At 44.0% G+C, this 122056-nt stretch overlaps 1 protein-coding gene across 8 annotated transcripts; it reads right to left on the bottom strand.

Moving 5' to 3' along the window:
* Positions 1 to 3058: 3058 nt before the first annotated feature.
* On the bottom strand, positions 3059 to 60690 carry KCNJ15 (potassium voltage-gated channel subfamily J member 15). 8 transcript variants are annotated; one of them, XM_027548907.1, is made up of 4 exons: positions 58218 to 58425; positions 8989 to 9093; positions 7499 to 7632; positions 3059 to 6530 (listed from the first exon to the last, which is right to left on the bottom strand). In XM_027548907.1, the coding sequence occupies exon 4, from the start codon at positions 6508 to 6510 to the stop codon at positions 5383 to 5385; it is 1128 nt and encodes a 375-aa protein (XP_027404708.1). In that variant the 5' UTR covers positions 6511 to 6530; positions 7499 to 7632; positions 8989 to 9093; positions 58218 to 58425; the 3' UTR covers positions 3059 to 5382. The 8 variants fall into 8 exon arrangements, with proteins under 8 accessions (XP_027404708.1, XP_027404706.1, XP_027404705.1 ...); XM_027548905.1 differs by lacking the exon at positions 58218 to 58425 and adding an exon at positions 11801 to 13030; XM_027548904.1 differs by lacking the exons at positions 7499 to 7632; positions 58218 to 58425 and adding exons at positions 9962 to 10107; positions 11801 to 12838.
* Between the last annotated feature and the right edge of the window lie 61366 nt (positions 60691 to 122056).

Here is a 122056-nt window from a genome sequence, read left to right as displayed (position 1 = left end):
TTTTCTCTGTCTTCTATTTTAACATACTAGCAACGTACTCATTGAAAGATAAGAGTTCCTATCCCCAGTTTTTAGGCATCTAAATAGATGCCTAGTACAAATTATTACTACTAATTTGGATTGTTTATTTTTAACCCACGGGTTTATTTGGCTTGCTAGAATGGTTGGCAAGGATGAGGTATAGACAACCAAGCACATGGGCAGTTGAGAGGAAACTGACTCAGGAGAGCTGACAGAGGATGAAGATGAAGTGAAATGCCTGGAGCTTTATTTTTGCCTCGTGTTTCTCTCTCATTATGTATCTAGTGGAAAAATTTTGGAAAAAAATGTTGGACTTAATTCATCAATGTTTCTTAAGAGTTAGGAAAATTGCTACCCCTGGGAAGCCAAAGGATATGATGATGGTTTGTTGTAATGTGAGACTGAATGAGCAATATTTTCTCTGAAGTTCTTTTTCACTGGCAGAAGTCTGTTTACATGGAAGCCTAGCTAAGTCAACTATTAGCTTTTTTTTTTTTACACCTTTCTCACTGCCTTCCTTACTCTGAAGACAAAGACTTTGTTTCAGATTTCTTTTAAAAAATCAAAACAACAGAACAGCAATTACGAAAAAGTCTACCAAAGAATATACAAATGCCTCAAGAAGTTAAGTAACTGCTTTATTTTTTTAATCTAATTATAAAATTAAACTCTAATTATACTTTTTCATTGCAAATTCTTACTCTGGAGACTCAAAGTCTTCTTACAAGGTACCTTACTCTGAGAGAATAAGCCACTCTTTGCTGCCCAGAAACCCAAGGACGGGTTGGCAGGACATTCTGATTAAAGATAAACTGAAATTCACAAAAGGCAAAGTGTATGTATTAATAGTTAATCAATTAGAAGTGAAATGTTAAGCTTTAGACCTTCAGGGCTAAGTCTTTCTAAGGGAAGAAAATTAAGTGCACCTTGGACTTACACAGAGTCAATTGCTGACACACACATGCAAAGTGCAGAACTTGGAAATTAAGACTTGAAATGCTGCCACCTTTCACTTGAGAAAAAAATCCCTTCCAGAAGGCTATGATAAAATAGCCTGCATTCAAAACTAGCTATTTCAAATATTTAACAGATGCATGAAAGCCAAGAGCGAGAGGCTGGACGGTTTGCTATTGTCACATCATTGGATGTCTAACTCTTTGACCAGAGACCAGGTACAGAACCATGCCTGAAGATGAGGCTGCTCCTTTACTGAGGTACCAGGGCAAAGGCTTCAGGTCTTCCTGACTTTGCTTTTTTCTTTTCTTCTTTCTCCAGATGGAGTCCTGAGGATTCAAGAAGGAAGAAAGAGTCATCCTGCAGAAGTGTCCCTTTTTAAAAAAGTCTGACTCATTTAATCAACCCTGAATATTCATTGGAAGGATTGATGCTGAAGCTCCAATACTTTGACCACCTGATATGAAAAGCTGACTCTTCAGAAAAGACCCTGATGCTGGGAAAGACTGAGGTCAAGAGGAGAAGGGGGTGACAGAGGATGAGATGGTTGGATGGCATCACTGATTTGATGGACATGAGTTTGAGCAAACTCCAGGAGATAGCAAAGGATAAGGGAAGCCTGGCATGCTGCAGTCCTTGGGGTCACAAAGAGTCAAACATGATTGAGAGACTGAATACAACAAAATTTACATTTTTATGGGATTGAAATCAGTCAATTCAGAGAAAAATCAGACGAAATAATTGTCTAAATATCTAGTCCACTCATTCATGGCACTTTTTACTTTTCAGTTCAGTTCAGTTCAGTTCAGTCGCTCAGTCGTGTCCAACTCTTTGCGACCCCATGCATCGCAGCACACCACGCCTCCCTGTCCATCACCAACTCCCGGAGTTCACTCAGACTCACGTTCATCAAGTCAGTGATGCCATCCAGCCATCTCATCCTCTGTTGTCCCCTTCTCCTCCTGCCCCCAATCCCTCCCAGCATCAGACTCTTTTCCAATGAGTCAACTCTTCACGTGAGGTGGCCAAACTACTGGAGTTTCAGCTTTAGCATCATTCCTTCCAAAGAAATCCCAGGGCTGATCTCCTTCAGAATGGACTGGTTGGACCTCCTTGCAGTCCAAGGGACTCTCAAGTGTCTTCTCCAACACCACAGTTCAAAAGCATCAATTCTTTGGCACTCAGCCTTCTTCACAGTCCAACTCTCACATCCATACATGACCACAGGAAAAACCATAGCCTTGACTAGCCGGACCTTTGTTGGCAAAGTAATGTCTCTGCTTTTGAATATGCTATCCAGGTTGGACATAACTTTCCTTCCAAGGAGTAAGCGTCTTTTAATTTCATGGCTGCAGTCACCATGTGCAGTGATTTTGGAGCCCAGAAAAATAAAGTCTGACACTGTTTCCACTGTTTCCCCATCTATTTCCCATGAAGTGATGGGACCGGATGCCATGATCTTCGTTTTACTTTTAACCAGTTCTTTTAGGTTTCTGGAGTCATTTCTGGGCTGTAATTTCCTGATAAGTAAGAAAGAAAACCAAAGATGGTTTGTCTTGGTCACTGAGTGAATCTTTACTGGACTGTTTGGTGCCATTGCCTACTGGATGCCACGTCAGCACAATGCTGTTGTCGTTGTTTAGTTGCAAAGTTGTGTCTGACTCTTTGGCTACCCCATGGACTTAGCCTGCCAGGTTCCTCTATCCACAGCAAGAATACTGGAGTGGGTTACCATTACAATGCATTTTATTACATAAGACACGGCTTGCAGATTACACTGACTTGCTGCTGTTTACATTGTGATTTCTCAAATGGAACAGGATAGTTCTGAACAATTGCACTAAGAAGGCTTGATGCCCTGGAAATGTTTCAAAATGCAAAAACCCTTTTTATGGGTCAAAACACTCTATTAGTTTGACTGTCCTTAGTTGGATGTTGAGTATGAGTCTGTTTCAGTCAGATTCATGTCCAGATATAATCAAATAATTTTGCCACCTGAATCCTTTTGTGAGCATGTTAATACGAAAGGATTTTGTACAAAGTAATAATAAGTAAGTGTGCTTGGAAAATACTAAGCTTCAAATCAGACACAACTTTAGTGCTATTTATTGAATAGTTTCTTATAACATGATTTATTGACTGGTACAAGTATTGGGTTTTGAGAAACTACATATTTATTTTGTATGTATTGCAGATCAGATGATCAAGTCTTCCATATTTGGCCAAAACAGATATGCAAAGTGAACATAAAGAAAGACTTTTCAATCTTATGCCATATCATTGTACCATATACAATATAAGTATGTAAGATTCCCCATCTTCATCACACTTAAATTAGCACTGATGTAAATCTGTGAAAAAACTTTATGGTACAAGCAAAAAATTGTAAACATGCCGAGGCATTATTTTCCTGTGATTTCACTACATTATACAATTAAAAAGTTTAATAATTGAAAGGGCTAATATCTAACTACACTAACGTGATTTTTTAAGAAGAATGAAGATCTAAAACAAACTGCCATAAAGTGATCAACAGAAACAAACAAAAAAAAAACTTCCTGAATAACTGAAGACAATAACTTCTTGTGCACTAGGATTGTTTTTTAAACTTTTACAGCTTCAACTCCATTGTTTTCATACCTAAATGTTCACTTCTGGGTCAGAGGTTTCAGGCACATTTTCTGTTTAATGGAGGGAGACTTGAGATTATGGTAACATATGATATGACACCGTTTCACAGAAAACCTGAATCCAGATTACAGGCCCTGTTTGCTCCGAGTCCCAGCGCTCCCATTCTTAAAGAACCAAATAAACATGAGCACATTTGTCGAAGACTTGCTGTCTTAATCACAAATGTCTTTGTGGATGGTTTCCACAACCATGACAGAAGAGCCAGGAGGAGCATGCCTGTGTATGCGTGTGTGTGTGTGTTTAGGTCTATGTGTGTGCAGGTCAGTGTATGCATACACATGGGGTCACGCACACATCCATTCTTCTTGAATGAATGTTCAAATCTGTCCTTGTCTGAATGAAATGAGAGTTCACCTTTCGCAGATTTAGCTAATCCTAGCGCATTGATTCTCCGCCCCCAAAGAAATGCTCTAAATCTTGCCAAAATCCAAACGTTACTCTGTAACACTGAGTTGTATGAGACTTATTTCAATACTGAGAGCACCCTTTACATGCTATCAGGTATCAAGCTTTGTTCATGCTTTAAGGAGTCATCTGCATTTGAACCCCTTAGCCTTGGCTCCTCCTGTTCTTCATGGCCCCAGCCAAACTCCTGGATTTCAAAGTAGGAGCAAATTTTCGATTGTTATGAAGCTGAAATTTTCTTTTGTGCTGATTGTAATCAACAAGCATGTACTTGACTTGAGAGAGACAACCATTACTATCAAGAGTGTTATTTTGTTCTTGAAATGTCCATGCCAGTTCCTCTGTGGATAAGGTATTTTAACAGAAAGGAAGGAAACCCCTGAAAGGAATATTGGGCCATAATAAAGAACGGGATAAGGGATGAGCAGAGTCCCCTGGCTTCAGAAAGTTACTTCAGAAACTCTGTTGGGAGTGAAGCTTTTCAAAATTTCATTTTTGCATGAATCACTTGGCAATTCTGTTAAGATACAGACTATGACTCTCTAAGCCCATGTGGGGCTAATGTACTAATAAGGCTCCTGGATGATGCTGATGGGTGCTGCTTGTGAACTTCATTTTAAATAAAAAGGGGCTAGTACATTTCAACAAAAAATTTAATGTGAACAATCACATCAGCTCCATTTGCATATTTTTACAACAGTTCATTTCTAATTTGATCAATTTCACTCTATACAACAACATTCACTGAAAAAGGTAAAAACGGAATTATACTTTGTGAATACAGAGTCCCTTTGCCCCAGTTTATGTTTGACCAGATAGCCTCCATTATAAATACTGTTTTCTCTGCTTGAAAAAAACGAGTGTGTTTTAAAGCAACAATGTAAGTGGATACCGAACCACATTTCAGCTCTTGGTTGTGATGTCTTTCATACTTGGACTGAATAAATACCTCATATTATAGCTGACGTCCTTGTATAAGAAGTACATTTCCTTTCAGTATCAGCATCCTGAAATGTCTGTCCACTCAGCAGGACATTGTTCCCATAGCCCTCCACCAGCTTTTTTGAAATGCAGCCCCCTTTTGGAAAATTTGAATTTAGGGAGTTCGCTTCAGACAGAGCATTGAAGAAAGGAACCCTTTCAGATGTGGCAAAGGTTGTTTAAAGCCATCAGATCAGAGGAACAGGTCTGTAACACGCGCAGTGTTTCAGGGTGTGTCCACACATTTTCAGTTCCCTGGTGATCTCTGTGTTGGAAGGGATCTCAGATGCGAAAGCCGCTCGGAGATAAGCCGAGGCGACACCACTGCCGTCAGACATTGCTCTGCTGCAGCAAAAGCGTTCTCAGCTCTCTTTCCCTCTGATCCTCCTGCCTGTATTTCTCTTCGAGTTTCTGCTTCTCAGAATCCGCGCAGTAAAAGGTACAATCCGGGCTCTTCCGGATCTGTTCAAACTGACTGAAGTCAGCCACGTACTTGCCGGTTTTCGAGAGAGAGACGACAGGCACAAACTCAAAGCCCCAGTAGATCTCCTCCGGGATGTAAGATGTGCGGCTCTGGCACACGGCGCTGGTGGACTCCACGGTGGCATTGAGGAGGACCACCAGCTCAAACTCCTTCTCCTTCAGGTTTTGGGGGGTGAGATCCCGCAGGGGGCTTGTCTCATCCAGCACATGGTAGAACGTCATGGGCAGGATGAGGAAGGGGCTCTCAGAAGAGGAGTCCACGTGGAACTTGACGGTGGCCTGGTTCAGGAGGATCTGCTCGCCCTCCTTGGTGACGTGGGTCTGGAGGAGCTTCCCCGAGAGCTGGCACTGGATCAGGAGACTCTTCCTCATGTTGGCCACCTGGATCACCAAGCACAGCTTCCCGTTCTGCTTGGTGATAACGGCGCAGTGGCTGAACTTGATGGTCTCCGCCCGCTTTTTGGGTCTGGCGATTTTGGCCAGGAAGGTGCCCGTGATGAAGATCTCAATCAAGGTGGTGATGACCAGCTGGGCCACCAAGAGGAAGATGGCATGAGGACATTCCTCGGTGATAGAACGGACTCCGTAGCCGATGGTCGTCTGGGATTCCAGGGAAAACAGAAACGCCCCAGTGAGGGAGTCCACTCTCATGATGCATGGGGTGTGATTGGAAGGAGGCTCACTGGGCTCCAGGTCCCCATGGATAAAGGCGATGGCATAGTAGATCACCCCGAACAGGAACCAGGTCATCACGAACGTGGCAGCAAACAGGGTGAGCTTATATCTCCACTTCATGTCGATGACGGTAGTCCACAAGTCTTGGAGGTAGAGCAAATATATGCCATCCACTTTGTCAATTCTCACGTTGCTGTGCCCGCTCTTGGACATGACTCGGGGTCTGCTGGCCTTGAGGCCAGCACCAGCAGTGTGCTTCACCAGGGGCGCGCTGGCCATGCTGATGTGAATCGGGTCCATAGACCAGCTCACAGGGCCACCTAAGGAAAGGACAAAGGAAGATGTCCCCTTACTGTCACGTGTCCAGAAAGTAGAAACAGGATACTCCTATGAGATAAAAGTGAATGTACACGGAAGTTCACAAGAAAGGTGAAGACTGAAGGCCAGATTCATGGATGTGTACCTGGGGATGGTGGTAGGAGAGAGTGTGGAGCAGAGACTGGAGACAAAGAGACTGGGGTTAAATTCTTTCTTTCCAACTTACTGTGTGACTGGGGCATGCTATTTAACCTCTCTGGACCCCAGCTACCTAATCTGTGAACTAGGAATACAGTCTACTTCTCAGAGTTTTTGTGATGGTTGAATGAGATAATGGCTGTAAAGTGTCAAAACAGAACTTCACACTCAAATGCAAATCTTCTCTTTCTGATATCATACTCACAAGCATCCACCCCACAGAGTATTATGAATATTTATGTATATTCTGCTTTCAAGGATTTTCAAGTATAGAAAATTAAAAAATAAGTTGACTTAGCATAGGGCCAGTACTGATATAAATAAAATGCACCATCCACAAGATACTTTTTGATATAGTGATGGAAAATGTTAGCACAAACTTTAAAACCTTGGGTACTATTCATAAAAAATTTTTAAAGCTGTTCTTTTGCATGATATAGCAATAGCCATTAATAGCCATTGATTTCCCCCCATAGTCTGATGAATTATTTGGAATCCTTGATCTGTCCCAGTTTTTGATTACAATGGGAAAGATCAAGTTATCCAACAGCCAAAAACAAACTTAGAACAAATAATCAAACTTTATTAATAGCTGGTTATGCTGAGATAAAAGTTATCAATATAGAATATTAGGCGTGGCATTTAGGTAAGGCACAAAAATCCTGCCTTACTTCTTTCGAGCTAAGTAGAACCAGCCTAAGTATCTATTTTAAAGAGCTAGTGAACAAATACATGAGTACAGGCATCTGACAATGTAGCAGAACAGACTTACCTGCAAGAGGTACTAGGCTGCCATGCTGAGCCCCAGAGAACGCTCCGCATTTACAGACAGGGAAAAGCTGGGGTGAGGCCACACAGCATCTTATAATGCCTGCCTTGTGACTGAGATAAGTTACCCCTACATTCCTTGGAAAAGATAATGTGAATGATTACAGGGTAACCACCTGGTTGGCATGATTTTCCACCTCAGTGGCATTTTAATAATAATAAAAAATTTCTCCCTTTAAAATGACACTGGTATACAGTGGTCTATGATTCATGCAGTAATCTTTGCTGTTGGAATAATGTTTTCTCAGCAGAGTTTCTAAAATAATCCTCTGGGCAAATCCCTTCAAGGAATCTGAAACTGTATCCATTAAAGGCTAACACCTGTTGAGGATACGGCTAATCTGTTGGGCTTTTTAGTTTTCCTCTTGCACTGTTAAAGTGTGCCATTTACTGCCTGCCCCTTGAAATGATCTTTTTTTTTTTTTCTCAGAAAAGGGGAGTCTCTTTTTCATTTTCCTTGCAAAGAATGGCCCTATGTTATCCAGAATTTATTTTTCTTGTTGAAGCCTATCCCACTAATTTGGGGACCAGTCTAGATGAAAAGTAGGCTTCCCTGGTGATTTAGACAGGAAAGAATCTGCCTGCAATACAGGAGACCCGGGTTCAATCCCTGGATCAGGAAGCTCCCCTGGAGAAGGGAATGGCAACCCACTCCAGTGTTCTTGCCTGGAGAACCCCATGGACAGAAGAACCTAAAGGGCCACAGTCCATGGGGTTGTAAAGAGTTAGACACGACTGAGTGGCTAACACTTAGATGAAAAGTACAGGATATAATTTAGTGTGGGCTTTATCAGACCCTCAGCAGCCCCTCTCAGGAATCAAGAGGAAAGCGACCACAGTGGAAGTTTGGAAACATAATGCCAGGCTGGCATGCCCAAGTGCCTAGTCAAGCTCAGAACATGGGCGCTGGCAAAGACAAACGTAGCTTACGGACAAGTAACTGCACGAGCTTAAAATAAAACAAAGCTCTTAGGGGCAAGTGCATGCCATTCAACCCACCGAAGTGAAAACAGAAGCTTAAGTTTTCTTGTGCGCATGGTACACAACTGTCCTGCGGCACAAACGAAGCTCCCAGCTCAGCCTTCTGCCAGAGGCTGGGAGACTTGGCCCTGTTGTTACAAAGGCAGGGCCACGACGCTTCTGTTTTAACCTCTCCTTCAAAGGGGCAGAGGCTAGGGATGAGCTGACTCTGTCTCCTCTCTCTCCCCAAAGCTCCTGTGCTACAGTTTTACACAACTGTTGTTGGAATCAATGACCCCAACGGCCATCTGAGGATGGGGGTCATATACGGGGGAAGAAAACCTAGATGGATGGGGATAAGGGCCTTGGGATCAGCCTCTCACTGTGGAAAAGAGTGGCTGGTGGACAGCACCCCAAGGCTAAACACCCACTCCCTCCCTCCCAACACCCCGTGCCCCCAGAACCGCATGCTACCTGGGGGCTCACTTGGCAGGCGGGTCAGATGGTGTCTTCTCCAAGGCAGGTGGATGGTCCTCACTCCCCTTCGCCCACCTGGCTACCATGGGACTCTGCTACTTCCTGAAAGAAAGAGGGCCACGTGGAGCTCACAGGTGTTTACTAAGAAACTGACCCAGTGAAACTGACCCTCAGCGTTCACCTTCCACCCCCGCACCCCCTGGCGATCTGGCAGGGTGCCCAGAATAGATCAAAGCTCAAGGAGTGTTTCAGGAATGAAACTGAAGCCCCAGCCACAATCCTCACTGTAGAATTCCCACCCTCTGGAGGGAGCTCAGTAGTAAAACACCCTGGAAAGAGTGGGTTAACTCACCCCCACAGAAGCCCACTATCAACTGGCCGGCAAACAGGGAGGCAGGAAGGGGAAGTGCAGAGGAAGTAAACAGTGAGAATTGGAAGGGAAGAGTCTAGAATATTTTTACCGCCTGTGGAAATGCATTATTACTGTTGAGTCATAGAACATTAGAGTTTAAAAGAATGTCAGAACCAAGGCATCTGACACACGGTTTTCAAATGAGGAGACCTGGGAGGTTGCAGTGACTTGTCTTGCCCATGGCAGAACGAACAAGCTCCAAAGTCTTTGGGAGCTAGACCAGCGTTCTTGTCAGCACACAAATCCCTCTTAAACCTCCGAAGTTTAATGCAATCTGTTCTGATGTCACTAGGCTCTTTGGCATTTTGGCATGCTCCTTTTCTGAAATAGTTTTTACTAAACTCTACTTATATATATATGGTAAGAATGGAAGATCAAAGAAATGAACTACTGTGAGCTGGAACACACCATCCCATCAAAGAGAAACCTACCTGTAAATGGACAGAGAGACCCTGACCAATTAGGAGAAATACATATGCAAACACTAAGCAAGAACAGAGTAAGGACGGAGCCAGAAATGGTCCAAATTGGGAAGTGTTAGTCACAGTCATATCTTACTGTGTGACTCCACGGACTGTAGACTCTGTCCATGGAATTCTCCTGGCAAGAATACTGGAGTGGATTGCCATTCTCTTCTCCAGCGGCTCTTCCTGACCCAGGGATCGAATTCAGGTCTCCCGCATTATGGGCAGATTCTTTACCATCTAAGCCATCAGGGAAGCCCAAAGTGGGAAGGATACAGAAAATAAAACGACAGTAATGAAGATTCAGGTGAGTGGCAACAACACTAAAGCTTCAGATCACCAATTACAGTACTCATCATCATAAACAGATAACACTAGAGCCAGGGACCAGCCTCTCTCCTAGGTGCTTTTCATGTGTGGCCATAATTAGCCCTCACAGCATCCCCATAAGGAGGAAACAGGGCCACAGAAAATCCAAGCTCTCAACAGCTGGCACTGGGCAGAAGGGTCCCTGTGAAGCCCCTGTGCCCACATTCTTGACCAGCCTGACGAAGACGCTCAGACCCTAAGTGCCTGAGAACTTCCTGGCAGGCTTGGCATTTTTGATTTGGTAGGTTTGGTGTGGAACCCCCAAAAACTGCAGGTCTGAAGAGTTCCCAGATGATGCTGCTGCTCCAGGAACACACTTTGAGAACCAACACACTGGATACAGAAATTGAATCATTATCAACATCTTAACAGCTCTCCCCTCTTGGTGAATATCCTATCCCCAACTCGCCCTTAGAGTCCTGAAGTAACACTATTGCATATAGACGTGGAGAACATCTGTTTATTACTTTCCAGAAATTCCCAGTCTCCACCATCCTTATAAATAAAGGAAAGCCAGTGACCCAGTGGCCCACGGCTAAGTATTAATTCTTTAAAGGAGCAGTAGGGCTTCCCTGGTGGTTCAGTGTCAAAGAATCTGCTTGCCAATGCAGGAGACACGGATTCAATCCCTGATTAGGGAAGATTCTGAATGTCAGAGAGCAACTGAACCCAGCCACCACAAATAGACTGTGCCCTAGAGCCCAGGACCTGCAGCCACTGAAGGCCACGCACCGAGGGCCTGTTTCCACAGCAAGAGAAGCCGCCACAGTGAGGGGCCTGCATACCGCAACTCGAGAGTCACCTCCACTCTTCACAACTAGAGAAAAGCTTGCTCAGTAACAAAGACCCCGCACAGCCAAAAGGAAGACAGATAAATAAATAAAATTATTTTTTTAAAGTAGCAATATATGGAGAATCTGATCAAAACTATAATACATTATCTATATTCATCATATAAATGTCATATACATATTGTGTTACAGAATATGTAAGCATTATATGCAATAAAATTTATGTTATATAACATTTACAGTAAACATGTTTATGTTTACTATACAATTTATGCTTATAATAAAATTTGTTATATAATATTTACAGTAAACATACAGTAAACATTTATATTACATTAAATATTTAATGGAATATAAATAATGCTAGTAGACAAATTAGCCAACATTAAGCATAGGCAAGTCTTTCATTTCCACAATAGACTTTCACCCACAACTTTTACTAACTAAACTGTGTTTACAGAGTATTTGACTCTCAAAAATGGGATAATCGTGCTAACTATCATGTAACACTTGGTTAGGAAAAGAAAATATGGTTTAAGAAGGGTTTTTTTTTTCTCTTAGTACAACACTGAGAACTTCTAAGAATTTAGAACTCTGCTGAGTCAAATTTTGGAAGTTTTCAGTTTGTCCATCCTGGGAAAAAGTTCTGTGTTCCATGGTGGGCTAACAGAATGCATGCAGTTGCAGAAAACAATAATTTAAAAATGAGGAGACAGTCGCTCCCTAAACCTGGAGCTTCTCAATCACGCCTCCAGTGATATCATTCTACATACCTTCAAACGGGGTGGCGAGGCTTAAAGTAAAATTCAAATCCAACTACAACTTCCTGATTTCCAGACTAGAATTGGAATTTGAGGGACTCTGACTTGAGAACGCTGGCAAAACAGCTGTCTGTTTGTAAGAAAAGTTGCTTTAAAAGCTTTCTCAGGTGTCAAATATTTCTGACGAAGCAAACTTTTGATGATCTCTCTCTTTGCTACGAATCCGAAACACCTGGCTGATATTTTACTTGAAGGGTACATGGGTTTAAATATTAAGTGCTGAAATATGTTTTTTAAAAAGTGCTTGACAAGAATGTAGTTGGGGTTCACTGCACTCCAAAGGTTTAAACGTAATGGAAAATAAACTCAGCGAGGCTTAGCTATCCTGTCTTTGGGTCCTGTGACTGTGGTCACATAAACACGCGGGGGGGCCTTTGGCGCTGGCCTCCCGCCATCTTCCCCCCGCTCTTCCGAGCAGCCTCGGCCTCGCTCCAGCGGCTGCGCCTCCTTCTCTGAATCCGCTTCTTGGCTTCCTCCGCGTCAGCTGAGGGCACGGATGGCTTTGCCCAGGTGGCCTCAGAACTGGGCGTGCTCATTAACGACAACAAGGTGCCCCGAGTGGCCCCTCAACAGGTTCCCAAGGGTGCCCCTTTGGTTGTTATCTGCCGGGGAAATGACGCTTTCCTCCTGCAAACCCTTCTGAGGACTAAGGGTGGCTGGGAGGACTGGCAAGTTTGAGAGGCTGTGCCGTTGGACATTCTCCTCCATGAGGAATATGAGGATCTGGTTAAGGTTACGGCAAATTCACCACCCGGTGTCCTGTATCTTAATGAGCTGTCTTTGAAGAGAGGAACTTGGAGCCTCATTGGGGGAGCCACGGTCGCTTTTCCTTGTGGTGGTTGTGGCTTCCAGTCTCTGGGGGGCCCATCGTCAGTCTATGAGCCTCCTTACCCGAGGCGGTTCTGCTGGGGGATGTGTGTTCATCCTCTGGGTCAGATGTGGTCACGTGACTGCTTCGGCCAATGGCGTGTCCGCTGCGGGGACCCAAGTCTCACCTGAACGGAGTGAGGGTGGCTCAGTTCTGGTTCTGCCCCTGCTCTCAGGGGAGGCTCGGAGTGGACCGTTTCTTCCTCTTGACAGCGATGGGGACTGGGGTGGGGAGAAGTGAGCTGCAGCTGAACTCAGGCTGACTCGTAACACGGGAAAGAAAAGAGTCCCGTGACCTTGTTGAGTTCTTGGACTTGTCTGATACTGTAAGTGTTAGTCGCTCAGTAGTGCCCGACTCTTTGCGAACCCATGGACTGCAGCCCACCAGGCTCCTCTGTCCATGAGATTTTTCCAGGCAAGGATACTGGAATGGGTCGCCATTTCCTTCTCCAGGGGATCTTCCCAACCCGGGGATCAAACCCAGGTCTCCTGCAGTGCAGGCAGAATCTTTACAGACTGGGCTACAAGGGAAGCCCCTTGTCTGATACTGAGACACAACCTGGTGAAAGTCTGACTGCAGCGATACTCTTAGTACATATTTTTGTATTTCAGGACTAAGTGTCTGATCTAAAAGGTACTGTATTTAAAGAAAACAGGTTAAGTCTTGAAACAGCCCTCAGTGTGAACTTCAAATGTTGGTCTATGGCTAAACACCGAATAGGAAAAGAATATTTATACTACCATGTGTAAAATAGATAGCTGGTGAGAAGTTGCTATATAACACAGGGAGCCCAGCCTGGCACTCTGCGATGACCTAGATGGGTGATGCAGGGTGGGAGGGATGCTCAAGAGGGAGGGGACACGTGTACTTATGGCTGATTTTCATTGTAGTAATGCAGAGACCAGCACAGCATGGTGATTTTCCTCCAATTAAAAAATAAAGAAAAGAAATATAAACCTCTTAAGATTTCAACAAGAAGAAAGATTTGCCTGATCCTGAAGGACAGCATAGAAAAAGTGAATAATTTTTCTCTTTCCAATAGTTTGACATTGTGACTTAAATTTCTCAGGATAAGGCGATTTTTCAGGGTAAGATGTAAGAGCCTCAGATCCTGTTGTTCTTATTTCTGTGGCGCAAGAAGCCAGTGTTTAAGGATCATGTAGCACCATGATCTGTGATGCCCAGCATACCAGACCTTATGTCATTAGTAGCCTTCATGTGGGCTGGGCGCTGCTTAAAAAGGGACTGGGCCCTTTTCAAACCCTGGTGGCTCCGATGGTAAAGAATGTGCCCGCAATATGGGAGACCCAGGTTCGATCCCTGGGTTGGGAAGATCCCCTGGAGAAGGAAATGACAACCCACTTCACTATTCTTGCCTGGAGAATTCCATGGACAGAGGAGCCTGGCAGGGTATAGTCCATGGGGTCGCAAGAGTCAGACATGACTGAATAACTAACATACACACACACAGTATTTTATTTAATCCTTCTCTTTACCTTGTGAAGAAAGTGTTTTCTCGATTTTCTAAATGAGGAAACTAAACTGAGAGATTCAATCATTTATACGCGTTCATAAAAGTTAAAGGACCCTGTTGGCAAGCCAGACCTGTCTTCACACCTGTGCTCCTGTCTAACCAAAACTAACTGTCCTCAAAACTAACTCATAGTAGACATCTCTCACTGTTGAGCAATTCTGTGCAGCACATTGTAAAATGAGTTCTGGCTCATTACATGTTAGTAGTCCTTAGAGAACAACAGCTATAATTGATTTATTGCTTATCCTGTGCACACCTTATCTAAGGGGCCGTGTATTAACTCTCACTTAGATTCAGAAAGGATTAATGCCATTATTCCAGGCGTCCAGGTAAAGAACAGATCCAGCACAAGGTCTGTTTGAGTCTGTAATCCTCATTTCTCACCTCTGTAACATGAGTTCTAGAACTTCAGCGAGCATCAGAATCACCCGGAGGCCTTAAAATACACATGGCTCTGCCCAGGAGGTTTAGAGTGCTCAGTCACTCAGTCGTGTCTGACTTTGTGACTCTATGGACTGCAGCCCTCCAAGCTTGTCTGCCCATGGAATTTCCCAGGCAAAAATACTGGAGTGGATTGCCATTTCCTCCTCCATGGGATCTTTCTGACCCAGGGATAAAACCCGTGTCTCTTGCATCTCCTGCCTTGGCAGGCAGACTCTTTACCATTGAGCCATCTGGGAAGCCCCTCGGATTAGAGGAGAGCCTAGAAATCTGCATTTCTAATGAGCTCCCAGGTGATGCTGAGGCTGCTCATCTAGAGACGATACTTTGAGATTAGAGTTATATAGAATCTGTGGGAAATTCACAAGCACATAAACTAGGTTACCTAAAAGTTCAGTCCTGTTGCTTTCAAGCAAAGGAGTGGGCCCTTGGGTGTGCGAAGGAATAGCAAGTTAAAGGGGCCAAGAATACAAATATATGATAGCTGTTGGGTGGCATTTTCAGTTAGCCAGAAAAGGGCCTCCTAGGGTTTAGAAGTTCAGATGAATTGTCTTGAGGGGGACAATGAGAATTTGGGGGGAAATGCAAGTAACTGTTTTAAAATTTCTCCAAGTTTTCTTTCTAGGATGATGGATACCATCTTACAGTAGACTTGAGGATTCACAAGCTAAGAACACCAGAGGCTGGAGGAAAGATCCTGGAGCTTAGGACTGAGAGCTGAAGCTAGAAGGGCCTTAGCAGTCCTCTTGCTCAGGCTTCCCCTAAGTGTGTGGCTCAGATGGTAAAGAATCCACCTTCAACGCAGGAGACATAGGTTCGATCCCTGGGAAGATCCCCTGGAGAAGGGAATAGCTACCCACTCCAGTATTCTTGCCTAGAGAATCCCATGGACAGAGGAACCTGGCGGGCTACTGTCCATGGGGTCAAAAAAATCAGACAGGACTAAGCGACTAACATAGATAACTGGTAGAGGTGCTCCACAAATAAAGTGACTTGCCTTGCATCCCGAACCCTCAAGTACCCCACTGTCTCTACCTACTGTAGACTCACACTGCACATCTGTTTAGTACAGGGTCTGAGAATTCTATAGCAAAGAAACACGCTTAACCCTCTAAATCCTCCACTTGGCCAACATTTGAGAGCACCCTAAGGAGGGCTGATCTGGTTTAAACTTTGCACTTTGTATCCAGGGAAAAAGAGGATCACAAAGGTTGAGTGATTTATTCAAGGTCATTGAGTCAGTGGCAGAAGTAGGGCTGGAAACAAGGCTTTGTGAGTCTTAGTCCATTTGATGGGGGGATGTCTAGCTCTCATTGTGGACATGAAATATCCTGAGATGAGCTATCCATCACCCTGGACCCTGAAGACAGGGCAGCATATAAAAGAAGGCCAGAAGCACCAGCATCACTTAGAAATGTTCATCAGAAGTGCCAGCTAAAGTGGTCCTCTGCTTGGGCCACTGAATCAGAACCAGTGTCTTAAAAACACCCGACTTCCGAAAGGATTATGTGGCTGGAGGTTCTCGCTTGGAGAACTGGCAAAGTCTTTTGTGCCTTATTGTATGTTGGAAAAGCATCAAGTACTGCTTTAAAGACAAATCCCACATTTGACATTGCATGTGGGTCTCTAATGATCCAATTTGCCTCTGTGGTCAAATATTTAGCCTTTTTCCTATGTTTCCATTCCATTATTATTGTTTCAAATTCCATAAGTAACTAAAAAATCCTTTTCCATCTCTCCATGCGGTTTGCATAGTTATGCTCTTTGCCCCTCAATGTAGGCTCTTCTAAATTTTTTTTTTTTAATTCTGTAGAATATCAAGCTTTCTCTGGATAAAGACAGGTTTAAACAGATACTGAGTTCACTAGCAGACTCATTTTCCATTTTCCATGGCAAAGAATCCGAGCCCTGGAATAAGGTATCATTTGCTGAATATTTTTCTAAAGACAGTTTAATTTCAGGCCCTTTATTTTGGGAGAGAGCTGGCTAACCCAAATAAAACATTATACATCTGTCTGTTGTTACGAGTGACCAACTTCAGCTGAACATCATTACTTACTAACAGTTAACTTTCCTATAGAGTAAAAATGTGCAGCAGCTAAAAAGCAAATGGAAATTTCCTTTGGTTTACCACCCTTGATCTCTCCATGCTCCGACATGTGAAGAACTTGGGTAATAAGCATATACTCCCCTCTAATCACAGCATGGTTTGGACATGCATTGTTGTAAGATGACTGGCAAAACAGGAAAATTTATGTCTGAGGGGAAAAAAAAACAAGGCCAACTGGATTGCACTAGACGCCCTAATGCACTGCTTCCAACTTTGTCTTTAGGGAAGAGATTTAAGTAGCCCGCGGAATCTTACTTTCTATTCTTGTCTGGATTCATTCAAATGTGCCACAGGGGAGATGGCTCCAAACTTGAGATAAAGAGGTGAAAATATAGAGTGTTCGGGTGTGTCTGATCATAACTGGTAACCTGGAAATAATTCAGGACAGCAGGTACTGGTTTTTTTTCAGATGATACTTGTAGAGAAACAAATATTGTATTTAGTGTATTCTATTCAATGAAACTTCAAACTGGGTATCGTCATAGCTCTAAAAGAGGACGAAAAAAATGGAAAGCAAGAAAGCAAGTTTGTTTTCTCAAGCCCCCATCTCTGGCCTTCAAAAGTTGCTTGAGGCTAGATCACTGCACTTATACATTGCATCAGTATATAATTTGAAATATTCAGACTGACTTTTCCCTAAAATGTCTCACTCACTAAGACGTCGAACCCACCGCCTTTAACAATAACAATTTTTCTTTGTCTCACATTTATAATATATTTTTTACTATGACGAAGGCACAGATTTACAGAAAGAGTGTGTGTGCGTGTGTGTGTGTGTGTGTGTGTGTGTGTGTGTGTGTGTGTGTGTATTCTCAGCCACTCAGTCATGTCCAATTCTTTGCAACCTGTGAACTGTAGCCCACTAGGCTCCTCTGTCAAGTAGATTCTCCAGGCAAGAATACTGGAGTGGGTTGCCATTTCCTACTTCAGGGGATCTTCCTGACCCAGGGATCAAACCCATGTCTCCTGCATCTCCTATGTTGCAAGTGGATTCTTTGACCAATGAGTCACTGCTGATAAAAAGAGTGTCGTATTATAAATATATGTACTGAATTTCAGCTGGCTTGTTTTTCTGGCTTCATGTTGACTAGTTTCTTCTGTTCAAAATAAATTTGGACTTCTTGGCCTTGAACAATTAATGATTAATGGGTTTTGGTGTGATTCCCCTGGACGCAAGAGTGAAATTCTCCTCGGTCATTTCTATGCTCTTCATTGTCATGATTGAAATCTCATCCCAGACAAAGGAAATTATGACTATTCCTTGATTTAGAACCAAGGAGTTATTTAACAATAGAATGAGTGTCAAAGGTTTTGAAATTCAGTTTCACTGTCAGTCTAAACTTTGACCACATTTCTCTGATATAGAAAATGAATTATCATGAGATCTCAAGGAGACACAGTCAAAACTAAAATTCTTGGATGGTGGTCAAGGTACTTTAAGGTCTGGCAATATTTCTGAGTTGTCCACTTTTCCCAAAGTTGAAAATATAGGTGTTTGTGATCACTGAGTAATAATAAGAAAATTTCAGACTTCAAAATATTAATAGCATCACATTTAGTCTGAGATCTTTGGCAGTTAACTAACCTCCATCAGTCAACAGAGTAAGAAAACACATTCTAATCATCTGTTGGGGAATATTGGCCCAATTTTAGTGTTTTTAGGGTTGCCAGATAGGATATGAGATGGTGAGTTAAAACTGAATTTCAAATGGACAACAAATGATTTTTAGTTTAAGTATGTCATTCAGTACTTGATCAATATTTATTCTCAAAATTAGGCATTGTTTATTTGAAATCCACATATATGTACCATATAGATAGAGTCAAAAGGAGTCCTATATTTTTATTTGCTAAACCTGGGAACCCTAGGTTAGAGCAGACCAATGTTCTAGAGAAGCTCAGAAAGTAAAAAAAAAAAAAAAAAAAAAAACAAAACTCAGACAAGGTTCAAAGCACAGACAACTTTCTTAGAAGAAGAGCAACCCATACTTTCCCAGTACTAGGAGTCCTGGAAACAACTCAGACGTTAATGGGAGGAAAGCTTTATCATGTGTGATGCACCAGAAGGTGTCAGGAAGTCCAGTCAATCTAGTAAGCTGGCCTCATTTTTAATATTTCAGCTCGGGGATTCTTTTAAAAATGCCTTTTATTGAAGTATAGTTGATTTGCAATGTTGTGTTAATTCCTGCTGTGTAGCAAAGTGACTCAGTTATACAGATGCTTATATTCTTTTTCATATACTTTTCTACTATGGTTTATCACTACGGTTCCCTGTGCTATACAGTCGGATCTTATAGATATGTTGTTAATCCATTCTGTGTATAATAGTTTGCATCTGGTAACCCCAAACTCCCACTTCATTCCTCCCCCTCCCTCATGGCAACCACGAGTCTGTTTTCTACATGGCTCAGGGATTTCTGGGATAAGGCAGTGGCACCCCACTCCAGTACTCTTGCCTGGAAAATCCCATGGACAGAGGAGCCTGGTAGGTTGCAGTCCATGGGGTCGAGAAGAGTCGGACACGGCTGAGCGACTTCACTTTCACTTTTCACTTTCATGCACTGGAGAAGGAAATGGCAACCCACTCCAGTGTTCTTGCCTGGAGAATCCCAGAGACGGGGGATCCTGGTGGGCTGCCGTCTACGGGGTCACACAGAGTTGGACACGACTGACGTGACTTAGCAGCAGCAGCAGCAGGGATTTTTTAACCATTTTTGCATTATAGTCCTTTTTGGCAGACAGGTAAGACCTAAGACTGCCATCTCAGAATGTGTTTAAATACATAAAAATAAAACAAGTATGACTACAAAAGACATCAATTATTTTAAAAACAAAGTTGCGCTTCTTTTGCAAGTATTAATTAGGAAGAGCTCACCATATTGAAGGGCTTCCCTGGTAGTTCAGCTGGTAAAGAATCTGCCTGCAAATCAGGGGACCCAGGTTGGATTCCTGGGTCCGGAAAATCTACTGGAGAAGGGAATAGGCTACCCACTCCGGTATTCTTGGGCTTCCCTGGTGGCTCAACTGGTAAAGAATCTATCTGCAATGTGGGAGACCTGGGTTCGATCCCTGGGTTAGGAAAATGCCCTGGAGAAGAGAAAGGCTACCCACTCCAGAATTCTCGCCTGGAGAATTCCATAGAAAGGGTGGTGAGCTGAAATGTTATTTCAAGATCTCTGAAGCAACTGTGTGTTGAAATACCGTGACTTCCACTATAATGAAATCACACTTGGGACTAAAATGATGGTGGTGTGTTACACATTCATAGTAAAAAAAAAAAAATAAAAGTCTAGATTTTAGCTACAGGTGATATTCCCCTGCCCTACCTCATCTGTCCCCACCATCCCAGGTCACAGACATGCTTGATTCTACCCCTCATTTCTCCAGGTTTCATGGACCTGGGTGTAAACCTTGCTGTGGGTGAGACAGTAATTCTGATAATGTCAATAATGTCACATCTGATAATGTTAACATCTGATCATGTCAGTTGGGCCAACCTATTGAATCCTTCTTGATTAATTTCCTGTAAACACTCTCTTGCCATTGATAATGACTAGCCTTTCAGATGGAGAAGGCAATGGCACCCCACTCCAGTACTCTTGCCTGGAAAATCCCATGGATGGAGGAGCCTGGAAGGCTGCAGTCCATGGGGTAGCTAAGAGTCAGACACGACTGAGTGACTTCACTTTCCCTTTTTACTTTCTTGCATCCGAGAAGGAAATGGCAACTCACTCCAGTGTTCTTGCCTGGAGAATCCCAGGGACGGGGGAGCCTGGTGGGCTGCCGTCTATGGGATCGCACAGAGTCGGACACGACTGAAGTGAGTTAGCAGTAGCGGTAGCAGCAGCCTTTCAGATAGATAACTTCCCTGGTAGCTCAGGCAGTAAAGAATCTGCCTGCAATGCAGAAGACCCAGGTTTGATCCTGAGTCAAGAAGATCCCTTGGAAGAGGGAATGGCAACCCACTCCCGTAGTCTCGTCAGGAGAATCCCATGGACAGAGGAGCCTGGCAGGACACAGTCCATGGGGTTGCAAAAGAGTCAGACACAACTGAGTGACTAACACTTTTTTTCACTTTCTTCTTTTTTCAGATAGATTCTATTTCTTTTGGAAGAAGAATTGGGATATTTCACAGCTGAAATCACCGTGGACTCCTTTTCTGGTAAGACATCTCTGTGGGCGCTAGCATTGGCAGTGACCATTCCTTTGGTGCTCACATCATTGGAGCAAGCATACCCCCCACAGAGACAGTCCAACATCCCCTCCTCTGGAACTCACGGCTGATTTCTCAGGACTGGAAAGGTGAATTTTTGCTAACCAAACACTATTTGGTTGCATGCAACTATATGCTAGCATGATTTCATCATAACTCTTACCAGGAAAAAAGAAAGCTTACTTATCTGGAGAGTATTGTAGACAATAGACACCTTCATAAATCCTCCAGCAGCCTCTACTGCTAACAGGATAGATCTTGATCACCTTCACAAAGCAGAAAGCTCTTCTAAGCCCTGGCTGTCTATCCTCTTCAGCTTTGTTGCCTCCAGAATGTAGCCTGAGTGTGTACTTGCCTTTTCCTGACCGCTCAGTGCATTCGTGGCTCCATGACCAGCAGCTGCCCCTTCCTAAGGGCACTTGTCCTGCTCTCTCCTTCTCTGTCAAATTCTACCTGTTCTTCAAATGGCAGGTTGATTATTACCTCCTCTGTACTTAAAATAAATAAATAAACCCTTCTTCAGAGGCAGCGTCGTGTAAAGGTTAAGAGGACAGGGTCCTACGTCCACCCTGCTCTATTTTAAAATGCCCAACCAACAAAGACCCACCATACAGCTCAGGGAACTCTCCTCAGTGGTGTGTGGCAGGCTGGATGGGAGGGGAGTTTGGAGGAGAATGGGCACATGTGCAGGTATGACTGAGTCCCTTTGCTGTTTACCTGAAACTATAACAATAATGTTAACCGACTGCATCCCAATACAAAACAAAAAGCTTTAAAGAGGAGAAAAAAAATCATATAAAAGAGGATAGGGTCCTGTTTCTGCTAAAAGTTGCTGTGTGACTTCCAACAACTTAATTAAACCCTCTGAAATTCAGTTTCCTCCTCTGCACAGCAGTGCTAATAATCATGCTGATTTATGCTAGGGTGGTGTGAGGTTAAACATAAAAAGCACCTTAAAGCTCCACCTGTTCACACTCGTGATGATATGAGTTAGCTGTTACTGTCATATGCTTGCAATGAACAAAACACACAAAATGTGACTTACCCAGAGACAATTTACCACCGAGGACAGAGTTCTTGTAAGTCAATAGAAATCCTTTTCCCCCAAATAGTAACATTTACAAATAAACAATTTCAAATAAACGCACTGGAAGCTATTTCAACAGTTATTCATTCATTCGGTCACCAAGAGTGTATGAAGCACCTCCTACGTGCAGCACTGTGGAGGGGCCTGGAGATCCAGCAGGCAAAAAGACTGACTCGCTGCTTGCTTTCATGGAGTGTCCAACAGAGCAGGGAAGAAAGTACTAAATAAGTCATTAGAATAGAACATGGGGTGTACAACATGTCCTAGCACGGGGTTCCAGGAAGACTTCTTTGGGGGAGGTGGCATTAAGGTGGAGACATCAAGAAGGATGAGCACTTGGCAGGTTAGCAGGCAGGCTGGGAGAAGGATGAGTGTTCGGGCAGAGGGCCACTTGGCATTTGCCAAGGCTTGGAGTTTTCACCTTCCAGGAAGTGAGTTGGGGAGAGTGGAGGGGGTGTGGGAAGGAGCTTAGGGCTGAACCACTCCATGCAGGGCTTGGTGGGCCCCACTGAGGACCATCAGCATCTTCCTAGGTGAACGAGAAACATCTCCGGGTTTCCTTCGAGGAAGAGAAAGGATTGGACTTGCTTTCCAAAATCATCAAGAGGCAAGCATAGATGCTGGAAGTCTGGTTATCAGGCGCTTTCTATAAACCAAGCTAAAATCACTGATGTGTGTGTGGACAAGCATGGTGTCAGTGGACCAAGAGGAGCCAGGAGCTCAGAGTCACACACTCCAGGTAGAAGCAATATGCATCTCTGACAGCTGGGTGCTGGGGGGTGAGCGGAGAGGTGGATGAGGTCTCAGAGATGACTCCTGACATGAGAAAGAGATGGATTGGGTGTGGGCGAGCTGCGGATGCAGAGGACACAGGATCTTCACCTGTAGCTAAAAACCACTCCTGCATTATCAGATACCCACATTGTTAGAAGGTTTTGATATTGATCAATGTGGAGCTCACTCTGGTACAAAATCTCAGTACAGAAACAGGATCCTGATCTGGAGGTGAGGTTCGAGGGGGTGCACTAGGGTAGGCTCCGATGAGAACTGGGGTCTGAGCTGATGGACCTGATGATGCCCAACAGAGAGGGCTGGGCAGGATGGATGCCTCTATTGTTTAAGTCTACAAATAGAGTGAGACATGGAAATGGATGAGCTTCTCCTAGACCTAGGGTGTGAAAGAAGCAGCCCCAGACTGAGGCGTGAGCAGCCCAGGGGCCAGGCAGAGTGGAAGGCCTTGGCAAACCAGACCAAGAAGGACTCAGGGATCCAAGAAACACAGCTTACTGATCAAATAATCAGAGATTTTAAAAGATGTGTCAACATACTATATCCACAAGTGTGCAGAGATAAATGGCTTTGTACACAGCCTCAGATTGAGTCATTTGGCATAGCTTTTTTCTGGCAACAACTTGACCGTGCATAACCAAAGTTTAAAATTACTTATTTTTAATCTTTGACCCAGTCAATTTACTTCTAAGAATTAATAAAGTATGCATCAGGATTATGTACAAGCGTGCTCTCTACATTAGTTATAATACTGAAACCTCCAAGCCAACCTGGATTATCAGTAACATGGACCCGATTTTAAATTTATAAAATATTTATAAGCTGAAATACTATGTAGTCTTTAAAAGTCATGACAAAATGCTAACCACGTTAAATTTTAGAAAAGCATTTAGCTGAAAGGACAGGATAAGTGCTCTACTTTTCTCTTTCTTTAGATAAGATTAAAATGTTAACAAACAGCAGTTAATCTCTTCAAAGGAAAACAAAATTAGGAAGGTCTTTTTTAAACCAGACTTTCCATTTTTATGCAGCTAATCTGAAAATTCAATTTTCCTAACCCAGACCATTCCCAAACATTCCAGATTTTACTGTAAATGAGAAGTACTCACCGTGCTGTGCTGAGAAACTTTCCACACGCTGTCGTGGCCAAACCATACGAAATCATTTACTCTCAGAGTTGTTTCGAATGTGCAAACCCAAGAGCCTACTGTTCAGTAAGTGCACTGGGTTATTATTACACATCAATTTAAATCACTTCATTTAAATGACTGAGTTAGAAGACTTTGTCCTTCACCCAAGAGGAATGCTGATGAAGCAGGTTTCCTGCCTGATGCTTTTGCTCAGGAAGGTCCCTTTACCTCAGACTCCTTCTCTGTGCCCTGTGTCTGGCAAACTCCTATGCATTCCTTGAAGCCCAGCTCAAATGTCACCTCCTCCAGCTTTCGGAGGGAGTTCCTCTTACTCCCCTCTTCTGCCTTTTGCAAGTTGTCCACACCTGATGGCAATACTTATGTGTTGCCATAATGATCTGTTTTAAAGCTTCTTTTTCTCCTTAAACCAGGTTCTGTGGCATGGGTGGGCAATTTGTCTTTTAATCCCAATGTCAACACGAGACTTGCCACATGGGAAGGACTCACTGTGTGAGGAAGGAAGAGGATGGGCAGAGACGATGTTCAAGTGACCTCAGAACCATCCAGATTTAATAACTGATGTAATTCATCAGTTATGTTCTAGGTCACAGGGAACCTCACCAAAGCAAGGTACGTTGGAGAACAGGGGAGACCAAATATATTATTGACTTGAATGACTGAACTAGAAGTAAAGATTTAGACTTCCTATTTTGACTCATAGTGCAAAGAATATCCTACAACATCTTACCTTGAAGAGAGAAAAGAGTTTTGCATTTCTCAACTGATGAAATTGATGAGCGCTAAATACAAATGTGTGAAACATGTGGTGGCTCAGATGGTAAAGAATCTGCCCACAGTGCAGAAGACCTGGGTTTGATCCCTGGGTTGGGAAGATCCCCTGGCGAAGGAAATGGCAACCCACTCCAGGATTCTTGCCTGAAGAATCCCATGGACAGGAGAGCCTGGCAGGCTATCGTCCATGGGACTGCAAAGAGTCAGGAACGACTGAGTAGCTAACACTTTAACACTTCCACTTCACAAACATGAATGCATATGCTGGGCATATGGGTTTACCTATGGGAGGCATAAATATATTCAAATTTAGCCCCACAGATTATTTTCTGTGCGTGCTTTGTGCTCCCTGCAGCACCCTGACAAAGTGTTCTAAGATTCCCTTCAGCTCTGTGTTTCCTTCCTTAGAACAGGGGTCTCCAAAGTATTATACCCCAGTAACCTAAAAGGGTACATTAAGAAAGCAATCAAATTATTCAAATTTAGCTTCTACTTTATCCTTTGAAATGTTTGTATCTTGTGCATACTTTAACTCATACATTATATATTCATAAGAACAAAAAATTTATATACTTTACATGTGTGTCCCAAAGTGTTCATGAGTGTGTGTGTGTGTGATTGTGCATTTTTGAATCCATTGCCTTGTGTGCTAGGTCACTTCAGTTGTGCCCAACTCTTTATGACCGTATGGACTGTAGCCCACCAGGCTCCTCTGTCCATAGGATTCCCCAGGCAAGAAGACTGGAGTGGATTGCCATGCCCTCCTTCAGGGGAACTTCCCGACCCAGAGATGGAACTGAATCTATGTCTCCTGCATGGGCAGGTGAGTCTTTACCACTGGCACCACCTGGGGAGCCCCATCCATTGCTTTAGACCAGTGCATATTAAACTGTAATGTGCGGGCAGATATCCTAGGGGTCATGTTAAAATGCAGATTCTCATTTAGAAGGTCTGGACTGAGGTCTAGAATTGGCATGTCCAGTAAGCTCCCGGGTGATGTGCTGCTGAGGCTGGAGGCAGCTACACCTGGAGTGGCAGCCCGCCTTTTGCAACCCCAGGGCCTCCTCTGAACTACACAGCACAGAACACGGATGGTGGTGCCGGCACTGTTTTCTGGTGGTTCCCACGGGGAGCCGTGGCTAGCGTCGCTTGAGAGCAGAGGAGAGACAATAACTCATTCTAAGCAGAGGAAGCTCAGGGCCACAAAGGCTGATTTAGGAGAAAGGGACCTCCGAGAAGCATGCTGGCACATGGCTTTTCAGTTCAATTCAGTCGCTCAGTCATGTCTGACTCTTTGCAACCCTGTGAACTGCAGCACGCTGGCTCATGACTACCTACTGGAGAAAGTTCAGGCACTAGCTGACTTCATTAAAAAAAAAAAAAAAGCACTGTTTAAAATCACCATCAGTTTTATAAAACAGTCCTGGGGTCAGCATTTCTTGCTCAGTGTTTGGCTTCTATGTGACAACTTCCTTTATGAGAAACATAGCTGGAAACCAAGGTCTTGACCACTTCTGATGGTCAAAGACCCTGGGGTGCTAACTTACGTGGCAGAGTGCTGAGTCTGGAGTTTCTGGCTAATCAGGGCCACCTCCATATACCCTCACTCAGGGTATCAACCCTGATATTGAGTCAGCGTGTTACAGACATTCTCCATCCAAAAGAAGAAGAGAAAAATGACACAGATACACATATAGTCCGCTGGTGAATATTTGTGAGTGAATATACACACTCATAGGCTTCCCAGGTAAGTGGTGAAGAATCCACCTGCCAATGCAGGAGACATAATAAAGACAGGCTCAATCCCTGAGTTGAGATTATCCCCTGGAGGAGGAACTGGCAACCCACTCCAGCATTCCTGCTTGGAGAATCTCATGGACAGAGGAGCCTGGCAGGTACAGTCCCTAGGGTTGCAAAGAGTCAGACATGACTGCACAGCTGAGCACGAATGCATACACAGTCTCACACACATGCATACACATTATTGATAAATAAATTGATTCCCCTAGTTCGCAAAGTCTACCCAGCAATTCATGTTTGGGTGTCCCATACAGTTTTATTAAGACTACTTCAGTCTAATATGAACCATATGCCTTAGTTTGATTTCTGAGCTGGTTTACTATGCAAAAGTGGTTATAAATACATTTTCGAATATCTAACATCTTCTCCACTGTGTAACTTGTGTCCACAAAAAGGTTATGTATCAATGAATTAGAGATGCTTCTTCTGACGAGGTCTGCCGTCCATACAAACATAAGGCATCCTAACAGGACTCAGCCTCTGACCACATCAACACAATAGAGTACATGTTCAAGATTAACCATGAAAATGGAGACGTGAGGATGAAGAGCACGTGCCAAGGGGCCTTTATGTTGTCCACTTGAGATGAGTTGGGCCCTAAATTCAGACCTACTTGGCCAATTCTTAATATTTTACTCTGAACCTATCTTCAGTCCTGTTTCAGCTGAGAGAGCCAATTTTGAGAGCTGACATTTTAAGGGGCCCTGGTTGAAAGACCCGGGCATGGCCCTCTTATTTGTTCTGGCTGACATCTTTTGTTTCCTCTTAATTATTGGTAATAAAAGTCATGAAATGAAAAAGGCCAAACCACCTCTCTTTGGGATGTGGGGAGAGACAAGGAGGATACCTTGTATCACAAAGCCAAATGGCTCATGCAACTTGATATTAAAAAAAAAAAAAAAAAAGCAACCCAATCAAATAATGGGCAGAAAACCTAAATAGACATTTCTCAAAAGAAGACATACAGAGCAACAAGGACATGAAAAGATGTTCAACATCACTAATTATCAGAGAAACACAAATCAAAACTACATGAGGTATCACCTCACACTGGTCAGAATGGCCATCCTCACAAAATCTACAAACAAATGCTGGAGAGGGTGTGGGGGAAAGGGAGCCTTCTTGCACTGTTGGTGGGGATGCAGATTGGTACAGCCATTATGGAGAACAGTGTGGAGTTTCCTTAAAACACTAAAACTAGAACTATCATGTGGCCCAGCAATCCGACTGCTGGGCACATACCCAGGCAAGTCCATAATTCAGAAAAGATGCATGCACTCCAGTGTTCATTGCAGTTCTGTTTGCAATAGCTGGGACATGGACACAACCAAAATGTCCATCAGCAGAGGAATGGATAAAGAAGATATGGTGTGTGTGTGTGTGTGTGTATGTATGTATGTATATGATGGAATATTACTTAGCCGTAAAAAGGAATGGAACTGGGTCATGGATGGAGAGACATGGATGGACCTAGAGCCTGTCATACAGAGTGAAGTAAGTCAGAAAGAGAAAAAAAATATATAAAGTCGCTTATATGTGGAATCTGAAAAAAGTGGTATAGATGAATGCAGAGTTCCAAAGAAGAACAAGGAGGGATAACAAAGCCTTCTTAAGTAAACAATGCAAAGAAATAGAGGAAAACAATAAAATGGGAAAGACTAGAGAACTCTTCAAGAAAATTAGAGATACCAAGGGAACATTTCATGCAAAGTTGGGCACAATAAAGGACAGAAATGGTATGGACCTAACGGAAGCAGAAAAGATTAAGAAGAGGTGGAAAGAATACACAGAAGCACTGTATAGAAAAGTCTTAATGACTCAGATAACCACAATGGTGTGGTCACTCACCTAAAGCCAGATATCCTGGACTGTGAACTCAAGTAGGCCTTAGGAAGCATTACTACAAACAAAGCTAGTGGAAGTAATGGAATTCCAGCAGAGCTATTTCAAATTCTAAAAGATGATGCTGTTGAAGTGTTGCACTCAATATGCCAGCAAAATTGGAAAACTCAGCAGTGGCCACAGGACTGGAAAAGGTCAGTTTTCATTCCGATCCCAAAGAAGGGCAATGCCAAAGAAAGTTCAAAGTACCGTACAGTTGCTCTCATTTCACATGCTAGCAGGGTAATGCTCAAAATCCTTCAAGCTAGGCTTCAACAGTATGTGAATCAAGAACTTACAGATACACAAGCTGGATTTAGAAAAGGCAGAGGAACCAGAGATCAAATTGCCAACATCCGTTGGATCATAGAAAACACAAGGGAATTTCAGAAAAACATCTACTTCTGCTTCAATGACTCCACTAAAGCCTTTGACTGTGTGGATCACAGCAAATGGTGGAAAATTCTTAAAGAGATGGGAATACCAGACCACCTAACCTAACTCCTGCAAAACCTGTATGCAGGTCAAGAAGCAACAATTAGAACTGGACGTGGAACAACAGACTGGTTCCAAATTGGGAAAGGAGTATGTCAAGGCTGTATATTGTCACCCTGTTTATTTAACTTATACGCATCATGCAAAATGCTGGGCTGGATGAAGCACAAGCTGGAATCAAGATTGCCGGGAGACGTATCTCTAACCTCACATACACAGGTGACACCACCTTAAAGGCAGAAAGTGAAGAAGAACAAAGAGGAAAAGGAACTCTGGGCTGTGGATAGGTATGTCCTATCTGATTAGTAGCAGCATTAGATTGGAAAACAGATGCACACAGGCAACTCTGCTTGACGTTATGTGGCAGCCTGGATAGGAGGGGAATTTGGGCCAAAATGTTGAGTCTCTTTGCTGAAACTGTGACAACAATTGTTTGTTAATCAGCTATACCCCAAAACCAAATAAAAAGGTTTTTTAAAGATACATAAAATTAACACAGTTTTGTGAGCTGCAGTCCAGGGGGGTCTCAAAGAGTTGAACATGACTGAGCGACCGAACCGATCTGAGTTCAGTTCGGTCATACAACTGATACGAGTTGTATTCCAATGAGCTTTTACAAAAAAAAAAAAAAATATATATATATATATATGAGAGAGAGAGAGAGAAATAATTCAGTTCAGTTCAGTCGAAATTTGGATATATATCCTTCTAGAGGCTTTTTAATAAAATGTAATTATACAAAAAAAAAAAAAGAGAGAGAGAGAAGGTGCCCAATAAATAGAAAGTGCTTTGAATCATCCCCAAAACATTCCCCACCACTTCTGGTCCATGGAAAGATTATCCTCCACGAAATCGGTCCCTGGTGCCCAAAAGGTTGGGGACTGCTAATGTACAAAGCATAGCCCCAGCTCCTGACCTTGTGAACAGGGCATAGGAAACCTTAGCCTTGACACCAGCTGGTCTGCAGTCTGCTCCCTGCTGAATGGCTTTCTGTCGTCCCCATGGGTTGGTCCTCTACTGACAGAGTCAATGCATTGGGGGCCACCTGCTGAAAGCCCCCTTCCTTCTGCTTTCTCATATGTATTTATTTATAAATTAAATTTTTTAATTGGAAGATAATTGCTTTACAATGTCTTGTTGCTTTCTGCTGTACAACAATGCGAATCAGCCAGAATTATATATATATATATATATATATATATATATATATACACTTGTTCTCTGTGGAGCCTCCCTCCCCCACACCTCCATCCTCTCCCAGGTCATCCCAGAGCACCAGCCTGGGCTCCCTGTGCTGCACAGCAGGTCCCCAGTAGCTACTTATTGTACACATGGTATATATGTCACCGCTACTCTCTCTATTCATCCCATCTTCTCTTTCCCCTGCTGTGTCCACAAGTCCGATCTCTAAGTATGACAACGGAACCCTCCTGCACTGTTGGTGGGAATGTAAATCCATACAGGCACTATGGAGAAGGGAACAGAGATGGCTTCAAAAACTAGGAATAAAACTACCATATGACCCAACAACCCCACTGCTGGGCATATACCCGGAGAAAACCGCAATTCAAAAAGATGCATTCATCCCACTATTCATTCAGTTCAGTTCAATTCAGTTCAGTTCAGTCGCTCAATTGTGTCCGACTCTTTGCGACCCCATGAATTGCAGCACGCCAGGCCTCCCTGTCCATCACCAACTCTCCGAGTTCACTCAAACTCATGTCCATTGAGTCGGTGATGCCATCCAGCCATCTCATCCTCTGTCATCCCCTTCTCCTCCTGCCCCCAATCCCTCCCACCAGCAGAGTCTTTTCCAATGAGTCAACTCTTCGCATGAGGTGGCCAAAGTACTGGACGTTCAGCTTTAGCATCATTCCTTCCAAAGAACACCCAGGACCAATCTCCTTTAGAAGGGACTGGTTGGATCTCCTTGCAGTCCAAGGGACTCTCAAGAGTCTTCTCCAACACCACAGTTCAAAAGCATCAATTCTTCGGTGCTCAACCTTCTTCACAGTCCAACTCTCACATCCATACATGACCACTGGAAAAACCATAGCATTGACTAGACGGACCTTTGTTGGCAAAGTAATGTCTCTGCTTTTGAATATGCTATCTAGGTTGGTCATAACTTTCCTTCCAAGGAGTAAACGTCTTTTAATTTCATGGCTGCAGTCACCAGCTGCAGTGATTTTGGAGCCCAAAAAAATAGTCTGACACTGTTTCCCCATCTGTTCATTGCAGCACTATTAATAAGTCGTATCTTTTTTTTTTTTTTTTTTAGCATTGCTGCTTCTAGGTAGGTGCTTTCCCTACCTGTTCTCACGGGTTAGGTGCTTTCTTTGTGGTTTTGTCTCCCAGAGTATTTATCTCAGTGTAGTGGAATTGCTTACTTGTACATGTTTAATTCTGGAAAAGGGAATGGCAACCCACTCCAATATTCTTGCTTGGAGAATTCCATGGACAGAGGAGCCTGGCTGGCTATCACTGGGGCCCCAGCGTCAGACAGGAAATCTAATTAGGACTTCACAGGTGGCACTAACACTAAAGAACCCGCCTGCAGTGCGGGAAATGTAAGAGACTCAGGTTCAATCCCTGGGTTGGGAAGATCCCCTGGAGAAGGGCATGGCAACCCATTCCAGTATTCTTGCCTGGAGAATCCCAGGGACAGAGAAGCCTGGTGGGCTACGGTCCATGTGGTCACAAAGAGTCAGACACGACTGAAGCCACTTAGCATGGACCCATGCATATGTCTAGTTGCAATAATAATTATCAAACTAATAGCTACCAGTAGCAGAGAACAGACATGTCACCAGTTCATTTACTTGAACTTCTGAGCAACTCTGGTAAAACACTGGTCAAAATAAGTAAATGGAGACTCTAGTAAGTTAGAGAGTTTGCCTAAGGTCACATAACTGGTTAGAACTGGCGACAACATCCAGATCCTGGTCTGTAACTCAAAAGCCAGCTGGCTATCCATCACACCCCACTGCCTCTCACTAGAATGTGAGCTATCATATGTTACCTGATTTACGCCGGTGCTTAGGTTCTGGCAGGGGCTTAGTGTTTTCGAATGTATGAATGAGTGAATGCATGAATGACAACAAAGCGAGCTTGGAATCTTCAAGTTCTGGAAAAGCAGCTTGGGGTCTCCAAAAAAAAAAAAAAAAAAGCTCCTATCTATCAGTTGAATTGATGAGCTAAGTGGAGGGAAAATTACTTTGCCTCAGTCCCTTATTGTGCAGTCCAGTGTTTACCGTTGGAAGACACGGATGGTTCTGTGCCTACAGAGTCAGTGCTCCTAAGCTGCATTGCACCGCCCTGCCCGCAGCCTCACCTGGAAGTGCTCCTCACCCTGTGTTGTTTACTTCCAGCGTCTGCCTCCCCGTCCCTCTCCTCCATGGCCGCACGTTGTGCCTTTTTATCTCCTGAGTGAGCCCTCTTTCCCCCTCCTGCTCCCCTGCCCTTTCACGGCTTCCCCCTCCTCAGCAGCCTGCTGGGTCCTCCTGACGCCTCTCCACGCTGCCTCCCATTCAGAGCCAGGATCTCCCTAACCGCAACCATAACCTTGCAACAAGTAGAACGTGTCCAAGTCAGGGCCCCGTGCCAGTTCTCAGGTGGGTCTTTGGGTCTCACATGTTAAAGTCTATAATCTGTTTTCCCAGTGTCTGAATCTTCCAGCTACCAGTCACATTTCTGGATGTTCCCTCCATGGTCCAGGCTTTGACAATGATGAGTGACTTTCCCTTCTTCCCACCTGATACGACACCCCACCGTTTTACAGCTGCTTTTGCTCCCAATGTCCCTCCTGCCTGCAAAGTCTATCCTAGAACCAGATCCCTCAATGTTCCCTTGGATTCTCCCCCTGCCAAACTCCCCTACTGCTTCTTCATTTAAGATCCCGCTTCTCCTTTACCACTGTAAAGTGTCATATGAATACACTCACCACAGTATCATGGTTTCCTCTCCGTGTTTCTTCTCCCCTTCTACATGCCGGCATGGATTGGACCACAGTCATCGTTTTACCCTCAGTAACACAGCCCCTGGCATATAGCAGCAGATGCTCAAACCAAAAAAATAGAAAATGATAACTCATACTCATGACTCTATAAATGAGTCAATGAATAAATAAGTGGATTAATAGTCTATCCATAAATTAAAGGATGAATAAATGTCAAAGACAGGGCCCAGAACATGTGAGCAGTTTCATCGCGTGTATCATGCCAGGCGAAGTTTTTAAATGGCTTCTTTGAAGTGATTTATATTTGCACATTGTTGTAACTCTGTGGGAAATGAGTTTCCATAGTGTTGAAATCCTCTGGATTAAGAAACATTTCCTTTTATCTGAGTCAGACGCTCCCGGAAGCTGGGCTAACCCTTTCAGCTCGCTCAGTTGATGACTCTTGATGCTGCAGTTCACTAGCATCCTCAGAGTACATGGATGTTCAGATACTGATTTCTCCCCAAGGATGATTTACTTCTTAGAGTATGATTGATTACTTGAAGGATTAGAGGTTTCTACTGGAGAAGCCAATGACTTTCACATGTGCATTGGTTCCTCACTTGCTTAATTCTGTCCCCCACCCCACCTCCAATTAGCCTGAAAATTACTGCAGGGTCCTATTTGTCTCATTTTGAGTTTTTCCCGTAGTCATGTATGGATGTGAGAGTTGGACTGTAAAGAAGGCTGAGTGCCAAGGAATTGATGCTTTTGAACTGTGGTGTTGGAGAAGACTTTTTTTTTTTTTTTTTGGAGAAGACTCTGGAGAGTCCCTTGGACTGCAAGGAGATCCAACCAGTCCATCCTAAAGGAAATCAGTCCTGAATATTCATTGGAAGGACTGATGCTGAAGCTCCAATTCTTTGGCCACCTAATGTGAAGAACTGACTCATTGGAAAAGACCCTGATGTTGGGAAAGATTGAAGGCAGGAGAAGGAGGGGACAGCAGAGGATGGGATGGCTGGATGGCATCACCAGCTTGATGGACATGATTTGGAGCAAGCTTCAGGAGTTGGTGATGGACAGGGAGGCCTGGTGTGCTGCAGTCCATTGGGTCACAAAGAATCAGACACAACTGAGTGACTGAACTAACTGATTTGATTTCATTCATTTGGTGGCTATTTCTTTTTATTTGGACACTTTTTATTGTCACACTTCATCACATGTGGGATCTTAGTTCTCTGACCAGGGATTGAACCCACAGCCCTTGCACTGGAAGCACAGAGTCTTAAACACTGGACAGCCAGGGAAGTCCTTCATTTGGTGTCCATTTTTAGCAGCTTTCTCAACAACATCTTTAAGAGACCCAAGGACTTAAAGACCATAGCAAGGTCAAAAGGGAAGGAGAAATTCTCATGGACCTATAGGCTGGGCAGGTGTTTCTTCCACCCACCTCCACCCCAGTTCTTCCCATTAGCCATCAAACCATCACATTTGATCTCTAGGATTTGCTTATTAAATTCAAAGAGGTTAAGTATTGTTTAGGACAGACCATTACCACCTTCTAGTCTTAAGAGAATGGACCTAGTTTCTAATACACTATTCTTATTACCATTTAAAATAGACTATGGAATAAATGGTTGAGGGAAATTGAAACCCACACATGGCTTAGGACTGAAAATGATGACGTGAGTCTTTGAACTCCTGTGGGACACCCTCCACCCTGGGCAGGCAGTAAACTATGGCACTGTTTTTCTTGAAGCTGCAAGTATTTCCCAATGACTCCTAATCACTAACATATTATTAATTCACTTGTTCACTCATTCATTGATTCAGCAGACATTTACACTATTTTAAGAAAAAAGTGGTCTTTGAAATACATCTCAAGAGTCCCTTGGACTACGAAGAAATAAAATAAATCAATCCTAGAGGAAATCAACCCTGGATATTCATTGGAAGCACTGATGCTGAAGCTCCAGTAATTTGGCCACCTGATTCAAAGAGTAGACTCATTGGAAAAGACTTTAATGCTGGGAAAGACTGAAGGCAAAAGGAGAAGGGGGCCACAGAGGATGACATGGTTAGAGCGTGACACCAACACAATGAACATGAATTTGAGCCAACTCCAGGAGACAGTGCAGGACAGGGCAGCCTGGCGGGCTGCAGTCCACGGAGACACAAAGAGACGCAGCTTCATGACTGAGCAACAATAGCAATGTATGCATATGTCATCATTTACTGCACATAAACTGTTAGAGATTTTTATGCCTAAACACTGTCTCATGAACACCTCCATACTTCTATCGTGAAACTTACAATACTTGGTGTTTTATGTGTTTCTTGTGTCTTTCGTCCCAAAAGATGGGAAGCAGTGAAAAGACAGAGACCTTGTCTTATTCTAACACTCCATTTATCTTATCTGACAAGGACTCTTCCAGGAAGGTTACTGAAGATTTCCGGGAAAAGGATGGACTCCAGTGAGAAGAATCACAGAAGTCTTTATGCATATTCTGTAGGAAGAAGCAGACAGCAAAGAGAATTGCCCTCAAGAAGAATTTTCCAGCAAAATATGGGGTGGTAGTAAAGTACTTTCTTAATTGCCCTCACTAGATTGTATCAAAAGGTATATCCTGACTATCAACTATCACTGCATGTAATAAACACCTGGGAAATTGTAAAATGCACTAAAATACTTTGGCTTCACCATAGGTCAGTTGAATCAGACTATTTCAGGGAGGTGGGGTGGTGGGGAGACGTGAGTAGGAGCCAGAATTTGGGTGCTTTTTCCAAGCACCTCATTTGCTCCTAGTATGCAGCCAGATTGGAAGCTATATGGGCAACAGATTTTAAAAGGCCATGGAGATCAAACTGAAAAATTTGACCTTTCAATAGGCAAAAAGAAGCCAGGTGCATCTAGCTAAATAGATTGAGAAGGAAAGAATAGCTATAAAGAGATTATTTAGGAGGCTGTTGAATTCATTAAGCAATGCACGAATCTGGGGGTACCACCACCTATGTTCACCAACAGGTAAGCCTCACACCCCTATTAGATGTGAAGTGGGGGTGGGGTTTAAGAGCTTAGATGACTTGAGTCTGGCCCCTGGATGAAGAGGTGGCCCTGCCTGAGAAGCAGAGGTTGTTGGGGGCAACATGTCGAGGTTGGCTCTGAGCATGTTTCCTTTGAGGAGTCCATCCCTAGAAATTGGGGACTGGCAATGGAGATTCGGAGATCACTGTATAAGATGTAGACATTGACCACCATGAGCCAAAGAGCTCTGCAGAAAAGAAACCAATACAAGAAAGCAGCTGAGTTTAGACTCTTGGGGACTGCCTGTATTGAAGACAGGGAGAACTTTCTAACAAAGTAACTGGAGGAAGAGCACCAGCTGGTGAGACAGTTCTGGATACTCATCAAGGGGATGACTAAGGAGGCAAGATATCAAAAATGAGGACATGATCCAGAGGTCAGAGATTTCAAGGTGAACAAGGAGGCACTGATGCTCCCAGGGGGTTAGGTATGAGACTGGAGGCGGGTACCTGCTTCCCTAAGAGAGGAAGGAAGGGGGAAAGGTTACATTCATTACACATGTACATGTCAAGAGCCCTTATTATTTTCCAGACTCACCTAGATGCTGGGGATACAGAGTACAGACAAGATGCTTGTTCCATGAAGCTTCTGGTCCAGGTGTAGAGAAGAAAAAAAAAGATGAGAAAGTTATAAGAATTTTTTGAGCAGTTGAGAATGAAACTTGAGGAATTAGGCCCTTAGTCCAAGCACTGATGCTTCAGTCCTATGGCATAAGAGGAACAAGGCTGAAAAATGTTGAACAGTCCTGGGCTGCCTCCTGAGAAGCACAGGGAGAAGTGATAAGGACTGGAGAAAGAAGTTCAACCAGCTGCAAAGGCCCTAGATGCTGCTCAAGCACAAGCTGGCATCTTCGGTGACACTTGTCGTGACTTTGCAGCCTGGAGGCGCTGGCTGAGATGTGGGAAGAGGTAGGGTGCTCTGAGTTAGGTATTGGCAAGAGCTCCAGTGGTGCCTGGGACTCGGGATGACAAATAACCATGTTAGAAACATAAGCATTGGAAACCCACAGAATGGAAATGCTCAAGGTCACAGCAGACTCATCAGCTCATGGAGTCCAGATAGTAATTGAGCACATTAAGAAGCCTATGAACTCTGCTATCGAGTTTTAGGAGAGCTGTAATTTGGTATTGCTAGCTATCAATTAGTCCTGTTTTCCTCATCTGTAAAATGAGAGGTTCGGACAAAATGACCTCAGAGTTCTCTCCCAGCACGGTCAGTACTGATCCTGAGAGCACATGTGAAATTCTGAAAGTTAATTTCCTCCCTTAACGTCTACGTCTAATGTTTAACTGTTAGTGTTCGGAAATGCAGCTGCTGAGCAAACAGGACTTGGTTAGGTCTGTGCACACAAAACCCTTAGTTGATCTGTGAAAATACACAACTCAGTTGTGGTGGGAGAAATTGCAAGTGTCATGGGTAGGTGAGCAGTGTAATTGGTAGGTTTTTTATAGGACATTGATACGACTGACTAGAAAATGATTAGAAATGAGTTCTAATATTTGCAAACCTGGGGAATTTCTTTGTGAGTGATGGAAGAAAAGAGAGAAATATTGGTCAAATGGTATTGAGAGAGAGAGCGAGAGAGAAGGATCTTTTCAAATACTAGGGTGATAATAGGTAGGAATATTAGATAAAGTGATGCAAATATGACTTGTCTTTCAGAGCTAAAATTAATTTACAGTAATATCTGTAGGATCTTATTTTAAATATCTATTTTATTGAAGTATAGTTGATTTACAAGGTTGTATTAAATGCTGCTGTATAGCAAAATGATTCACATATGTACACATACATACACACACACATTCTTTTCCATACTCTTTTCCATTGTGTTTTATCACCAGATGATGAATATAGTTCCCTGTGCCATATATAGGAACATTTTTATCCCTCTCAAAATTTATGAAAAAGAGTTAGCCAGACCTTGAGCAAATCTTTAGTCTTTAATAATAAATAATACTAATAATAAACAAAATAATCAATATTAAAGATAAATGTTTAATAATCTTTAATGATGAAAGTGAAAGAGGAGAGTGAGTTGACTTAAAACTCAACATTTAAAAAACTAAGATCATGGCATCCAGTCCCATTACTTCACAGCAGTAGATGGGAAACCAATGATAACAGTGAAGGACTTTGTTTTTGGGAGCTCCAAAATCACTGCAGATGGTGACTGCAGCTATGAAATTAAAAGACACTTGCTCTTTGGAAGAAAAGTTATGACCAACCTAGACAGCATATTCAAGAGCAGAGACATTACCTTGCCAATGAAGTTCCATCTAGTCAAAGCTATGGTTTTTCCAGTAGTCATGTATGCATGTGAGAGTTGGACTATAAAGAAAGCTGAGCACCGATGAATTGATGCTTTTGAACTGTGGTGTTGGAGAAGACTCTTGAGAGTCCCTTGGATGGCAAGGAAATCCAACCAGTTCATCCTAAAGGAAATCAGTCCTGAATATTCATTGGAAAGACTGATGCTGAAGCTGAAACTCCAATACTTTGGCCACCTGATGTGAAGAACTGACTCCCTCAGAAAGACCCTGATGCTGGGAAAGATTGGGTGGGAGGAGAAGAGGACGACAGAGGATGAGATGATTGGATGGCATCGCCAACTTGATGGACATGAGTTTGAGTAAGCTCCGGGAGTCTGGCGTGGTGCAGTCCATGGGGTCGCAAAGAGTCAGACATGACTGAGCAACTGAACTGAACTGAACTGAACTGAGAGCTTGAGTGGATTCTGAAAACTTAAAATGTGATCACTAGGGTACTAGTGAGCAACTTGCAAATAACAAGTATACACAATCATGTATACACATGATCTTGAAAGAAATGTGCCTAAGTATCTGTGCTTTTTCAAACAGTTGCATGTTTATGCATCTTTCACTGAAATCAAAGTCTTTAAGGGTTAAAACTCAGCACTAACCCTGCAAATTATTTACTTATAAATATTATCTGGATTAATAGCTAATTGCTCTTTATGAAAGCATGTTCAGTGAAGTACCGTTGAAAGGAGTCTTTGGCCTGGGGAACTGTATTTTAGTTTTATATACCAAGGTCCTTGTTTATGCAAATAAATTGAGATTTCAGTTTTACAATATAGGATACAAGTCTTAATTGCTAGCTTTTCTGACAAAAATGAATATTTTATTCACAGCGTCACAGAGTAGCGCGTGGGCTTCCCAGGTTTCTCAATGGGTAAAGAATCCCCCTGCAATGCAGGAGATGCAGGTTCAATCGCTGAATCAGGAAGATACCCTGGAGGAGGGCATGGCAACCCACTTCACTATTCTTGCCTGGAAGATCCCGAGGACAGAGGAGTCTGGCAGGCTACAGTCCTTGGGGTTGCAGAGGAGTCAGACACAACAGAAGCTGCTGAGCAAGCATGCACAGTAGTGCTTATTCATTTTTAAGCACTGGAAGTTTCCAAAGTGAGAGTTTTCTTCAAATCAGTAAGATATATACAAGTTAAAATTAGAGTACGGGAAAAAAATCGTGCCTGAGGTCCATCACTCTGGTTGGATCTTCCAGAAATCCCCTGGTCCTTTGAGGGTGTTTTATTTTCCCTTCCTTTTCTACCACCCTGGTGATCAGTGGAAAGCACTCTGGGGTCTTACCTGGAGTCTAGGTTCCCATCCCAGCTCAGCTCAAGATCCCAGCCATCTGGGGAAGTGATGAAGAAGCCTGGCTCTGCAGAGAGGAAGTGTGAGGTGCCAGGAGGCTGGTTTCTGATCCACACCTCTAGGCTTTCTGCTGACGTCAGAGCCCAGGGCGTGGGCCACAAGTGCCCTCCACCCTGGAGGCGGAACCTGGACATGGAACAGGGGCCTCTGTCCCCACCCCAGCAGCCCCAGCTCACCTCCAAGGACAGAGCCCGTGGGCCAGGAATGCATCTAACACAAGGCTTGGTTTGTGTGCATAAAATACTGTCCCCTTGCGTCATAAGATAATTATATCTGATACAGCCCCAGACTTTTTTTAAGCTGAAATACTGAAAGTGTGAGTTGCTCAGTCATGTCCTACTCTTTGCAATCCCATGAACTGTAGCCCAGCAGACTCCTCTGTCCATGAAATTTTTCAGGTAAGAATACTGGAGTGGGTAGCCATTCCCTTCTCCAGGGGATCTTCCTGACCCAGGGGTTGAACCTGGGTCTCTCGCAATGCTGGTGGATTCTTTACTGTCTGAGCCACCAGGGAAGCCCTATTTGACAAAAATAACTGCCGAGCAGCACCACCACCGAGGCCTGGGAAGCAGCACTGCTGCTGCTGCTAAGTCGCTTCGGTCGTGTCCAACTCTGTGCGACCCCAGAGAGGGCAGCCCACCAGGCTCCCCCGTCCCTGGGATTCTCCAGGCAAGAACACTGGAGTGGGTTGCCATTTCCTTCTCCAATGCATGAAAGTGAAACGTGAAAGTGAAGTTGCTCAGTGGTGTCCAACTCCTAGGGACCCCATGGACTGCAGCCTACTGGGCTCCTCCATCCATGGGATTTTCCAGGCAAGAGTACTGGAGTGGGGTGCTATCGCCTTCTCCGGGGGGGCAGCACAGGGTTGTCTTATTCTTCAGAGGAGCTAGGGGACACCAGGAGTTCTTGCTCTCTCTTGATTTATATCTGGAGGGTTCTGGGACCTTGGGAAATTACCTGGGAAAACCTCACATTTTAGCAGCTCTCAGAGCTGTCCTAGGGCTTCATACTTTCCCTCCTGGGTCTGATCCTGGCACTAAGCCACAGGTTTTGCAGTTGGCTTTTAAAATGTCAGGTAACTACACAGACGCCTGTGGTGGATAAATATTTCAAACAAATGATAACGTGCTAGAAACTTCCCGTGACGTTGGCTGGATCTTTCGTACCTTCTTTACTTGGACCTCCCAGTGCATTCTACAGACCTTTCTTCCCTGCACAGTTCATTCCCACAGTGACCTCAGGACAGGATGTGGACAATCTGCACATGGTAACAAGGACCAGGTCCAGCATCCAGGGCCATAGCACACAGGCTGACCACTTCCCGATTAGAAAAAAGACTAACATGTCTTATAGTCAAAACTGTGGTTTTTCCAGTAGTCACGTGTGGATGTGAGAGTTTGACCATTAAGAACACTGAGCGCCAAAGAGATGCTTTCAAACTGTGGTGTTGGAGAAGACTCTTGAGAGTCCCTTGGACAGCAAGGAGATCAAACCAGTCCATCCTAAAGGAAATCAACCCTGAAGCTCCAATACTTTGGCCACCTGATGAGAAGAGCTGACTCATCAGAAAAGACCCTGATGCTGGGAAAGATTGAGGGCAGGAGGAGGAGACAACAGAGGATGAGATGGTTGGATGGCATCACCGACTCAATGGACATGAGTTTGGGCAAAGTCGAGTAGATGGTGAAGGACAGGGAATTCTGGTGTGCTGCAGTCCATGGGGTTGCTAAGAGTCAGACACAGCTTAGCAACTGAACAATGACATGTCTTATAGGACTTCTGTTCGGAATGAGAGTTCAGAGAAGGACATGTTGACAAATGTCAACAGTTTAGGAAAAGTAGGACTCCTCTTTTTATAGAAAAACGGCAAATATTTAACTGATTTTCTGATTCTTTCCATTCACTCCTCTCCTCTGTTTCCAAATTATAAGACAGTTCAGTTATCCGGCATCCCTCTGAGTTTGGGCTCCCCTTTTCCTCTTGGGTTCCTCCTGGGATAAGAGGAGCCCTGGTGACAGGTCTCAAGCACCATCAGCTCCACTACATGCTGCAAAACCCCAGGTGAGTCACATGACCCCCAGGCTTCCATTTCCTTATCTTTAATAGGAGAGGAGTTCACACTGATTTCTCTGATACCCCCTGAAGCTTTAACTTTCTATGAAGTGAATCTTCAAGATAAAGCAAAGAGAGCCTGAACTCCATATGTGTGCTCATCTAAGCATGTACAGCAGTTTTATAAGAACACCGGTCTGGGAGGCTGCCCTGCTCAGTTTTGCCACTGAAAAGATGCAGAAAGATGGAAGTTCTTGCAGCTAAGACACCTGCTGATTCTGGTGTTTCCTGGGGCTGCTGGGAACTTGGCTCCATGAGATGAGAGCCATGCTGCCACTCAGAAGCATCTTCGGTTATTCAAGAAATTGGGATAGAAACATATCTGGTGCATTTGAAATTCTTTATGAGGCACGTGACAGGTATGGAAGTATGGTGACTCAGGTGATAAAATAGTTACGCACTCTCTTAAACATTAACATGTTGATACATATTTTTAGCCTATTACTTTAAAGTGAAGAGTCAAGTATTGTCTTGATACTCTCATAAATATACAAGGAGGATGAGCTATCAAGCCATGCAAAGACACGAAGACAACGTCAGTGTATATAGTACTAGGTGTAAGAAGCCAATCTGAACTGCATGACATTCTGGAACAGGAAAAACTGTGGAAACAGAAAAGGAACAGTAGTTGCCAGAAGTTAGGGAGGGGAAGAATGAATAGAGAGGTCTGAGGGATTTTTAGGGCAGTGAAAATACTCTGGTGGTGGTAGTTTAGTCGCTAAGTCATGTCTGACTCTTTGCAACCCCATGGACTGTAGCCCCCCAGGCTCCTCTGTCCATGGGATTTCCCAGACAAGCATACTGGAGTGGGTAGCCTTTCTCTTTTCTGGAAAACACTCTACAAGATATTATAATGATGGATACACACCATTACACATGTGTCCTAACGCACAGAATGTTCAACACCAAGGGTGAGCCCTATGACCATCAATGGATTGGGGATGGTTGGGATGGATCAGTGTATGTTCATCCTTGATTAAAAAAAAAAAAAGATCTACCATCTGGTGAATGATGTTGATTATATGGAAATCTGTGCTTGTGTGGGAGCAGGCAGTGAATGAGAAACCTCTGAACTTCCCTCTCAATTCTGTTGTAAACCTAAAGCTGCCCTAAAAAAGGTATTGAAAAAATAATATGTATAATTTTAATATTTATATTTTTATTATGCTCATATTATTGTTCAGTGATAAAGTCATATCTGACTCTTTGTGACCTCATAGACTACAGCACGCAAGGCTTCTCTGTCCTCCACTATCTCCTGGAGTTCGCTCAAGTTCATGTCCATTGAATTGGTGCCGTTATCCAATCACCTCATCCTCTGCCAGCCCTTTCTCCTTTTGCCTTCAATATTTATATATATTTTTTGTACACACACGCATGCACACACATATATATACACACTCTTCATATACATATACACTCTCTATATATGTATTTATAATTATTTATATAAATAAAGGTGGAGAGAGGGCAAGGGAATACTACTTCTCTGGTCAAATTCAGGGGTTTGTCATAGTCCTTTAGTTTTGACAAAGTGAGATGGATCATTCATCATGTATTCATTTATTACTATTTCATGGTCCATTTGTCTGGAGCATTCTATGACAGGGAAGCCATGTGATCAAGTGTAAATGTGTAGGGTTGGAGCCACACACAGACTTGGGTTCAAATCTCAGGTCTTCTGGTTACAACAGTGGCGGGGAGGGGCAAGTTACTTAAAGTCTGAAAGCTGGAGTCAGGGTTGATCTAACAGGGTCACCTTGGTGAGGAAGTGAGATGCCTTACGAAAAGTGATTGGGCTGGTGACTTTGAACAAGGGGCTTAGTCTCCTTGATTTTCAGCTTCCTTTTTTTACAAAAGAGAGATGATAAAGCTCACCTGGCATCAGACTGGGATGGCAAACAGTGAGCTGAATGTGCCCAATTCAAGGTGAAAATAGGACTCTGCAGAGGGTAGTCAGCTGGCTTTTACTCAGTCAAGTGTGGCGTGACCTCCACAGTCCCGGGGCTGGTAATCTGATGGGGAAGAAGGCAGGAACTGCACCCAGCAAATGTCCACATCAGGACACTGATATGTGATTAGGTCTTAGTGGCAGGGATACACTCTTCGTTTGATTCAGCCTCAAGAAAATGAAATTTAGGAAGCATGCAGCGGTCAGGCTCAAGGGGGGAAGGGAAAACCCGAGCCTAACATGCCTTGAAGAGTCGTGAAGTATGGATAATGAGATTCTGAGAGTTTTCAGGGAAGAGACCCTGCAGACAAAGGCAACAAGGTGGAATGAAATCTAGAAGCAACAAAACGGGGAGTGAAGTCAGGTGTTGGAGACCCTGATAAGCAGGTCCTAGAACAGGTAACTGCCGGGCACCATCGTAGACGCTTTTGACTACCGGGTCCCACAGAGCCAGTTAGGACTACTGCTGACTGTGAACATCTCCATCTCCCAAGGGCACCTGGTGTTCCTTCCCTGCCAAATTCACTCTGTCTCCTCTTTTGGGATTTTGGGAGACTTGCGGTCTCTTTCCATTTCAGCCTGTGCAGTATGTAGTCAATTTATAGTTCACAGAGGCTTCTCCCACACCCATGTATGTTTTCCACTGAAGTCTGTACTTTTTCCTAGACCCACCCAAATTCCAGGGCATAGTTCAATGGTATGCCAAGTTCATAATCTTTCTCTCTGTCATTCTCCTCTGCTTGTAAAACCTAGGAGAAAGTTACCTTTTGAATGTGTCTGTGTACTTTTAAAAGAAAAGAATGAAGGATCTCCAAAAAAGTTACAAGAGTAATTTCTAGTTTAATTTGCATTGAGAACTACAGTCATTTCTAGAGGGAGGCACAGTAAACTAGTCTTGCCGAAACCAAACTCTCCTCCATCAAAGTTTGAGTTGTTACAGGAGTATAGTCCCTTTTAAAAATTAAAAAAAAAAAGTAAAAAGCAGCCTACAGATTTTGTATGGGGGATAACCTAGACTGTGGAATGGTGAGTTTCTTTATAAAGTAAGTTTTTCAAAAGCATAATTGTATAAAAAGGGAATTAGGTCCTCAGGGAGGAATGGAGGGTCATTTTGAGAATGCCAGTTCCCTACTGATTCATAGAACCAGACGTGGTTTCCCCACATTTTTACAAAAACCAGCTCATCAGGCTCTCCTGTTTTCTTCTTGTGAGTCAGAATTTCTCCAGGTTTACCGATAAGAAGCTAAGAGGTTAGATAACTTTCAGAGGACCACACAGCCCAGAAGTGAGGACTCCAAGAAGTGAGGACTCCAACGCAGGGATTCCACTTTCAAGTCTAGCTTTTTATTTATGTATTTTTTTTCCACCAGCTGCCTTAAAGAAAAACCTTGTGTTGCCCTTGGGGTGGGAAGTGATGGTAAGGGATCAGTGGAGGAGAGTGGGGAATGGGGAGAGAAGGGACCAGCCTCTGTTGATTGCTTCCCGTAAGCCACGTAAGATACACTGAGGCTTTGATGGTTAGGGCACCTCACCCGAGGGAGTCTGCACACCTGAAATTCACATCCAAGAGTGTCAGTACCAAGTTCAAAATCTCTTCCTGAGACTGCCTGGCCCTCTTCACAGGTGGCCTCTCTCAGGTTTCCACATTATTTGCCTTGAGGCTTTCCTCACTTCCCTTTCATCATTTTTTCTCTAGGGCTTCAAGAACTCTTCTCAAACACACTCTGGAAAAAAATAAAATCTGCATTTTCTCCCTCCCCTCCCCTACATTTTATGATTTTGAGGTCCTCCTTTACATCTTCATGTTTATCCTTTTACTGTTCAATATAGTTATCAGCTATACATCAACAAAAAAGTTGAAAAAAAGAACAGTTATCAGATATTCATATTCTCTTATCCAGGAGTTTCCAAAAGATTACTCACTTGATTTTTTTCTAAACAAATTAAGACTTTGATTTTTTAAAAAAAATCTACTCACATATTTTTCAAAACTACTATAAAGTAGCATTTTAGGTGTTGCTTAACTTTTGCTTGGGGTTTCCCTGGCGGCTCAGATGGTAAAAAATCTGCCTGCAATATAGGAGACCTGAGTTCGATCCCTGAGTCAGGAAGATCCTCTGGAGAAGTGAATGACTACCCACTCCAGTATTCTTGCCTGGAAAATTCCAAGGACAGAGGAACCTGGCGGGATACAGTCCATGAGGTCGCAAAGAGTTGGACACGACTGAGTGACTAAGACACGCACAAGTTTTGCTTAATCCTATTACAGCACCAAAAAAAAGTAGAAGATCTTCCCAGCAAAACAAACTTTAAACTGTAAGTTCAAAGCCGGCGGCAAGGAATTGTTCTGAAGGACCTGGCTTTGCTTGCTTGCTCTCTCTGCATCATTGAGACTATCTGCTAGGTCCTGCTGCTGCTGCTGCTAAGTCGCTTCAGTCGTGTCTGACTCTGTGCGACCCCATAGATGGCAGCCCACCAGGCTCCCCTGTCCCTGGGATTCTCCAGGCAAGAACACTGGAGTGGGTTGCCATTTCCTTCTCCAATGCATGAAAGTGAAAAGGGAAAGTGAAGTTGCTCAGTCATGTCCAACTCTAGCGACCCCATGGACTGCAGCCTACCAGGCTCCTCTGTCCATGGGATTTTCTAGGCAAAAGTACTGGAGTGGGGTGCCATTGCCTTCTCCATCTGCTAGGTCCTGTTTGTGTTCAAAAGGTTGCTGATCTTATAAAAAAAAAAAAAATCAACTTGAAAAGTTTTGCTTTAATCATGGCAGTAATTAGCAAATCTGGACACTGCATTATCTTTTCTTTTTTACTGGAAATACATTCAAGAAAGGACTTGTACTTTATCCAGAGTGTCTCAGAAAGCTAAATCACAGAACTTGCAAAGACGAGGTATTCATGCTGTTCCCAGGGGCTGTGAGTTGATATAATCTTCCTTTGGGTACACATATAACCAATCTTGAAGCTAAGCATAGACTCAGATGGTAAAGAGTCTGCCTGCCGGGCAGGAGACCGGAGTTTGATCCCTGGGTTGGGAAGATCCCCTGGAGAAGGGCATGACAACACACTCCAGTATTCTTGCCTGGAAAATCCCATGGACAGAGGAGCCTGGTGGGCTACAGTCCAGGGGGTAGCAAAGAGTCAGACATGACTGAGCAACTAACACACTTTAAAATCATGATGTATGTTAAATTATGGAATAACTTGATTGGCTTTAAAAGGAAAGGGAATGGGTTAAGCATACTTAAACCAGGAAATAAAGGGAAAGAAACTTGTGCCATTAACTGATTTAGAAGTAGCCATCCTCCAAGCCCTCGCTCAGCTGGTAAAGAATCTGCCTGCAATGCAGGAGACCCCAATTCAATTCCTGGATTGGGAAAATCTGCTGGAGAAGGGATAGGCCACCCACTCCAGTATTCTTGGGCTTTCCTGGTGGCTCAGCTGGTGAAGAATCTGCCTGAAGTGCGGGAGACCTGGGTTCGATCCCTGGGTTGGGAAGCTCCCATGGAGGAGGGAAAGGCTACCCACTCCAGTATCCTGGCCTGGAGAATTCCATGGACTGTACAGTCCACGGGATCACAAAGAGTCAGACATGACTGAGTGACTTTCACTTACTCACTCACTCATTCTCCAAGCCTCTGAGACTCTGATTTACCAGTCAAATGATAATCTCAATTCCTCTGACTTTTTATCTGGAGGGTGAGTTGGGAGGGAGCTACACAGCCCTTCTCCCCCATCTTTTCTTCAGACTCTCCGCTGCTTCTCTCCTTCAGCTTCCACACAAGTTCTTGTGTTCTCTGACATGTGGGCCAGAGGGGTATTAGTGGCAGTGTCTTCAGAAAGTTCTTTCTGCCTGTTGCTACTGGGTCAGAAGACTGTGTAGTCTTCCAGGGGCTGCCCTGATTATCCACTCGCTTTCTGCTTGGTGGACTTCTGTTCTTCCCCTTCCCACCCTCAGTCATATCCCCCAGGGTCTTACTTGCAGCCTCCTTTATTTCTCTTTGCTCTCTCAGCATCCTTGGCCTTACTCTCTTGGCCATCCCTGGCCCCACTTCTTTACTTGTGGCTCCTCCCTCTGAGATTCAGTCTGCTTCTAGCATCCCCTGGTTCACCTCCCTTAGAGAACTGCTCAGAACAAACTAGTCCAAAACTTGGCTCCATTGTTCTCCATATATCAAACTACTTCTGATTTCGGGGTCCAAACAATGGTGTCCCCTTCTCCCACCTGCCTGTCCGGACACTCCCTCATTCCTGCCTAATCTAGACTCAGCCCAGGCGTCCTACCTTCTTAGTGCATCTCCTGGGTGTCCCGTTCCCTCTCTCCTGCCCCTGCTCTGCTCCAGTTCCCCATTCCCTTCTCCCAGACTCTCAAAATACCCTTCTGACAAGTCGCATAACTTTCCTGCTGGGATGATACTCAAGTGCAGCTCAAGCAAAATCTTCAGTGACTTTTCATTGCTTTGGTGTTATTCGCTAAGCTGTGTCCAGTTCTTTGCAACCCCATGGACTGGAGCATGCCAGAATTCCCTGTCCTTCACTATCTCCCAGAGTTTGCTCAAACTCACGTCCATTGAATCAGTGATGCCACACAGCCATCTCATCCTCAGTTCAGTTCAGTTCAGTTCAGTTGCTCAATCATGTCCGACCCCTTGTGACCCCATGGACTGCAGCACACCAGGCCTCCCTGTCCATCACCAACTCCCAGAGTTTACACAAACTCATGTCCATTGAGTCTGCGATGCCATCCAACCATCTCATCCTCTGTCGTCCCCTTCTCCTCCCACCTTCAATCTTTCCCAGAATCAGGGTCTTTTCCAATGAATCAGCTCTTCGCATCAGGTGGCCAAAGTATTGGAGTTTCAGCTTCAACATCAGTCCTTCCAATGAATATTCAGGACTGATCTCCTTTAGGATGGACTTGTTGGATCTCCTTGCAGTCCAAGGGACTCTCAAGAGTCTTATCCAACACCACAGTTCAATAGCATCAGTTCTTCAGCACTCAGCTTTCTTTATAGTCCAACTCTCACATCCATACATGACTACTGGCAAAACCATAGCCTTGACTAGATGGACCTTTGTTATCAAAGTAATGTCTCTGCTTTTTAATATGCTGTCTAGGTTGGTCATAACTTTTCTTCCAAAGAGTAAGTGTTTTTTAATTTCATGGCTTCAGTCACCATCTGAAGTGATTTTGGAGCCCCCAAAATAAAGTCTGTCACTGTTTCACTGTTTCCCCATATATTTGCCATGAAGTGATGGGACCAGATGCCATGATCTTCGTTTTCTGATTGTTGAGTTTTAAGCCAACTTTTTCACTCTCCACTTTCACTTTCATCAAGAGGCTTTTTAGTTCCTCTTCCCTTTCTGCCATAAGGGTGGTGTCATCTGCCTATCTGAGATTATTGATATTTCTCCCCGCAATCTTGATTCCAGCTTGTGTTTCTTCCAGTCCAGCGTTTCTCATGATGTACTCTGTGTATAAGTTAAATAAGCAGGGTGACAATATACAACCTTGACGTACTCCTTTTCCTATTTGGATCCAGTCTGTTGTTCCACGTCCAGTTCTAACTGTTGCTTCCTGACCTGCATACAGATTTCTCAAGAGGCAGGTCAGGTGGTCTGGTATTCCCATCTCTTTCAGAATTTTCCACAGTTTGTTGTGATCCACACAGTCAAAGGCTTTGGCATAGTCAATAAAGCAGAAGTAGGTGTTTTTCTGGAATTCTCTTGCTCTTTAGATGATCCAACAGATGTTGATCTCTGGTTCCTCTGCCTTTTCTAAAACCACCTTGAACATCTGGAAGTTTGCCATTCAGGTATAGCTGAAGCCTGGCTTGGAGAATTTTGAGCATTACTTTACTAGCATGTGAGATAAGTGCAATTGTGCAGTAGTTTGAGCATTCTTTGGCATTGCCTTTCTTTGGGATTGGAATGAAAACTGACCTTTTCCAGTCCTGTGGCCACTGCTGAGTTTTCCACATTTGCTGGCATATTGAGTGCAGCACTTTCACAGCATCATCTTTCAGGATTTGAAATAGCTCAATTGGAATTCCATCACCTCCACTAGCTTTGTTCATGGTCATGCTTCCTAAGGCTCACTTGACTTCACATTCCAGGATGTCTGGCTGTAGGTCAGTGATCACACCATCGTGATTATCTGGGTCATGAAGATCTTTTTTATACAGTTCTTCTGTGTATTCTTGCCACCTCTTAATATCTTCTGCTTCTGTTAGGTCCATACCGTTTCTGTCCTTCATTGTGCTCATCTTTGCATGTAATGTTCCCTTGGTATCTCTAATTTTCTTGAAGAGATCTCTAGTCTTTCCCATTCTGTTGTTTTCCTCTATTTCTTTGCACTGATCACTGAGGAAGGCTTTCTTTTTTTTTAATTTATTTTAATTGGAGGCTAATTACTTTACAATATTGTGGTAGTTTTTGCCATACATTCACATGAATCAGCCATGGGTGTATGTGTGTTCTCTATCCTAACCCTCCCTCCCACCTCCCTCCGCACCTTGTCCCTCAGGAAGGCTTTCTTATCTCTCCTTGCTGTTCATTGGAACACTGCATTCAAATAAGTATACCTTTCCTTTTCTCCTTTGCCTTTAGCTTCTCTTCTTTTCTCAGCTATTTGTAAGGCCTCCTCAGACAACAATTTTGCCTTTTGGCATTTCTTTTTCTTGGGGATGGTCTTGATGTCTGCCTCCTGTACAGTGTCATGAACCTCCTTCCATAGTTCTTCAGATCTAATCCCTTGAATATATTTGTCACTTCCATTGTATAATCGTGGGGATTTGATTTAGGTCATACCTGAATGGTCTAGTGGTTTTCCCTACTTTCTTCAGTTTAAGTCTGAATTTGGCAATAGGGAGTTCATGATCTGAGCCACAGTTGGCTCACCCTGTGTCACCCCCTTTTCTTCCAGTTCTCAATCTTTCCCAGCATCAGGGTCTTTTCCAATGAGTCGGCTCTTCGCATCAGGTGGCCAAAGGATTGGAACTTCAGCATCAGTCCTTCCAATGAATATTCAGCATTGATTTCCTGTAGGATTGACTGGTTTGATCTCCTTACAGTTCAAGAGACTTCTCCAGCCCCACAGTTTGAAAGCATCAACTCTTCAGCACTCAGCCTTCTTTACGGTCCAACTCTCACAGCTGTACTTGACTACCAGAAAACCATAGCTCTGACTCTACAGACCAATTTCTCAAACAAGGTGAATAAGAAAGCTCACTGGAGAGCCAGTAGTTGCGAGAACTCAGAGGCACCTAGAGTGACTCAGCCTTTGGTGAGTGCTCAGAAGTGTCTTCCACCATCTGTATCACCTGGACTCCAGTCATCTCTCCCGACTCCCACGCTGCCCATGCCAGACTCAACCCCTCTGCCCACTCTGGGCCTCCCTGCCTTCCCTTCGGGTGCACCCCTGTGTCTGCCATGCTCCTGACCTCTGAAGGCTGCTCCTCCCCATCCTGACATTAAAGTCCTATTCATTCTCCAGGTTTGTCTCCAGTGCCCAAGGTCTTTCTCAGATCCCCGAATGGACCTAGTCTTTCCCTCTTGGACTCTCCTCAGCCCTTTGTTAAGGCCTCACTTAACGCTCATCACATTCTGCCTGGTGCCACGGTTGTTCATGGGTTTTGAGTATGAATATTATTATCATTTTTTTTTACAATTTTGCCCCTCCATCCACATGCACGTGGCCTCCCAGCAGGGGAATGCAGATTCCTTGAGATCACAGACAGTCCTCTCCTCCTGTATCATCTGAGACACCATCACCCAGCCTCCTGCAGAGCGAGTTGCCAGCACATGTGTACAAGGTGGACAGAACGGAGTGTCAGAGCCTAACCAACCAAAATACTGATGGGCATTGGTGAAGAAACTCATTAAATGTATATTTCGACCAACCACAGTGCTAGGAGGTCACAGATCATTTCTTCACATATTGAAAACAAAGCAAAACGCTGTGCCAAAGGGCTAGTTAAGAGAGCATCCCCAGGATATTGGACTTTAGATAAGTTAATACCCACAGTTACAAAATGTAGGTTTAACTATCCATACCCTTGTGCGGATTCTGAAACACCATGTACAGGCATGCACTACCCCCAGTCAGAATGATACGCATTTGATTGTAACCACAGAAAAGTGGCTCTTCTCAATTTTAGTCCTATAATATTTCATCTTTAAAATGGGCAAATCTTAGGAAATTCTCTTCATCTTAAAATTCAAAACACATTGTGAGCCAAATACCCTCATTGCCACAGGTATGCTAACACAGACTGTATCTAAACATAGCATTTGAGGGAGCCTGAAATGATGTGAATTCCCTGTCTCCTGGATGGGTCTCGCCATGGATCAAATCACCCTTTCCTGCCTACTAAGATCGCAGTAAATTCTTTCTGTCCTTCCTTTCCATTATTCTCTTCCCCAGGATCAAACTTTCAGCCCACACAGAGCACTGCTGGCTCCATATTTATTATTTTTTTTGCTTTATTTCAATTTTCTTCTTTCCAAAATACACTGTGTGTGTGTTTCCTATTTCCACTGCGTGGGTTCACCCAACTGCTGCCACAGCTACTGGTGGCCTGCTTCTTCTCCCTCATACAAATACGTTTTGCTCTTTAATAACCCCCGTTAAGCAATTCCAACAGCTAATCTACCACTTTGCAAATATCATTAAGGGAGAAAATGCCCTAGTCAGGAGTTTTCAGATAAATGTATTTTCAAAACACCTCAGGCACAGGGTTCTGTCCTCTATGTTTGCAGGATGGGGTGGGTGTAAATCATGGTTCAACTGAAGATGTAATTATAGCAGAAATCATGCCTTCACGTCAATGCATGTTGATTCAAAAGCATTGCCCGAGGAATTATTTAGACTCAGCTCTGGGAGCACAGAGACAGAATAAGGTAAAATCTCCACTGACGTTGAGCTTACTGCCTGGTAGGGGAAAGAGGCAAATAGACAGACCATTGTAAAGTGGAGTGATGTGGGATCAGTCAGCTACATTCTGGATGAAGAAAGCTTATAACCTCACTTATAGACAGTTAAATCATAGCCCTAATGAGCAACAGAAAAGAAGAAAGGGATCTCAAGAGGCAGAATTAATATTGTTAATTATAATTCTTTTAATTATAATTGTCATTATAATTCTTTCAAAAGAATTATAAAACATGGTGTGAGTAAAACTAGGTTCAGGGAGAGCCTAATTGATTTCCAGGGTCAAACATAAAACATATTTTAAAACATACGTTTAATTCTGAAGCACAAACACAATTCTGTAGGTCTGTGTACATTTAGTTTGTGGTTTCTAAAAAATAGATGAAAACTCATGTAAGTAAATGATTTCATCAGACTGCTTCTTTGAGACTTACCTTTATTTTCTTTTCCATCTACCATTAATTCATGTTAATCTGTGTGAGGGTGTGTGGGTGTATCTCTGCAGACTCATTCTAATCCTTCTGGGAATGAGATGCACAAGAGAAACAAGGGCCTTCCCTGGTGGCTTAGGGGTAAAGAATCTGCCTGCAGTGTAGGAGACCAGGGTTCGATCCCCGGGTCGGGAAGATCCCCTGGAGGAGGGAATGGCAACCCACTCCAGTATTCTTTGGTGAATTCCATGGACAGAAGAGCCTACAGTCCATAGGGTCACAAAGAGTTGGACACGACTGAATGACTTACACTTCAAAGATACAAAGAAACAAAAAGGAAATCCGTTTTTTTGTGGCTGAGTCCTTGAGGCCACTTTGAAATCCCAAAAGCTGGCCAGTCACCTGCACGTCCCCAAAGTACAACTCACAGCCAAGTGGAGTATCAAAGTCATAACGTGTTTTTCCCTTGGACCATGTGGAACCTCTCCACCCCACACCAATCAGAGTCTGCGTAAGTGTCCTTGATGGGGTCATGCGAAATATTAGTCAGAGGACTGAATAGGAGTTGCAAGGAGGTGGAAGGAGGTGGCAGGCGGCTTTGTAGTCCAGAATGGTTAAACATCTTGGGATTCAAAGTTAAAGGATGTCTTTGCTGCCAGATCTCTTAGACTGTTCATTATGGTAATGATAACTGGGACCTTCCAAGGGAACTTTATAGACTATGATGAATTTCCCAAACTTATCAGAAAGAAAAATGAAAGTGAAAGTCGCTCGGTTGTGTCCTACTCTTTGCAGCCCCATGGACTATACAGTCCATGGAATTCTCTAGGCCGGAATGCTGGAGTGGGTAGCCTCTCCCTTTTCAGAGTATCTGCTTAGTCGCTCAGCCGTGTCCATCTCTTTGCGACCCCATGGACTGTAACCTGCCAGGCTCCTCTGTCCATGGGGTTTCTCTAGGCAAGAATACTGGAGTGGGTTGCCATGTCCTCCTCCAGTGGATCTTCCCAACCCAGAGATCAAACCCAAGTCTCCCACATTGCAGGTGGATTCTTTACTGACTGAGCCACTAGGGAAGCCCAATCAGAGTATAGACCTTCTTATTTCCTACAGGGCAAGGAGCACACAAAACTCTCCCCAGGACCCTTTGCTGACCAGTAGAGCTTACCAGGAGAGATGCTGCCTTACTTGTATTGACTGTGTTTTGGGATGCTCCCTTCAGCCTTCTGGCTAGGGAATTTCTCCTTTCCCTAGACTCCTAGGACAAGCAATAGACAGCCAGCTTCTGAGGGATCTTTCTCAAGTTTCCAAGAGACTGAGTCACAAAGGCATCGGAGAGGAGCCTTCACTCCCTTAATCTCCCCAAGGCAGTAGGAGTCAGGGAGGCTGTGAATTCAAGAGCTGAACCCCTGAGTGTTTCTTGCTCAGATTATCATGCCATCCATGTCAACAAGAATTGAGTCACATGACATGAAACCACCTCCTTTGTTAAAGAGGGATGCTGAGACTAACGTCACTATGGAAGCACTGTTCAGAGGGCAATTGTTAAACACTTAATCTAACTATAGATTTGAAATTTACAAGCAAGGCAAAATTTTGAAAGCAAAGCCCCATTGTATTGTGACATTGTTGGCACTTGAATATTCCCTCTATATCTCACCGTCAGTTTCATTATTAAGCGTTAGTTGCTCAGTCATGTCTGACTCTTTGTGACCCCCATGGGCTGTAGCCCTCCAGGATTCTCTCTCCATGGAATTCTTCAGGCAAAACTACTGGAGTGTGTTCCCTTCTCCAGGGGATCTTCTCAACCCAGGGATCGAATCTGGGTCTCCCACATTGCAGGCAGAGTCTTTACCATCTGAGCCACCATGGCTAAACACACACACACACACACACACACACACACACACACACACACACACACTGCCTTTGTCAGTTGCAAATATATGTCTGCAAGTGATGTAGCTCACTTTTCGCTTATACATAGATTCCTTCCATTTGTTCCATTCCTTTGGACTTTTGAAAATAGGAAGAAGACATTCTTTAGTTGTTAGATGGCTCTTGACACAGGATCCAGGGGCTCCTGTGCTCACATATTTTCTTTAACTTGTTGCAAGTATTTGGGGATGAGGTTGGTAGGAAGAGTAGAGATGATGTCAAATTTCATGATATTTCAAAGCTAATGATAAGCTTCTCAAATATATTTTTGAAAGGTAGACAAAGAATAACTCAGGAAGTAAGAAAGCCAGATTCATTTGGAGAGCCAACCTTACATTCTTTGGCAAAGGATATGAAGATGAACAAGATACAAATCTGCAAATATTTGAAGACGGAAACATTACTGAGTAAGAGCATTATTTGACCTGGCAGGCCTGGGTTTAGCCAGCATTCACACTGAGAAATGACACTGATAACTACTATTGGAATTCAACACAGCATTCATAGAAATAGAAGAGGCTGTCCCTAGACAGACACATAGATATTTTGCTAGGCAAAGCCTCAGGCCTGTTCGAAGTGTTTTATTGATGCCTTTCAGAGGATGAATGGTTGGATAGCATCACCAACTCAATGGACATAAACTTGGGCAAACTCCAGGAGATAGTGAGGGATGTGGAGGACTGGCATGCTGCAGTCCATGGGGTCACAAAGAGTCGGACACAACTTAGCAGCTGAACAACAACAACAACAAAAGATCTTTCTTTCCAGGTGTCGCAGTGGTAAAGAATCCATCTGCCAATGCAAAACATACGGGTTCCTTCCCTGGGTTGGCAAGATCCCCTGGAGGAGGAAATGGCAGCCCACTCCAGTATTCTTGCCTGCAGAATCTTACGGTCAGAGGAGCTGAGCAAGTTAGTGTCCATAGGATCACAAAGAGTCGGACGTGACAAATGCGAGCTTCAGGGCTCCTCCCTGCACCAACTCTCTCCAGAGCTTGTGCCCAATTTATAGTCATAATCTTGCATTCCTTTTTCTTAAGGAGGGCCCTCTAAATTGCATAATCTTGAAGGTCCATAAAGTCTTGATCAGCCTCTGGTCCTGGGAGAGTTTTCTCAACTCACAAGAAGTTCATAGTTATCAGCCCCACTGCAGGGTAATTTCTGCTGAAACAGGTTGTGGATTGAAACCCAAAGCCAGCCATCTGGACCCTCCAAACACCCCAAATACTGAATCCTTTTCTGCAGCTTTCCTCCTCAGAGCCACCTCCTTTGTATTCCGACAGCTCTGACGGTGACTCTGAGGATTAGTGTGATTTGTAATCAGAGGGACAGGGTCAGGCCCTGGCTGTCATTTCTCTGAACTCAGAACCCTGAATGGGAGCCTACATAGTCAATGCAGCCATGTGGCTTCAGACACATTCCTTTCCTGCAGGAAAGGAACTGCTTGCCTTGTTTAATGTGGATCAATATGCTTTTAGATTGCTCTGAAGCTGAGCTGTAGGGTCATGCGGAAGAACAGAACCAAACTGGGTTTCTTCTATCGTTACGTGCTAAGTTGCTTCAGTCGTGTCCAACTCTTTGCGACCCCATGGACTGTAACCTGCCAGGCTCCTCTGTCCATGGGATTTCCCAGGCAAGAGTACTGGAGTGGGTCGCCATTTCCTCCTCCAGGGGATCTTCCCGATCCAGGGATGGAACCCATGGGCTTTTATGTCTGCTGCATTGGCAGATAGGTCTTTACCATTAGCACCACCTGGGAAGCCCTATTCTATTGCTCGATAATTCCTTTTAAGAGGGATTACTGAAGTCCTCCGAGTCCTCAGCCCTCAGGTAGCACAGACATGCTCTTCTACTTCACTCTTTCCTGTGGACAGGTGTGTTCCTACAGACAGGTATGTTTTAGTGCTGCAAATCAACACCTTGTCCTTCTCGTGTGTCTTCTGATACTGTGAACCCTGATCAGGAAACCCTGGCTCATCTTGGAAGCATGATGGAAATACCTGGGATTCTGTGCTATAGAGTTTTAGGTGTGGAAGAACTATTCTCGAATTAGGCCAGGTGTGAACTTGTAGAGTCCAGTTGGATTGTGGTGACTCTTGTTTAATGGATGCCTTCACCAGTTAATTCACAGTACCAGCTGAAGGGAAGTCAGGTACACAGGCTCCTCACAAGCTCTGACCTTGTTTATAAGAGCAGAAATGTTTTTGGGTAAAAAGCCTTGGGGATACGGTGGGAACCTCCATGTGGACTCAGCTGCATTGTGAGCAAAATTGCCCACACCACTGCCTGCATTGGCTCAACCAGCATTTTGCAGGGAGGACAGATTCTCAGCCTCCCCCACTTTAAAAAAAAAAATTAAAAAAAAAACACCATTTAGCTATGCTGCAGGGCATGTAGGATCTTAGTTCCCCAATCAGGGATTGAACCCAGGCCCCCTGCATTGGAAGGATGAAATCTCAACCAGTGGGCCACCAGGGCGTCCCCCAGGCTCCCTTATCTTGTTTTGTCTTCCACCAGGAATGAGTATGTGCTCATTTTTCTCCTTTCATCCTAACAAAGTCACATTTAGCAAATAAAGCTTCTTTCCCGGGACATTTGCTTTTAGATTCTAAGTTATTTTTCTCTTCTCTCAATTCTCCACTCCAGGTGGCCAAGCAGGCTGCCCTTCACTCCTTTAGCTGTGGGAGGATCTGTCACTTCTGGAGCTACTGCTTCTGGCCACCGTAGGCTTTCCCTGGTCGTTAAAACTGACGCAGGAAGCCACCTGCATGGCAGCAAAGAGCAAGGCGTCTGGGCTCAAACCTGCCCCCTTCCACAGTGCCACCTCCTCCTTGAGATGCCCAGAGCAAGCTCCCCTCCTGCTTGTATCACTCCACGCCTCTCCTGCCTCTTCCCTCTCTGTATCCAGCCCCCAGCCACTCCCAAGGCACCCCAGCCCCACTCCCAAGATGTTTGCATCCAAGGAAGGTGAAGAGCAGGAGAGAGGAGAACGAAGAACTGCTTCTCCCTGATATGCATCTCATGTACCCATTAATAAGCAACACACTCTGCTTCACAAGCACATAAGCTAACCTTAACCCTGGCCATAGCTAACTACCGCTTTGAGGAGCAGAATTCTTTTTACTTGAAAGAAGAATGGAAACAGCAGGATTGGCGCAGTACCTGATCGACTCTGGCATGAAGTGCTTCACAGGTTGCAGGGGAGAAGACGGGAGCTGAATTCCTTACAGAGTGAAGGCTGAAGGAAATGATCAGGGAGGCTTATATGCCTTAAGCAAGCGTCCCCAGGGGCCGGTCGTCAGCGACTCTAGCAAGCTCATGCCTCATTCTTTGGCCTTTTGTGCCGCCTCTAAGGTTCTGATGCATCCACCAGGCAAACACACTCGACAAACAACCCTGAAGCAGAGTCAGGAAGTAAAGTCAGTGGCTGCCCCGTGTCTCTGAGTGATGAGAGGGGGGTGTGGCAGGAAAGGAGGCTTCAGAGTCTTGACATTTAGTGACAAAGTCTGAAAAAGTTTGCCTCTCCTCTCTCGGCTGCCTCAAGCCACACAGTGGTGGTTTTCCTTGTACCAGGCATGTTGTCATTCAGGTATATAATTACACATGCACACATCCCCAAACAAGAAAGTTCAATCCCTTTAAGAGTTCCTCCACGCAAGGGCAGAGAGAGAGTGGAAGGAGCCGGCAGCGCTGCTTTTGTTGGCTCTTCTGGACGGTGGGCGTGGGAAGCCTGGGGTCTCGCTCTGTCTCTTTCCCCCTCAAACACTGGCTGTCTGCACTGGCTCTAAGTGTCAGGAGAGGAAATAGGGGAAAGGAGCATTTTCTGGAAAATGACCACAACGGTTGACTGGGGGAGGAGGGATGAGAGGGCGGGAGGACTTTTTAAAGTTATGTTTTCCTTAAGCCACCAGAATCACGAAATCCAGCTAAGTCTACTTCTAGGAAACCCCCAAATGACTTGGGCATTTATTTAACTCAATGAGAACCTGTCAGGCCCATTATTTCATTAGTATTTCTGAGACACCACTACCGGGGATTTGGTGAAACTCTTCTACCTTCTAGACTTTTAAAGAGACTTGTCATACGACCTCTGGGTCACTCCCTGCCTGGCCATTTATTATATTTATCACTAGGGAAGAAGGAAAACTGCTACAGAATAAAACCCAGAACAAGAACAGCACCAAGGGGAGCTGTGTGCAAGGTAAGTGCTTAGTTGTTCAGCTGGAAATCTCCTAAATTTTCATAAAATGATGGCATCTGAATATGCATGATGATTGCATTTGACTCTTCTCTTTTGATTTTTAGGGCAATTTTGTGAAAGAATTGATCACCTAAGGCTGTTGCTGATTGTTCCATATTTGTTTAAACATTTATGAGAGAAGGCAGAATGCAATAGGATCTAGGATTAACTGTGTGTGTGTCAGTGTGATTTTGAGAATCTCAAAAAAAGAACTTCAAGAATCACTTGTCACTTTTTTTTCAAAATCCTTCCTATAGGTTAAAAAAAAGATTAAGATATTTTCTGATAAGAAGAATTCAGTCTGAAGGTTTGAGTTGAATTTGAAGGACCAAATTTTGGTCCTTGGTTTTACCGAATGGAACACTGCATTTGTTGTAAGCTTCCTAACCTGTGACTTAAAGAACTCATGAGGTCAAGAGACATCTATTGAACAACACGTCCTTATTTCCTTTGGGCAACTAAATGCGGAAGTGGAGAGAGGAGATAAAAAACCAGATTCACAAGAACAATATGGAAATTGCACCCAGTATAACACTGATTAGCCGACAGCAGTCTAGACGCCCATGAAATTACACACAGACTATAAAACACATTAGCCATGGGTTGTGAACCAGGTTCCTAATGTTGCCATAGTCAGAACTGTTTACATTCCTCATACCTACCATGGAAAACTTACATAACTATTTTCTCGTAAGGATAGGTAAAAGATTTTAAAATATTCTGGAGTGGTTTCCCCTTACGCCAACTTAAACTGATTTCTCCACCGACAAAGGAAAATAACTACCAAAGAACGACGCAAAACAAAACAAAACACTATATAATCACTGAAAATCCATAACAAACTTGCTCTCACAGACACTAGAAGGGGGAAAAAAAAACCTTGCAAAGAGAGTAAGCCTTCTCCCTCCATCTAGAGCGCTTCTACCCACAGTATACAAGATAACATCTGGATATTGTTTTACGGGCATGAATAAAGCCTTTTTTTTTTTAGCCCCATCATTAAGTAAAAACCTGTTTTCCACAGCAAACAGCACTTGTAAATTCCCTCAGATAAGTTTGGACGTCTTGAATGATTTCAGTCAGTTTCAACAGAGTCATACTTTTTTCATTACCTTTCGAAGGAAAGTTGTTTTTGTTTTTTTTTTTTTTTTCAGAAATTCCTTCAGGGTGCAGCACGCTCCAGTAATGACCAACAAGCTTGCAACTCTTACCTGCAAGGACGGGTGAACGCAGATGCCTGGCTAGATGTGGACTTAGGACAAGGCCAGGGAAGGGACCGTCCACGCCGGCTGCCTGGGGAAGGCTGGGTCCTGAGGTGTGCTCCAAAGCAAGAAAGCTCTCTTCGCTGTTCACTGTCAGTCAAAAACAAGTTGGTGCAAGTTGGAGTAGGATTTACCTGAAGGAGCTGAAGAGAGGGAGAAGGAGACTGGGGGAGATTGGGCGAAGGGAGGGAGGGACGGGCAAGGAGGGAGGGAGGGAGGGAAGGAGAGAAAAGTGAGAGAGAGAGAGAGAGAGAGAGAGAGAGAGGGGAATCTGAGAAAGGAGGCCATGATGTCAGCAGTGTGTCTTAAGGGGATCTACAGACCAGCAAGGTTCTGAGGGCCACCCAGTCCTGCATCCTCCAGACACCTGCGTGAAAGAAGGCCAATGCCCTCTTAAAGGAGGCCGGTTAATCTTTAAGAAACTCTGGCCCCTCTTATCAAAGCCCTTGCAAAGGTCCCTTTGCGGAAATAAACTATAAATAAATAACCGGGTTATCTTTTCTCACAAGCTCTCCTTCACTCCTGTTCTCCCCTCCTCTCCCCTCTTTCCTCTACAGGTGAAGAGTAACAAAATCCTCTCCCCTGGGAAAATTGGAATGAACCCATATAGACACACGCAAGCATCAAATACGTTGCTGCTGTTCAGTCTCCCAGGCGTGTCTGCCTTTTTGAGACCCCATGGGCTGCAGCATGCCAGGCCTCCCTGTCCCTCACCATGGCCCGGAGTTTACCCAAGTTCAAGTCCGCTGTATCGGTGATGCCGTCCAGCCACCTCATCCTCTGACGCCCTCAGTCTTTATCAGGCATTCATATATGCAAGTGTGGCAGAGGGACACTGTGTTTCCAACTCAGCCCCTCTTACGGCCGTATTGATTTGTTCCTATAGCCTTTGTTTTCCTTGATCAAAATGCATAAAAGTGGATAGACACGGGTAAAACCAGTTTCTTTCACAGCGTGGAAGTTGTACTTGAAGTTCAGTGTTGGAACTGGCCAGCATCAGTCCACAGGGTTTCGCACTTCTGTGAGAAACAGTCAGAACTCCGTCCTTGAAGCCAGGGTCTAAGGGGTGATCTCTCAGCCTCTGGCAATGGAAGCAGTGGGCTTCTTCCTGGAATGTATTAGTGTGTCCTTCCTACCCCACCAGTTTCTGGTAGTCATCACACCTAGGGAGACCAGTCCGTGGTTCTTGTCAGTTACCCCCATCCTGTGACCCGAGTGCATGCTAAGTCGCTGCAGTCATGTCAGACTCTTTGTGATCCTATGGACTGTAGCCCACCAGGCTTTTCTGCCCTGTGGACCCTGGTAAATCCTAAGGGATAAGATTCCCACAGGCACTTTCCCCAGTGAGATTCCCCGATGCTGGTCCAGAGGCAACACCGGGTGGGATGCAAAGACTGTCACCATGGAGACACTGATACGCTCACACAGTCCCCTACCCCAGAACCTGGGCAGAGCCCAGGGCCCTGCAGCTGCTTCACATCAGAGACACCAGGGAGTGACTTGATTTGATGAAAAAAAGTGATGTGTTAACTTTTCCTGAGTTTTGGGTTCCAGGCTCCTGTGCATCCCCTCTCCTTGATCCTGGGTTCAGCTGTTGCTGTTTAGGGATCTTGAACTCAATGAAGGCAGGAAAGGGTGAGGAGTTATTCTGCTTTGGGGGGAAAGGTCCGAGACCTGCCCCTTTCTCCTACTTTTCCCCTTGATTCTGAGCCAAGGCATAATCGTTCCCTGATCACTTCCCCAGAGGGAACAAGCATCTGCCTCCATCCTTGGGTCCTCTTCTTTCTCATGAAGCAAAGCTTTCCTCTTCAATCAGAAGAGTATGTGCCCGCCCCCCCGCCCCAAGAAAAGACCCTGGGCTCCAGGGGTTCAGGACTTGAGACAATGAAGAAGCCACATAAGGTCCAGACCTCTTCCTGAGTTTTGGGTTCCAGGCTCCTGTGCATCCCCTCTCCTTGATCCTGGGTTCAGCTGTTGCTGTTTAGGGATCTTGAACTCAATGAAGGCAGGAAAGGGTGAGGAGTTATTCAGGTCCACCTGGTCTTCCTCCAGGTGGGTAGACTCAGATAGACCTCCCAGGAGGTTGGATATAAAAGCCCCCTAATAAAATAGGTAAACTCAAAGATGAAGAAGAACGAGCAAGGGAAAAATGCAGCCTTTAAGACCTGACTGTATCCCTCCTGAGGGTCTGCATGAGCTGTCCCTTCTGTCTGCAGTCTTTTCCTTCAGGTCTTCGTCTGCTGGCTGGACCCCTCAGCAGGGTCCAGGTTTAGCCCACATGGTACCATTTCATTCCCTCTCACTTTGTATGTCATTTAGCATGGTCTAAACTGATAAGTTACATGAATCCTCATGTTTTATCAATTACTGTCTGTGCTTCACTGCAGAACTTGATCACACCTGTCTGGTTCCCCACAAGTTTCTGGAGGGATGCCTGACACATCATAGCCCCTCAGAAAATTAATTCTCAGGTAGATCTACGAAAGATTATAAATGGATGGTCTGTTTGTTACAAATGAACTTTAATTCTTATTATTTTAATGCATATTTCCAGTCTCAGCTCTTATTAGTAAACTAATATGTGACTGTTCTTTCTCAGCTCATAGGGCTTCCCTGGTGGCTCAGATAGTAAACAATTCACCTGCAATGAGGAGACCTCGGTTCCATCCCTGGGTCAGGAAGATCCCCTGGAGAAGGGAATGGCAACCCACTCCAGTATTCTTACCTGGAGACTCCCATGGACAGAGGAGCCTAGAGGGCTACAATCCACGGGGTCACAAAAGAGTCAGACACGACTGAGAGGCTGACACTAACATGTCTTGGCTTACAAAGCTCTTCAGAAATGTGATTAACTGGATGCTCAGAGCCAAAAGGCATAATTAGTTGCACCTTAGGGTTGACGAAGTGGAAGCCAGAGACAGTGAGTGATTTTCTCAAAGCCTCAGAGCTAGAAAGAGGTGGGTTGAGTCTCAACACAGCTCTTCTCATGCTCAGTGCATGCATTTTTCATTAGGCTACATTTTTCCCAAGTTAGTCTACCATGGGCATAGATGTACACGTGTAGATTCCTTTGAGTATCAAGTAATACACTGCACAAATTTAATCACAGGCTAATACTCTGGCAAGTGTTAGTTCTTGCAGGACCATACACAGTAGAGATTAGATTCATTCAGTCAGTCTTTAAAAATGATGAAAGAAGAAAATGAGTAAAAAGAGGATGAACACACGAAGTAACTTAAATTTTAAGACAATATTTTTCACTTTGGTGATGTTAACCTGTTTTTTCTTTTTTTTTTTTCCATTTGGGGAAATATTACTAATCAGATGATGTTGCAGATCTGATAGAATTCACAAGAGAAGGTGAGGCATCATAAAGGCATGATTAAAGAGCTGACAGGTGAGAACGAAAATTCTAGAATCAGCATCCATGAGATTTCTGTCACAGGGGACAGACTTTATTATGCATGTTTTAATAAGTGGATAATCTAAGCATTTCTGGAAATTTCTGAGGGTAAATGGGGGAATGGGGCTTACGTGGTAGCTCAGAGGTAAAGAATCCACCTGCCATGCAGGAGACACTGGAGACATGGGTTCAATCCTTGGGTGGGGAAGATCCCCTGGAGGAGGGCAAGGAACCCCACTCCAGTATTCTAGCCTGGAGAATCCCATGGACAGAGGAGCCTGGCGGGCTACAGTCCATGGGGTTGCAAAGCGTTGGACACGAATGAAGCGACTGAGCATGCATGCAAATAAGGGGACCAGGGCAAATCACTAGTCTTGACAAAATATGTTTTTTGTCACCTCAGCTCCCTCTCATCCAGTGAACAAATGTTTTTACACAGTCAGGTTCTACGGAGTGGATTCTGCAATCTACCTTTTGAGATTTCGTCAAAGAACACAGCTAATTTGTAATGGAAGATGGTCGATGCTATTGATCCTTTAGCCTAAAATAAAAAATAACGTGAGTGACTCTTCAGCAAGTCATCTGTCTTCTCTCTTTCTATCTTTCTTCTCACTTCACCGAAAGCAAGACTCTTATGTTGTCCAGTTTGAAAAGAATATACATCTAGAGTCTGGACTTTTATCTAAAGTTCTAAAGGGATGTCTGAAAACTGGGCAAAAAAAAAACAAAAACAAAAAACTCACTAGAACCAGCTTTTTTAAGAGAACCATTTCCCAAGAATAATTTCCTAAAAAGGAAAAAAAAAAAGCCTGTAGTGCTTCCAATTTTCATCTTGGCTTGAATCGAGACATTAAAAAACCTTGTAGTGTGATGAGAGGAAAAAACATACATTTTACCTTTGACTAAATCTATTTCAGTTGAGTTAGATATGGAACTATTTATGGAGGACTATGTGAGTTTTTGAAACTTCTGGAAACCTCCTATGGTGCCGCCCACTTAAAGCACCCTCCACAGCCTAGGTGGGATTTCGGTGGCCGCCTCCAGTTTGCACCCGCAATCCCCATGACAGGTTGGCGGAAAGTCCCCTCGGAAGGAGGGTGCTGTGGAGGGTGGAGGGGCCCATACACAGCATTTCAGGACACTGCAGGCCAGAGGCAGGGTCCCACTTGCCTTTCACCTTTCCAGCGAGAAGCTTCCCTTAGAAAACCATCAGTTGGAATTCTGTCTCGAAGAAGATGCTCCAGAAGCAGATGTTGAGACACCGTTACACATGCAATTTATTAAAGCACGATTTCTCCGAGGAAGCCAGGGAGTGGGGGAAGCCAACTGGGGGAAAGGAAGAAGTCACGTGACACTGAGATTTCAGGCCACAGCCAATTCCCTGCCTGATTTTGGAGGGAGTTCTGGAGTGAAGGTAGCATCTTAGGAAAAGGTACTTATTGGGTACTGGGTGATTAGGTAACAGGGCTTTCATGCTCTTGTCCCAATCAGCCTTTGCTAAGAATAAGAGTGCCAGGCTATGCAAGCTCCCAAGAGCTCTGGAATCCTGCATCTGCCAAGAAAAGGCTCCCAGGGCCCAAGGGGAGGCTCGGGGAGATGGCAGCAGGCACTCCAGGCCAAGGGGATGTGGGAAGACCACCACATTGGCCAAAGTCATGAATCCTGTGATTCTGGAATGATTCCCTTCCATTGGCACAGCACCATCCCCTTATCTCGGCTCCCTCACTCCGAAAGCCTCTTCTGCCCCCTCCATGACAGCAGGTTTCTGACCAAAACAAAATTAGGGAATCTCAGCACTAACTCTGGAATTTGATTTAGATGCACATAGCCTTGCTGTGCTGATGGTCAGTTGTTCAAAGTGCCGGGAAGTCCACAGCATAGCCTTCTGTTACTAATAGAACCCACTGTGATGGATGTCACATCAATTTAATTTGATTAATAGCTAAGATGAATGCCTTCTTTTTGCCACTCTCTTCCTAGATGGTTCAGATGGTAAAGAATCTGCCTGCAATGCAGGAGACCTGAGTTCGATCCTTGGGTTGCGAAGATCCCCTGGAGAAGGGAAAGGCTATCCACTCCAGTATCCTTGCCTGGAAAATCCCAAGGACACAGGAGTCCGGTGGGCTACAGTCCATGGGGTTTCGAAGAGTCAGACATGACTCAGTGACTAACACTTTAACCACCCTGGCATAAATTACAGTTCAGCAGAAAGATGGGCAAATAGCTGACTATAATGCAATGTCGTGTGTGTATGGTCAAAATATTCCCATAGGAAGGGCAGTGAATTCTGACTGGGAGTTCTAAGATGCGCTTTCAGAAGAGGGAACAGATTCAACTGACAAGATTTCCATAGGTGGAGTCAGAGGAGAGTTGTACACTTTCCAAGAGAAAGAAACAGAACAAATAATGGTGAAGAGTAAGGAGCCAAGAAATCTGAACTCTGGGTCAGTTGAACAATGGTGGAGCCTGATGTTACAGCTTTACCCTTAGACAGCACAAATCCAGAAAAATGGTTTAAGCACAGAACCATTATGGGTGTTTCATTAAGCATGAAATAATACAGGTTAAATTAGTATGGCCACATGGGACCAAAAGTTGCTCTTTTCTTAATAATATCAGATGAAAAGCAGTCACATTTTATTTATTAACATTCAGTTCAGTTCAGTTCAGTCTCTCAGTCGTGTCTGACTCTTTGTGACCCCATGGACTGCAGCACGCCAGGCCTCCCTGTCCATTACCAACCAACCATCCAACCATCTCGTCCTCTGTCGTCTCCTTCTCCTCCTGCCTTCAATCTTTCCCAGCATCAGGGTCCTTTCCAGTGAGTCAGTTCTTTGCATCAAGTGGGCAAAGTACTGGAGTTTCAGCTTCAGTATCAGTCCTTCCAATGAATATTCAGGACTGATCTCCTTTAGGATGGACTGGTTGGATCTCCTTGCAGTCCAAGGGACTCTCAAGAGTCTTCTCCAACACCACAGTTTAAAAGCATCAGTTCTTCAGTGCTCAGCTTTCTTTACAGTCCAACTCTCACATCCATATGTGACTACTGGAAAAACCATAGTCTTGACTAGACGAACTTTGTTGGCAAAGTGATGTCTCTGCTTTTGAATATGCTGTCTAGGTTGGTCCTAACTTCCCTTCCAAGGAGTAAGTGTCTTTTAATTTCATGGCTGCAGTCATCATCTGCAGTGATTTTGGAGCCCAAAAACATAAAGTCTGCCACTGTTTCCACTGTTTTCCCATCTATTTGCCATGAAGTGATGGGACGGGATGCCATGATCTTAGTTTTCTGAATGTTGAGTTTTAAGCCGACTTTTTCACTCTCCTCTTTCACTTTCATCATGAGGCTCTTTAGTTCTTCTTCACTTTCTGCTATAACATTAACAGTATTAACATTCAGTTCAGTTCAGTTGCTCAGTCATGTCCGACTCTTTGCGACTCCATGAACCACAGCACGCCAGGCCTCCCTGTGCATCACCAATTCCCAGAGTTTACCCAAACCCATGTCCATTGAGTCGGTGATGCCATCCAACCATCTCATCCTCTGTCGTCCCCTTCTCCTCCTGCCCTCAATCTTTCCCAGCATCAGGGTTTATGCTGCTGCTGCTATGCTGCTGCTGCTACTGCTGCTAAGTCACTTCAGTCATGTCCAACCCTATGTGACCCCATGGACAGCAGCCCACCAGGCTCCCCCGTCCCTTGGATTCTCCAGGCAAGAACACTGGAGTGGGTTGCCATTTCCTTCTCCAATGTATGAAAGTGAAAAGTGAAAGTGAGGTCGCTCAGTCGTGTCCGACTCTTAGCGACCCCATGGACTATAGCCCACCAGGCTCCTCTGTCCATGGGATTCTCCAGGCAAGAGTACTAGATTGGGGGTCCCATTGCCTTCTCCAATCAGGGTCTATAGCACTTTGTAAATAGTATTCATTTTTGAATGGAAGAATCAAAATGTGTTCTCTCTTATTTCTATCTTCCAATCAGACTTTTAAGTCACTGAACAGAAATTTCAAATTTCATCAAGGAAAATTTCACTTCTTTTCATCAAGGCACCTCACCAGTTCTCCTTGCCACTCCCATACATATAAGTGGCTCCTCTCTTCCTCTGGCAGCCTTGCCTCCTGCACTCAACAACTTTTTCCCACTCAGCTTCTCCTCTGCTGGGCTTGGCTCTGAGAGAAATGGAAACTTTCACTAAGGGCTGTGTTGCAGAAAGCAAGGAGAAAGAAGAATCACAAAGGCTTGGTTAAACCTTGAAGGAGCCTAGAAATACCCCTGTCCAGTTTTGCAATGTTCCTAGTTAAGACAGTGACAAACAGAGAGTGACTTTCATAGCATCTACAGAGACTGGAACCCACGATTCAAGTTGAAATTTCACAGATTTTCATACACTGCACCATGCTCTGGTAAGCTAGTCCCTCCAGTGACACGTGTATATTCATATCAAGTGCCAGAAACCTGTGTAAAAATTTGTATCTCACCCTCTGTTGTCCCCTTTCCCTCCTACCTTCAATCTTTCCCAGCAGCAGGGATTTTTCCAATGAGTCATTTCTCTGCATCAGGTGGCCAAAGTATTGAAGTTTCAGCTTCAGCATCAGTCCTTCCAATGAACACCCAGGACTGATCTCCTTTAGGATGGACTGGTTGGATCTCCTTGCAGCCCAAGGGACTCTCAAGAGTCTCCTCCAACACCACAGTTCAAAAGCATCAATTCTTCAGTGCTCAGCCTCCTTTATGGGTGAACTCTCACATCCATACATGACTACTGGAAAAACCATAGCTTTGATTACATGGACCTTTTTCAGCAGAGTGATGTCTTTGCTTTTTAATATGCTATCTAGGTTTGTCATAGCTTTTCTTCCAAGGAGCAAGTGTCTTCATTTTGTGGCTGCAGGCACCTTCCACAGTGATTTTGGAGCCCAAAAAAAGAAAGTCTGTCCCTGTTTCTATTTAAAAGCCTCGGGCGTGGGAAGCCCTCCTAGTGGACACTGCACCAGATTAGGTAAGAAACAGAACAGTGTCCCCAGGAATTTAGCTCAGAGTGGAAGCAGGTGCTGGCCCCTGTCTCCAGGGCTGTCTGTCCTTCCTTTTGGTGCTTCCGTGGCTGATCACTGAGACACTTAGAACATTTGCGATGACTATGAGAACACTCCCAGGACCGTTTCATTTTGCCTGGTGAGGATACTGATGGGTGCCAGCATTCACTGCCTCTCTGCGCCCGCCTCTCTTCACACGTCTCGTGGCCAAAACCCCATCCTTGATGGGTTCACTTCTTCCCCCTGTCAGTTTGCCCCAACACAGGACTCAAAGGCCACTTAATATTTTTTCCTAACTGAAGGTTCAGATACCTAAGTGTGGTCCTCTGCTGTTACAATCATGGCCACAGATGTTAAGTTTTAGGGCACTACTTAGGGTGAGGAACGGGGCTATTCTTTGAAAGACCTGAGAAGTTTTGAAGTTATCAACAACAAAGTCTGACTAGGAGCTTAAGAAACCAATTACTTTAAGTCACAGTGCTGAGTACATAAGGTCAAGTAACTGTTTTTCAAGGATCCTAATAGAGAATCTGGCCCTGTGGCTGAGCTGACTTTTAAAATTGTCCACAGCCCTTGTGATAAGGCCAGTTACTTCTGTTGGGCTAAAGGAAGAGCTCTGGAAAAGAACAGGAAAATCTCCCTCCCTGAATGGCTTAAAAGTGCATGTGATTGGGTTGTTTGTTTTTTGGTATTGAGCTGCATAAGTTATTTGTATATTTTGAAAATTAATCCTTTTCAGTTGCTTCATTTTGCAAAGCAACAGTAGAGACATCAGATCAGATCAATCGCTCAGTCGTGTCCGACTCTTTGCAACCCCATGAATAGCAGCACGCCAGGCCTCCCTATCCATCACCAACTCCCCATATACATAGACAAATATATGGGCATCAAGTGGGAAAGAGGGGGTGGGATAAATTGGGAGAATGGGATTGACATTTGCACACTGCTAGGTGTAAAATAGATAACTAATGAGCAGGTGGTGATTGAAGCCATGAAATTAAAAGACGCTTACTCCATGGAAGGAAAGTTATAACTAACCTAGACAGCATATTAAAAGGCAGAGACATTACTTTGATAACAAAGGTCCATCTAGTCAAGGCTATGGTTTTTCCAATAGTCATGTATGGATGTGAGAGTTGGACTATAAAGAAAGCTGAGTGCAGAAGAATTGATGCTTTTGAATTATGGTATTGGAGAAGACTCTTGAGAGTCTCTTGGACTGCAAGGAGATCCAACCAGTCCATCCTAAAGGAGATCAGTCCTGGGTGTTCATTGGAAGGACTGAAGTTGAAACTGAAACTTCAACACTTTGACCACCTGATGCAAAGAGCTGACTCATTGGAAAAGAGCCTGATGCTAGGAAAGATTGAGGGCAGGAGGAGAAGGGGACGACAGAGGATGAGATGGTTGGATGGCATCACCGACTCAATGGACATGGGTTTGGGTAGACTCCGGGAGTTGGTGCTAGACAGGGAGGCCTGGTGTGCTGCAGTTCATGGGGTCACAAAGAGTTGGACACAACTGAGCGACTGAACTGAACTGAACTGAATAAGAACCTACCGTGTAGCACAGGGAACTCTATTTAATGCTCTGTGTGTGTGTGGAAGTCGTTCAGCTGTGTGACTCTTTGCTCCTCTGTCTGTGGAATTCTCCAGGCAGGAATACTAGAGTGGGTAGTCATTCCCTTCTCCAGGGGATCTTTCTGATCCAGGGATTGAACCCACGTGTCCTGCATTGCAGGCAGATTCTTTACCATCTGAGCCGCCAGGAAACCCCACTCAATGTTCTATGTTGACCTAAATGGGAATGAAATCCAAAAGGAGGGGAGATACATATATATCTGTGGAGGGGAGATACATATATATCTGTATGTACACACACAGATATATACATATACATACATATATATATACATCCATATGGCTGGTGAACTATACTATACTGCAGAAACTAAGACAACACTGTAAAATAACTATACTCCAATGAATGTCAAATGTAATCACTGTGGGTGCATTTGTTATATAACATTTGAACAATTAAATTGTAAGTCATTTCAGCTTATTGTGAGATATCGAGGGTAGTCCCTCTGCTGTGTAATGGGTCCTTGTTGCTCGTCTGTTTTATATATGGTAGTTCGTATGTGCTAATCACAATTATAATCTTAGAAAATGTATAACAGAATCACTTTGCTGCATACCTGAAATTAACACAGTATTATAAATCAACTATACTTCAATTAAAAATAAGTCATTTTAGGATACAACAAAGTGCATATGCTCTTAAACTTGTGTCCACGTCTTGGTTTTTAAACTGGGTCTTGTGGAACAAAGTCCAGCCTCTGGCTGGCAGGTCGTCTGGCTGCGGGCTCTTCTAGGAAGTCCCAAGTTCCCTGCCTCCTCTTGCTCCTCAGGGTTCCCAGGCCATCACCCGCGGGAGGTTTCTCCAGCTTTCCACCACCATTCCCAACTAAAAAGAGTTCCTCTGAAAAACACTGAAGCCACTGTTGGGCTTTCTCACATTCTTCTTTAATGGGACAGCACAAAAATTATGCACAAATGGAAATGTCACTTAACAAAAGTGTTTCCTTCAAGTGAATCCTCTGTAGACAAGTCAGTCCGGCTTTCCAAGACTGTCCCAGCATCAACTCTGAAAATCTCATATGCTGGGCCTTTGCTTGGTCCTAGACAAACTGTGATGGTTGGTCACCCTATTTCTCTGTCTCCAGCTCTTTTGGAGGCAATTGTCAAACTTTAACATATAATTTAAAAAAATTTTTAATGTAAATATAGGCACAATTTCCTAATCTGTTAGCTCCAAGTGGACATTTCCTAGAGCATTTGTAAAATCAAGTTTTGTCAGATGGGAAGATATATACCCAGTTAGACATAGGAAATGCCCAACAATCTGCATAGAGGCACTCTGCGTAGTGATAGACTTTATTTTCTTGGGCTCCAAAATCACTGCAGGTGTTGACTACAGCTATGAAATTAAAAGACAGTTGATTTTGGAAGAAAAGCTCCTTGGAAGAAAAGCTATGACCAACCTAGACAGCATATTAAAAAGCAGAGACATTACTTTGCCAACAAAGATCCATCTAGTCAAGGCTATGGTTTTTCTAGTAGTCATGTATGGATGTGAGAGTTGGACCATAAAGAAAGCTGAGCACTGAAGAATTGATACTTTTGAACTGTGGTGTTGGTGAAGACTCTTGAGATTCTCTTGGACTGCAAGGAGATCCAACCAGTTCATCCAAAAGGAAATCAACCCTGAATATCCACTGGAAGAACTGATGCTGAAGCTGAAGCTCCAGTCCTTTGGCCACATGATGCAAAGAACTGACTCATTTGAAAAGACCCTGATGCTGGGAAAGATTGAAGGCAGGAGGAGAAGGCGACGCCAAAGGATGAGATGGCAGGATGGCATCACCGACTCAATGGACATGAGTTTGAGAAAACTCCAGGAGTTGGTGATAGACAGGGAGGCCTGGCGTGCTTCAGTCCATGGGGTCGCAAAGAATCAGACACGACTGAGCGACTGAACTGAACTGCATAGAGGCCGGTCACATTCCTTTAACCCCATACCCTCCAGGGTTTGTCGGTAGTTCCAAGTCCCTGTCCCAGCATGACCTGGGAGTCAGTGAGTCTCAAAGCACTACAGACATGGATCCAGTGGTGATCCGGCTTCCTCCTGCCTTATTCAAGTTGGGCTTTGTTGCTTCAGCCCTTGTGGGTGCAGACTTACACTGCACATTAAATACACACATTTCGTTCCTGGGTCACTTCAGACCCACCTTAGTAAGTGACCTGTTTTTTGGCAATTTCCATCAATGAAAGGTATATGGTTATGCCTGTTTTTCACTCTTGACACATGGCTGGTAAATAGGAATGCAGTTCCTACAGTACAGTTTTCACCTCCAGGCTACTGCAGCCGGAATGATCCCACCTTCCTTACAAAACCTGTCATTCATCTGGCCACGTGCTACCTGCTGGATTGAATTAACTTACGTCCTCTATTGCTGTGTTCTGGTTGTTAACTCTAAATCAACCACACGAGTGACCTTCTAGGCCATACAGTGAGATGTCTGTGGTCACAGACCCCATCTCCATCCAGTGGCCAATCTGTACACAGTAGTTGTCTGAGTACAAAACTCAGAGTCACATTTAGATTATTTAAAATACAGTAGTACAGGGACTTCCCTGGTGGTCCTGGTGGTCCCCTTGCAAGGCAGTGGACGCAGGTTCGATACCTGCTGGGGGAACTAAGATCCCACATGCCCCAAGGCAGACAAGTCTGTACAACAAAGACCTGGTGCAGACAAAAAAAAAAAAAAGATAGACTACAGAAAGTGCTGTCATAACCCCCAAATAATTTCAACGATTAATTGGAGAACACAAAAGTAGTGGATCATTCTACCTTTTTCCTTGTGCTAAGTTGCTCAGTCGTGTCCGACTCTGTGACTTCATGGACTGTAGCCTGCCAGGCTTCTCTGTCCATGGGATTTTCCTGGCAAGAATACTGGAGTGGGTTGCGACTCCCTTCTCCAAGGGATCTTCCTGAACCAGGGATCAAACCCTGCACTGCCGGCAGATTCTTTACCATCTGAGCTACCAGAGCCCCTTTTTCCTTTGGTTTTCATAGTTTAGCTTCCCAGCTGGCACTAGTGGCAAAGAATCTACCTGCCAGTGCAGGTGATGTTTAAGAGATGCAGGTTCAATCCTTGGGTCGAGAAGATCCCCTAGAGAAGGTTATGGCAACCCACTCTAGTAGTCTTGCTGGAAAATTTCATGGGCAGAGGAGCCTGGCAGGCTACAGTGCACGGGATTGCAAAGAGTTGCCAGTCCAGGTTCGATGCACGATGCTGGATGCTTGGGGCTGGTGCACTGGGACGGCCCAGAGGGATGGTATGGGGAGGGAGGAGGGAGGAGGGTTCGGGATGGGGAACACATGTATACCTGTGGCGGATTCATTTTGATATTTGGCAAAACTAATACAATTATGTAAAGTTTAAAAATAAAATAAAATTAGAAAAAAAAAAAAGAGTTGGACACAACTGAGCATGTACTGGCACACACACACACACTGGTAAGCTACATACTTCAGCTTTAAAAACCTCATCCAGTCAACAGAAGAGTATATTTCTTCTTGGAATGGAGATATCAAAGTATAGGCAACGTGTTTCATTTTATCTGCTGGACACAGGCATTACTTTTAAAGCATCCGAGTTCCATCAAACTGTCCCCTCTTTAAAGGTTTCATTGTTCTAAAGTTTCTTGCCATAATATTTTGGATCCTGAGCATTCATAAAGCCTCTTTCCCACTTTTCCCAAGTTCAGTCCCTCGCTTCTGGTACAGCCCATTGGGTCCACATTGTATGTTTTCTTGCTCTTTATTTGGTTTAGCATTTAGTGATGCTATTATGAGATAACTCATCTATAATGTTCCAGAACTCTTCTCTACGCATCCATATAGTTTCTACCTCTGGTAACCATACAGAAGAAAGTAAAACCCTGATTCTCCATCAGTACCCCCATTCCTACATGGTGTAAATGCAGAGAGCCTAGGAGAATTCTCAGGACTCATTTGAGGTACTTATTATTAACAGAACTGGGTAAACAACTAGGATTTTACTTTGAGATCCTTCCCATTGCAAAACTGTACCTTTTTGCCAAACATTCTAGTTATTGTGGAAAAACTGAGCAAAGAAAATTGGCTAATTATGTACAGTGGAGGTCCCAGCCGAGTTGTCATAAACTCCAGAGGACTTAGCACTGAAGCAGTAGTCTGGGTGTAGAAAGATGGTGTTGGGTACTCAAACTACAGCACCAAACCCCAGCAAATCGTGGTCTTCTTTATCAAGTGCAAGTACTCATTGAGCAAACACTGCCTGGAGAACTTGTCGTTTACCCAAGGCTACACACATTTGTTAAAGAAAAAAAAAAAAAGAATGACCTCAGAAGGAAAACTGTCCACGGTCATTCTTGTTTGTCTTATTAAGTGCACTTGTAGAGGCAGCTGAGTCACCAGCAGAACAAAGAGGTGATAAAGAATTCCAATAAAAGTACTCTCTTCCCCTTATTTTTCTCCTTCTAGATTGGTCCAACCTGAAGAATATAAGGAGACATAGGAGGCAGGGTTGGGCTCCTGAAACCAAGTGATACAGGATTCCCTTTCGTTGATTCTTGATCTACGCACACTGGCAAAGGAGTGACTGATTTTTTTAAATTCTCCCTTTAAGAAATATCGCTAGGATTATTGCACCCCTGTGAATTTATTTTTGATCACATTCTAAAGAATATTTCCTGTCTCTTATTTGCTCCATCCCACCAGCCTGGGTTTGGTGGGTAGTCACGTGAACCCAGAGTGAGTGTTGACTTAAGACTTGCTCTTCTTCAAACTGCTTTCATGAGTGAACTTCTAGTCCTTGCAAACTTGCCTTTGCTCACTTCTTTCCTGAAATCTGTGTGTACCTAACAAGCTGCAGTGATTGCAAAAGTACAGCCTTACTATTTATCAGTCAGTAAGTACACTTATCACCCAGTGAAGCACGCACCCCAACAAGAGTGCTTGGATCATCAGCTTAGACTCAGGGCAGCCTCTTAGGCAAACACTGTTATGTTTTGTTTTTCAAATTTCTTAATGGTATCGCTTATCTTACTAGCCAACTCTCACTTTATCCTTGCCTCAGAACATTGACTTGTTATACTATTTTTTTCTCAAAAGCTATACAGTATAAGTAAAAGTACATGTCTAGTCTTAGATAGACATGGATTTAATTCCAGAATGGCTATGTATTGAATACTAACACAAATGCATGACCTGGGGCACGTTCACTGACGACTCTGAGCTGGTTTTTGCTCTAGTGAACTTAGGAAAACAAATGCACTTTCCAGGGTGCTAATGGAGCTTACTCGAGTGTGCGTGTAGGAAGAGTCCAGTGCCGCAAGGGATTCTATCAGAGAACTTTAGGGAGTGGTGAAGGTGGCCAGGGTCTAGACAGACACTCTTCCTGCCCACTGTGGTCTGCCGCTGGGACAGGAAGCCCAGAACTCTGATCCAAGAATGGTCACAGGCAAATCCTTATTCTAACACCCAGATTCTCCTCTCTTCCTCTGGATTTGACGGTAGGACAGATAAACTGGGTATTCCAGTTCCTCTAAGATCTGCTCTTCACACTAGTCCTTCTGCAGAGACCCTGAGCTGGTTTAAAACCCCTTAAGTGATTTGCAGTCCCTGCTGCTGCTGCTGCTGACCCCATAGATGGCGGCCCACCAGGCTCCCCTGTCCCTGGGATTCTCCAGGCAAGAACACTGGAGTGGGTGGCCATTTCCTTCTCCAATGCATGAAAGGGAAAATTGAAAGTGAAGTCGCTCAGTCATGTCCGACTCTTCGCGACCCCATGGTCTGCAGCCTACCAGGCTCCTCCATCCATGGGATTTTCCAGGCAAGAGTACTGGAGTGGGTTGCCATTGCCTTCTCCATCGCAGTCCCTAGAAGCCCCCAACTGAACTCCAGCAAGAACCCCCTGCTGGTTCTTCCAAGGACAGCGTGAGGCACGAGGGCTTTCTGAGCCCACTCTATTTTTTTATTGCAAGCCATTTGAATAGTCAGCTAGTTTAGGTTACTTGAATAAACAGAGCTCAATTAGATTGTTCCTAGGAAACTGAGTTTTCTCGTGCCAATTTTCCTGAAGTGCATTGCATTGCAGTGATAAGCTATAAACTTTAGGCCGCTTAGTTAAGCATTATTCCTTGACTTTTATAGGACCTTAGTATTACCAGCAGTTGAGAATGAGAATGTATCTCCTATCTTGGTTGTAGAACTTAGAATAATATTTGATGCTGCTCAGAAACCGCCCCTGTTCCTCATTTGCTATTGAAGTGCTTTCACCAGCCAACCCTGAACCAAGGACAGATACAGCTAATTTGCTGATGTGTGCGAGTCTGGAGGGGCAAGGTTAAGGGGGGTTTTATGTATGGTATTGGCTGTTCCTTGTGATGTAATGTGCTTTTGCGGGAGATAAACACACAAGGAAAACTTCCCCCTGAACTGTAGGAATCACAAAGGCAGGTGACGGAAAGCTTCTTTCCAGTCGAACATGCTAAACCATGTGTGTGTTTATAAGAAATCTGGGAAAACATGGAACCCAGGCACAAGTGAAACAAAAAGACGACTGTATTACCGTTCTTCCACCAGAAGCCTCGCTGTTCAAGTGGCCTTGGAGAACAGGCAGGCGTGCAGAGTAGCTCCAGTGTTTTATGAAACTCATCTGTCCAACAACGTACACATCTGCCTAGCCAGTCATCTGCCCTTCGCTTTCTGATTTTATAACGTAAACTTTGCCTTTTTCTTCTTTTTGTTTCTCTATTTTTTCTTTTCTTTCTTCTTTTTCTTTTTCTTCAACTTTGTCTTTTTCTTGAAATTGAAGCTCAGGGTAATTTCCAACTACAGAAGTCTCCTGTCGAAAGGTCTAAGTTCAAGTATGGTTCTCAAACACACATTTCTATTATTGTGAACAGCAAATCCCAAATGTTAGAATTTGCGGAAAAGGACTGGTACTACCAGTCTGATAGCGAAGTAGGTAAATACATGCCCGTTTAACACACACATACTCACACCACACACATGTGCACACACACACAAGACACATGCACTCACATACCCCCACACTCACACACAAACACACGCACACTCACACAACACACATGCACTCATACCAACATTCACACCCACACACATGTACACACACACCCCGTACTGGCCTGGCCAGGTAGCAAGGATTATGGTCATAATGCAGCACCCAGGAAACACAAATTAACTTCTAAAGATTACGTTGGAATTCTGCTTTCTTTGTGGTATATTTATTCTTTATTTTTTAAATTGAAATTTAAATCAAGCATTGAAAGAATTGAAATCATGCATTGGAGATATTCACACTTTACCTACATGCTTAATACAAACCCTAACCAAGATTTTAAAAACACCTCTTTCAGGTCATCTCTTGACCCCCAGCAGATAGAAGGGAATGTGGAAATATCTTCACCCCTCATGTGAGCTGCTGTGACTTTAAAGGAAATCAGAGGTGGCCCTGGAGTTTTTATTCTTGGCCTGCATCTCACAGCAAGATTCCTCCAGAAGTATGTCTTCATTGTACGCCGACAGCAACCAGTACTCCTGGATCTCGTTGAACTTGGCAACACAAGGAGACTCTAATGAGCTCATTGTTTCAAGAAAAATCAAGACTTTAGTATTAGTGGATTCAATTCTTATCCTTGAGTCATTATCCCATAACACAAGGAAACAAGACTCTGACACACAATTCATTTTAGTTGTAATAATAATAACTGTCATTTGTTGAAGGATTAGAAAGGGTCAGGAATTTGATTTAGGTGTTTTATATCCACCACTTTGTTTAATTATTATTGATTATTATTTATTCTAGTTTCATACCTGGTCAATCCCTGGGTCAAGAAAATCTCCTGGAGAAGGAAACAGTTACCCACTCCAGTAACCTGGCCTGGAGAATTCCATGGACAGAGGAGCCAGGTGAGCTACATACAGTTCATGGAGTCACAAAGAGTTGGACGTGACTGAGCAACTAACACAGGGAAGGCATTTATGGAAGACATCATATTAACAAATCTATCTTTGAGACAGAGAGTATTCTTCCCACTTTGTAGGTGAGAAAACTAAGTCTTAAATTAAGTCACTTGCCAGAGGTCAAATAGTTAGCAATCTAAGCATTGCTCCATAAGCATTAGTGGAGATTCAGATCTCCGTCTCCATTCCAAGACCACACTCTGAGTCCCTGCATTTTACAGTTACCCGTAAATTCACAGCCTGCGCGGGTCTCCTCAGGCTTAACTAAGCTGCAGTAATGAACCACACCATGAAGAAGGCTGAAATGAACAACAATGAATACATGATGTCTGCCCTGGTTCTATTTGATTTCCAGCTATAGGCCTCTTTCATCTTTTCAAAAAGTATTAATAAATGGCATTATTCATAAGGCGACCTCACAGCTTAGTTTCAGATGCAGCCTTATCTGAAATTTATCTACAAGTCTTAACTGAGCAGGTTCTCAAACGAAAAGATTTCAGGGTAGCTGATAGCCTTCCTGATTTCCTTCCGGTAGTATTTCAACATCAAGGTGATAATGAATTAGAACAGTGGTCTCCAACCCTGCCTACACATTAAAATCACCCAGAGACTTTTTAAATGTCCAAGAGATTCTAGTTTAGTTGGCCTGGGGTGAGGTCTTAACACCAGATTTGGGTTTAAGAGCCTGAGATGACTTGGATAAAACAGAGTTGAGAATAGGAGGCTGGACACAGAGAGAGAACACTGGGAACCAGGAGGTGATAAACTCAGCTTTTGGTCTCCAGTCCGTCTCCTTCTGCTGAGTCTCTCCCTCTGACCTTGTCCTGTGTCAGACCCTGACACGACAGTGCCTGTGGTCAGGAAGGGGCGTGTCTTTCTCTGCACACTATGGACGAGTCACCAGCCCCCAGAGAGCATCTTAGACCCATGGTGTCCACGTGGTCGTCGACCTCAGGGTGTGCCCAACTCCCTCAGCTGGCCCATTGGTCTGCTTCCAGTCCACAATGCGACTTTGATTATGTCATCTCAGGAAGAAAAGAGGCTCTTCTTAGTCCACAGGACCCACTGTTTCCCATTACTTCTGCAGAATAAATGCCATAAAAGTATCAAGACGATTTCCTGCTGTCTCATTAGCCGCCAATGCTTTTGCCCTGAGGGCCTGCGGAGAAACCTAGCTTTCCAGAGGTCTGGGACCTGAAGTTGTTTGGAACTCAGGGGTGTGAAGGGACTGGGGTGGAGTCAGAGATTAAGATCTAACTGCTGAGGTCTTCGTTCTGCTTATAAGGGGCCTTCGGAGACCGTGGGGCTCTGGGTTTCCCTTCCTGCCAGGAGAGAGGACAGTTTCAAGGATAATCTCTGACCCACCTTAGACTGATGGAGGTGGTGTTCAGGTGAAGGAGAAGGCATACCTATGCAGAAGCTGGTTTGGCCACCACTGGATGAGGAAAGACAGTAGCTGTGTATGCAGTCCTAGACCCAGGTTAGGTCGGGTTTCCGCCCTAAGCATGGAACGTAGACTCTTCTCTGCTTCCCTGGGATTTTTAAAGTCTCAACTAAGGCACCAAAGCCCACCCCTTAGTTCCCACTTGTGTATGAGGATTGCTTGCAACTGGGCCTGGGGAGAGTGAAGGAGGTACAATCTGGTTTATATTACATATTGATCCCTCTTTAAAACATGTCTAATCTGGTGTTTCTTTCCCTCTTCCAGAGTGTGGTGGGTGAGAAACCAGTTTAACCACAAAGAGCTTAGCAAGCCAGCGCTAGAAGCCTTGTCTCAGGTTTAGTTTATGTGAACAAGAGGGTCACAAAAATGGGTGCTGTGTGGGAAAAAAGAGGAAAGAAAGAAGAAAAGGCAGCCTTAGTACACTTCTGAGGTGCGTCAAGATTTGTACAATCTAAACATTAAATAAGGACTCAAACTTGGGAGTCACTTAGCAAGTCTTTATTCAATTAACCACAAGACAACAATAGAAATGAAACTAAAGGATGTGAGGGCAATCTGGTTGCGACATCTGTCACCCCATTGATCGCCAGGGTTGATTCGGCTGATCTGGCTGGCTAGGCGGGTGTCCCCTTCCTCCCTCACCGCTCCATGTGCGTCCCTCCCGAAGCTGCGCGCTCGGTCGAAGAGGACGACCATCCCCGCTAGAGGAGGACCGGTCTTCGGTCAAGGGTATACGAGTAGCTGCGCTCCCCTGCTAGAACCTCCAAACAAGCTCTCAAGGTCCATTTGTAGGAGAACGTAGGGTAGTCAAGCTTCCAAGACTCCAGACACATCCAAATGAGGCGCTGCACGTGGCAGTCTGCCTTTCTTTACAAAAAAAAAGAAATGAAACTAAAATTATCTCACACAGCTCTTGCCCAATTCAGAAACGCAACAGACACAAACAGCTTATTTTCAGGACCAGTTCTTTCATGGCAAGTGTAGTCTAGCACAGGGGCCAGCCAACTACAACCTAGAGATCACACATAGCCCACCATTTGTTTCTGTAAACCCAGTGTTATTGCATTAGAGCCACACCATTTGTTTACAAATTTTGTGTGTCTGCTTTCACACTAGAACAGCAGAACTGTAGAATAGTGACCAAAATGTGAGAAGCGAAGCCCACGAAATTGAAAATGCTTTCTATCTGGTCTTTTTCAGAAAAACTTTGCCAACTCTAGCAGAACAAACAATATAAAATATATCATGTGAAATATATATCATATATCATCTTCCTGGTCACAGTGAGTAGAAGTCTCCAGAAGAAAAAGGGGTTCTTCCCAACAAGTAAGTATTGAGCACGAATTAAGTGCAGGGTTTGTCCTGGGATTACCAGAGAATAAAATTAGGTGCATTTTACAAACCTGTCCAGAAAGCTATAGTCCAACAGAAAAAGTCAAGAGAATTTCTTCCTTTAGAGAGAAAATATTTCTAAACCATTATAAGCTTGAAAAGCCATCCAAAGTTTGACCTTTAAGATATAAGCATCTGAATGCAGAGTTCCAAAGAATAGCAAGGAGAGTTAAGAAAGCCTTCCTCAGCGATCAATGCAAAGAAATAGAGGAAAACAGAATGGGAAAGACTAGAGATCTCTTCAAGAAAATTAGATACCAAGGGAACATTTCATGCAAAGATGGGCTCGATAAGGACAGAAATGGTATGGACCTAACAGAAGCAGAAGATATTAAGAAGAGGTGGCAATAATACACAGAAGAACTGTACAAGAAAGATCTTCATGACCAAGATAATCACGATGGTGTGATCACTCACCTAGAGCCAGAAATCCTGGAATATGAAGTCAAGTGGACCTTAGAAAGCATCACTATGAACAAAGCTAGTGGAGGTGATGGAATTCCAGTTGTGCTATTTCAAATCCTGAAAGATGATGCTGTGAAAGTGCTGTATTCAATATGCCAGCAAATTTGGAAAACTCAGCATTGGCCACAGGACTGGAAAAGGTCAGTTTTCATTCCAATCCCAAAGAAACACAATGACAAAGAATGCTCAAACTACCACACAACTCACACGCTAATAAAGTAATGCTCAAAATTCTCCAAGCCAGTCTTCAACAATATGTAAACTGTGAACTTCCAGATGTTCAAGCTGGTTTTAGAAAAGGCAGAGGAACCAGAGATCAAATTGCCAACATCTGCTGGATCATCGAAAAAGCAAGAGAGTTCCAGAAAAACATCTATTTCTGCTTTGTTGACTATGCCAAAGCCTTTGACTGTGTGGATCACAATAAACTGTGGAAAATTCTGAAAGAGATAGGAATACCACACCACCTGACCTGCCTCTTGAGAAACCTATATGCAGGTCAGGAAGCAACAGTTAGAACTGGACATGGAACAACAGACTGGTTCCAAATAGGAAAAGGAGTACGTCAAGGCTGTATATCGTCACCCTGATTATTTAAATTCTATGCAGAGTACATCATGAGAAACGCTGGGCTGGAAGAAGTACAAGCTGGAATCAAGATTTCTGGGAAAAATATCAATAACCTCAGATATGCAGATGATACCACCCTTATGGCAGAAAGTGAAGAGGAACTAAAAACCTCTTGATGAAAGTGAAGGAGGAGAGCGAAAAAGTTGGCTTAAAGCTCAACATTCAGAAAACGAAGATCATGGCATCCGGTCCCATCACTTCATGGGAAATAGATGGGGAAACAGTGGAAAAAGTGTCAGACTTTATGTTTTGGGGCTCCAAAATCACTGCAGATGGTGACTGCAGCCATGAAATTAAAAGACGCTTACTCCTTGGAAGGGAAGTTATAACCAACCTAGATAGCATATTCAAAAGCAGAGACATTACTTTGCCAACAAAGGTCCGTCTAGTCAAGGCTATGGTTTTTCCAGTGGTCATGTATGGATGTGAGAGTTGGACTGTGAGGAAAGCTGAGCACTGAAGAATTGATGCTTTTGAACTGTGGTGTTGGAGAAGACTCTTGAGAGTCCCTTGGACTGCAAGGAGATCCAACCAGTCCATCCTAAAGGAGATCAGTCCTGAGTGTTTATTGGAAGGACTGACGTTGAAGCTGAAACTCCAGTACTTTGGCCACCTCATGCAAAGAGCTGACTCCTTGGAAAAGACTCTGATGCTGGGAGGGATTGGAGGCAGGAGGAGAAGGGGACGACAGAGGATGAGATGGTTGGATGGCATCACTGACTCGATGGACACGGGCTTGGGTGGACTCCAGGAGTTGGTGATGGACAGGGAGGCCTGGTGTGCTGCAATTCGTAGGGTTGCAAAGAGTTGGACAGGAAATGAGCAACTGAACTGAATCTCAGTAATGGTACAGACAAAGGCCTGAGAAGTTCAATGCTTCTGAAATAGACATAAGCAAGGTGGGATGATTTTGTTGCATTCCTATCGCTGGCCATTTGTTACTTAAACAAACATTTGCTAAGTGATGCTCAAGCTTGAGTCCTTGCTTATTTCACTTTTAAACTGGACTGAGGTCAGGCAGCCAGTGGAGAGGCAGGAAAGTGAATCTCTACACTGTGTTTCCTCCTTGATCATTCGGCTTGATAATTTCAGTTATTCGACACTCACCAAGTTTAGTTAAGCAACTCAGTTATGATCCGGGCACTCTTCTATAGGCGTTTGAGACGGCAGGAAACAAAACAGGCCCTCCACCCAATCCAGTTTCCTTTATCTTTGCCTTGAGTGTGTAAGTAAGCATATAAGCATGCAGCTTATCAGGTGACGACGCAGGAAAAGAAAGCAGGTGAGGGTGATGGAAAATACGGAGGTTGCTGGAAGGCCAGGACGGTGCCACTTACAAGGTTACTTTGGGACAGAGCCCAGTGGAGATGGAGAAGCTAGCCAAACAGACAGAAAGGGCCTGAGAGGAGAAGGACAGCTTGGGTGTGCCCCAGGAGGAGAGCCGGGATGCCTGGGTGGTAGGAAAGGCCCAGGGCTGTGGGCTTGGGAAGAAAATCTTGTAGAGCCTCGAGACCTTCGTAAGAATTGGAAACGAAGCTACTTTGACATTGTATTTATTTATTTTAATTTTTATATAATTTTAAAGGTTATTTTCCATTTGCTTATTACAAAATACTGCTGTATTTCCCATGTTGTATGATACATCCTTGTTGTTCAGTCGCTCATTCGTGTCCGACTCTTTGCGACCCCATGGACTGCAGCACGCCAGGCCTCCGTGTCCTTCACCGTCTCCTGGAGTTTGCTTAAACTCATGTCCATTGAGTCTATAACACCATCCCACCATCTCATCCTCTGTTGTCCCCTTCTTGTCCTGCCTTCTATCTTTCTCAGCATCAGGATCTTTCCAATAAGTCGGCTCTCCACATCAGGTGGCCAAAGTATTGAAGCTTCAGCTTCAGCATCAGTCCTTCCAATGAATATTCAGGACTGATTTCCTTTAGGGTGGACTGGTTGGATCTCTTTGCAGTCCAAGGGACTGTCAAGAATCTTCTCCAACACCACAGTTCTAAAGCATCAGTACTGCGGTGCTCAGCTTTGTTCATGCATCCTTGAGTCTTTCTTATACTGTAGCTTGTAACTCCCACTCCCCAACCCCTATGCTGTCCCTCCCACTTGCCCTCTTCCCACTGGTAACCACTAGCTTTTCTGTACCTGCAAGTCTACTTCCTTTATGTTATATTCAATAGGGTATTGTATTTTTTAGATACCACATGTAACGATATCATACAGTATTCATCTTTCTCTGACTTATTTCACTTAAATTAATGCCCTCCGAGTCCATCCATGATGTTGCAAATGGCAAAATTTCATTCCTTTTCTATGACCGAATAATATTCCATTGTATATATGTATCATATTTTCGTTATCCATTCATCTGTTAATGGACACGCAGATCGCTTCCATGTCTTGACTATCATAAATAGTGCTGCCATGAGCCTGGAGGTGCAGGTATCTTTTTGAGTTTTTTTTTTTTCTCAGATATTTGCCTGGGAGTGGAACTGTGGGATCATACGGCAACTCTATTCTTAATTTTTCTGTGAAACCTCCATACTGTTTTCCAATTTTCATGACCACACCAATTTTCATTCCCACCACCACTGTACTTGGTCCCCTTTTCTGTGTGCTGTGCTCAGTCACTTCAGTCGTGTGCAACTCTTTGTGATCCCACGGACTGTAGCCCACTGGGCTCCTCTGTCCATAGGATTCTCCAGGCAAGAATAGTGGAGTGGGTTGCCATTTCCTACTCCAAGGGATCTTCCAGACCCAGGGATCAAACCTGTGTCTCCTGCATTGCAGGGACAATCTTTACCACTGAACCACCTAGGAAGCCTTTTTCTCTACTTGAGCATTTTATATGATTTAAATGTTGGGTGAGGCCCTCTCTCTTTAAACCCCTTGTCCTTCGTTTTGGTTTGGTTTGGTCTCACGGGTGTGTGTGCAGGGGAAGGGGTCTCTCCCACACACAGCCCCATATGCAATCCTGGCATTCAGGTAACCCCAGATTATGGTCAGTGTGGCAGAAACACACATCAGAGAAGCAGCAGTGAACAGTACACATACAAGAACAGCTGGGAGTCCAGCCGGGATGCACATAACCACCATCTTGCCACTCCCTGGCCACATTTTCTGTTTGAGTAAATAACCAACACAGAGGGTGGAAAATGCACCATCCAGGTCTCAACTGCACAAAACAAAATGACCAGTGGACCCAGCGTAGGGCAGGGATAACCAGAGTACCGAAGGGCAGCTGGGGCTCCAGGTGCCCGAGCCTGTGTTAAAGAAAAGGTGTCCATCCCTGGACAGAGGAAAGTGGGTTGCACACACCAACACTGGGCCTTTGTGGACAAAGAGCTAGGAAGGAGCGAGTCACGCCTCACTGACTCCGTGGACACGCTGCTGCTAAGTCACTTCAGTCGTGTCCGACTCTGTGAGACCCCATAGACAGAAGCCTACCAGGCTCCCCTGTCCCTGGGATTCTCCAGGAAAGAACGCTGGAGTGGGCTGCCATTTCCTTCTCCAATGCATGAAGGTGAAAAGGGAAAGTGAAGTCGCTCAGTCGTGTCGGACTCTTAGCGACCCCCCTACCAGGCTGCTCCGTCCATGGGGTTTTCCAAGCAAGAGTACTGGAGTGGGGTGCTGTTGCCTTCCCCTCAATGGACATGAATCTGAGCAAATTCTGAGAGATAGTGAAGGACAGGGAGGCCTGCCCATGGGGTCGCAAAGAGCCAGACTCGACTGAGTGACTGAACAACAACAAAGGCCTTCTTGAAAATTTAGACTGAAAAGAGGGATAATCCATGCAAGACGGAAATCCCATATTGCTCCAAGAGTACATTTTGCCCAAATTTATTTAGGTAATGGCCTCAACTCTACACACTGTCACAAACTTGCTATTCATAGCGGAGAGCTTCGATCTGGACAGTGAGACTATTTGTACAAGATGAAAATCCACCGAGCTGCCTCTAGCCCCACCATCCACCCAGACCTGGGCTCTTCACGGAGGTCGTGGGCACCTGCTGTTCATTGATGTTGTGATTGCTGGTGCCCCAACCTTCAGGGAGCTATCTGGAACAAAAGCAGTACCCCAGTGCATTGGAAGGTGACCCGGCTGCCTTGCATGGGGGAATTGCAAACCTGAAAATTCTCAGCAAGAAAAACATGTCTTACCAAAGCACAAACCAGACACTTGGCACCCACTCTCTGTGACGCAGGGCTCCCCGACTGGCAGGAAAACCACAGTAAAGAACTGATTATGCTGCTAGAACACATTCCATGGGCTGTCCAAGGCTATTTTTATTTTACTATAAGGTACAATATGTTCCATGATGCTCCCTGTCCTGGACACTTTTTAAAAATTGTATTCGCCGAATCATTAATCCCAGTAAATCACCAACTATCCAAAATTTGAATAAATTAACAGACCTGGGTGCATTTATTAAATTCAGCAGCACTAATAATACACATGTGCAATTTTTATCCTAAGCAGAGCACTCATGGCTGGCACCACCTGTTGAAAATCTTTTTTGGGAGATGGGCATTTTGAGAGACTGAGCTCCATGAAAATTCTTGAATTTATAGTCCAGAAGTGTCTGCCTTTTTAAATCCTTTTTTTTTTTCTTTTTCTTTTAGAGATGTCAATTGTGAAAACAATGTTTGGTCAAGAAATGGACTAAAATCCTCATAATAAAGCATTCCAAATGTTCTACCGATAAAAAACTTTCTGTTTGAACTTAGGTTCCATAAAAATTAAAACTGTTTTGAAAGAAGGAATGACTTCCCTGAAACATAATGGATATTCAACAACTCAGATGCATTATGAGAACAACTTTCCATCCATCTCTAAAAGGAAAACAGACAAGCAGTGTAAGATTACTCGTAAAGCCCAGACCATGGGTTAAGACTCATGCTCAAGAAAAACTTCCTTACTAATGCCTAACTTGTTATGATAACCGCTTTTGCTTTTTCAGTACTTCCTAGCTCCTTTGTAACCATTTTCAATCAGGCAAACTGGACAGAGTGCATCAAATCCAATCAGTAGGTCCACTAAGGAAGATCTAGGACGTGATGAACTTTGAGTGTTCGCCATTATTTTTATTCTTTGCAGACTTTGAAAAATCTAAGGGTCACGAGAGGGTTAGGCATCTGCAATTCCATGGTGGAAGTTTACCTTTCTTAATGGCCATTAGAAAACACAGGCCGTCACTGTGATGTTGCGGGCGGGGGAGATGTCCTTGAGCCTGCTGGCTCGAATGGTAAAGAATCTGCTTGCAATGCAAGAGATCCAGGTTCCATCCCTGGGTTGGAAAGATCCCCTGGAGAAGGGAATGACTACCCACTTTGGTACTTTTGCCTGCAGAATTCCATGGACAGAGGGGCTTACAGTCCATGCAGTCTCCAAGAGTCAGACATGACTGGGTGACTAACACTTTCACTTTTTCACTTTTGAAGATACAAGAGTGGGGAGAGACAGAAATGATCAGTAAATTTAAGTAATATATCTAGCTACTCATAACAGGGAGAAAGAATAGGAGACATATCCTAGAACTAGAAGCTCTGTAAGGGACTGCAGTACAAATAATGCTTATATATGCAGATTTACACCTCATAAGAAAACATAAATAAGCCAAGAATCTTGTTCTAATTTTTTAATGGCAGTTTTTTTGACAAGATCAGGAGACTTGAGCCAAACATCTGCATCATATGATAAAGTCATGGCAAAAATGTCCATTTTTTCCACTGTAGGGAAGTCACAGAAAAGCAGACACATAGAAATGTTTTCTGCTTCCACTTAAAGCTGAGATGAGGGTCCAAGCAGAGCTCCCCACGCTGGGAGTGGTAGGGCTTGTATTTCCCTTGTAACCTTAATTTCTATCTTCAGATGAGGTTGGAGGAGCCGACTCTCTTCATATCTTTGGTTTGCTCATTGGCCTGCAGAGACCATGCACTTCTATGCTATGCTTTGTTCACGATTTAACTATTATTTCTATTTAGCTTTTATAGGGTACCAAAAATGTGGTTGAAGTTAAATAGCTTTCCTGCTTTGCCAGCTACAATGGAAATTTTTTTTTGAAGCTTTTTAAAAGAAAAATAGGAGAAAGGGGAAAAATAAAAATAAATCAGGACTCCAGAAGAGGTTTATCAGAACCCATGCGTTCAGATTCCCTGCCAAAGGAGTCCTCTGGGTTGCCTGTGGATTCTCCAGGGAGATAGCATGTCTTCCCTGAGCACCCTCCATGGCTGTGACATTTCATTTGATGTGCTTTCTGGGTGGGTGGCTTTGTGACCTTGGACTGGTCAGATAGTGAGCTTGTGGGAACTGAGAAATGTTACAAACATTAAAGTTGTAAAGTAAATGTCACATCAAACAGAGAAACGGCATTCTGGTTGGAATCTAGTAAGTATGAACACGCCTCTAGGGACATCTGACTCCCTGAAATATCAAAGACCAAAATCAAATGGCTAGATCTGAGTTCTTCTCCATCAGCTCCTGCGGGCACGTCTTTTCTCCCCAGCTTCTATGGTGCTGTGGAAAATGGCTTGTTTCTGCAAATTGACTCTCATCCAGAAACAGCCCAGACGTTCCCTGTCACATCTGTAACCCTACTCGTAGGGTTTTAACTGTCAGACATCCCCAAGTGACTTTCCTCCCAGCTACAAGGTCATGTCTAACCAGGGAACAGCCTCTAAGTATGCAAATACCGTATGAGGGAAACACAGGTGAAAGATGTAAAGAACCGAAGGGGAGAAGCATTTCCCTCTATCCACTCTCTTTCCACACAAATCCCTGGACATGGCGTATTGGAACTATACTCAGTATCTTGTACTAACCAAGAATGGAAGAGAATGTAAAAATATATACATACATACGTGTGTGTATATATATACATATACATACACACACACACACACTATGTGGGCTTCCCAGGTTGCTCAGTGGTAAAGAACCACTTGCCAATGCAGGAGTCACAGGAGACGTGGGTTCGATCCCTGAGTTGGAAGATCCCCTGGAGAAGGAAATGACAACCCACTCCCGTATTTTTGCTTGGAAAATTCTAAGGACAGAGGAGCCTGGTGGGCTGCAGTCCATGGGGTCACAAGAATCAGACACGATTGAATGACTGAGGACACAGGCACATACTAATTACATATATATATATATATATATATATATATATATATATATTTATAATGGAATCACATTGCTGTATACCTGAAACTAACACATTGTAAATCAACTGTATTTCAATTTTTAAAAAGTTATGGGCCAAAGGAAATAGCAATACAATTGCAGAATAAAAATATTAGCACAGTCTAAATCACCTATCTTTAGGAAAAAAGATGAACTTATTCCAGAGAAAACCATCTTTGATTGGCGATCAACAAAGATCCAGATGTTTTATCTTCACACTTCTCTTTGTTGCCCATAAAGTTTAACAAACAATTTCCAGAGTACTTCACAGACTGGTGGACACTGATGGCTTCAAGTAGTTTTTAAAGTAGTTTTAAGTACTCAGTATCTTAGTGTTTTTGGTGGTCTACTTTTCAGACAAAATGTATGAACTTTATTCACAGGGTAAAAGTAGGGCTTCCCTGGTGGCTCAGACACTAAAGAATCTGTCTGCAATGTGGGAGACCCAGGTTCGAACCCTGGGTCAGGAAGATCCCCTGGAGAAGGGAAGGGCTACCCACTCCAGTATTTTTGCCTGGAGAATTCCACGGACAGAGGAGCCTGGTGGGCTATAGTCCATGGGGTCGCAAAGAGTCACACACGCCTGAGCAAATAACACACACGGCGTAAAAGTACAATCACAGAAACCCAGGAGAGCAAACCGTTCCCTAGGTGCCTGTCTCAGCCCTCCCTGGGGGAGCAATGCGAGGTCTACCCCTCCTTCTCTGGGAACAGCTGGTAAAACCTCAATTCTAGTTCAGCTTTGTGAGCAAAAGAAGATGAGTTTAGGCAAAATCTGATGCAGTTTGTCCAAAGATTTTTCAACAAACAGAGGTAAAATGAAAAGGGAGGAAATGTTTTATATGATTCGAGAAAGACTGCACAGGAGAGATTTTGTGTCAAAACCTACGAAATCTGCTGAAACTGTATCTGGACTGTATTGGTTTTTCTTAAGAGTTAAGATCTTAGTTGAAATCCCAGCTCTTATTAATTTGAGCAGGAAACTACTTTCATGGGTGTCTGGACTTTACAGGGTGTCTGGACTTTACAGGCTGTCTGAGCAAGGAGAGAGTGATCCAGCCACACACCTAACCTGCCTGACCGGTATGGCCTCTGCCTGGATGGCTCACTCATGAGTCAGAAAACACCTCCGTTGCCAGGCTTGTATTTCGTTTTGTTCTTAACCTTGTCTGACTTAAGATGCTAAGCAAGTTTTAAAATTCAGAAATGTAAAATGTTGTCAAAAGCATGTGCTTATTATTCAGATTCCTCAAATAACAAATGTCTTTATATATAAACTCTCATGTATTGAAATGTTAATATAGGCAGAAAGGAACCCTGTAATGCCTTTGCCAGCATTCAAGCTGGGTCTCTACAGGTACAGGAGTAGCGGACACTAAAGACGTTGTGATTCTTTCACTGCCTGGTCGGTCTGATCAGAAAGGGCTCCAAGTTGTGAAGCCTTTGTTAATAAATCGGAGAGAATCTTTAGACACAGCCTTGGCTGGTCCTGCCAACAGACCACAAGTCATGAAGTCCCTTAATTTCCATGATTACATCTTGCTTGAAGAAAGTTGTTTCTTTGACTCTTTGGTCTACCAAGAACCCAGGTCTGTAGTAACTAGTAAATTTACTATGTGTAGAACTTCTACTCAAAATTTGATTCATACATATAAATATATATCCTGCTGCTGCTGCTACGTCGTTTCAGTCATGTCCAACTCTGTGCGACCCCAGAGACGGCAGCCCACCAGGCTCCCCCGTCTGGGATTCTCCAGGCAAGAACACTGGAGCGGGTTGCCATTTCATTCTCCAGTGCATGAAAGTGAAAAGTGAAAGTGAAGTCGCTCAGTCGTGTCCGACTCTTAGCGACCCCATGGACTGCAGCCCACCAGGCTCCTCCGTCCATGGGATTTTCCAGGCAAGAGTACTGGAGTGGGGTGCCATTGCCTTCTCCGATAAATATATATAATATATAGTAAACTCCGGGAGTTGGTGATGGACAGGGAGGCCTGGGATGCTGCAGTCCATGGGGTCACAAATAGTCGGACACAACTGAGTGACTGAATTGAACTGATGAATATAAACATAATAGAAATGTAATATATCTGACAATAAAAGCATAAAGAAGGTGGGAGAGAACAAAGATATTTTGGAGTGAAGAGTTGACACTAGATGGTAACTTGAATCTGTAGGATTAAGCAGGATACCAAAGATGAAAACTAAGAAGATTGAGATAAACAAATCTTTAGATATATTTTTTCTCTTCTCTCTTACCTCAGCTTCCTTAAATGATATAATACTAGATAAAATATTAACTATAGAAATGTATTGTTGGATATATTATATATATGACAGAGAGAGATAATGTGTGTTGGGTTGGCCAAAAAGTTTGTTTGGGCTTTTCTGTAAGATGATATGGAAAAATCGGAACAAACTTTTTGGCCAACCCCGTGTATGTGTGTGTGTGTGTGTGTGTGTGTGTGTGTGTAAGAGAAAGATAGCATGTATAATAATCATATCACAAAATGTAAATAATTATAGCAATGAATTGTGGGGTTTATTTCATATATATATGTGTGTGTGTATATATAGAGAGAGAACACATGGAGCAAGAGAGAGAGAAGTAATATGTATTATCACAAAAAAGGAGGACGGTGGCATAGAACTAGGTAAGGGTAAAGTTTCTATATCTCACTGGTTGGTATTAAGTCAGGACAAAACTAAAGTCAATTCTGATAAATTAAGATGCATACTATAAACCTTAGAAAATAACTTATTTTAAGTCACTAAGAAAGTAACTCAAAAATACAGTCAAAAATTATTAGAGAATTAAAATATCGCACTGGAAATGTTTATTCAATGCAAAAGAAAGCAGAAAAAGAACGGAGGAATGAAATGTGGCATAAGCTACATAGAAAGCAAAAGTAAGATGGAAGACATGAATCCAACCATATAGTAACAGTGCTAATTATGAATAGATCAAATAGTCTGATCAAAAAGCAGACATTGTTAAGGAGAGAACTTTATTTTTCAAACTTTAAACTTCTTATCTTTTATTGGGGTATAGATGATTAACCACACGGTGATAGTCTCAGGTGAAAATTGAAGATACTCAGTCACACATACACATGTATCCATTCTCCCCCAAACCCCCGTCCCATCCAGCCTACCGTGAAACATCAAACCATTTTCTTAGCTGTACAGTAGGTCCTTGTTGGCTATCTGTTTTGAATATAGCAGTGGGTACATGACCGTCCCCAACTCCCTAACTATCCCCTCCACCTGACAACCATAGGTTTCCTAAGTCAGAAAGTCTGTTTCGTAGCTTCATTTGCATCATTTCTTTTTATATTCCACATATGAGGGATGCCATACAGAATTCCTGCTCCTCTGTCTGACTTACTTAACCTTAACCCGTGTGACACTCTCTGGATCCATCCGTGTTGCTGCAAATGGCCTTATTTCATTCTTTTTAATGCCCAAGGAATATTCCATTGTGTATATGTACCACTTCTTCTTTGTCCATTCCTCTGTCTGTGGGCACTTAGGTTGCTTCTGTGAAAGCAGAAATTGTTAGATTGCATTAGAAAAAAAAAAACAAAAAAAAAAACAAAAAACATGATTCAACTATATGTTGTCCATAGGTCATAAACTTTAGATTCAAAGATAAAAATAAGTTGAAAAATTAAAAATGTAAAAAAATGTTCCATTTAAATAACAACCATAAGGTACTGCTAATATCAGGAAAAATATACTTTAAGGCTAAATAAATGGATACTGGAAATAGCAGGACATTTTGTCATGATTTAAGGGTCAGTCTATCAGAAAAAAATATTAACATATTTTCCACCTAACAAATCTGAATAGGCCTATAAAAGATAAAAAGATTGAATGACTAAAGCCCTGGCCCAGATAACTTCACTAGTGCATTTACCAAACATTAAAAGAGAACTAATAGTGACTATTCAGAAATTATTTGAAAAAAATAGAACAGAAGGGCAGCAAGACAATTCAATGGTGACATGAAAGTCTTATCAATGAACGGGGACGTAACAATTGCACACTCACGTGCAGAAGAATGAAGTTGGATGCTTTCCTTACACTCAGAAATTAACTCAGAATAGATCATAGACCTAAATGTAAGAGCTAAAATTACAAAACTCTTGAGAGAAAACCTGGAAGGAAGCCTTCGTCACCTAGAGTTAGCCAAAGCCTTACATATGAAATTTAAAAAAAAAAACCAAGTGACAAAAAATTAAACTGGAACTTTACAAAATTAAAATATTTTATGCTGCAAATGACACCATCAAGAAAGCAAAAAGACAACCCACAGGATGACAGAAAATATTTGCAAATCATATATCAAAGAACTTATATCTATATAAAGAATTTTTAATTTTTAATAATAAAAATAGAAGCAACTGAATTAAAAATGGATGATTGATCTGAATAGACATTTCTCCAAAGAGCGGGTTAATAGGACATGAAAAGATGCTCAACATCATTCCTCATTGGGGAAATGTAAATTGAAACTTTAGTGAGGAACTGCTTCACACCCACTAGGGTAATAAGGATGAAAGACAGGTAACAATAAAAGATGAGGATGTGGAGAATTTGAAATGTTCTTACATTAGTGGTGGTGATGGAAAATGAAAATGTGAAAAGTGGCGTTATCTGATCTAGTAATCCTATTCCTGGTACAGATATATTCCTGGCATTCCTAAATGAAAACGCACACTGGCACAAAAACTTATACACGAACGTACTTGGCAACACTATTCAAAATAAGCCTGAAAAGGAAGCAGCCCAATGCCCTTCCACTGATGAATGCATAAATAAGACAGTTTATTTACAAACCATGTTATTTATTCATCAGTGAAAAGGAATGAAGAGCTGAAACCTGCCATGATATGGATGAACTTTGAAAACGCTGTGCTAAGGGAACAAAGACAGGCACATATTATATGCGAAAGTCACTCAGTCGTGTCCAACCGACTCTCTGTGAACCCATGGACTATACAGTCCATGGAATTCTCCAGGCCAGAATACTGGAGTGGGTAGCCTTCCGCTTCTCCAGGGGATCTTCCCAACCCAGGGATCAAACCCAGGTCTCCCGCATTGCAGGTGGATTCTTTATCACCTGAGCCACCAGGGAAGCCCACATTAATTCCATTTATATGAAATAAACAGAAGAGGCAAATCTACACAGTTACAGAGTAGATTAGTGTTTGCCAAGGGCTTGGGGAGGGTAGGGGGAAGGTGGGGAGATTATGACTGAAGTGTAATGTGTTTCTTTTAGGGGAGATAAAAATGTAAAATTGAACTGTGACTACACAGTTCCATGAAAAGCAAAAACCATTGAATAGTATACTCCAAATGTGTAAATTGTTTGGTATGTGAATTATATCTCAATGCAACCATGAAATTAAAAGATGTATCCTCCTTGGAAGGAAAGCTACAACAAACTTAGCATATTAAAAAAGCATAGACGTCACTTTGCCAACAAAGATCCGTAGAGTCAAAGCTATATTTTTTCCAGTAGTCATTTACAGATGTGAGAGTTGGACCATAATGAAGGCTGGGCACTGCAGAATTGATGCTTTTGAACTGTGGTGCTGGAGAAGTCTCTTGAGAGTCCCTTGAACAGCAAGGAAATCAAACCAGTCAATCCTTAAGGAAATCAACCCTGAATATTCACTGGAAGGACTGATGCTGAAGCTGAGGCTCCAATAGTTTGGGCCACCTGATGTGAAGAGCCGACTCATTGAAAAAGACCCTGATGCTGGGAAAGATTGAAGGCGGGAGGAGAAGGGGATGACAGAGGACGAGATGGTTAGACAGCATCACCAACTACACGGACATGAATTTGAGTGAACCCCGGGAGATAATGGAGGACAGAGGGTGGTGTGCACTGCAGCCCATGGGGTTGCCAAGCATCTGACACGACTCAGCGACTGAACAACAAAGGTGTGAGAAATTTAACAGACTTACGAGTCATGTCGTATGAGGTTCGGTTTCTTTAGTAAAATCACTCACTATAGTAACAGTTATTAATGTGGCCACCTTTGACATTCTGGGCCAAGGCGTTTGTTGTTGTGGGAGGACGGGTCCCCCGTCCTATGCATTGCTGGGTGTTTGGCTGCATCTTTGGCTCCTGCTCCTCAGATGCTTGTAACACCCTTTCCCCTGGTTATAACCACTACAACTGTCCCCAGACATTGGCACATGTCCCTTGGGGACAGGGGGAAAGTAGCGCCTGGTGAGGACCACTGTATACAGTGCTTAATAGCAGTAATTAATTGGCTTAAAAATAATTTATATTTCTAGAAGCTTAAACACTCCTTATCACTCACTGTAAAACTAAAGGACAGATTATTTTTGTTACTTGCAGCTCATATCCTGGAGCTCAAAGGGAACCCAGTCAGGAAAACGGTCTAGGTGTAATTATAACTTTCCACGGATTAAGGACTGACTGTGTTTCTATTTAACTGCCATACTTGGTACTGTAGCTTTAGTGACTGTCCAAAAAATACAAAATTTGCTTGCCACACATTTAACAGAGAGTCCTTCTAAACAAGAAAATATTTAGAAAGATAAAAAATACCTTCATCTTTTACCAATATTGGATTGGTAATAGAACGGATGTTATTAATGCTTATACAAAGTAAGAAAAAGCAGGATTTTATGGGGGGTTAAAAAAAATATTTCTCTCGAATTTACATGTTCTGATAAATGAGCCATCGAGCTTCTCAATCTGTATTCAAGGAGTTCAGTGAAAACTCCAGTGATTGATTGAAACACACTGAAGTTGATTTCCAAGTGAGGCAAGAAGGCCCGAGATTTATTCTAACTCTGTGTAACACAAAAGCTAAAAAGGAATTGATGAGAAAAATTAACTGTGTCGAAACCGCAGGAGAACACAGAAGCAGCACTGTGACTGCAGAGGAAAAAATGAGAAAAATGTGACAAACGTAACAAGAGGGTGTTGAGTCAGTCACTGAAGAAGGGCTGCTTCACAGAGTTTCAGCAACAAAAAAACAAACAAGAAACAACGAGGAAAGCTCCCACTCGATGTAACCGGAAGACATTTGGGTTTCACACTTGCATGCTCATGCACACATTGTTATCCCTGAATAGTAATACTCACTGTCAGACCCTCATTTCTAACCACGAAAATTGGAAGTCTCACGTTAACCAGCTTCCCCCACCACAAAGTAGTATTTCCAAGTTGGAGCTTGCATGCCAATGAAACATCCTGCCTCGCCCTCCGAATGTGTACAAAGGGCCGTAGGCTGGGGTGGGTGGGATTTGATCTGAGGGTCCCATTCTTGCCTTTCCACCTTGCCCCAGACCAGCCCCAACCACAACTGGGTATTTTCAGCCCATGTGGGCTTCGCGGTGCTTTCTTGCTTCCCTCAGTGCTTATTTTTGTTTTCCAATCTATGCCATTCACAGCATCACGCACCGTGAAAGTCATCTCTCTGCCCTTCCCTTGACATTCACACCCCGATCTGGATATGTCGCATCGCCCTCTTCCCTCTTCCTGGGACTTTTTCATCCTGGAGTTTTGCCCCAGGCGTGGCACTGAGCCTCCAGCTGCAAAGCCCAGGCGACCTTGGCCGCATGTGAAGGAGACGGGAAGGGCTCTCGTCACCCAGCTGATGTGAGAAACAGTTCTGGATCCTTCTTTGCCTCAACACGTACTCCTGGGATTGGCCCGTGTCTTGCTCCTCTGGGAAATCCCAGAGGAGAGGATGAGAAGGCACCCCCAGGTAGGTAGGTGCGTGTGCTCCTGGGGCTGCACACTCAGCTGTGTGTCTCCTGTCGCTGCGTGCAGATGGTGAGGTGTAACGAGGCCTTCTGTTCCTCTAAAGTAAGGCGCCAAGGCTGGGGATTCTAAAGACTGCTCTTCTCCAAAGATTTCCTGGTCTTTGGATTTCTCCCACGTCCCTGGAACTGACAGGAACCAGACAAGCCCATGCACTGGGCGATCTCAGGGCAGGACTCTCTTCCCATCAGCGTTGGAGCTGCCAATTCGCAGAGACACAGGGATCTTCTTCTGAAGAGGAAAGTCGATCCCGGGGCAAAACCAGATGAGCATGGGTTAGTTTTTGTTTGTTTTGTGTTTGGGGGAGGGGGAAGTAGGGTGGGTTCATTTTTTAATCAACCAAGGGGAAAAGAAATGGTGTTTTACCATCAAAGAAAGGACCACCCAGTGAAAATATTCCATAAAATTCAGACTTTTCCCCCTCTTTGAGTACTTTTCTCTTCCTCCTGCTCTGCTGTTGGGAAAACCACTATTTTCCCCCCTTTTGAGGAACTTGAATGAAATTAAATGGAGTTGTGTTGGCCTGAGATATTTTCCTGTGTCGCTGGGGTCACATTAAGATATATGGGCTTTCCTGACTGCCTCAGACTTCACACAACTCCAGCCCTCCGACCAAACTCTCCTTGAGATGATAAACGGTTCTCCTCTCTGCTTATTCTTGGCTCTGGAGGAGCATTTAGACCATTTCCTGGAGGCTGAGGGCATTTCTGCCACCTGCTGGGGACTGGTGGAACTGCATCTGCTGCTGCCAGCCCTGCAGTATGATTCTTCCGTGCATTGACGGACAGCTTAAGAAACAAATACACAGCTCATCATTGAGAATAACAGGAGGGACATCGCAGATATTAATTTCATTTTTTCAGAAATATCTTTAAAGAGGGTATGTTCCATATTTTAACTTTTTAGTTCTTTACATTGATTCTAAGAAGCATTTTCTTTGAGATCAGATTGAACACATGTTTACAACCTGACCTTAAAATGACCAGCATTTTTGGTACCCTGCATAATCTTACAAGTGTCATGCCACAGTTACTTAAAAGTGCTGCATAGCATTTAAAAGAGATCTTTTAAAAAGTTGCAGCTAAATATAAAACATAAAAAATGAAGTTTGATTAAACTAATAAGAAACTATAGCCTAAAAGGTGAGAGAGAGTGATTGGGCTTCAAGAAAATGGCTGAGGTGCTCATTAATATTAGACTCAGGTATGTATGCTAAATATTTAAAAGATGCCAGTTAAAGACCAAAAGAAGTACAATATACAACACACAAAAGACTGGGAAAGGGAATTAAAAAGTAATTTCTAAAAAAAAAATCAGAAGAGGAGAAGAAAAGAAGCAAAACAATATAGCCTATGTTGCTATGGTTCTTTAGTCACTGAGTCGCGTCCGGTGCTTTGCAACCCCATGGGCTGCAGCACACCGGGCCCCTCTGTCCCCTTCTGCCTCCAGAAGTTTGCTCAGATTCATGTCCATTGAATCAGGGACACTATCTAACCATCTCATCTATTTTCATCTAAAACTGAAAATAACATGGTGCACATTTTCTTAGTGATTAATTAAAATGGGCTGTGTTTACTAATTAAAAGATTGGGATTTTTCAAGTCAGACTTTTAAAAATCCAGCTATATGTCGTTTAAATTTTTAAAAAGTAAACAAAGACAGAAGAAAAGGGATATCTTTACTATTAATGTCAGAAAAAAATGGTCTTTAATGTAAAAACAAAACAAACAACAACAACAAAAAACATCTGAAATAAAGAGGGTCACCATATCATGAAAGACTAACAATTCAACATATAAAAATTCTGAAAGTGTATGGATCTAAATTTGTAGCCTAAAGATACAGGAAATACAATTAAGAAAATTATCGAGAAAGAATTTAAAATCTACAGGAAGAATTAAAAATGTTAGCACATATATCTCAGAAAAACTGACCAAGTAGAAAAAGTATTAGGTATGTAGGATTTTAGGTGAGAAAGCTGGCAACCTTGATCTAGTTAGTATTTACGAAGCTCCTATCTCATCATTAGAGGGCATAAATAAATTGTTTTTATATACCCATAGAGCACACAAAAATTACCACTTCATAAGCCATAAAACAAATATTTAAATGTCAAAATAGTTATATCATGGAGCTATGTTCTTTTGGCATACTATTCTAAAAAACAGAAAGTAACCATTTAAAATTAATTCAAAGCATGAGTTTTAAAACTTTCTGTAAGTTTAAAAACACATTTCTAATAAACATAGGTCCTAGAACAGATCAAAATGAAAAGATTGTTAGAAATAAATGGAAAGAAAAATACCATACCCCCCAAACGTAACAGTATTTAAGAGGAAATATGTAGACTTGAATGGGCTTCCCTCATAGCTCAGTCGGTAAAGAATCTGCCTGCCAGGCAGAAGACCCGGGTTCAATTCCTGAGTCGGGAAGATCCCCTGGAGAAGGAAATGGCAACCCACTCCAGTATTCTTGCCTGGAGAATCCTATGGCCAGAGGAGCCTGGTGGGCTCTAGTCCATGGGGTCACAACAGTCAGACACGATTTAGTGACTAAACCACCACCACCATGCAGACCTGAACAGAAATATATATCATGTTCATACATGTCCCCGCTTCTCCTTTTGCCTTCAGTCTTTTTCAGCATCAGAGTCTTTTCTAATGAGTTGGTTTTCACATCAGGTGACCAAAGTATTTGAGTTTCAGCTTTAGCCTCATTGCATATTTATTATATTTCAAATTTTTCCCTTGCCTCTTGAAAATCTCCTTATACTAGACTGGCCTCAATTTTTGAGCTCTTTGTTGGAAGTGACTTCACCGTACCCTAAACTCTCCTGTTCTGATTGAATATGCTCAGGACACTTCTAAAAACAAAGACTTGTTTTTATAACAGGCACATTAATGAATTAGAAGTTGTGTTTTGTTTTGTTTGAAATCCCCATAAGCTTAAAAATTAATGGGAAAAAATTGTTTATCTCAATAAGCCAAGTGCTTGGAAAGAAACTTGATGGGTTTAGTGACCTCTACTGTGGGGCACATCTAGAATTTAGACTCTGCTTTCTTCTCTGACAACAATTTGACAAGTGCTCCAAGCTGCTTGTCAAAGAATCTTTCTTATTTTAGGGCTTTTTCTTTCACAGCTGAAGCAACCACAAGAGCTGAATGGTATCTTATTCTTACCATTCTAGGCACTTTCACAGTCAATCTTTTTTTCTTGCTACTATTCTATTTTCCCTTTGCAATATTATCAGTAGTTTTATTTGAAAAATATTCATAGTAACAGCTATGGTAAGAGAACAATATCATGTGCTATCAGTTAGTAAATAAAAGCCATACACAAATTTTTCAACTCAACTTATGCTCATGTGGACCCCTTCAGACCCACAGTTAGTTAACGAGGTGATCTGTATTACTTCAAACAATGACTGTGTTCATATATTAGTTCTATTCTTACCAGTTAGTGAGCTGCTCTGCAAGTCGATATTCTTATCTGTAAAAGCAAAATAATAATGGCATTTTCCCCAGAGAATTGCTCTGAGTGGAATCACGGAGGTAACATTCTCAGTTCGAGTTGGTGCTCATTATGTATTATTCACAATCCTTTCCTTCCATAAAAAGTAGTAGTAGAAAGAGCAGTCATAGTAAATACATAAATAACGTGAATAAATACAAATCTTTACTTACAATGGGTTACATGCCAAATTGAAGATATTGTAAAACAAAATTTGTTTAATTATACTTAACCGATGAATACCTTAGCTGAGCCTTGTTGCCGTTCGGTCGTTCAGTCCTGTCCGATTCTTTGTGACCCCGTGGACTGCAGCACGCCAGGCTCCTCTGTCCTCTGTATCTCCCGGAGTCTGCTCAGACTCATGTCCATTGAGTTGATGATGCCATCCAACATCTCATCCTCCTTTGCCCCTTGTCCTCCTGCCCTCAATCTTTCAGTACCTTGAATACTGTGCTGAAAATGAAAAACAGAATGGTTGTCTGGGTATAGAATGGGTGTCCATGTGATTGTTTTTGTTTTTTACCTATGTGATTGTGTGGCTGACTGGGAGCCTGCCCAGAATCATAGCAGACTTCCGTACCATATATTGTTAGTCCTGGAAAAGATCAAAATTCAAAATTTGAAGTATGATTTTACTGAATACACATTGTCTTTCTGCCATTGTAAAGTCAAAAATTGTGAAGTCCAGTCATCTGTAATGCTAAAAGTAATAGCCACAATAACAATTGTTATTGTATTTATTGGAATATTATATACTATGCTAAGCAGTCCCTGTTACTAACTAACTCATTAAGTGAAGTGAAAGTTGCTCGGTCATGTCCAACTCTTTGCAACCCCATGGACTATACAGTGCATGGAATTCTCTACGCCAGAATACTGGAGTGGGTAGCCTTTCCCTTCTCCAGGGGATCTTCCCAACCCAGGGATCAAACCCAGGTCTCCCACATTGCAGGTGGATTCTTTACCAGCTGAGCCACAGGGAAGCCCTCTAAACAACCACTTTGGGAAGGTACTATTACTATTATCCCCATTTTACAGATGGGGAAACAGGGCTAGAGAAGTTAAGTTAGAGGTTGGCTTCTAGGGGCAGGCCTACAGCTGAACTCATCCCTTCTGCCCACATCCCCTGGGCCATAGTTCAGAAACACGGCCTCATTTAGCTAGAAAGACGGCTGTCAGGGAAGGGAAGTGGGTTTTGTGTACACTCAGCCAGCCTTCACTAAAATATAATTCTGCAACTTGCTTTTTTCATTTGATGTTACATTATATTTCATTTATTACATTATATTTCATTATATTTCATTCTATTTTGCCCATGCTGATATGTGCAGACCGAATTTTACTTTGGTGTATTTATTTCATTGTGTGGCCTTAGCACAATTTTTTTTATGCAGTATACCATTGATAGACCCATGGATTGTTTCCAGTTTCAGGTTATTGCAAACCACACTGCAGTGAACACAGTTGAATTGGTCTCCCTGGGCACATAGAAAGTTTCTATATTGTATAAACCAATAAGGAGAATAACCCTATGGTCCACTTACCTGAGACTTTACCAGGTATTGCAACATTGCTCTCCAGTACATGTGAAACAATTTGTAGACTCAGCAGAAAGAGTTAGGACTATTTTCCAACATGCGTCTTACATGTTTTAAATTTTGCCCATCTAATGGATATAAGGAAACATTTCAGACCTATTTAGTATTAAATATACAGATATAAGGAAACACTTCAAACTTAATTAGTATTAAATATACATTGAAAAGAGCCATCTCAACCTAAATGGTGATTTTCACAAGATGGATGGTTTGGGTGATGTTTCATAATTGAAGGTGGCCATGGGCTGGACATCCTGCTGCAAGACAAGGGCAAATTTTGACAGACCAGATATAAAGCTCGTGATAACTGTCAGATCTCTCTCATGTCACCATCACTTCAGATTTATGTGCCAACGTCATGAACTTCTCTGTGATGTTTAGTGCAGGCTCCCCATTCCCAAACCCAAACTACAAACTACAAAGCCTGGCTTTGTAGAAGACATTTTTGACTTTGACCGTGTACTCGGGCAGTGCCAGGACGCAGTGATGCTTCACAAGCTGATGCGTTGGGACTCCCTGCCCGACTCAGTCTCTCACTCCCAAGGTAAGACACAGGAGAGTTCAGGGCTAGTTATTTTCTAATTATCACCCAGGTTTTGATTGTTTCCAAGATTTGTATGGTCCAGAAGAACAAGAGCTAAGCATCGCTTCCAGATAAAATTAGGTTGTACCCAGGGCTGCCTTCTTCCAACAATGTGTGTGCACAGGAACACATGCGTGCACACACACACAGACACACAGAGCCTGGATAAGAAAGAAGTCTGGCATTCCCTGGCAGCAGACTAAATGGACCTGACTTCCTGGGAACACGTCTTTCCAGTAAACCTAAGAGTGTTTCAAGTGGAGAAAGCTCTCTGGTGAAGAGCATCACATTTCAGTATGTGCCCTTGAGCACATATCTAATGCCACTAATTCCGGGTATGGTTTCCTAATGTTTGGACAACAGTAAGCACACAGTTGAATATTAGATTCCTGAGCCTAATCTCTGTTGCTTAATATCTTGCTGCCAAATGTGTTCCAGCAATGTCCTGGAGCTGTGAGAGCACCCCTCTTTCCCTTTTGGGAGGTTGAGTGGCATCAGACAATATCCATCATGGTGCCCATACAGATGGACATTGAAGGAGCCAATGGTTTCATCAAGTGATCCCACTGGAAAGACTGATTGAAGAGGGGTCCATATTCTCAGACATATAGAGTAAGGGTCATGGGAAGTAAGTAAGTTACCTTAAGATGAGTGGGAAATTTCACCTCCTACTGAGGGCTAATAATCATATTCTTTTTGATTTCCTCTGAGTTAGAACCACACATGGAACAGGAGATTGGTTCCAAATCGGGAAAGGAGTACATCAAGGCTGTATATTGTCACCCTGCTTATTTAACTTATATGGAGAGAACATCATGGAAATTGCTGGGCTGGAGGAAGCACAAGCTGGAATCAAGATTGCCGGGAGAAATATCAATAACCTCAGATATGCAGATGACACCACCCTTATGGCAGAAAGCAAAGAAAAACTAAAGAGCCTGTTGATGACAGTGAAAGAGGAGAGTAAAAAAGCTGGCTTAAAACTTAACATTCAGAAAACTAAGATTATGGCATCACTTCATAGATGGGGAAATAGCGGAAACAGTGACTTAATTTAGGGGGGGCTCCAAAATCACTGCAGATGGTGACTGCAGCCATGAAATAAAAAGACACTTGCTCCTTGGAAGAAAAGCTATGACCAATCTAGACAGCATATTAAAAAACAGAGACATTACTTTGCCAACAAAGGTCCATCTAGTCAAAGCTAGGCTTTTCCGGTAGTCATGTATGGTTGTGAGAGTTGGACTATAAAGAAAGCTGAATGCTGAAGAATTGATGCTTTTGAACTGCGGTGTTGGAGAAGGCTCTTGAGAGTCCCTTGGTCTGCAAGGAGATCCAACCAGTCCATTCTAAAGGAAATCAGTCCTGGGTGTTCATTGGAAGGACTGATGCTGAAGCTGAAACTCCAATACTTTGGCCACCTGGTGGGAAGAACCGACTCATTAGAAAAGAGCCTGATGCTGGGAAAGATTGAGGGCAGGAGGAGAAGGGGATGACAGAGGATGAGATGGTTGGATGGCATCACCAACTCGATGGACATGAGTTTGAGTAAACTCCAGGAGTTGGTGATGGACAGGGAGGCCTGGTGTGCTGCAGTCCATGGGGTCACAAGGGGTCAGACACAACTGAGCGACTGAACTGAACTGAAGTGACAAGTAGATAATTAAACTTTTGTATCAGTTCAGTTCAGTTCAGTCGCTCAGTCATGTCCAACTCTTTGTGACCCCATGGACTACAGCACATAAGGCTTCCCTGTACTCACCATCTCCTGGAGCTTGCTCAAACTCATGTCCATTGAGTCAGTGATGCCATCCAAACATCTCATCCCCTGTTGCCCCTTTTCCTCCTGCCGTCAATCTTTCCTAGCTTCAGAGTCTTCTCCAATGAGTCAGATGCTTCAGTCAATAAAGAGTCCCTAACCTCTTTATGGGCCAATAGTTTTAATTCCATTTCACACATTTTAGGGCTAGCTGCGGACTCTGGAGATCACTGTCATTTCTTCAGCCCACATTTGATCCTTTTTAAAGATCGACCATGTGAACTTGCAGGCTTGGGTCTTGCTGCCCTGAAAAGAGTCTGACTTCCCTCAGGAGGGTTTGCTGCCCACACCCCACTCAACGCACCAGGGGATCTCGAGCCCTGGAACTGTCAGGACCTTTGCAATGGTCTCAGATGCCAGCTCCCTTGCTTCCCTGTCCAGTAAAGGAACTGAGGATGAGATGCTAGGCAGAGTCTGAGAGCCTGACTAAGAGGCTCTGAGCTTGGGCCTGCCAGAGAGACACTAGAAGAGACAGAAATGGTTTAGTGGGATTTAAAGAGGGCAAACTGAGCCACTACACCCTTCCCATTTCTAAGAGGACTCTGTGGGTTACAGATCCACTCAGGGGCCAGTAAAATGGGAAGCATGGGCTGCAAATGGCAGAACCACACTAGGAAATCAGCCCAGGCCACCAGGCCACCTGGGAGCAGAGTCCCCTTGTACCAGGGACTCAGTAAGAACATGCTGGCTGCACAGAACCTATGTGACTGTAAGACCCTGACATTCAGGTTGATTTCTCCTGAGCTGTTTGAGCTGGGGTACTAGTCTCACAGCTAGCACCTGGTGGCAATACCCTCAAGTCCTGGGCTCTGCCTGCATGGTGAGCACACGGAAGGGGAGGGGGAGCCTTAGAGGAGGGCGGGCCTGTGGACTTTGGGGACAGGCCCTGGTTTTTCTGCAGTAGGAGAAACTTTAAGTCCAGAGATCAGGCCTCACCCAGGGAAGCAGCCCCATCTCTCTGCCCCTGTGTGCACTTGTGCATGGAAGCGGGCATGGCCTGGCCCTGCTCTGACCCCCTAGGTTCGCTGTAGGGCCAGCTGTGCCTAGAGGGCCCAGATCCAAGCTGAGATCAGCTGTTTCCACCTCCCCCAGGCCCTGTGTAGGGGATTAGATCACTATTTCAGAGTACTTAGGGAGAACTGTTTCCTAGAACCTGGCTGGCCTCCCCTCCCCCAGCCTAACTGACAGCCCTGGTTGTCAGGCACATGTTTACCTTGGAGACGGAACACTTCGCAGGGTTCTCAGTGGTCTGCTGAGGTCCCCGGGACACTGGATATCAGACAGAGCAGTGGAGCCCTCACAGACATGGAGGGCCTGCTGCCTGCCCTGGGATCTGCCTTCCAGCTGATGCTGGAGCATTTATGGGGCACTCTGCTGGTGGTTTCTGAGAGCTGGACACACGACTCAGGTCTCCCTGAGTTTCCCTGGGAGATCCTGGTATGTGCTATGGTGCTGGTTCTCATGATAAAGAGATGGCACAATTTAAGAAGTGTGAAGTCGCTAGGGAAAAGGTCTTCTGCCCATGAGGAAGTCTGCGGAAAATGTAGTGAGAATGTTGGGCCACGGGCTCAGGCTGATGAAGCCCTCAAGCCATCTCGGGTGGAGGCCAGTTCTCCCACGTCACAAACCTTGTGCTTGTCGGCCGTGAACGCAAACCTGAGCGGGTCATCGTTTCAGAACACGGCGGACTTCCTGGAGAAGGCATGGAGCGGTCAGTCTTCTTCCCTTTCCCAAGTTACTGACGGAAAACACGCCTTCAAAGCATCAGAGGATAGTGGAGAATGACCTCAGAAGAAAGACATGAGTGATTTGAACAACAATGTTGATTTTCCAGAAAGTCCAGAACCATCTGACCAAGAAATCGAGAGAGAAAAGCAGCGAGTCCAGGAAAAGGAGGGGCAGGGAGGAGGCCCGGAGCCGTCCAAGGCCCTCAAGGAGCGGGTCCTGGAAGACAGGGTCAACCGACTAAGATTCATAGCAAAACACCTGCTGACCGTCTTCCCCTTTCCTGAGCTCCTAGGAGACTGCAGGGATGAAGGGAACCCAGACGTCCAGCCAAAGAAGGAAGCAGAAAACAGCCATCCCCCTGTCCAGGGGGCGGAGGGTGACCTGAAGGGCGTCCCTGACGATGCTGACTGCAGTGTGTCCCTGCCACGTCCCGAAGAGGAACAGCAAGCAACCGCCAGACACCCGAGGGAAGATCAGCAAAGGAGGGAAGAGCTTCCAGGACGAATCACAAGTCTCCACATTGAGGAAGCGTCCCTGCGGTGTGAAAATTCACAGCTCGACAGTGAGATCCAGCTGCTGAAGCGGAAACTTCAAAGCCTGCCTGATTTACACGACAGCTACGTGATGCAACTTCACAGAAGACTGTTCAAGAAAGAAGCGCGCTGCTTGGAAGCAAAGAAGAAACTCCTCAACGTGTGTAGAGAGCTGAACTCCGTGTGTCAGATCCGCAACCTCTCCAAGAAGATTGCTGGAGACATGAGCAAAGAATTAGAGAGAACCGCTGCCTACCATCGCCAGGAGGTGGGTCTCTGCCAGGAAAGAGCTCAGGAAAGCTGGGTGGCGGCCCTGGGGATGGAGAGAGCGCTCAGCGAGCTGACCCGAGAGAACGCCCGCCTCAGGCAGCTGCTGGCCCAGGTCGAGTTCAACTCCCAGCTCTCCCCGAGGGGCCTTCATGCCCCTGCTGCTCCACCCACAGCCCACAGGGGCCTGGAGGGGTCAGGGGAACCCCTGGGTCAGGAGGCATCCCCGGCGAGGGGGAGGGTCCAGCCGTGAGGACTCGGGCCCGCGGTCACCTGCAGGCGGGACTCAGCTCAGCGCAGCCGGGTCCGGACACTCACGACCAGGACACAACATCAGCGTGTGTTTTCCCTTTTTAAAGGAAGTTCTGTTTTTCTCTTTATTTTTAGCTACTGTAACTTAATCGATTGTTTTTTTCAAGTAGATAAAGTATTATAGTTTGTAAGATTTTTTTCAGTTTTTCACTTACTTGTATTTCTGTTGAAGTAATTTTGATCTGTGCTTTTTTAGTTGTTACTATTATTCAATTGATCCACAACTACTCTTATTAGTATAGCATTATAACCTTATAGCAGTATTATTTAAATATACAGTCAGTAATATAATTCTCATCAATACATAATATCTCCATTGGACCTTTCAGTATTATATAAGAATTTTACTTGGATTTACCTTAAATGTCCACTATGATGTCAAGCATCCTTTAAGTTTGACATGGATGGAAAAGTTTAATACAATACCAGACCATTTCTGTATACTATGGCTATTTCTAAACATCTGAAGAGGTAACTTAATTTTTGCTTTAGCAAACTTCAGTTTTAAAAAAAACTTAAAACAACACCACATTCAAACTACATATTTGTCAGTGTACTCCTTCCTACATTCATATTTAGCAATAAATTATTAAGATGGATCCTAAATATTTAGATTAGAAGACTTAAGATTTTGTAACGATGTCTTTCTAATAACTTTTTCTTAACTTTTATTGTTTTGTTCAAGATAGTGTTTGTTTTTCAACATTCCCAAGGTTTACGAAGTCAAAATTCAAAAGTTTTCTCTTCAGGGCAAACACACACACACACACACACACGGTACAGATAGATACTGGGCCTATTTAGTTGTTTTGTGAATAACTGAAAATGTAAAAATAGAGTTTCAAAAATGTTTAGATGTTTTAAAATAAATAGTGAAAAGAAAATGTGTGTTTATATAATTTGTGTATAGAGAAAATATTCCTAAATCGTATGCACAGAAATGAGATTACCCGATGTTCCAATAAGTTTCCAACTAGCACGAGTCAGACACGACTGAGCGACTTGACTTTCACTTTTCCCTTCCCTGCATTGGAGAAGGAAATGGCAACCCACTCCAGTGTTCTTGCCTAGAGAATCCCAGGGACCAGGGAGCCTGGTGGGCTGCCTTCTATGGGGTCGCAGAGTCGGACACGACTGAAGTGACTTAGCAGCAGCAGTAGCAGCAGCAGCGCTTCATCCAAATGGAGCAGGTGGAGGGACTGGAAGGAAGGTCTTTCCCTGGGCTGCAGCAGGGATTGGGGAAGGGCCGAGGATGGGACCCCCAGGTGCCTGCCAGAGGGAGGCCGCCCCCACCCCTGGGCCTGGAGGGAACAGGGGCCAGTGGTGTCATCCGAGTTCAGTGCAGGGCTGTTATGGGACCAGAAATGACTTCCAGAACCTTCTGTCCTGTTCTTCCATTTACTGTGGAGGCCAAAGGCGCCACCCAGGGGGCCTGGTAGTGCAGACAGGAGGCAGGCCTGGGGAATATAACACAGCCCAGAAAAGGGCCTGCTAGAATTTGGAGGATTGCCAGCACTTTTGACCTTTTTTTTTTTTTCTTTTGAGAGTTGTGAGTGAAGTTTTATTTGTGGAAAAGGAGGTCTGCAGCCCGGGAGGCAGCATCTCAGATAGCTCTGAGACTGCTCCAAAGCGGCAGTGGGGGAAAGTCAAAATATAAGGGTTTGGAGAAGGTGGAGTTCAATACAATGAAGCACTGGTTTTACATAGGCTTTTTGTTAGTCATGAGGGTATGATGTCCCCATGAAGGGATTCAGTGCTTCTCTAGATTTGAGGAGATGCAAGGATTGAGATCATAAACTCTGTTCCTAAAAACATCCAACAATGTAAAGACCTGTCCCACCAGATTCCCTGGAGCACAGAGTGCCTCTTATTTGCACAAAAGTTTGTTTGTTTTGCTCATCCGCACCATTTTATCTAGTCAATATCTGTGGAGTTTCTATGATCTTTTTCATCGCTCAGGTATTTGGGATGCAGAGATGAACAAAAATGAGCTGAGGCTTTCAAGCCCAGTAGGTTACACGGTAGTGAGAGAAGAACTCTGCTCCTAAAGAAACAGGGATAAAGGGTGGTATACTTGCTCTGCAGATAGTCCAGATAGGGTGGAGGGTAACCAGGGAGACAGGCTGACGCCAGGGCTCTGCCATGGATGCTGCTATCAAAATGGCAGGAGAGTTCACCTGGGGAAGTCAAGGGGCAGAATGCTCCAGGTAGAGAAGGGGGGTTATAAAGGCCTGGGAACCGGGTACCCAGGCATGGACACAGGGCAGAGGTGAAGCTAGCAGGGAGCAGACCCGCTGCACAGAGGGCTCTGGAATGCAGAGTGCTGACCCCAGGAGAGGGGCGGGCCTGGGGGAGAGGGTGCAGGCTGAGGACACAGTGCCAAGTGAGCTCGAAGCAGATCTTGGTGGCCGTGGGGAGGGCGGACGGTGGGACGTGGAGGGGATGGAATCGGGGGGACAGGCCATACGGGGGTCCTCACGGGTGGGGTGGGCTGGCTCTGGGGTGGCTGAGACAGAGGTGGAGGAAGACAGAGGGGACTGTGAGCTGGCGTCTGCTGGAAGGCAGGCAGTTAAGAGGAATAAGAAACAACACAGAGCTTTTCTAATCCCTCTGTGTATCTTGGCGCTGCTTCAAGTAACTCTTATAAAACTCTTCAGAGGAAACCTGAGCGAATTCAGCCAAGTGTCGCCGTGTTACACGGCGTGAGAGCCTGCCTCTCTGAGGACTGAAGTGTGCTGTAGGCAGGCCCCTGGGCACTCCACATGGTTTTGGCCCTGCCCAAGGGTTCTCCGGACCAGGCGGTCTCCCTTCCCAGGTGCGCCCCCACAACAGGGGCTCCAAGGGCAGGAACAGGAAGAGCTGGAGGTGAAGACCAGGTTCACTCCTGCAGAGCACAGCCATGGAAGAGACAGCCTCTGGGCCTGGAAGTGGCTCATGAAGATAGCGGGACACTCACTGTTGGTGCCACACCAGGCTCTCAAGCAGGCTGGGGAGTGGGGTGGGAGATCTGGGAGGGCTCTCTGGAGGAGGTGGCCCTGAGCTGATGACTGAAGGATGAGCAGGGTTTATCTCCAGTGCTTTTCACACATTCAGGGACATGGGGTCTTCCCAGCTGGCTCAGTGGGTAAAGAATCTGCCTGCAATACTGGAGATAACAGGAGTTGCAGGTTCAGTTTCTGGGTTGGGAAGATCCCCTGGAGAAGGGCATGGCAACCCACTCCAGTATTCTTGCCTAGAGAGTTCCATGGACAGAGGAGCCTGGTGGGCCAGGGTCTGTATGGTGGCAAAGAGTCAGATACGACTGAAGTGACTGAGCATGCAGGCATGCAGGGGCGTATGAGTCACTTGCAGATAGTGTCACAAAGCAGGTTCCAACTCAGCAGGTCTTGGGTCAGCCTGAGTCCCTGCACTGACCCACCTCCCCATGATGTGTATAGTGGGTCAGGACATGGAACAGCAAGGAACTTTAGGTGGTTATGGAGCAGGCATGTGTGGGGGCAGTGAAAGGGGAAAGGGCATTTCTGGCAGAAGGCTCAGCACTGGCAGAAACACAAGGACACGGAACAGCCTGGTCAAAGTGGGCAGGCGAGCTTGTGCAATTAGCTTCCCGGGGCCCAGAAACTCAAAGCTAGGAGGACAGGACCGGAGTGGAAAGCGGAACTCGTGTCTAACTTGTGCACACACTCTGTTCCCACTTGCCCTGTTTACTGCTACCTTCCCTCGCGGGGACACGCTGTCCTTACAACAGCAATGCACGTTGCAGAGGAGCACGAGGAACCACAGGGCTTCCCAGGTAGCCCCAGTGGTGAAGAATCTGCTTGCAAGGCAGGAATGCAAGAGATGCAGCTTAGATCCCTGCCTCTGGAATATCCCCTGGAGAAAGAAATGGCATCCCACTCCAGTATTCTTGCCTGCAGAATCCCATGGATAGAGGAGCCTGGCTGGCTACATTCCATGAGGTTGCAAAGAGTCAGACACAGCTGAGTGACTGAGGAACCACAGACATAAGGTCCCTCATGGGAGGCCAGCCATAGAGGACCCGCTCTGACCAGGCACAGACACAGCTTTGCAAGTTAGAACACCCTTTAGCCTGGAGCTAAGTCAATGGCTTCAGAGCACAGACACAAGCTCATTTGTCTCCATGAGCGGGCTGTTTGCCAGCTCTATTGTCTGTGTGGCTAGTAGACACATGAAATGCACACATATCTTATGTGTAAGGAGAATTGATGCTTTTGAATTATGTGCTGCAGAAGACTCTTGAGAGTCCCTTGGACAGCAAGGACATCAAACCAGTCAATCCTAAAGGAAATCTACCCTGAATACTCTTAGGAAGGACTGATGCTGAAGCTCCAATACTTTGGCCACTTGCTGTGAAGTGCTGGCTCATTGGAAAATACCCTGATGATGGGAAAGATTTAAGGCAGGAAGAGAAGGGGATGACAGAGGATAAGATGGTTGGATGGCATCATTGACTCAATGGACATGAGGTTGAGAAAACTCCAGGAGATAATGAAGGACAGATGAGCCTGGAATGCTGCAGTCTATGGGGTCGCAAAGAGTCAGGCACAACTTAGCCACTGAACCTCAACAACAAAACAAACACATTTTGACCCTCTTTTGCAAGGGGAAGGAATATATATTATGCTATGTCCATTTGTTTGAACTGTGGGTAAGCCCTCGGTTATGTATATTTGTGCTAAGTCACTTCAGTTGTGTCTGACCCAATACTGGAGTGGGTTGCCACCCAAGGATTGAACCCACGTCTCCTATGTCTCCTGCATTGTCAGCCAGGTCCTTTACCACTAGCGCCTCCTAGGAAACCCTCAGGATATTGACCATGTGGTTTTTTTTCAAAGGATCTCAATGCTTTCTCCTGTCAACCTACAAAATTCTCAACTGACAATTACCCCAGGTACAAGTTTCCAGAAGCTTCCTAGGACACTCCCTGAGCCATTCTCTCAGGCAAAAAAAAAAAAAATACAGTTTTAAGCCTTCCTCTTCTCCTCCCTCTGGAAGGTAGCCCTAGTCATTCTGAATAAGATCTCTCCAAACAGGCCCTTGTCTATCTCCTGCCTCTCCAAACAGGCCCTCATTTGTCTCTCCCATCTTCTTCTTTCCCATTCTGTAGTTTTCCTCTGTTTCTTTGCAATGATGGCTGAGGAAGGCTTTCTTATCTCCTCTTGCTGTTCTTTGGAACTCTGCATTCGGATACTTACATCTTTCCTTTGTTCCTTTGCTTTTCGCTTCTTTTCTTTTCACAGCTATTTGTAAGGCCTCCCCAGACAGCCATTTTGCTTTTTTGCATTTATTTTCCATGGGGATGGTCTTGATCCCTGTCTCCTGTACAATGTCACGAACCTCCATCCGTAGTTCATCAGGCACTCTATCTATCAGATCTAGTCCCTTAAATCTATTTCTCACTTTCACTGTATAATATAAGGGATTGGATTTAGGTCATACCTGAATGGTCTAGTGGTTTTCCCTACTTTCTTCAATTTCGGTCTGAACTTGGCAATAAGGAGTTCATGATCTGAGCCACAGTCAGCTCCTGGTTTTGTTTTTGTTGACTGTATAGAGCTTCTCCATCCTTGGCTGCAAAGAATATAATCAATCTGATTTCGGTGTTGACCATCTGGTGATGTCCATGTGTAGAGTCTTCTCTTGTGTTGTTGGAAGAGGGTGTTTGCTATGACGAGTGCATTTTCTTGGCAAAACTTTATTAGTCTTTTCCCTGCCTCATTCCGTATTCCAAGGCCAAATTTGCCTGTTACTCCAGGTGTTTCTTGACTTCCTACTTTTGCATTCCAGTCCCCTATAATGAAAAGGACATCTTTTTTGGGTGTTAGTTCTAAAAGGTCTTGGAGGTCTTCATAGAACCGTTCAACTTCAGCTTCTTCAGCATTACTGGTTGGGGCGTAGACTTGGATTACTGTGATATTGAAAGGTTTGCCTTGAAAACGAACAGAGATCATTCTGTTGTTTTTGAGATTGCATCCAAACACTGCATTTCAAACTCTTTTTTTTGACCATGATGGCTACTCCATTTCTTCTGAGGGATTCCTGCCCACAGTAGTAGATATAATGGCCATCTGAGTTAAATTCACCCATTCCAGTCCATTTTAGTTTGCTGATTCCTAGAATGTCGACGTTCACTCTTGTGATCAATGCAAAGAAATAGAGAATGGGAAAGACTAGATATCTCTTCAAGAAAATTAGAGATACCAAGGGAACATTTCATGCAAAGATGGGCTCGATAAGGACAGAAATGGCATGGACCTAACAGAAGCAGAAGATATCAAGAAGAGGTGGCAAGAATACACAGAAGAACTGTACAAAAAAGATCTTCACAACCCAGATAATCATGATGGTGTGGTCACTCACCTAGAGCCAGACATTCTGGAATGTGAAGTCAAGTGGGCCTTAGAAAGCATCACTGTGAACAAAGCCAGTGGAGGGGATGGAATTCCAGTTGAGCTATTTCAAATCCAGAAAGATGATGCTATGAAAGTGCTGAACTCAATATGCCAGCAAATTTGGAAAACTCAGCAGGGGCCACAGGACTGGAAAAGGTCAGTTTTCATTCCAATCCCAAAGAAAGGCAATGCCAAAGAATGCTCAAACTACCACACAATTGCACTCATCTCACATGCTACTAAAGTAATGCTCAAAATTCTCCAAGCCAGGCTTCAGCAACATGAACCTTTAGCTTGCAGATGTTCAAGCTGGTTTTAGAAAAGGCAGAGGAACCAGAGATCAAATTGCCCACATCTGCTGGATCATCGAAAAAGCAAGAGAGTTCCAGAAAAACATCTATTTCTGCTTTATTGACTATGCCAAAGCCTTTGACTGTGTGGATCACAAGAAACTGGAAAATTCTGGAAGAGATGGGAATACCAGACCACCTGACCTGCCTCTTGAGAAATCTGTATGCAGGTCAGAAAGCAACAGTTAGAACTGGACATGGAACAACAGACTGGTTCCAAATAGGAAAAGCAGTATGTCAAGGCTGTATATGTCACCCTGCTTATTTAACTTCTATGCAGAGTACATCATGAGAAACGCTGGGCTGGAAGAAGCACAAGCTGGAATCAAGATTGCTGGGAGAAATATCAACAACCTCAGATATGCAGATGACACCACCTTTATGGCAGAAAGTGAAGAGGAACTAAAAAGCCTCTTGATGAAAGTGAAAGTGGAGAGTGAAGAAGTTGGCTTAAAGTACAACATTCAGAAAACGAAGATCATGGCATCCAGTCCCATCACTTCATGGGAAATAGATGGGAAAACAGTGGAAACAGTGTCAGATTTTATTTTTGGGGGCTCCAAAATCACTGCAGATGGTGATTGCAGACATGAAATTAAAAGACGCTTACGCCTTGGAAGAAAAGTTATGACCAACCTAGATAGCATATTCAAAAGCAGAGACATTACTTTGGCAACAAAGGTCCATCTAGTCAGGGCTATGGTTTTTCCAGTGGTCATGTATGGATGTGAGAGTTGGACTGTGAAGAAGGCTGAGCACTGAAGAATTGATGCTTTTGAACTATGGTGTTGGAGAAGACTCTTGAGAGTCCCTTGAACTGCAAGGAGATCCAACCAGTGCATTCTGAAGGAGATCAGCCCTGGGATTTCTTTGGGAGGAATGATGCTAAAGCTGAAACTCCAGTACTTTGGCCACCTCATGCGAAGAGTTGACTCATTGGAAAAGACTTTGATGCTGGGAGGGATTGGGGGCAGGAAGAGAAGGGGACGACAGAGGATGAGATGGCTGGATGGCATCACTGGCTCGATGGCCATGAGTTTGGGTGGACTCCAGGAGTTGGTGATGGACAGGGAGGCCTGGCATGCTGCGATTCATGGGGTCGCAAAGAGTCAGACATGATTGAGTGACTGATCTGATCTGATAAGAAATATATATATACATATATATATATATGTATACATATATTATGAGAAGTAGATATGTATACATATGAAAGTAGGATGGGGGAAGGAAAGTGTGACATGTTCCCATGCCCTATGAATGCCATGGTGCTTCTGCGGGCTCCCCACACATGCACCACTCTCACTTCTAGCTTGTTCTTAGCCGGGTCTCTTCATCCCTCAATGCTGCCTCTTCTTCACTTGCCCCGTGTGGAGGCTGGGACACAATGAGCGCTCAGTGAACAGCAACGCTGTTCTCAGGAGCATTATTTCCCACAGAGGACCCAGGGGCCTTAACTGCTCACAGGATGAGATTCACTGTTGAGTGTGTAATGTGAAAGCGGGTGGCTAACGCGTACACACAGATATGCCTGACCACTTAGTGTCGCTGCAGAGAAAGAAGCTTCTGGACCCAGCGTGGAGAGTCTGTTCTCTTCGCAGCATGCCGCTTGGGTGACAAAGTGTCCCTTTATCCAGGTCAGTACAAAACTTAATCCCAATTTATCTCTTCCGGACAGCCTTTGGGTGGAGGCAGCTCAGACTGTGCGCGGCTCTCCAACTCCATCCGTAGGGATTATAAATGGAGCCATCAATCCATGCGTGAACCCTTGGCACCTAGGTTCTGAGGTGCCACCTCAGAACACACCTAGGAAGCTCTGAGAACAAGAAATAGTGCGATGCAAATGCCAAAAATGGCACTATATTTCCCCTTCAGGACTCCTGTCATTGTATTAGCCAATTAAACTGCAATTCCTAGCTGAAAGCGTCATTCTTGTCATCACCTTTCAATCTTAATCTCTTTCCACAGAAAATCTTCCTTAAAGTACTTAAAGGTATTTCCTGATAGGAATTATAAAGAAAATTGCTATGCAGAAAAGGAAGAAATAACATGATGCACCTTTCGAGCAATGAACACAAAATCGTTGCCGTATTTCTATTTTGCAGTGGTGCTTTGCTTTATTGCTGTTACTGCTTGAGGTCAGAAATACTAACCTTACTTAAAATTGAAGGCAACTTCTCTATCTACTCAGAAACACAAGGATGAATTCAAAACTATTAGGTGTAGTTTAATGCTTCTTATGGCTTGTTTGACTCAGCCATCAAGTATTCAGAGGAAATTATAATTTTTAATTAAAGGGTCATGCAGTCCTTTGGTTAAAGTATAACTTTGGTCATATGAACTTAACAACTACAAATGCTGATCAGTATTTCCTGGCTTATTTATTCAGTTCAGTTCAGTTCATTTCAGTCGCTCAGTCATGTCCGACTCTTTGCAACCCCATGAACTGCAGCACACCAGGCCTCCCTGTCCATCACCAACTCCCAGAGTCCACCCAAGCTCATGTCCATTGAGTTCGTGATGCCATCCAGCCATCTCATCCTCTGTCATCCCATTCTCCTCCTGCCCCTAACCCCTCTCAGCATCACTCTTTTCCAATGAGTAAACTCTTCGCATGAGGTGGCCAAAGTATTGGAGTTTCAGCTTTAGCATCAGTCCTACCAACGAACACCCAGAACTGATCTCCTTTACAACGGACTGGTTGTCTCCTTGCAATCCAAGGGACTCTCAAGAGTCTTCTCCAACACCACAGTTCAAAAGCATCAATTCTTCAGTGTTCAGCTTTCTTCACAGTCCAACTCTCACATCCATACATGACCACAGGAAAAACCATAGCCTTGACTAGACAGACCTTTGTTGGCAAAGTAATGTCTCTGCTTTTTAATGTGCTATCTAGGTTGGTCAGAACTTTCCTTCCAAGGAGTAAGCGTCTTTTAATTTCAGGGCTGCAGTCACCATCTGCAGTGAAATTGGAGCCCAGAAAAATAAAGTCTGACACTCTTTCCACTGTTTCCCCATCTATTTCCCATGAAGTGATGGGACCGGATGCCATGATCTTTGTCTTCTGAATGTTGAACTTTAAGCCAACTTCTTCACTCTCCGCTTTCACTTTCATCAAGAGGCTTTTTAGTTCCTCTTCACTTTCTGCCATAAAGCTGGTGTCATCTGCATATCTGAGGTTGTTGATATTTCTCCCGGCAATCTTGATTCCAGCTTGTGCTTCTTCCAGCCCAGCATTTCTCATGATGTACTCTGCATAGAAGTTAAATAAGCAGGGTGACAATATACAGACTTGACGTCCTCCTTTTCCTATTTGGAACCAGTCTGTTGTTCCATGTCCAGTTCTAACTGTTGCTTCCTGACCTGCATATAGGTCTCTCAAGAGGCAGATCAGGTGGTCTGGTATTCCCATCTCTTCCAGAATTTCCCACAGATTATTGTGATCCACACAGTCAAAGGCTTTGGCATAGTCAATAAAGCAGAAATAGATGTTTTTCTGGAACTCTCTTGCTTTTCCGATGATCCAGCAAATGTGGGCAATTTGATCTCTGGTTCCTCTGCCTTTTCTAAAACCAGCTTGAACATCTGCAAGTTAAAGGTTCATGTTGCTGAAGCCTGGCTTGGAGAATTTTGATCATTACTTTAGTAGCATGTGAGATGAGTGCAATTGTGTGGTAGTTTGAGCATTCTTTGGCATTGCCTTTCTTTGGGATTGGAATGAAAACTGACCTTTTCCAGTCCTGTGGCCCCTGCTGAGTTTTCCAAATTTGCTGGCATATTGAGTACAGCACTTTCACAGCATCATCTTTCAGGATTTGAAATAGCTCAACTGGAATTCCATCACCTCCACTGGCTTTGTTCATAGTGATGCTTTCTAAGGCCCACTTGACTTCACATTCCAGGATGTCTGGCTCTAGGCGAGTGATCACACCATCATGATTATCTTGGTCATGTGGATCTTTTTTGTACAGTTCTTCTGTGTATTCTTGCCACCTCTTCTTAATATCTTCTGCTTCTGTTAGGTCCATACCATTTCTGTCCTTATCGAGCCCATCTTTGCATGAAATTTTCCCTTGGTATCTCTAATTTTCTTGAAGAGATCCCAAGTCTTTCCCATTCTGTTGTTTTCCTCTGTTTCTTTGCAATGATTGCTGAGGAAGGCTTTCTTATCTCCTCTTGCTGTTCTTTGGAATTCTGCATTCAGATGCTTACATCTTTCCTTTTCTCCTTTGCTTTTCACTTCTCTTCTTTTCACAGCTATTTGTAAGGCCTCCCCAGACAGCCATTTTGCTGTTTTTCATTTCTTTTCCATGGGGATGGTCTTAATCCCTGTCTCCTATACAATGTCATGAACCTCCATCCATAGTTCATCAGGCACTCTATTTATCAGATCTAGTCCCTTAAATCTATTTCTTGCTTCCACTGTATAATCATAAGGGATTTGATTTAGGTCATACCTGAATGGTCTAGTGGTGTTCCCTACTTTCTTCAATTTAAATCTGAATTTGGCAATAAGGAGGTCATGAACAGAGCCACAGTCAGCTCCTGGTCTTGTTTTGGCTGACTGTATAGAGCTTCTCCATCTTAGGCTGCAAAGCATATAATCAATCTGATTTCGGTGTTGACCATCTGGTGATGTCCATGTGTAGAGTCTTCTCTTGTGTTGTTGGAAAAGGGTGTTTGCCATGACCAGTGCGTTCTGTGGCAAAACTCTATTAGCCTTTGCCCTGCCTCATTCCGTATTCCAAGGCCAAATTTGCCTGTTACCCCAGGTGTTTATTGACTTCTTACTTTTGCATTCCAGTCCCCTATAATGAAAAGGACATCTTTTTGGGGTGTTAGTTCTAAAAGGTCTTGTAGATCTTCATAGAACCATTCAACTTCAGTTTCTTCAGCATTACTGGTTGGGGCATAGACTTGGATTACTGTGATATTGAATGGTTTCCCTTGGAAACGAACAGAGATCATTTTGTCGTTTTTGAGATTGCATCCAAGTACTGCATTTCAGACTCTTTTGTTGACCATGATGGCTACTCCATTTCTTCTGAGGGATTCCTGCCAGCAATAGTAGATATAATGGTCATCTGAGTTAAATTCACCCATTCCAGTCCACTGTAGTTTGCTGATTCCTAGAATATCGACATTTACTCTTGCCATCTCCTGTTTGACTACTTCCAATTTGCCTTGATTCATGGACCTGACATTCCAAGTTCCTATGCAATATTGCTCCTTACAGCATCGGACTTTGCTTCTATCACCAGTCACATCCACAACTGGGTACTGTTTTTGCTTTGGCTCCATCCCTTCATTCTTTCTGGAGTTATTTCTCCACTGATCTCCAGTAGCATATTGGGCACCTACCCACCTGGGGAGTTCCTCTTTCAGTATCCTATCATTTTGCCTTTTCATCCTGTTCATGGGATTCTCAAGGCAAGAATACTCAAGTGGTTTGCCATTCCCTTCTCCAGTGGACACATTCTGTCAGACCTCTCCACCATGACCCACCCATCTTGGGTGGCCCCAGATGGCATGGCTTAGTTTCATTGAGTTAGACAAGGCTGTGATCCATGTGATTAGATTGACTAGTTTTCTGTGATCATGGTTTGTGTGTCTGCCCTCTGATGCCTCTAGCAACATGACTGTCTTACTTGGGTTTCTCTTAGCTTGAACGTGGGTTATCTCTTCACGGCTGCTCCAGCAAAGAGCCACCTCTGCTCCTTACCTTGGACAAGGGGTACCTCCTCACCACCGCCCCTCCTGACCTTGAATGTGGAGTAGCTTCTCTTGGCCCTCCTGTGCCCGCGCAGCCACCGCTCTTTGGACATGGGGTAGCTCCTCTCGGCTGCCGCCTGTGACCTCGGGCCTGGGGTATCTCCTCTCAGCCACTCCTGTGCCATTGCAGCCTGGCACTCCCAGCCGCCACCCCTCTCCTCGATTGTGGGGTAGCTTCTCTCCGCCATCGCCATTGACCTCGGGCCTGGAGTAGCTCCTCTTGTCTGCTGCCCCTGACCTCGGGCCTGGGGTAGCTCCTCTCGGCCGCTCCTTCGCCATCGCAGCCTGGCACTCCCAGTCGCCGTCCCTGACCTCGGACGTGGGGTAGCTCTTCCCGGCCGCCGACCCCGACCTCGGACATGGGGTAGATACACTCGGCCACTTCTTCGCCGTCGCAGCCAGGCACTCCCGGTCACCGTCCCTGACCTCAGGCGGGAGGTAGCTCCTCCCAGCCGCCGATCCTCTCCTCGGTTGTTGGGTAGCTCCTGTCAGCCACCGCCCCTGACCTCGGACATGGGTTAGCTCCTCCTGGCCACGCTTCTGTGCTGTCTGTTGCAGCTGCCGTGCTTATTCATTAATGATCATATAAATGGTTCTTTCCTATAAGAAGAAGTAGCAATATTTGAATGAGTTCCTACCAATCATCTATAAGTTCTACTTATGTGAAAACAGAAAGTTCCTGCTGGATGATGTTATTTATGTGAGAGGAGTAATGTCAACACTAATAGTTGATATTTGATGAACACATATCCTTCTCTGCCTCCTACCGTATGTTGCTATTATTCAGTCACTAACTTGTGTCCAGCTCTCTTTTGACCTCATGGACTGTAGCATGGCAGGCTCCCTGTCCATGGAATTTTCTAGGCAATAATGCTGGAATGGGTTGCCATTTCCTGCTCCAGCCAGATCTTTCCGACTCAGGGACTGAGCTGACATCTCCTGCATCTCCTGCATTGGCAGGCAGATTCTTTACCACTGGAACACCTGGGAAGCTCCTCACACTATACGTTGTTGTTACTGTACATGTCCGACTCTTTGTGACTCCATGGACTGCAGCATGCCAGGCTCCTCTGTCCTTCACTGTCTCCCGGAATTTGCTCAAACTCATGTCCATTGAGTTGGTGATGCCATCCAACCACCTCATCCTCTGTTGTCCCCTTCTCCTCCTGCCCTCAATCTTTCCCAGCCTCAGGATCTTTTCCAATGAGTCAGATGCCATGATCTTAGTTAGAAGGAGTCAGGTATACGTTTAATTAATATCAGTAAAACATGGTAACATATGCTATGAATCAAGATATGACAAAGTCCTTGGGTGGCCGTTTGGGGCTAAGTAGTCACAGCCAGGCTTTCTCAATCAGCGGCATAATGACAGGAAAAAACTACTGTGGGATGGCCAGGGGAAAAGGGATTTCAGGCAGGGCAAGGCTTCTTTATTCATCTTAGTAACTTTGTGTTATTCGTTGTTGATGTTATTCAGTCAGTAAGTCATGTCTGACTCTTTGCGAGCCCATGGACAGCAGCACACCAGGCTTCCCCATCCTTCCCCCTCTCCCAGAGTTTGTTCAAACTCATGTCTATTGAGTAGGTGGTGCCATCCATCCATCTCATCCTCTGTCGCCCCCTTCTCCTCCTGTCCTCAGTAGTAACTCTA

The sequence above is a fragment of the Bos indicus x Bos taurus genome, chromosome 1 (assembly GCF_003369695.1).
Source record: "Bos indicus x Bos taurus breed Angus x Brahman F1 hybrid chromosome 1, Bos_hybrid_MaternalHap_v2.0, whole genome shotgun sequence".
Taxonomy (NCBI): Eukaryota; Metazoa; Chordata; class Mammalia; order Artiodactyla; family Bovidae; genus Bos; species Bos indicus x Bos taurus.
This window is presented reverse-complemented; position numbering and strand designations above follow the sequence as displayed.

Excerpts from the sequence above, each read along its gene's own strand:
- KCNJ15 (XM_027548942.1), bottom strand. The coding sequence starts at position 6,510 with ATGGACCCGATTCACATCAGCATGGCCAGCGCGCCCCTGGTGAAGCAC.